Genomic DNA, 137,595 nt, shown 5'->3' with positions numbered 1-137,595 from the left:
TATCATTTCCTTTAATTATTTACAAGCATTGTACTTATTATTCACTAGCCTGCCAATTAGATCCTAGTCATAAAAAAGGTTGAATCCTCATTTCAGATAATTTGCTCCTAGAAGGGACTAGAAGCAAAGCAGTACTGAAACTGTAGAGTAATAATAAAACCTTGAATCAGTCTAACACAATGAAAAGCTGTCATTTCATAACGTCAGCCTTTTCATCATTTTTAAATCCACTCCTGCAATTGAGTAATGCTACCACCAGGGCACGCTAGAACATGGTCCAACAAAATCTACTGAATCACTACTTGTTTGTTGTTTAATAGTTTTCAGTCATATCAGACTCTGCATGATCCCATTGGAATTTTCTTGGCAAAGAGAATAGAGTTGTTTTCAAATTTGACCTCAGATGATTACTAGTTATGTGATTCTAGATGGGTCATGTAGTTTCACCATCTGTAATGACCTCTAAGATCTGATGCTCCATTGTACAAAATTCATCTCTCAGAACTATATAACCATCAATGAAGTGAAACATTGGGTGATGTAGGAGTTGGTCTAGTATAGAGATCCTCAGACTGGTCTTGTGACATGAAAAGACCTAATGAATTTTAGAATTTGTGGATGGGAGGACTAAAAGGACTTGTATAACATCTGTTTAAGATTCTTTTCATGGAAGAAGTTAAATAGGAATATGCTACTGTAAAGTGAATAGTAATGAGAACACCAATAATAAGTAGCATTTATATAGCTCTATGTGCTAAGTCATTTACACATATTTCCCTATTTGATTTTCACAACAATACTATGCTATTATTATCACCCCCATTTTACAGATGAGGAAATTGAGACAGACAGAGGTTAGGTGACTTGCACAAAGTCCCAGCTAGTAAATGTCTGAGGTTGGATTTGAACTTAAGTCTTTATTCCAGACCTAATACTCTAGCTAATGCACCACCTAGAGGTAGAATGAGGAACTTGTTATTATTATAATTTATTATAAATTAGAAAGTTCTTTCTATAAGGATGAAGATGGTCATATTCTATGTTTATTTCTAATCAAAAGTATACTATATAGTGTTGATAATATGACTATGGGTTTTAAAAAGATCATAGCAACACAGTATCCAAGCCTATTTAGCTTTAGTACATTTTAAACCACTTTATTGAATTTGAGACCAATGTGGTGTATAAGCTAAAAATCTAACTTGATGCCCCAGTCCACTTCTTGTATTTTCACTCTTAAAAAAAGGATTCCTTTAAAATGTATCATTTGCTTTGGGTGAATTTTAAAACTATTTTACCCTAATCAGATCATTCTTTAGAAGATCTGATTTAGCTATTTCCTGATCAATAACAGTGGAGATACTTGGAATAACAGAATCAGGTCTTAGAAACTCCACGTTCTCCACCTTACTCAGTTTAACAAGATTTTGAAAGGTCTGCATCAAACTCAAGATTTAATTATCTGAGGAGATGGCCTTCAACAGACATGTACAAAAAAAGGACAGATGTCTGGGCTATCCTAAGTCAAGTTAAGTCCTCATTGGTACAGATGAGATGCAGAAAAGTGATGTAAAAATGTCCATATAAGGCATGGCAGTTTCTGCCTCTTTCTCTTTTCCCTGGAGAGACGACTGGCTGGCAGTGTGTTAAGCATTCCCACATCTTGGAGTGTTGGGTGGTGAATATTGCCCTGGAGCTGATTTCAGGTTCAGGCATCTTAGCTAAGCCTTTTTGGAGGTCAGTCTGATTCTTTCCTCCTTCATACTTAAAACCTTATTTTCTAGATCTCCTATCTTCCTGCCCCGGTACTAGCCCCTTCCTTCTTCCTTCTTAAAATCTTCTCTAGTATTTAATCTCTATTAATTAAATTGAAATGTAATGAATGCTATTTGTGCCTAAGAAATGTAAAGGGTGCATTTATGGTTGAGACTAAAAAAAATCTAACTTTAAGTGATTACCAATGGAAATCCCAAATAATAAAATTTGGCAGCTGACTTGGGTATTTTATTATTTGGGATTTCCATTGGTAATCACTTAAAGTTAGATTTTCTTAGTCTCAACCATAAATGCACCCTTTACATTTCTTAGGCACAAATAGCATTCATTTCATTTCAATTTAATTAAGTAAATAATTTTACTTTAAATACTTAAATAATTAAGTAAAATGTATATATGTGCATATGTTAATATATTTTTAAAGATTTAAATATACCACTTTTATTAGATAGTTTTTAAATTAATTCATATCAGAACTAGGTTGTACAGTGAAAGGATTATTAGGAAGACTTGAGCTGAAATCTTGCATCATATACTTACTAACTAGATGACCCTGGCAAATTGAAAAAATGTCAAGCTGAAGAGTATGCGAAATTGATCACCTCAATGGGGGAGGGGCCCCAGGAGTTTGGAATCCTGAGGGGTGAAGACTCTGGCTGAAGAAGAATGAGGGTCTCTCAGTCTTGAGGAGCCAAAGAGAGAAGTTGGGAAAAGACTTTCTCTTGAGGGTTACCCATTTTTCCTTCTGGTGACTGGAAATCTCTCCCCCCCCCCCCCCAATTGAAGGGAGTTCTGAAGAGAAACCTGAGCAGACTTTACCTCAGCCCCTGTTACCCAGGGGTGAGTCAAGCTGACTTTCTCTCAGGGGGCTCAGACTGCCAAGGCCCGAGTTCTCCCCAAACTCAAGGAGAGAGGAAAAGGGTTTAGATAGAGACAGGGACCCCCTTTTCCCATTTTCCTTCTCCCATTCTTCCCTGCCCATTATTCCTTTTGTATTACCTGATTGAACTAACATTAAAAGTTATCTGTTCCCCAAGCTGCGTGTGAGTGAATGGATCAAAGGGAGACATTTTGCTCTCGAGTAGTGGGGTGGGGGACAAGAGGGACAAGAGCGAATAGGGGAGAGCAGCTTTAGCTAAGGAGGGAAGGCAGAAGGGGGGGAATCTTCAAATCCCCTCTCCTCTCTCTGAGCCAACCTATTACATATGCTATCTCTCCTGAACCCCACTTTGAGAAGGGGGTTCTCCTCTCCTTCTCCCACTCCATACCAAAAGTCCAAGCTTCCCACAAGGCACAAAACTTCTTTCTTTTATTTTTTAAAAAATTATTTTATTTGGACATTTTCAAAAGTTATTCATTAGAAACAAAGATCACCTTTTCCCCCCCTCCCCTTCCCCCTCCCTCTCCCATTGGTGATGCATGATTCCTCTGGGTGCCACATGCGTCCTCAACCCAAGCCCATTTCCTTGCTATTGGTTTCTGTAGTAGGGTGTTCATTCAGAGTCTCTCCTCGATCATATCCCTTCCATCCCTGTAGTCAAGCTGTTGTCCTTCCTTGGTGTTTTTACTCCCACTGTTTGTCCTCTGCTTGTGGGTAGTGTTTTTTTCTCCTTGGTCCCTGCAGGTTGTTCAGGGACATTGCACTGACACTAATGGAGAATTCCATTATGTTCGATTATACCATAGTGTATCAGTCTCTGTGTACAATATTTTCTTGGTTCTGCTCCTCTCACTCTGCATCACTTCCTGGAGGTTGTTCCAGTCTCCATGGAATTCCTCCACTTTATTATTCCTTTGAGCACAATAGTATTCTATCACCAACATATACCACAATTTGTTCAGCCATTCCCCAATTGAAGGGCATCCCCTCATTTTCCAATTTTTTGCCACCACAAAGAGCGCAGCTATGAATATTCTTGTAGAAGGTCTTTTTCCTTATCATCTCTTTGGGGTACAAACCCAGCAGTGCTATGGCTAGATCAACGGGTAGTCTTTTATCACCCTTTGGGCATAGTTCCAAATTGCCCTCTAGAATGGTTGGATCAATTCACAACTCCACCAGCAATTAGTTAATGTCCCCACTTTACCACATCCCCTCCAACATTTATTACTTTCCTTTACTGTCATGTTAATCAATCTGCTAGGGGTGAGGTGATACCTCAGAGTTGTTTTGATTTGCATCTCTCTGATTATCAGAGATTTAGAACACTTTCTCATGTGCTTATTAATAGTATTGATTTCTTTAGCTGAAAACTGCTAATTCATGTCCCTTGCCCATTTATCAATTGGAGAATGGCTTGATTTTTTGTACAATTGCTTTAACTCTTTATAGATTTGAGTAATTAGACCTTTGTCAGAGGTTTTTGTTATGAAGATTGTTTCCCAATTTGTTGCTTCCCTTCTAATTTTGGTTACATTGGTTTTGTTTGTACAAACCCTTTTTAATTTGATGTAGTCAAAGTTATTTATTTTATATTTTGTGACTCTTTCTATGTCTTGCTTGGTTTTAAAATCCTTCCCATCCCAAAGGTCTGATATGTATGCTATTCTTTGTTCACCTAATTTACTTATAGTTTCCTTCTTTATGTTCAAGTCATTCACCTATTCTGAGTTTATTTTGGTGTAGGGTGTGAGGTGTTGATCCAAACCTAATCTCTCCCACGCTGTCTTCCAGTTTTCCCAGCAGTTTTTGTCAAATAGTGATATTTTGTCCCAAAAGCTGGGGTCATTGGGTTTGTCATAGACATTGCTGAGGTCACTTATCCCAAGTCTATTCCACTGATTGCCCTTTATGTCTCTTAGCCAGTACCAAATTATTTTGATGACCACTGCTTTATAATATAGTTTGAGATCTGGGACTGCAAGGCCCCCTTCCTTTGTATTTTTTCATTATTTCCCTGGATATCCTTGATCCTTTGTCCTTCCAAATGAACTTTGTTATGGTTTTTTCTAATTCAGTAAAAATTTTTTTGGAAGTTCAATGGGTATGGCACTAAATAGATAGATCATTTTGGGTAGGATGTTCATTTTTATTATATTGGCTCGTCCTACCCATGAGCAGTTAATGTTCTTCCAATTGTTCAAGCCTAGTTTTAGTTGTGTGGAAAGTGTTTTGGAGTTGTGTTCATATAGATCCTGTGTTTGTCTCAGGAGATAGATTCCTAAGTATTTATTTTGTCTAAGGTGATTTTGAATGGGATTAATCATTCTAATTCTTTCTGCTGGGATTTGTTGGAAATATATAGAAATGCTGATGTGGGTTTATTTTATATCCTGCAACTTTGCTAAAGTTGTTCATTATTTTGACCAGCTTTTTGGTTGATTCTCTAGGATTCTTTAAGTAGACCATCATATCATCAGCAAAGAGTGATAGCTTGGTCTCTTCATTGCCTGTTTTAATGCCTTCAATTTCTTTTTCTTCTCTAATTGCTATTGCTAGTGTTTCTAGTACAATGTTAAATAATAGAAGTGATAATGGGCATCCTTGTTTCACTCCTGATCTTATTGGGAATGCATCTAGTTTATCCCCACTGCAGATGATGTTTGCTGATGGTTTTAGATATACTGTTTATTATTTTTAGGACAGACCCATCTATTCCTATGCTTTCTAGTGTTTTTAATAGAAATGGGTGTTGTATTTTATCTAAGGCTTTTTCTGTGTCTATTGAGATAATCATGTGATTTTTTTGTTGGTTTGCTTGTTAATATGGTTAATTATGTGGATGGTTTTCCTAATATTGAACCAGCCCTGCATTCCTGGTATAAATTGTACTTGATCATAGTGAATGACCCTCCTGATCACTTGCTGGAGTCTTTTTGCTAGTATCCTATTTAAGATTTTTGCATCTAAATTCATTAGGGAGATTGGTCTATAGTTTTCTTTCTCCATTTTTGCCCTGCCTGGTTTTGGAATCAGTACCATGTTTGTGTCATAATAGGAATTTGGTAGAACTCCCTCGTTGCTTATTATGTCAAATAGTTTGTATAGTATTGGGATTACCTGTTCTTTGAATGTTTGATAGAATTCACTTGTGAATCCATCAGGCCCTGGGGATTTTTTCTTAGGGAGTTCTTTGATGGCCTGTTGGATTTCTTTTTCTGATATGGGATTATTTAAGAATTCTATTTCTTCTTCTGTTAGTCTAGGTAATTTATATTTTTGTAAATATTCGTCCAAATCACCTAGATTGGCATATTTATTGCCATATAATTGGGCAAAGAAGTTTTTAATGATTGCCTTAATTTCCTCTTCATTGGAGGTAAGGTCCCCCTTTTCATCTATGATACTGTTAATTTGCTTTTCTTCTCTCCTTTTTTTTAAATGAGATTGACCAGTACTTTTTCTATTTTGTTTGTTTTTTCAAAGTACCAGCTTCTTGTCTTATTTATTAGTTCAATAGTTCTCTTTCAATTTTATTAATTTCTCCGTTTTAGGATTTCTAATTGGTTTTCTTCTGGGGGTCTTTAACTTGTTCACTTTCAAGTTAAATGTCCAATTCATTGATCTCTGCCCTCCCTAATTTGTTAATATATGCACTCAGGGATATGAGTTTTCCTCTAAGTACTGCATTGGATGCATCCCATAAGGTCTGAAAGGATGTCTCACCATTGTCATTTTCTTCAATGAAATTATTAATTGTTTCTATGATTTGTCCTCTAACCAATTTTGGAGCATCACATTATTTAATTTCCAATTGATTTTTGATTTTGCTCTCCATGTATCTTTAATGATCATTATTTTTATTGCCTTATGATCTGAGAAGGTTGCATTAATTTTTTCTGCTTTTCTGCATTTGTATGCCATGGTTTTATGACCTAGTGTATGGTCAATCTTTGTGAATGTGCCATGTGGTGCTGAGAAGAAGGTGTATTCCTTTTTGTCCCTATTTATTTTTCTCCATATATCTATTAACTCTAATTTTTCTAAGATTTCATTCACCTCTTTTACCTCTTTTTATTTAGTTTTTGATTTGATTCATCTAAATTTGATAGTGGTTGCTTCAGATCTCCCACTAGTATAGTTTTATTATCTATTTCCTCCTTCAATTCTCCTAGTTTCTCCATTAGAAATTTGGGTGCTATACCATTTGGTGCATACATGTTGATTAGTGATATTTCCTCATTGTCTATACTGTCTTTTATCAGGATGTATTTACCTTCCCTATCCCTTTTAATCAGGTCTATTTTTGCTTTGGCTTTGTCAGATATCATGATTGCTTCTCCTGCCTTCTTTCTGTAAGTTGAGGCCCAATAGGTCTTACGCCAACTTTTAATTCTGACCTGTGAGCATATACCTGCCTCATGTGTGTTTCTTGAAGACAACATATGGTAGGGTTTTGGATTCTAATCCATTCTGCTATTTGTCTATGTTTTATGGGTGATTTCATCCCATTCACGTTCAAAGTTATGATTGTCATTTGTGAATTCCCCAGCATTTTGATATCCTCCCCTAATTCTGACCTTACTTCTTTTGCTATAACCTTTTACACCATTGGTTTACTTTAAATAAGTCCCCCTAGTCCCCTCCCTTGTTAAACTTCCCTTTCTGGTCCCTCCCTTTTTGTTCCCTTTCTCTCCCCCCTCTCCTTCCCTCCCTTTTTGAACTCCCACCCCCCAACCCCCTTAGTTTTCCCTTCTCCCTTACCCTGTTGGATAAGATAGAATTCAAGATCCCAATGGATCTAGATGCTCTTCCCTTTCAGAGTTGATTTCACTGAGAGTAAGGTTTAAGTAATACCATTTAGCACTCTTTTCCTCTCCTTCTTATAAGAGAATTCTTCCCCTTCCCTTCCCGTGTTTATCTTTGTGTGACAAAGATTATTCTATTTAATTTATTTCTATTTCTTCAAGTATATCTTAGTACTATCATTGATTCCCTTCTCCCTTTTTCTTCCTTTTTGTTTTTTTTCTCCAAATCATGTTAATGCTCCAATCTTTCCCTGTGAGTGATTCTTCTGATTACTCTATTAATGCATACAATTTTGAGAGTTACACATATTTCTCCCATATGTTAATATATATATATATATATATATATATATATATATATATAATTTGAGCTAATTGTAGCCCTTATAGAAGAGAGTTGGAATAAAAGAAAAAAACACTTTTATCCTTTTCCCTTTTTTCATATTTACTTTTTAATGTTTCTCTTGCTCTTTGTGTTTGGATGCCAAACTTTCCACTGAGTTCTGGTCTTTTCTTTACAAATACTTGGAAAACTTCTATTTTGTTGAATGCCCATACTTTCCCCTAGAAGTATGTTTTGATGGGTAGCTGATTCTTGGTTGAAGACCCAGTTCTCTTGTCTTTCTGAACATTGTGTTCCAGGCTTTGTGCTCTTTTAGCATGGCAGCTGCTAGGTCTTGTGTAATCCTTATTGGTGCTCCTCTGTATCTGAAGTTTCTTTTTTTAGTTTCTTGTAAGATTTTCTCCTTAGCTTGGGAGATCTTGAATTTAGAAATTACATTCCTTGGGGTTGTCTTTTGGGGATTTAGTATAGAGGATGTTCTATGAACCTTTTCAATTTCTATTTTGCCCTCTTGTTTGAGAACATCAGGGCAATTTTTGTTGGTGATTTCTTGTAGTATGGCATCGAGATTTTTGTTTATGTCTGGTTTTTCAGGTAGACCAATGATTCTCAAATTGTCTCTCCTTCCTCTGTTTTCCTGGTCTGTCACCTTATCAGTGAGATATTTTATGTTTTCTTCTAATTCATTAATTTTTTGACTTTGTTTTATTAATTCTTGCTGTTTTGCAAGATCATTGTCTTCCAGTTGCTTAATTCTGGTCTTTAAGGACTGGTTTTGCTTTTCAGTTTCGTCTGCCCTGCTATTTGAGGCTTCCAGCTGTTTCTCCAATTGGGTGTTTTTCTCTATCAGACTGTTGACCTCTTTCTGATTCCCCCCAGACCCCATTTTTCTTGCAAGAAGGTTTCCATCTTTTGGGTAAGCTCCATTTTGAGTTCTTCTAGAGGTTGTGGATAATTTCCATTTTTTGGGGAAGGTTTTGATTTTGTTTGAATTTCATCCTCTTTTTCCTCTGTAGCCTGGTTTTTTCCTCTGTAAAAGTTTTCAATAGTCTCTTTTTTTCCCTTTCTTCTTGGAGAGTTGATCTTGGACACTATGAGCCATCCCTTTGGTGGTTTTCCCTTTCCTTTTTAGTCAGAGGTCTGAGTGAGATGGGCAGGTTTTCTGTGGATTTAAGTGGCGGTTCTTTTGCCTCAGGCTGGTTCTTCAGTAGCAGACACTGAAGTTTGTTAGGGAGCCCGCCCATGTGGTCTGTGGTCTCTGCCATGTGCAGGAGTCTCCTGTGAAATCTCTGTGAGGGGTAGTTCTCTGGTAGACCTTGTCAGTTCCCAGGGACCCTGGCATGCCCCCCCCCACTACAGTGAGGAGCGGAGCTTTTACCTCAGGCAGTCTCTAGAGTCTCCCTGGTGTTCACAGTTTGCAAGAGTCCCTGGGATCTTTGTGCTCTCCAGTGCACAGGGATCTCCAATGAAACTGCTCTGAGGGGTAGTTCCCTGGCAGGCCTAGTTAGATCCCAAGGACCCTGGTGTGGTCCCCCAAGGCACTACAAAGACGTTCCTCACTCACTCACTGTCTCATGTGAGCGTGGTGGTCCCTACTCTGGTTCCTTAGGTGAGGTGGGGGAGGGTAGTTCAGATCACTTTTGTGTGCGAACTTTTTCTCCTTCTTATAGTGTGGAAATGCTCAAACCCCATGTACCTTCATTGCTGTGTCCTACTTTAGAGTCCCTTCATTCTTCCAAAGATGATTTTTATGCTCTTTTGAGGTAGTCTGTTTCATTGGGTGCTGAGGAGAGGAAGCAATTCCTGTCTAGTTTGCAGCCATGTTTACCCAGAAGTCTCAAAAGCATGCTATTTTCATATTAGTTTGTTTATGTTTTTAATTTTGGTTTTGGTTTTATATGAGTATTCTCTTAAAACAATGAGCAATACGGAAGTCTGTTTTGTATGATAACACATGTATAATGCAGAAAAGAACACAAAGTTTAGAGTAAGTATCTGAGTTTCAGCATTGGAAGCTTTAATGACTATCACTGGGTATGTGACCTAGAATAGGAAGGCTATTTTCTCTTATTGCCATTTCCATGTTTTAATCTGTTATATTAATTATTTTGAGACCAGATCTTGGTCACCCATATGCTCACAGTTTAGCTCAGTTCCTATGTAGCATTTGTCCTTCCAAGTTAAAATTAAAAATTAGCAGAACCAACTTCTACTGAGCTGACATTCTTAGATCTATATTCCTCAGGTTGTTGTTGATGGGCTGACTGACACATTTGGTGAGTATTCCTTGACTTTCAGATCCTGATGGCTTGTACTCCTGGGGCAGATTGGATATTCCACATCTAACACCAATTCTTTTATAAAGAATGACGAAAAAGGCAAAAGACTCAGGCTCATTTCTCACATCAGATGGTTAACAACAGAGTAAGAGATAATAGTAAGGAGAGAAGGAGGCAGCCCTTAGGCTTTCCCTTTTCTTGTTAGTGAAAGAGTCCTTCATATTAAAAATTAATGTGGTAAAAGTGTTGAAGGTACTGAAATAGCCGATTTCACATGACAGTTTCAGCTATATAGCTAATGAAAAAAAGCTGCTCTAAACCACATTATAGGTCTATGCAGAATGGTCATACATGTTCCAGTCCTCCATCACCTAAAAGTAGATCCCCAAGGTCTTCCACTTGGAAGAAGTCATCCTGATTTCTGGTTTCAGAGCCAAGATGGTGGAATAGAAGCAGGAAGGAACAAAACCACCATGAGAATCCTTTCCAACCAATCTTAAAATAATGCCACAAAATGAATGCAAGAGTGAAAGAACCAATAAGGATATAGAGTGAAACAACTTTCAAGAAGAGAAAGACCTAAACACTAGGCAAAGAACATCATGGGCACTGGGGTGAGAGGGGAGCACAGTCAGCAGGAGGCTAAAGCAAGGAGAGGAGCAAGTCAAGAGCAAGCCCCATACACTCCCTCCCTATATCTACTGTGCCAGGTTCTGAACCTGAACATAAGACAACATCCAGACCCTGAGACTCTGCCTGGGCAAATAGCGATCCAAGCCAATGTACATTCCTTGAAATTCCAATCAAACCTCCAGTCCAGACCAGGGCAATCTGTGGTGAAGTAGCCTGATCTATGTGAGCCCAGAGTGAAACCAGAAGTCCCAGTCCGGGCATGTGGTAAAGACATAGGTCCCAGTTTGGGGTAGTTGGTAGACCCAAAGTTGAACCCCTTGAACCTCTTGCCAAAAACTCAAGGTGGAGCCACAGGGTAGATAATTCAGCTATATGATTGACCAAATCAAGCCCAGAATGAGACCAAAAGTCTACACCTAAACCTGAGACTAGAACTTGAGCAGTTCCTGACCTGGTCAAGCACAGAGTGAGTCCTACACTCAAGTCTGAGGCAAGAATTTCAGCTATTGGTAGTCTTAAGGGTTAATTGAATTAGCAGTCAGAGGTGACTCTTAGAGCTCCCAGTATTCAGCCCATCCTACTATCTTGGAAGAATTCAAACTGGCAGAAACCAGAAATAAAGATAATCATAACATCAAGGAAGAACTGAAGTTTAAGAGGGTACCCTAACCTCCCAGAGAACAGTCTACCTATAAAAAAGTTGGAAAAATAGAAGTCATCTTATCAAACTTACAATGTCTGCTCATATATCAGACCTCCATGAAAATATACTACAATTTGTTTCATGAGGAATATGTGTAAAGAATGTAATTCCCAAATATATTTTTACCATAATAGCTTTTAGGTATGGCAGAAGGAGAACCATCAAATTCTAGGCTGGGTCAAGGTACCTCTGTTTCAGACATTTCTACATCCCACTTCAATACGAACCATAGAATAGAGGAGTTCTCAAAGAACCTGCAATCCAACAAATGTTGGTGGACATGTCAATCTCCATCTGAGAGCTATAAGAGTAAAGCTTGGTTACCAACTCTACTGTTTCTTGAGGATGTCTCTGTTCTTTGCCAAGATGCTCCTTGAGACCCTTTGTGATATATACAGTGTCATGATAGCATAAAAATGTCATCATTTATCCTAGACATGTAGGCAGGTAATGAAATACATGCTCCAGTGGCTCATGTAATTCTTAGAGCACAAAGAATGCAGTTGCTTGACTAATGCCTACTGGTCTTGACTTGAGTGTTCCTGAGGAGAGTCAATCCCAAAGGAAGTTTTTGTGCTTGAGGGGAAGGAGGGCATTGATTTTGGTTTTCATATTCTCTGGATCTGCCAAGGAGTCTATTTCAAAGTAACAAGACCTGTATATGTACAGTAATCTAAGAACATTAACTAATTATGCTGTATGATCTCCCTCAGATGTCAGGAAGTATTAATATCCCTTCATCAGAGGCAAAGAAACATATACCGTGAACTAATTTGCCTAAGGGAGCAGCACTTTGAATCACTGTTGGGTTAGGAGAAAAAAAATTCAGGAACTTCCAACTCAAAAACATGGAAATCTATTTCTTGGCAAAACAGACCTGTTACATTTCTGTTTTATCTTCTGAATGGAACCTATCAATAAATCAAAATTGCTACTATTATAACAATAATAACAATAATCTACTTTAGAGATTTAGAGAGAGTAGAAAGAGATCAATAAGAAACATAGGTTTAATTGCTTTAAATTTGCTTTATATTTAAAATTTAATTGCCTTAATTATTTAATGAATACTAATAGTGAGAGGGAATAGGATTTCATTGTAACAGTGAACTTGTTGGATAAGGAAACTGCCTCTACCAATACCACTTATAGTCCTAGAAGGTTTCCTCAAACACTGAGAGGTTAGATGACTTTCCTAGGGTCCCTCAACTAGTAGGGGTTAAAGGTAGTTGAACATAGTCTTTTATTTTTTATTTTATTTTATTTCTTACCAATTACATATAATAAATGTCTACTTAAGTTTTCCCAAGTTATATGATCAAACTTGTCTCTCCCTCCATTCCTTTTCCCTTCCCAAAGCTGGCAGGTGATTCAATCTGGGTTATACATGTATTATCATGCAAAATGTATTTCTGAGTAATCTTATAAAACCAAAACCCCAAAGCATGAACCCAAATATACAATTGAAAAATTGTAAACTTTCATTTGCATTCTGATTCCAACAGTTCTTTCTCTGTAAGTGGTTAGCGTTCTTTGTTATAAGTCCCTCAGAATTGTTCTGTATCATCGTGTTGCTGTTAGTAGCAAAATCTATCACATTGGATCATTCCACAGTATTGCTGTCACTGTGTACAATGTTCTTCTGGTTCTGCTTATTTCACTCTGCATCAGTCCATGAAGGTCTTTTCCACTTTCTGAAATCATCCTGTTCATCATTCCTTACAGCACAATAGTATTCCATCACCACCATATGCCACAGTTTGTTCAGCCATTCCCCAACTGATGGATATCCCTTTAATTTCCAATACGTTGCCACCAAAAAAGAACAGCTAAAATACTTTTGTACAAGTAGGTCTTTTTTCCAGTCTCTTCTGAACTAAGGCATTTTCCATGACACTGAAAGAGTAATCTTCCTGTTAAACATTCCATCTCATACATCCTGATTCAAACTTTTCAGTTTGTGGTTCAAAAAACTCCTTAAGCTAATATTAAAAAACCAACCTTAGTCTCTCCCTAACCTATCTACAAATTTTATTTTTCATATCCCCCACTATCAGTTCTGTCAAATTGATCTCCCTCCAGCATCAATCAATCAGCAAGCATTTATTCAACATCTACTATGAGTCAGACACTGGTTTAAATGATGGAGATAGGATACAAAAGAAATAGCTCCAGCTCTCAAGGTGTAGGTAACTTATGTATGAATAAGTATATAGGACACATAAAGTAAGTAGTGGATAAATTTGGGGCAGGTTTTGCTCATATCTGCATCACCTGCTTTTATTCTGCTTTAGAGAGCAGATATTTATTGACATGACAGCCTAAAAGGCTAAAGCATTTTAGAATTTATTAAGAATTATTATTATTTAGAATTTATTAAGAGACATGTCTCTTACAAGCCAAAGAAATGATAGTACCCTGATAGAGTGAAGCCATAGACTCAATATGCAGGAGACACCCATTTTTGAACATGGTCAATATGGAAATTTGTTTTGTTTGGCTGTCTATGTTTGCTACAAAGGATTTATTTATTCTTTTATTCTTTTCTCCCAGTGGGGGTGGGTAGGAAGGAGAGAAAAGAAATACTAGTCAATGGACAAAACCATTTAAAAATAGAGGTGGTAGCCCTATTGTGTTCTGCCTTAGATCACATTGAGGGTATTTTAAGTTCTTTTTTGTTAAGTGCCAGCTTTTGGGTAACTTATAGAAAAGTTGCAGCACAATCAAGGGAGGGCATCCAAGATGGAGGATACTTGAGAGTATTCCCTTTGGGATCAGTTGAAATAACTGAAGTAATTTGGCACAGAGAAGAGAAACCATAAGGGAAATTTGATTGTTGCTTTCCAGTATTTGTAGGATTTTCATGTTAAAGGATTAAACTTGTTTTGTTCTTCTCTAGATGGCAGAACTAGTTGCAGTAGGTAGAGATTGCAGAAGGATCCATGTAATATTGAGGTAAGGGAAAACTCCTAACAGTAAGAGATAATTAAAAGGAGAATTGATTGAGTCAGCATTAAGTAGATTTCACTAGTATAGGTCTTCCAGGAAAGACCGGATAGCCTCTTGTCTCTTTGAACTCTAGGATTCTGTTATGATAGTAGAGTATAGGAGACAGAAGCTAAATTTCAGAGTTGAGGAGTGAATGAATGTTGAGGAAATGGAAACAATGAGAGTAGTCTACTTTTTCTTTAACTTTGAATAGATTTACCAAATATATAATGACTCAATAAAAGTGTTTTTACTCCAGTTCTTTTTTGGGGGAAAGGATATATGAGGCCATATTTGTGATTCAAACATTTTAAGCTTTATAGATTTATGTAATAATACTCCCCAGCTATTAATGGAGTATCTGCCTTCCACAACTTTTATGCAATTAGTTTTATTAGTTTTTCTTAGTTTCTCTGTAACTCAACTGAAAATAAGGGGGTTGCACTGAACAAACTCAACTAGATGTTTCTCTTAGCCCTAGTTCTCTCCATAGCTAAATCTGAGAATGAGCCTATGATTTTAAAAAGGAAGCAGTGATCACAGAGAATAAATACAGCTTGAATAAGAAAAGATTATGCCAGACTAACCTCATCATATCTTTTTCATAAGCTTCTTAGATAGATAGACCTTGGAAATAATGTACTTTGATTTTACTGATGCCTTTTACTGATTTTATGACATATCCTTATAGTACCCTCCATTATAAAAACAAAAAAAAATGAGTGAAACCATCCATCACAGTGATTATTGTCTGTCAGCATATATGGAATTCAGTGTTAGTAGTCCTTTTTTGACTCTCTCTCATCTAAGAGGAAGGAGGTATATTATATCATCTATCCTTGGGAACCAAGTTGATCATTGCATCTAATCTGAGTTCATATATAGAATGGGAATATTGTCAACTATATTAATGTAGTCATATGTATTGTTTTACTGCTTTTTTCACCCATCATCTTTTCTTATAATTTCCCATTTCTCCATTCCCAATATTTGCCATTTCTTATAGTGTAATAGAAAAATGGATTCCCTCCAAAAAATTAAATGTGATTTTAGGTTTCATTAAGAAATGGTCAATATTCAGAGCAAGGGGATTTAGAGTTTCATCATACTTTGAGTTGGTTAGATTACAAATGAAGTATTACCATAAATTCTTGGTGGCATATTTCAGAAAGAGCAGAACCAGATGGTGATATGCCTTATGATTAATTTTCTACCACAGGAGAGTTGACTAAAGGAACTGGGAATGCTTTGCCAGGAAAAACAAAAGATTTATGGAGAGCATTATTGGTCTATATCAGGAGCTTGTATCCTCAGATCCATAAATTAAAAAAAATTGAAACTAAAATCTCAATATAATCCTTTCCCTTTGTAAGCCTAGTTATTGTATCTTAGGTATTTAATAACACTAACTTGAGAAATGGTCCATAGATTGTCAGAGGGAACAATGATCAAAAATTATTTAGATTCCCTGCTCTAGGTGATGAAGTAATTATATCTTAATTATAAAAATAAGGAAAAAGAGAATACTAACACAGATCCCTATAAACCAAAAAGACAGATAGAATGAAGGTTTGTCATTGCTGAGCACTCGAGTTCTTAAGGGTTTGATGATGCGTTCTCTTTGAGTCAGGATGGCTTTCCTTGCCCCATTCCATTTCCCTGGTCCCTGTAGTCGGTACTGGTATGGAGTGCAGGGACCAAAGAAAACTTCAAAGGCCAGCTTGGGATCCCAGAGAAAAAGTGAGAGGAGGTTAGGCTTCACGTTTATTTCTGAGGCAATTTCATCCATATAATCAACAAAAGGTACTCGCCGTGCATCACGTGGACTTTTCAGAAACCTAAAGTCAAAAGGGAAAGAAGAGAGAATCTAAGTCAGAATCTGTTTTTTATCTTTACCCCATGGTTCTTTCCAAAGACAATTTCTCAGTGCATTGTTCAATTTAGCTATTTGGGAGGTCTAAAAAAAGAAGTAATATAAACAAGGGCTATCATAGAGTTATCAAGGGTTATCATATCTAAGCTGCATGGTGTTAAGATAACTTCCTTACATTTAGAATAAATAGTCCTTTGTGTTTGTCACAATGACCATTTCCTCCTTAGTAGGTGTAGGCAGATTATTTTTAACACCTAATTTTTGTATTTTTTTACTTTTATTCTATAGAAAGTTTTATTGTGTCTTGCATTTGGTGGTCATGACATAAAGTTGCTCTGACATTTAGGTGCTAAGCTTAATGAATGAAATATTACAAACAGAAACTAATTTCATAGATGGCATAAATGGATTTCCTTATTGTATTCAACTCTGTATATGCATGTGAGTTGATATTGTGTTTGTTCCATGTAATGTCAAAAGATTTAGAGGAAGGCCTGTCCCCAGTTCATTGCCCTGATGGGTGCTACCCTTACCACCATGGCAACCACATCATGTCATCCATGGTGGATTTGCAGGAGGATATTGACAAGTGTTATACAGTAGTCACACAGATGACTTGTGATCTCCATTACTGGAGGAGATGATCAGTTTGATGAGCTCATGCTTCTATCAATGCATTGAAATAATGAAGATTGAAGTAGTAAAAAATTGGCAGTTAGTGGGTGGAGTGGAAGTCCTGGTTTAAAACCTGGCCTCAGACTAGTTAATAATTATGTGACCATAGGCAAGTCACTTAATAACTGCCTCATTTTTTAAATCTGTAAAATGGGAATAAATAAAGCACTTATCTCTTGGGATTATTGTCAACATTAGCATGAGATATTTGTAAAGTGTAAAGCTTTAAAGGAGTGCTAGTTTTTATTATTATCATTATCATCATTAATATCACAATTATTATTATCATCATTATTACTTGTATCCTTTAGGCCAACTTGTAACTTTAGGTCAAAGTTCTTGGTTGGCCAACTTCTTTGAGAGTAGAAAACATACTCTAAATATGACCCATCTCATTTAGTAGAATTCTGAATCTGTTCCTTATTCTGATGTTTGAGAATTGTTTCCCATTGAGATCGAACCCAAAGTTCTTTTGATCTCTCTCCAAACCTTTTGACAGATGCTAAAATATCTTAACTCATTTCTCTGGTTATTTTGTTCTTCATAGGATGAATGAATAGTGTAGACCTATGATATCATTTTATTGCTTCCCTGATAGACTTTATTTATAAGAAGACAGCCTGCCCTGGGGATGGACAGTTGTCTTGTCTTTTAGAAGGGCAACTAATATCACCCCAAATTTACAATAGAATACTCTAAAATCAGAAACCTCCAGTATGGTCAGTAGAAAATGACTGCTGATGATGCTGAAGGTAGGTCAAAATCAATTCAATTCAATTAGCTAAACATATATTAGGGACCAATGAAGAGCAAGGCATTGTTATCTAGACCAAGATTCCATGCTGAGAAAAAATATAAATGATACCTAATGGGCTAATAGTTCAATCTAAACAAGTTAAGTTAACCTTCACCAACAGTCACATTTCTTACTTTTTTCCTATTTTGTCTTTCATCTGTTTGACTGTAGCCATCATATCACTCACTGGAGGTAATTTGTTCAGTCCTAGGAAAGATAATCCAGAATTTGAGCAGGACTGTCTGAAGAAAACTGAATGGAAAGAATGATTCTTAGAAAGAGATTATTGGGTCCATGACTGGTCTCCCTAAAATTCAAAGCCAAACCCTAATATGAGAAATCTTGATGAAGGGTAGGTTTGATGTTTCCTAGTTGTCAGGGCAGGAAGAGAAGCTACTTTCTTCATAACATCTGTCAAATCAATGGGATTGTTTCTTGGAACAATGAATCTTTGAACTGGAAGTGACTTTGGATGCTAGCTAGTTTAATCTTTTTATTCTACAGAAAATGAAAGTGAGGCTTGCCTTGCCAAGAGGATGCAATTTAGTTCTCTGAGTTGGGACAAGTGATTTGGTCTCTGGCTCACAAAGATCTTTCCAAATATTTTGATAATACATCTGTAGAATGTAAAAATATTCATTCTAGCATCTTTTATTTCTGAGAGTCCTTTTTTTCTGTAACTTTAAGAGCATTGGTCTACATTATAAAGTGTAGTCTACTTCTAAGGGATCCTGTGATATTATCAGTCCCACCATTGGCTTCATTTTGAAAAGAACAGCCTTCTTTCCCCCCACCCCAAACAATGACCTATCAGCCTATTTCAAACCCCAAACACAAACAACTTTTCATAGTCTTTGGGACAATTTGAGGAATACTTCAATGTTCACTTTGTCTCCAAGAGATATACAGTGACACTATTGAGTAACCTGATAAAGTTATCTTTTCAAGGAATATTCCTTTTTAATTAAGAGATCTTAGAGAGTGAAAATCCTCAGAATAATTTCTCTAATGGTATATTTTGGTGCAATTTGATATACTGATATCAAAGACATTTGGGGCATGGTTATCTTCCCCTCATATGACATCACATATTTGGCTCTACATGTAAAAACCAACCCTTTTACATACCCTTGAATATTCGTGTAGCCCATCGACTCTGGAGTTCTGATACAGGAATAGTAGCTCCCATGGGTTGGAGGATGCCAATGAAAGCTATTGTTGGTTTCTCAAGTTGAGGAGGAAATACAAATTTAAACATGGAACACTGGCTATCAAGAACTTCTGAATTGCCTTCTAAGAAAGGGAAATTGAAAGTATATCCAGTGGCAAAGATAACAACATCAACCTGTGCTTGAGTACCATCCTCAAAGATGGCAGCAGTTTCAGTGAATTCCTTCACATTTGGTTTTACTCGTAACCTTCCAGAAATGATGTGGTGGGGAAGATCATCACTTAAGGTAGCTTGGTGACTCAGAAACCTATGTAGGAAAGAAGGAAATAAAATTTCATGGAAAAATATGCGATTTATGAAATACTATTTAGTAATTTTGAGTCCTTACTTGAGAGAATGGAGACAGATTTGCATTCTTAGAACAACAACATGCATGTAATGCTCTATACTGATTAGTCAATTCATTTCCTGAGCTTATACCACACATAAAGAATAGATTTCCTAGGTTTCAACTATACAATACAAAATTATACCTAGTGGCACATGGTTATTTGCTACCTCTATAAAAATATCTGTACATACATGAAAAAATTGATAGTGTATCCAGTGGGAATGAAGAAGAATATATTCTGTGCTCAACAAGGTAGCTCAGTGGATTGAGAGCCAGAACCAGAGATGGGGAGGTCCTGAGTTCAAATATGTCTTCAGACATTTCCAAAGTATGGAACCCTGGGCAAGTCACTTAACTCCCATTGCCTCTCCTTTATCATTCTTCTGCCTGGGAACCAATACACAGTATTGATTCTTAGAAGCAGGTAAGTTTATTTTAAAAAAGAATATATACTTATTCTTGTTCTATTTTAACATTTCAGTAAGAATTTTGAAACTGGGTCAAACCTTCAGCTTGTCTGACTGCTCCTTCTCAGTTTTTGCTGCATCTTCATCAAGGTTATATTCATCTACTGTGGATGTCCTCCAAGACTTTATTTGGCCCCCTCTCTACTATTTTGCTTGGTGATGTCATCAGCTTTTATATATAATCTATGCTGATGATTCCCAAATCTGCTCGGATGGAGGAAGGCAGCAATGGATAGAGCTGGATTTGGAGTTTGGAAGAACTGAATTAAAGAAATTTTCTAGCTGTGCTGCCCTGGGCACTTATCCTCCCTTATCTTGAATTTGTAAAATGAAGAAAATAAGACCACCCGACATTATTGGAGATTAAATGAGATAATATTTGTAAAGTGCTTTGCAGACCATAAAATACTACATAAGTGTTAGTAAGAAAAAAAATCCAGCCTTAACCTCTTTCCTGAACTCCAGTATCACATCTCTACTTGCCTTTTGGCTATCTGAAATCAGATGTTTCATAGATACCTTTAAACCTAATATGTCCAAAATGAAATTTATATTGCCCTCCTCACCCCAAAACCCTTCTTTCTTTCTAATTTTCTCATTGCTATAAAGGAAACAATCATCTCAGTCATCAAGGTTGGCAACCTCAGCATCATAACCAATATCTCCCTTTCACAACCCTTGTATCTGATCTGTTACAAAGTTCTGTTGATTCTACTCTTGTAAGATTTCTCATCTAAACTTCATCCTCCTTTCTGACACTGCTAACACATTGATTCAGGTCCTCATTACTTCATGCTTGGACTATTTTTAATAGCATGCTGATTGGTCTTCCAGCCTCAAATTTTTTTCTTTCTCCAGTATACCCTTTCTAAGCTGTCAAATATTTTCTTGAAGTACAAGTCTGATCACATCATCTGGATACCTCTTGCTTGCCCAGTCTTATACTTTATTCCCCATCCTTCCCAGAGTACACTTCCCTAACCTCTGAGATCCAAGAAGAATGACTTCCTTGCTGTTCATTGGATAAGACACTTTTTCCAGTTCCAGACATTTTCACTGCTTGTCCATTATGCCTGGAATTCTCTCCCTCCTCATTGCCATCTCTTATTCTCTCTGGTTTCCTTCAAATCTCAAATCTCAAGGTAAAATCAGAAACCTCTCCAGATCCAAATATTAGTCCCTTTCCTCTTTTGATTATCTCCAATTTATCTTGTTTTTATGCTATTTGTATATACTTACTTGTATTTTGTTTCCCCCTTGAGACTGTGAAGTCCTTGAGAATAGGAACTTTTATATTGCCTTTGTATTATTGAAAAAGGAATTTTTTACATTTTATTTTGCATAGAATCAAGCTCTATCATTAAGTTTTCAATTTTCCAGACTGACTTTCTTGTTACTTTCTGGAATGAATGATGGTTTAATAACAATAACAGTACTAATGGCTGGTGTTTACATAGCATCTGCTTTAACCGATGAAAGTTCTGAAACACAAGGGTTTGGGTATGAAAAATCAACTTATTAATTAGTCAGCAGGTAATCAATAAATTGCTGGTTTTAGGTTTCTCTCAGTTACAAGGGATAGAGAATTCATTCATAGTCTTGAACCATTGAAATAAAGTTAGAAAATTCATTATTCAGCCTTCCCTAAGAGAACTCAATACATATCTAATTGGTGGATATCTAATGAGGAGATGGGCTAATATTTTCCAACCCCTCCTGGATCTCCTCATGGTAGTAGAGATAGTTGCATGCTTGATCACAACATTCTAATATTCCTCATGATCTAAATGGAAAAATAGTTAGATCTGGTTAAGTTTTGACCTTCATAGTTCATCCTAATGGAAGAGTCCAATGACATGCACATGCCACCCCTGGACATATTTGGTTGAAATCAGTTGTATTTATAGGAAAGAGTAGAACTCACATTCTCAATCTTAAAAAATCCAATTTGAGGAGACATTTTGAGGCAAGAGTGCAAAGACATTCCTAGGACTGTCAGGATGAAGGATGGGGGAAAGGGTTGGACATAAAAATTAATAATAGAAATCAAATGATTGTTTTTAAAAAAATTAAGAATAATTTTTCTCACTAATATATGCCAGACACTGTGCTAAGTGCTTTATAAGTATTATTTCATTTTATCCTCCAAACAACCTTAAGAATAAGTGCTATTATCATACCATTTTACAGTTAAGGGAACTGAGGCAAATAAAGGTAAGTAATTTGTCTAAAGTCATAGAGCTGGTAACAATCCAAGGCCAAATCTGAGCTCATATCTTCCTGACTCTAGGCACTGAGCCACAAGCTCTCACTTCCTTAGCACATCCTCGGCACTTATTTAATCCTCATTGTCCCACTGACTTTATCTTGATCATTATTCTGCAAGTGAATGAAATACTAATGTCAGTTTCGTGGAAGCTTATGGTTTTTCATCAAAATGAAAGACTAAGGCCATACATAGCCATCATGGTGTAGTAGAAAGGGCACTGGTTCTTGAGTTAGAAAGGCAAGATCCATTTCCTGGCTCTGTCATTTACTAGCCATATACTCATGGGTTAAGACCTTTAACTTTAATGGAACTCAGTTTCCTCACTTGTAAAATGGGAATCCTGATGCCTTAACTGCTGACACCAGAAGGTGGTTATTAGCCAATTGCTTTGTAAACTATCAAATAATTTATTAAATGTTTCCTGTTATTTTATAACTAGGTCTCAGTTAGTGCCAATATTGTCCCCTGACCCTCAAATGATCATAAGTATTCAAATTCATACTATTTACTATTATAATTATATAAAATATGGTCATTGGTTCCAGGCTGATAGAAATATGTAATGGGAATTCAAATAATGTGACCATTTCAGGGGAACTTTTCATTTTTACTAATTAAGACCTACCTGAATTATAGTTTCTATTATGAATGTAACATTTATGGATTTCACAAATCTTTCATTTTTTAAATTAAAAAGTCCAAAAATTTAGCCCCCAGAGAGAAAAATTGGAAACAATGGTTGGAAGTTATAGAGGCAGATTTAGGCTAGGTAAAAAGGAAAACTTCTTAATAATTATAGCAATACAAAAATGAAATGGTTTGATTTGGGAATTACCAATTTCTCCCTCACTGGTGTTCTTTAGAAACTATTTACTTGGCTGTGTTTTTGAGGGCATTTTGGTTCAAGTACAAATTACTAGATACTTGTGTATTTATTTTATCTATCAGTAGATTTTAGTCTCACTTGATAACATGTATTTATTATATCTTCCTTCTAATTTTGAGGTGAGGTACTTCTTCAATTAATTATTTTTAGCTTGTCTTTTTTTTTTTTCTGAGAAGCAACTTTCCTAAATATAAAGTAGTAGTTTTTTATTTCTCCTAAACACACGTCTAATTTATTTAATAACATGAAGAGAACATATGTGACATAGCAATAGGAGTCATATTTAAAAAACAAACAAACAACTTTACCTTCTATCTTAGTATCAGTTCTAAGCTAAAGAATGGCAAGGGATAGGCAATTGGAGGTAAGTGACTTATTCATGGTCACATAGTCAGAAATGTCTGAGGCCAGATTTGAACCCAGGTCCTCTCAACTCTAGGTCTGGCACTCTACCCTAGCTGCCTCTAGGAGTCATCTTCTAAGAAATTAATTTCTTCTTCTTTGGTAGCTATTATGTATGATGTCCTGGGGATGCATGAGGGAAGACCATATGATGTGAACCCCCAGACAATGTCATTAAAATCTGCTTGTAAAATTAGCAAAATGTCCTTATTCTTTGAAAGTTGGTAGATTATTTAGCTTTAGTCCACTTCTCAGTTTGTTAATGGACTTTCTAACTCTAGTAACTAAAAGGAAACTTTAACAAAACAAAACAAAACAACTTTTCAACCTCACCTATGGTTAGGCTGTAGACCATAAACATCATGGTTAAACCTTGAGTTCAATTTATTCTCTGCCCACTTGTTGATCATGGAGGTTGTTAGTATTCGATTGATGACACTATTAAAACGAGTGAAGAGTACAGTGTCCATTGGATTTCCATTATCCCAAACACGGTTCCATACCCAGGCACCTCTCCTTGTACTAAGGAAAACCTGGAAGAGAGAGAGATATTATTATAATATATTTCTGTTTCAATGTTTAATTGCCTTTGCAGGCATTGAATTCAGTTGAATGAGAACAATGGTCCTTCTTTCACTTGTTTATTCTCAAGTCTTCTACCAGTTCTTTTCAGAAAAAAAAAATTATTTAACCTCTGCATTTCTTAGTTTACTCCCATCACCCCATTTAAATAATAATAGCAATAATAATAATAGTGATGATAGCTAGCATTTTCAAATATTATTTCATTTTATATCTGTGACAATCCTGGGAGGTAGGTGCTATTATTACCCTGATTTTATAGATGAAGTAACTGAGGAAGACAGAGGTTATAACTTAATCCTGTCACTTAACATGGCTAGTAAATGTATGAGGCTGGATTTGAACTTAGGTCTTTCTGATTTCAGGTTCAGCCCTCTATACATTGGGCTACCCAGTTGCAACCAGGAGTAGCCTCCAAGAAATTCCCACAGTCTAAGAAAAATCATAACATGAGTGAATATCTCTGTTGTGTTAAAAGCTTCTTAAGAAGTGGGATTTTTATTTATTTTTATATTTCTGGCCCCTCTTGCAAAAAGGCTTGCATGTATTTCAGTGGATCTTTGATCTAATCATTGAGGGGACTTTCCTTCTATGGTAGGCAGATTCCAACTCAGCTACATTTTCTCATTTTATGCAGTCCTTGACCTTATCCTCCCATGGATCCACCTAATGTACTGAGTACCTTCCTTCAGGTCTTTAGCATTCCATGTAAGCCAGTCTCTTGTCATTTCCATCTTTTAGCATTTGCCCTCTTTAGAGAAGGAGTCTAATTCCTTTTTAAAAAAATATTTAATGAATCATATCTTTTTATATTACTTTGCAGGTAATTAATTATTTCTCAATAATGTATTATAATATATAATTATATAATATATTATATATCTTTATATTTATATACACACATTCAAATATTATGTGATTGTAAGCTATTACATTATATGCACACTACATATTTGTGCTGATGGAATAACCCAAATGGATGCCTAACCAAAGATATATAGCCAGGACAATAGATGATTTCTACCTATTTGTTTTTTCCTCAATGTATTATGAAGTCTCTCTATGATGGGCATTTATGAATTTTACTCAGAAAGAAAATATAAGACATGAAAGGGTGTACTTGAAATATCTTGAAAATGCATCTAAGAAAACAGAAGGAGTTAGAAAGAAGCATAGACAAGCAGGACTGCACTAAAGACTACAGGTCATTTAAAATATTAAAAAAAAAAGAAAATCAAACTGTACATAAAGTAGATCTCTAGTTTCCAATGCAATCCTTTTTTTCTTTTCTGCTGATCATTTGGAAATATCCATTTTATTCAATATTTATTGAATTAAGAACAAAAATAAGTAAAAAAAGAGAAAGTCTTGTAGCATTCTGGCATTTGAGAAAATCAGCACAATGTTATTCACAAAAAAGAAGCATATGGAGAACCTTATCATCTGCATAAAAGTCAGTTTCTATCTGAGCATCATATTCACATGCTCTAGGATAGTGCAAGCATCTTTAATGAGTATGTGTCTCCTTGTTTTAGGATTTAAATAATGTTGATAGAAATACTTATAGTTGCACTCTTTGTGGTGGCAAAACATTGGAAAATGAGGGGCGTCCATCAATTGGGGAATGGCTCAATAAATTGTGGAATATGTTGGTGATGGAATATTATTGTGTTGAAAAGAATAAAGAACTGGAGGGATTCCATGTGAACTGGAATGACCTCCAGGAATTGATGCAGAGCAAAAGGGGCAGAACCAGGAGATGTTCAATTTCACTCTATTTTTTTTCCTACCACAAGTGTGGCCATGAATGTATCATGTTTATTGACTGAGATAATCTGAAATCTTTTGTTTTACTCATTGTGGCTATTGCTTTATGTTGTTGAATTTCTATGGGAACTGTTGACTATCTGAATCAATGTCTTTTCCTTTGTGTGTTTTTAAAATTTTTTAACATTAATAATATGAGACTATGAAGCAAAGTGTCTAGCAAATAGTAGATACTTAATAAATGCTTATAGGTTGTGTTAGAACTATTATAATTACACATCTAGTTGACCAAATCTTACCTGAGGAAACAGGTGAAATACTTGAGAATGTTCATTTATCTTCTCATCTTTTATTCTTCTAATTCAATGTTTTAAAAATAGTTTCCACCCTCTAGTTAACCAGTAGGGAGACTGTACATATTTGTACAGTCATTTCCTGACTGTCAAGATATAGAGTTACTTGTTACCCAAAAAGCCAAGTTCTAAAGTCAGGAAGGAGGGCAAAAGTGATCATAGTAAATATGATATATTCTCAATTCCTTTAAGTCATCTACAAATTATAGTATATTATGGAAATTGTCATATTATATCTGTGACTTTAGGAGAAGGATTAATTCTAAGAATTGAGTGGTTTGATTGGGGTGATAGGGATGAGCATGAGGTCCTTTGCTCTTCCCTTTCCCAACCTCCTTTCATCTCCTCCTTCATCTGCCCTGCAGCATTACTGGGACTGGATTCAGGGATAAACAGTGAGATCTAAGGGGGAGAGAAGTGGAGAGGCAGTTTTAAATCTTTTATCTATCTCAGGATTACTCTAGTACATTATTTAAAATTTTATATTCTCTCTATTTTTTCTCTCTGTCTCCTTGTATATGTCTATACCTGTCTGTCTCTGGCTCCCTTTCTCCTCCTCCAACTACATATAGTTGAATTTACATAGGTTAAATCTAAAAAAAAACCTTACTCATCATATCATTGTTACTCCAAATAAAATAGGGAAGAAAAATTCTAGAAATTGTTAATATTCTTTGGGTTATTGGGAATCTAGTTGACCAAATCTTACCTGAGGAAACAGGTGAAATACTTGAGAATGTTCATTTATCAGTCAAAAAACTTAGGTAATATTAATTGCTTAGTAATGGATAGAAATTTACTAAGATTCCATACCTTTTGCATATCAGGGATGGAGATGGAGTTGTTCTGAAGCATAAAATAATTTTATAAAGACAAACCTGTTTAGCCACATGACTGAGCTCGCTTGCCACATCTGCTCCAGAATTTCCAATGCCAACCACAAGGATTTTCTTTCCTAAAAATGTCTCCGGACTTCTATACTCCCAACTATGAAAATAAACGCCTTTGAAACTTGTGATACCTGTGAGGAAAGGGCACAAAGTTGCTTAGCACTTTGCCTCAAAAGTGGAATTGGAAGGGTTTTATCATTGGTAATTCCTTGGTGTTTTTTCTTCTTTTCTCTTAATAACTGGCATTTAGATAATGTGATAAGGCTTGCAAATTGCTTTTATCAATAATACTTCATTTTCTCTTCACACAACCCTGGAAATGTATGATTATGGCATCATTTTGCAGATGAAGAAATAGATTCACAAAGAAATTAAGTTACTAGCCCAGGATCACACAGCTTCAAAGAGTCTGATGGAAGATTCAATTCAGCATTGCCTGACTCCAAGCACAATACTATTTCACTGGATCACCTAGTTGTTTCTATGTGTTTTCCAGAATATATTTCTTAACTAAAAGTTTAAAAAGAATTTCTTTTTTAGTCTTAAATTATCCATGCAATTTTACATCCATTGAGCTTATATTCTAACAGATGTCCACTCAAACCATTCTTCCATCTGTCTGATAATTATTATCTCACTTGGAACAATAACCCTCTTTGGGTCATATTTCCAGAAACCAGGTTGATCCCTTTGATGTTGGGAGTCCTGCCCTGGGACTGAACTGTCTTGATTGGTGACTGAGTACAAATTTACCTATTCTGACATTCCTAGCTGGCCCTAGGCTAGACCCTACTTTATATCACATCTAGCTACCTACCCAGGCTACTTTGATATCTGACCTAAGACTGTAACAGTCCCTCCCTTCATAACCCTCAATATACATATATCTAGCTTTACTCTTACTCTGGGCTTGGTAATCCAATCAATTATTCCATTGTTCCTGGAAAGGACAGGTCAACTAACTGCTTTGTGGATTAACCATCTCAGTAACTTTCCAGACCCAAAGTCCTTCTCCTAGTTAGCACTGGCCTATATGTCCTATCTCTCCCTATTAGGACATAATTTCTTTAGGGCAATGGATAGCTCACTATTTTTTGCTTATGTCTCCCCTGTGGCTATCATAGTGCATTATATACTGAAGAAGTAGCTTCACGGTTAGAGCTCAATGATAAAGCTCAATGATGAATAAAATTTATATATAAATAAATGTATGTAAAAATGATAAAAAAGAAATGATAAAAATAAAATCTAAACAAAAGAAATATGAATATTCCTTTTAAAAACCCTTTATAAAAATCTCCTTTTCAACCCACGTATTATTTAACAGACAAATCTTAACATGAAGTTTCTAGGATCGGTGGTTGCCATTAGAATGGCAATGAAGACATTTGATGAATGGATTGCCATACTGTGCTTCAGTTGCCTTTGGAGTGCATTTTCTTAGTATAAAGTGATGTTGGAGGGAGGAAGACCATTCTAATGTACTAATGAACTTGATGATGACTTTTCCTGGAACTTTGGATAATGATGAACTTGAAGCTTTGCTACCACAGGAGAATATTAGAAGATGAAACACCACCTTGATGGCAAGAGTAGTGATAATTCAACAACACATTGAAAGTCCAATTCTCATTTTTTAAAATAATAAAGAGATGAGAATTGCATCTCTAGGTATGGAATTACTAAGTAATAATGTCATAGGGGAATATTGCCTCCCAGAATCCTATGGAGGAAGTTTAGAAGTATTGTTGTTCCATAGGTAGTAAGTCTAGTAGGCATATTGGGAGCTTATTCACATCTTCCTTTTCAATGATCTCTGTCCCTAAAAACTAAGAGGGGGTGAGAGAGAAGTTGGGGACCAATGCTCTTCAGAAACTTGTTTAAATGGATCTATATCTTCATCAGTGTGAATATTCTATCTTATGATCACAACTCATCCAATTCTTCCCATCCAGACCTTCTTTTGACCATGTCTTTCCAAAAGATCACCAAAGAGGACCCACCCAATATGCAGTTAGGTGTCATAGTTGACAGAATGCAATGTTTGGAATCAGTTATTGTTTCTAAAAAAACAGTGCTTTTCTAAATAATCACTAGCTTCAGAGATAAGCAAGGAGACCTCAAATACTTGTCAATCACTTCTGGATTATATGATGACTTTAGAGTAGTTGAGGAATAATGTCTTCATGAACAATAGCATTACAAGAGAGTATGAGATATAAGGTAACAGCATTATAAGAAAAGATTTACATTATCATAAATCAACATACAATTCTAGATTTTTTAACTAGGGAAAATTCTTGAAACAAGTATTCTTATAAGGCAATTTATCTTATTTTGTTATTTTAAAGGATTAACAAGAAAAACCCCACTAATTTCATTGTTATTTTTTTTATAACATAATATACTTCTCTTGAAATATGACAACTCTTCCTGTCCTTCTATGTTTCTTACCTGGAAAGTTCTCTAATGGAAAACAGGGATCAGTGTAATATCCACTGCAAACCATGACTGCATCAAAGACATAGAATTCTTGCGTTCCATCAGCCTCTACCACAACATCCCACTGTCCAGTGGAAGAGAAATCAGAGGACTTCTTCACACTACACACCTTTGACTGGGAACAAATGGACAAACAAAGGTCACTTGGCCCACCTTTTTTGGTTTCCATATTTTTTGCAGACTTTTGCCTCAATTTAGTAGATCACAGTTCTTGTATATAAAAAAGTTTCATTGCCTACAAGAGGTTCCCATAATCATACTCTCTACTGGAAACAAGTTTTCCTGAGCATAACGAAAAAGAGCTTGGTTTGTTGTTAACTCATGATTTCAATGATCCCACATTAAGAGAACAATGAGTTTGAACTCGAAGTCTTTCCATCTAAAATTCTATCTATGTGACTTTATTTAAAAATTTTATTTATTTATTATTATATTATTATTTATTATTAAAGTTACTTGCAGGCTTTATACAATGCTAATGAGAGAGTCTTAGATATAATTCTTTGTAGAAACTCAGATGCTTTTCAAGGATGAACTGAATCTTGGCAGCTCTTTTCTCTCCATTGCATGAACTTCCTCCATAAGCAATCTTCATAAAATAGGCATATTCTTTCCTTACTTACCAAGAAATGGATATACTTCAGAAGATCAAAGTGCTTGACATACATCCGGAGATACTTCATCAGTTTAGAATTATGCAAGTAATTGGGGTAATGATCAGGAAAAGGATAATCACTAAAAGCTGTCATCTCCTTAGAAGTGTTGCAGGTTGCTGACTTGTAGACACTGTAGGACTTTCCAGGTGCACAGTTTTCCTACCGATAACAAAGGATTTCATAGTATAATTCAAGAAAATGTGAAATATGCCTAATGAAGAATGTTACAGATATGACAAAATGTAAGACTTCCAGATTTATTACTAGATGAGTAGAAGCCTTAGGGAAAACAATTGAATAATATGTTATTAATCCACTTAACTTATTTGAGGTTTTGGCTCATTTTCCTATAATTAGAAATGTGTCCTAGGGAATAATGCCAAGGGGAAAATCTGGGTGACCTAGTGGGTAGAAACCTAGCATTGGAATCAGTATAACCACTGGCTGTCTGATTCTCATTATTCATACCACTTAACTTCACAATAGTCTGAACCTCTCTCTAAGACCATAAATTGAAGCTCCTAAATAAGACACAATCAGAATAGCTATGGACCTGCTAGAGTATGGCTGTTAAATGCAAAGAGACTGTTTCAAAGAGCATTGCTGATTTCTCTGGTACAGTTCCATATTGAATCTATCTATCTAGACAATGTGGGATTCCACTTTTCTTTTGGGTCAGGGCAGTGAATCTGTTTCACATGATAGGGATGCAACAGTTAATGAATTCAGGGATTGTATTAGTTAATTTTTTGCAATAGTTCTAGAGAAAGAGCAAAGTATCTATTCTTTAAAAATTTATTGATGGTTGTCATTCTATAACCTACTTCTATATTACTCTCCAACAAGGACCCTGTAATCTAGAACAGATGGGGTAAAAATAATTCATATAATTTGAACTATTCAATAAAATAGGGTCCCTCAAGGTACAGTAAATTCTCTTTACTAGATGTTCTCAAAACAGTCTGGAAGATCACTTTTAAACAAATGTCAAAGAGACTCTCCACCAAGGTTTGTATTGGACAAGAGAGCTTCTGAGGTCCTTTTCAACTCTGAACTTCTCTGATGTTGATCAGTTTGTTGTTTCTTCCACATAACCCCAACCCTAACCCTAACCCACAGAGGATTTCTGAATCTGAATCTTTGTTCTTACTTGCCCCATCTGGAATGTCTCCCTAACCATTTCTATTTCATCAACCCCCATTCTTCTGGTCTCAACCCAAATCTTTATTCTCAATGAAGTCTTTCTTTGCTGCCATAGCCTGTGGTGAGTTGAACATCTCCTACTTCCCAATTATCTTAGTGCACATTGTGTATACTAGTTATTATGACTTATAAGCATATTTTTTCTTTTTCATTCAGACTTATGATTTTACTAATGTTTAGAAATTTTGATATGGAAACTCCTTTATCCAAGGGAGATCAACAACTTATATGTTATTATTAATTTTTAATAACTTGCCTGGAGGTACTGAGAAATTGTCACTTGCTCTTGGTCATACACCTAGAAAGTCAGTGGAAGAACTTGAATCCAAGACTGCCCTTTTTACCACTGTCACACTGACTTCATAATGTATTTACATTTACATTGCATATGTATATGAATTGTTTCATTAGCTTGATTATAATTCCTTTAAATGGATGTTTGTATTCTCAAGACTTACTAGAATATAGACTTAGGGAGAAGGTTAGTGTTAGAAGAATTTTAAAATAGAAAAAATGTGTAAAGAATTCCTTTCTTTAATTTTATAGTCCAGAACTAAAGGTTTAGTAGCATTCCAGAAAGGATTCTGGATTTAGCAACATTACATCTGGGCTCAATTCCCAATTCTGCTACTTTAGTAAGCAAGTCTTAAATTCCTTATCTGTAAAATGAGGGGTACTAGATGATGTCCAAGTTCCCTTTTAATTGTTTATGGTCCTAGTATTGTCTGGCTGCTCTCCTAGTGGATGAAGAATTTGGGCTAATTTTATCCATCACCTCAATACTTTTAAGGATTCTCAATGTATTTGCTGTGGATATTTTCTGCCCCAATTCATATTATAATTCACACTAGACACCAAGATCAACAGAAAATTCAGGCTTACTTCATATCTCCAGAGTCCTCCAATATCATGACTTCCTTCAAAGCAAGTGGGTTCCAGGCCTTCCTCCAGACAGATCTTAATGGCAGCTAGTCCACTGACCCCGGCTCCAATCACTGCAATTCTTTTTGCTGGCATGTTTTCTTGGTGCAGGAAGTCTATCAAAGAGATCTTTTAGCTATGCCTTTAAGGATAAAAAAATGGATTTTAGTCATGTGCACTTCATTTTTTCTTTTAGAATCAATTGCATTTAGAAATGGCTTTGTTGACCATAAGTTCCTTAATTCCAATGTCAAAGTTTCCAATACTTTCTTTTTTAGACTCTCTTGAATTTGTCATCAAGTTGTAAGAACTTTTAACTTCTACCTCAAACAAATGGTGTGAGAGTTTCTGAGTAATAATTGTACTCTCAGACCTAATCTGATGGGTTTATAATCATTGATAGGGTTAAAATGGTTGATTTGATTGATACAGACATATTTTATCTTTTGGTCCAAAAATGGTCTGTCTAACTAAAATGACCACTATTTTTTTCCTTTGTTTTTTTCTTTTTTCTTTTGACTCACTAAGAAGGACCAATCTAATTTTAATCCTTATTTTCTAAAGCAATCTATATTATATTCTATCAAATCTGCTAAATCTTGTTTGAATGACAAATTACCAGCCTCATGTTTCTGCATTCCAGTTGGCCCATAGTTTTATACTTTGTTCATTTTTTTGGTTTTATTTGTGGGTTTGACATTAATCTACACTTCTCCCTTAAACTTAGGGACTTATTTCTAAAATTATGTCCAATATAACACATACACACCTCTTATTTGTACAGTTATTTGCATGTTTTTCTCTTGAATTAGACTGTGAGCAACTTGAAAGAAGGAATTGTTATTTATTCATTTGCTTCACAAATATTATATCATTTGAAATGCTCACAACCACGCTGTGAAGTGAATACTATTATTACTATTATTATCCCCATTTTATAGTTTGAGGAAACTGAGACAGAGATTAAGTGGCTTGCCCAAAGTCACAGCTATCAAGTATGAAGTTGGATTTGAACTTAAGTCTTCATGACTTTAGGCACACTAAACCATCCACTATGCCACCTAGATGCTCTTCAGTCAGGGACCAAAAAATACATGTGTGATACTTAACTCATTCCTTAGGAAGGGGATACATGCATACCTGATAAGCATGATTGCAAAAGTGTATGGTTTTCAAGAAGCCTATTTAGGGTTTTAGAGGTCAAGGAATTGGATAAGGAAAAGGAGAAGTAAGAAGGAATCCTTGCTGTTGGATAATGACTGTATCATTGAGTTGCCAGAAGAGAAAGTCTCCCTCATAGTTCCAAACATCTACATACAGTTCTTTAATTCTACCAAGTTCAGAGAGATTTTTTATTAAGAAAGAAGCAAATTCTGTTAAACATCTTTGTTATTCTCCATTAGTTTAATACCAGATTTTGATTAAGCATTCCTTGATTTCTACTTAATGCTTTTCTCTCTGCTGTCTTAAATCTTAAAAAGCAAATCGGCTATCAATTTCTTACAATAGTCCTTTCAATATTTGAGCATAACTATGACTCTTCTCTTGGTCTTTTTCTGTCCAGACTTAATATTTCTTGCTTCACCCCCTCAACATTTCTTAAGTTGTTATGGTTTCTAGGTTCCTCATCATATGTTCTTTAGATACAAGTAATTTTTTTCATTTTCCTTCTAAAAATGGCATAGATAATTAACACAGTAGTACAGACAGAGCCCTACTAATAAAAACTAAAGATATCCCTTCCACATCTTGACTTTCCTCATTGTAGTTTTGGTATATCATGGGTTGGTATAAGAAATTAAATGGGAATTTTTTGGGAGTTTTGCAGAAGCTGTAGATGGCATGTGAAGGCCAGTAGATGACACAGAAAAAGTTAAGAAACTCAGAAATACATAAATAGTTTATGACCAAATACTTAACCCAAATTTTATAATAAGGGTCTGTAAGTACCCCATAAAAGAAAAAGAAAAAAATCAGAATTCTTCTCTGGTATAGAGGGCCAAAACATTTTACATGGATTTTCTAGATCATGGGGGTGCTATATCCCAAATCCACACAATGTGGAAGGGATACTTATACTGTGAGATGATCTATCTGGCTCAACTTCTGCATCTATAAAATGGAAAAGACAATTTACCATAAGGCTATAGTCAGAATAAGGTATACTAATTCATGTGAAAGCTCTTGGAAAAATTTAAAGGGTAACATAACTCTAATCTTCAGGGAATGAAGATGGCAATACCAAGAGAAATTCAATACCCAGGTGATTGGTGTCCAGAACTTGAAGGTATTTCTGTCTTTAAAAATGTAAATTTATTCTAAGCAACTGGATCTTTTGATCTTTGAGTTCAAAGTTTGGATTATTCCATATTAGTCAAGTCCATAAAGGGGATCCCTAAATATTCAGCATGCATGACAAAAGAACTTTTAAGTTTTTAATTGAGACATTGTGTGGGAAAAACCCCCAACTCATTCAAACCAAAAAGAAAATTTCTATTGACAAATAATGAGAGTGAGAGATTTTATTTTTTCCTGGAAGGCTGAGCCCTACTTTTCTTAATTGCAATAAAGTAAACAAACTAAAAATATTTCCTTGAGTTCTAGTACTCAGTTTGAGGGTTAAGAGTTTCCTCCTGTGATTTACCTGCATCAGAAAATTCAGAACATATTTACTGAAAGTTTTTTCTCATCTATTCATTTTCTCTCTTTATTTCATTTATTATACTCATCTATTAATTTTCTCCCTACCATCTCATCTGTATTAGAGAGGTAAGATAAAGACATTCCATACTGAAGTTTAGATTTTAAGGAAGTATTAGCCTTGTACTTTTTGTCAGGTGTTGTAGCATGAGACCTCATCTAGCATCTTTTAACTTGGAAAAAAAAGACAATATCTTATTGTGTTTCTTTAGACAAACATGAGAATAAAAGCATTGGGAAAATTACTCATGGAATACAGAAGGAGGAGACTGTGTGTGTGTGTGAAAGAGAGAGACAGACCGAAAGACAGAGACTGACAGTGACAGAGACAGAGAGATGGAGAAAGACAGAGACAGTCAGAGAGAGACAAAGAGAAGACAACATATGTACAACAATATGATACAATTATAAAAGAATATCTAATATGAAGACAATATAATAAAGGAATACATGTTGGACTAAGTTAGACCTGGTTCTTCCACTAACTAGTGGTGTAAGCATAAGCAATTCAGGTGAAATTTTTCAACTTGCTCTTCTATAAGATGAAAAGGTCAGACAAAATAATAGCCCATCCCTGCAAAAGAAAAAATCCATCCTATCAAACTATTTCTTGGTTTAAAAAAGCTATGGAGGAAGCACTGACTACTATCACTACATTATCAATGATATATTGATTTTTGTGGCTCAGAAATATATCTTGATGCTAATAAGTCATTGGTATTAAAAGTGATAAGAGAAAGTACTAAACAATCCTCCCTCCCTCCATAATTACCATTTAATTCACAGTTTCTTCAGATATGTAGTAATGGGAAACATTCTTGAGATGCAACCATAACTGCTTCCAACAACCAGCAAAATGAAATTATCATCATAGGAAAACATACATTGTAGATAATAGAAATATAGAGTTAAGGCTAATTTTTAGAGATATAAAACATATTCTTTCATTTTACAAATGAGGAAACTAAGGTTAAGCAAGTTGCTGAAGGTCTGTTAGCTTAGAAGCAAATAATTCTAACTGTTCAATATAAATAGAAACAAACGTAGAGCCTAGTGAACAAAAACTTGTCTTTGAGCTTTATAAAATAATTTAAAAATCATCATTTTAAAGGGGATAAGTCTATTTTATTGCTAGTCTTCAGTGTATACAATACTCTCTGGGCTTTTAATGTGAAGATCCTAAATCCAACATGTTGCTCCTTACCATAGCGATCTGCTGTTTTCCGATCCGTTGCTTCTATAAAACTCCTTATGTTTTCTGATCTGTCGTTTTTATTTCTACTTAAAAAAGACAAAATCCCATCCCATCCCCTGTGGCTATCAATGGCACATTTCTCAGGTTGTCATTCAACCTAGCTGAATATGAAATAGGATTAGAAATATTGTGAATTCCTGCCCTTTGAGGTATTAAATTTTTTTTTCATTTTCAATTTTCATACCATATGAATAAACCACTTCTCTGATTGTTATGGATGTTAGAGACAAGAAAAGTATGTGTTTTTTCTTTAAATGTTCAATTATATAAATATAAAATGCTCCTTTTATATACATACAACTATATCTATTCACCTATTTCTAATATTTAACCCTTGTGTCACAAATGTTTTTGGAAATGAAAGCTTATAAAACTGACCTGTGACAAAAAGAAAATTCAGATTCACCTGTGTCGTACGCAGAAGATGAAGCCAAGATTGGATTTCTGAATTCCTGCTGTGAGAAGTGTTGTCTCCTTGTCTGCTTTTTCAGGTCTGTTTCAGTTCTGACTCAGCTGACTCAGCTGATCAAGTTTACCTTTATGTGATAGCTAGTCTGCAAAAACTCCTCCCTGTGCCTCTTTCCTCTTCCCTTTGCTTCAATAAATGGGGTACATGTGAGTAGATATTGGCATGTCAGCTTTTTTACTAAACAGGGTCAAGCAGAATTTAATTGGAGGGTATGCTGACATTAGGGAAATGAAGGTGGTTTTCAAGTATTATCTCATTTAGTCATCATCATGATCCTTTGAAGTAGTTAGTGATATGATGAATACGATTTTGGAAATGAGGAAATAGGTTCAGAGGTGTAAATCCTTCTAGTTCCCATACCAATCCAAATAAACAATACCACCAAGAAAGGCTAGGAGTCTAAATAAGTAATGACTACTAAGAGAAAGTAAAGGAAAAAGCATGAGTAAACGTGAGAAGCTGAGCTCTATTTTTAGCCTTTACACAAAATGATAAGAGAGGTGTGAATACAAAACAACAAAACTGGTTACTACATAAAAATTAATGTGAAATTTCCAAGTTGAAGCTGAACAATCAGCCACTTTATGATATTTTCTGACAAGTGGTCGCTTAGTAGTCATTTATAAAATTCTAGGGAAAGGAAATCTACCCTCTCCTAAGATGACCTACTATACTTTAGGACCACTCTAATTATTAAGAAACTTCTCCTGAAATCAAGCCTAAATATGTCTCTTGGCAACTCCTACTTATTTTTCCAAATTTTGCCTTTTGGGACCAAGCTAATCAGGTATAATCACTCTTCCAAAGGATAACCTTTCAAATACTGTAAGGTGGCTACCACCAGGCCCAACTCCCTCATCCTCCACAAAGTATTCTTTTCTCCAGGCTAAACATTCTCAGTTCTTGTATACTTTATTCTCAAAGCTCTTCACCTTTCTGGTTATTGACTGCTGGATAGTCACATGCTGGACATTCACAGTTGACTGATAGGACACAGTGTCTTAAGTCAATCAGCAACTACTCACAAAGTATTTATTATATTCCAGGGACTGTTCCAAGGTTTGGGGATACAAAGTAAGGTTAAAAAAAATCCCTTGCCCTCAGGGAACTCATTTACTAATAGGGAAAACAAGATATAAATATCCAAAAACAAGATCTACTTTCTATCCATCCATCCATCCATCTATCTATCTATCTATCTATCTATCTATCTATCTATCTATCTATCTATCATTTTGCATGATATATGAGGGAGGAAAAAGGAAGGAAGAGTAGATAGTGAAAGAAAGAGAAAAAAGAGAGAGGTGGTAGGAGGAGGAAGAGGAGAGAGAGAGAGAGGAGAGAAAGGGAGGGATAGAGGAGAGAGAGAAGGAGAAAGAGGAGAAAAAGAAAGAGAAAGGGAGAGAGAGGAGAAAAAGAGAGAGAAAGAGAGAGGAGAAAAAGAGAGAGAGAAAGAGAAAAAAGAGAGAGATAGAGATAGAGAGATGGAAGGCACTAGCTATGGGGTGGGGGAGGGCAGAGGCAAAGTCTCCTGAAGATGGTAATATTTGAGCTGAATCTTGAAAAAATCCAGGGAAACTAGGAAGAGGAGGTATGCCAGAGAAAAGTCAAAGAAAGAGACATTAGATAGAGGATCATGTTCAAGCCATGGCAAGTAGGACATTATTGGTGGATTGTACAGTGTGTGGAAGGAATTTAAATGCAAGAGGACTGGAAAAGCAGGAAAGGTTCAGGTTATGAAGAAATTTTAATGTCTTTTCTAATATTGCATCACTCAGGACATTTGACAAGATGATGGAATAATTAGCTCTTACCATCATTCCACAAGATCTGTGTTAAAGTGAATATTGCAAGGAAAAGAAGAGAATGAAGGAAACATTTCACCACAATGTAATTCCTACTGTAATTACAACAACCCATAGCAACAACCCATAAATGGCTATGATAGTGACTCAGCTCCTCTAGCCATCTCTAACCATTTAGTCATCTCCATCTTCAACCATTTTACCAGGTCTGCATTTTGAACATTCCTTGGTATCTACTGTGTTCCATCAAGCATGTCCACTGGACATGTCTTGGTTTGTCTCTTCTCTCTACCTCTTAAAAAGTGGGGGTAGCTTTGCATTTATTTAGATATGCTTTCAGAGAAAGTGATCAGTTAGAAGAATGGGTCTCAGCTGTGTAGAGCTCTAGCTGAGGGAGAAAAGACTTATATGGTACAAACCCAAGAGCTTAAAAAGAAATGTGCTTACTTATAATAATATAAAGCATCCCAATTAAGACAACAACAACAGAATATTCTTTTTTGTTTTTGTGAATTTAAAACAAATTGTGCAAATCATAAACTTTCCAAGAAATAATCCAAGCTGAAATAAATTTAAAAGTAAATTCTCTGAAACACTTCAACACTTCTATGACTAAACTACAAAATATTTTTTACAGAAATAAATAGGGATAGGGACTGATATCATTGGTATAGGGGAACTCTTGGACCTGGAAACATCTCCTATCAACAAAAGCTTGTGCTTTTGTAACTTAAGAGTCTCAGCAAGTTGCTTGGAGCATTGGGAAATTAAATTAATTTCTCAGGGTCACCCAGCCAATGTATATCAGAGATGGAACATATATGAAGAGTATAATGACTGAGTGAATAGAGAACATGAGCTTGGACAGATTTCAAGAGATAGGAGGATAGAAGGTCTTGTTGTGCTATGGTCCATGGAGTCACAAAGAGTTGGACCTGACTGAACAACAGTAATAAAAAAAATAATAAAGTATACTACCTGTATTCAAGTCACCAGTCTAGGATATTGAAAGAAATGGCAGATACATTTGTTGAACCACTTTCAGGCGATTTGAAAAACAATGGAGAACAGGAGCAATGCTGGAGGATTGGAGAATGATGAATATCCTGTTTTTCAGAAAACTGAAGAAAATTGAATTTGAAACTATGGCCAATGGGCTTACCTTTAATTACTGGAAACATTCTAGAATGTTTTATTAAAGGGAAATTTATGAACATCTAGAAAGTGAATCAGTGATCAGAAAGAACCAAAACTTTATTAATAATAGCTAAAAATACCTAATTCAATCTTGGTCTGCATTGAAAAAGAGAATACAGAATGAGGCTGTCTGTGTTATGAAGGATTCCTATAGCTGGACTCTGACACATTAGCCTGTAAGAAGCACTATTATCACTATGGTGGGCACATAGTTGGTTGAAGTTGGGAAGCTGTATGGGAGGTATTAAAGTTCTCTAATATTAATTCATGCGATTTTTATCATGTTTGTAGATTTTGTGTTTTTTAATCCATATCTGGAGCATAATCCCTTTCTTCTGAAGTTTGAGGGTTGGAGAAAATTCCAGAAATTAACTACTTTAACCTATTCTGGTCACATGACTCAAAGATACACCTTTATCTGAAGGGTGTTGGGCAGTACTTATAAGAGCAATTAATAAACTAGAGATTGACTGCATATGACAAAGTTTGAGGCACCAAGCAGGTGATTAACTAGCATACCTCCTTGTAATTTTAGTGGTAATGAGTAACACAATATAGTAACCAAAGGGAGTATTCCTGAATGGTCTATTCACTAGATGGGATGATATTGGTACAGTGGGATGGTGATTTATCCATTTTGAAAACTACTTACTGTATACTCACCAGTATTAAGTGTCAGGTAAGGACTATTCAATTCTGAGGTTATTCCCTATAAGCTCCTTACCCTGACAATACACTTTGTAGGACTGAATACATTAATGGAGGTCAGGCCATGCCATTTTTGAATTTTGAAAATTCAATTTTGAAATTTGAAATTTTGAAAATTCAGAAATCCAATAAAATGCCTAAAATAGCATGATAAAACTTCTGTGTCACCAAATATATTTTTCTTACCTGTATATTAAAACAACAGCAAAGTTCTACCTCTCACCCATTAGATTGGCAAAGATGGCCAAAGAGGGAGAAAATTATTGAAGCTATTTCAGTAATATGGGTCCATTACTGTAGTATTTGTAGAACTGTAAGTTATCCAGCCATTTTGGAAAGCAGTTTTGAAACTATGCTACAAAAGGTGCTAAATTGTGTATTCTTTCAGACTCAGCAATAACACTACTAGATCTGTATCCCAAAGAGATCAGAGAAAGTGATAGAGGAATTCATCATGGTAGGTGGCAGTTGGTTTGCAACTGGTTGGGACAGAAGACCTTTTCTCCAAAGGAGTTGCTTCCCCAGGTGATGCTGGAGGGACTGGGCTAGGAGCAAGACTGGTGATATGAGTGTTCTGACATTCCTGAACTCTTGAGCTTACTCACCAAGCAGTGGTAGTCAATCAGCCCCTGGTGTTAGTAGTGTCCAAGCATATGGGTCCTTCTCCACAATGATTGCTTCCATTTATGATGCCACCTCCTGTTTCTCCTTCATGATGGCTTGCTGCTTCAGCTAGATTGGCTTGCTTAAGAACAATTATTAATGAAATGATTGACTTTGATTCCAGAGGACTGATGGTAAAGCATGCTTCCTGCTATTGACAGAGAAGTGATGAACTCTAGATGCAGAATAAACATATTTTTAGATGAACCAGTGTAGAGATGTTTTGCTTGACTCTGCATGTATTGAAGGAATACTTTTTTATCAACTGGGGAGTAGAAGGAGGTATAGTTAAGATAGTAGAATTTTTAAAAAGTTAAGAAAATAAGGAAAATAGGGTCATTGAAGCAATTAAAAAATTAAGTATATTTAATTAATTAATTAATTTAGAATATTTTTCCATGGTTACATGATTCATATTCTTTCCCTCCCCTCCTCCCGCCACCCTCCCAGAGCCAACAAGCAATTCCACTGGATTTTATATGTGTCATTGATCAAGACCCATTTCCATATTATTGATATTTGCACTAGAGTGATCATTTAGAGTCTATATCCCCAATCATATCCCCATCAAACCATGTGATCAAGCAGTTGCTTTTCTTCTGTGTTTCTACTCCCACTGTTCTTTCTCTGGATGTGGACAGCGTTCTTTCTCATAAGTCCCTCAGAATTGGACTGGATCATTGCATTGCTGTGAAACACTTTTTTAATGCATAAAAGAGAATAAAAAGAAAACAAGAAAGAATCACAGATAGGAAAAGCAATCAATGTTACATATTAAAATGATCATTAGATTTAAAAAATAAAAGAAAGTTGTATCTAATAGAAACTATGTTTCAGATTTTTTTTCTTTTCCCTAGCATGCCATTTTCATTGTGGTTGAAGTGGGTGTACTGAACATATGATGTCTCTAGTTAATTATGGCAAATATATGTATATATACATATATTTGCCATAATTAATATATATGGCATGTTAAAAAGAAAACATATATATATATATATATATATATGGGGAGAGTTAAAGGAAGGATTCAAAGTATATATATATATATACATATATATATATATAAATTAACAGTTTATTTATCTAAAGGGAGAAAGGGAAAAGGGATCAGGGATTAGGTAACATAACCCACTAAGAGATTAAATCTCTTATACTTATATAACTATTTTAAACCAATTTTCTGAAGTAATACTTGAGGTAAAGGGGTTTTGTTAGGAACAGGGCCAGGGACAATGGGGCTAAAGATTCTCACAACACTGAAGTCTTCCTTTGGGTCAAACAGCAATCCCAGTAACAGCTCAGATGAAATCTCCACAGCAGTAGCACCTGCTCCAGTAGCAAAGACAGGCAGGAAACAAGGGAGCCCAAAGGAAAAGGGACCACTGGCTCTCTGGATCCACCCCAGAAATAACCAGATAGCACCCCTGGGCTCTCTTGACTGCTAAAGGAAAGCAGCCTCACTTTTCCAGAGTTCACCAACCACTTTCTGCAACTGCTGTGCTCTAGTCCCAGTTTCTGGGAGTTCTGAGTGGAATGTTGGTCTGCAGGATCTCATGCTGTCAGCTTGTCCTGTTATGCCCTGCTAGAAATCCCTTATTACTATATATATATATATATATATATATATATATATATATATGAATATAAAGTCCTTGATTTGCTATTAGGGACTGAAAAGAATTAGAATCAATATGTGTGTACCTTTTAAGTAGGGAGTTGGATGAGCCAGGTATTTGGGTCCTATAGCCCATTTGGATGTGGTTTTAAAAATTTGAATATAGACAAAAATCCTTGAATTTTATATAGCCAATCTTGTGGCTGGCCAATAAAAGGACACTTTGCCAGAACCCTAATAAATAAGAAACTGTTGTTCCACTGATGAATTTGAATTGTCATGCCCTTTACTAAATATTACTTTAAATATGAACTTTATGTTTTTCTTTGTGATTATTGAAATGTTGACAGCAGTGTAAATGCTTCCTGGCCCAAGACAATTGCTAAATTGATTTGAGACCAGGTACTCTTAACTGGACCATGAAAACTGGTTCTTCCTCCCCCCTCAAAGTCCTTATTATCTGTCTTAGTAACAGTTCTAACATAGAGGAGCATGGGATAGGTTAATGGGATTAAATGACTTCCCTAGGATCATACAGTAAGAAAGTATCTGAGGCCAGAACTGAACCCAGGTCCTCCTGGCTCCAGGCCTTGGAACCCTATCCATTGTGCTGTCTAGCTAGCTCCATAAAAACTATTTATAGTTCTTAGTATACGGAGTCCTGCACCACACATTTCCAGTTGGAAAAAGTGAACTATTTGCTTCTGTCTAGTGGTGGGATAAAATATAGTGCTGAGGGGGAAAAAAGTTAATTTAACGAATTAAGTCATTCTGGAACTGATAAATGAACTGGTTATTTGGTATTTTGTAAACAAAGTGATTGAATCATTATTTTTCCATCTTTCAATAGGCGGTGTTAGAATCTTATTCTATAGATTTTATGTAGAAGAACTCACAAATTAAGAACTTTTTTACTCTAATTTGATAGAAATCATTGAAATTATTGAAAGAAGAAAATGTCTGGATCATTATACAATTTTATTTTTTCAGATTGTCTAGCCACTATAATTTTATTTACAAAGAACAAAAACATAAATGATACTGATTTTTAGAACCTATATGAAATCTCAAATACTAAGTAACTTAGTAGTAGTAGAAAATGTAAATATCAATAACAGGAAAATAAGTTGAACAGTTTGTTGTCAGGTTACTTTCTATTACAAAGAAAACTTTTATTTTTCACTGAAATAGAATGTTATTCTCTTGAACTTTCTTAAATCATCTTCCTAACATTTTGACTGTAGGGTGGGGGAGAGAAAAGGAAGATGAACATTTATATAGTTCCTACTCTATGCCAGTACACTTTATGAATATTGTCTCATTTGATCCTCATAGCAACTTTGCAGGATATTATATTATTATTACTACCACCACAATTTTAAGTTGAGGAAACTGAGGCAAGCAGAAGAAAAGAGTCTTGTGCAGAGTCACACAGAAGTATTTGAGACCAGATTTGAAATCAGGGTCTTCCTGATTCTAGACTTAGCATTCTATCTATTATGTCATCAGCTATCTATATGGACACTGTTTGCATTTTATTTAGTGGTCAGATGCAACATTTACTAAATCATTGGTGTGCCAATAATTGTTTATGGTATGTGATATAACCAATACATTTATGATATAATTAATGGAATAATCCAAAAAAGAGAAAAGCACATATGTTTGTATGGGAAAGGGGTAGAAGGAAGGAGAAAGGAGGCAAGAAAAAAAGAAAAGGGAATTGTAAACAGTGAAAAGATAATTCAGTGCAAGAGCTTGTATAGAAGGGATAGACCTGGCAACAGATTCTGAATACCATAACCACTGACTCCACTTGGGTGAAATGAGATTTGTGTGAGAAGTTTACTCCAAAGTAACCTCATGCTTAATGCCTGAATCTCTCAGAATCCTATCTTATGGCTTGGCTTGGTCAAAAAAGGTTGATTTCATCCCAAAGAAAAAATCCATTGCTAGTTACTGTTTTTTAAGGCACAAAGAAGGGCAACAGTGCAAGGAATAGTTGAAAAACATGAAAGTTTAAAATCTGGAGTATTCTGAGCCCCATTAAAATGGAAGAAAACAAACTAGAGAATATTGTGGTGCACTTCAATATGTATGCATTGTTCTGTTAGCTTTGTCACACAGAGCAAGGCATTTAACTGTGTGCCTCACTTTGCTCTTCTGTCAAATAGGAATAATAATAGCACCTATCTCTCAAAGTTATTGTGAAGATCAAATGAGATAATATGTGTAAAGTGCTTAGCAAAACTTAGAGTACTCTATAAAAAACGATTATTATTATTGTGATTTTAGAGTAACCTTCGGTGCTATTCAGTCATGATTGAAAGCTTCTAGATTATTTGGAATGTCTGTCTTCATTGAACTCTGATTTGCTTTTTTAATGAAAAGATAAGTTTAGGTAGATCCCAATGTTCTAAGAACCTCTATTCACATAAAAAAATACTTTTGTAACTTGGACATAAAAAACTCAAAATCAAATAGAAAACCTTTCTTCCTAGAAATGTGGGGAAAATTCCTGATCAAGTAGCTATGGGCATAATTGAAGACTTTGGTGATCTTTGGAAACTGCAGAAGAAAGGTTTGTATTGCCTGATACTCAGCTGCTATAGTTTGGCTAAAATTGAACAGAAACCAGCTTTCACCTAATGGCTTCTTAACTATCTAGGTTTCTGTTTGCAAAGGTGATGACAGTTACCCATTAATAGCTAAAATAAAGACAAAGAGAGATAGGCTAAGGCCGGCTCCTAACAGCCAACATAACACAGAACATGGAGGCTGGTGACATTTGAGGGTCCGAGTCCTCATAGGTTTGATAATTCGTTCCCTTTGAGTGAGGATGGCTGTCCTGGCCCCAGCCCATTTCCCAGGTCCCTGTAGGCGGTACTGATATGGTGTGCAGGGACCAAATAAAACTTCTAAGGCCAACTTGGGATCTTGGAGAAAGAGACAGAAGGGATTAGGTTTGACATCAATTTCAGAGGCTATTTCATCCATGTATTGAACATATGGTACTCGACTCGTATCACGTGGGCTTTTCAAGAACCTGAAACAAAAGAGATAGAAGAGAAGCCCCAGGTAAGAACTTGATTCTGAGGCTTGCTCCATATTGCTTTCTTGTAATAGTTTCCATCAACAATTTCTGAATATTGATTAGTGGAGATCTTCAGGGTGAAGGAACTATTGAAAGTTACCCAATGTCAGGGTATCTAAGAAGTCTAAAATAATCCTTAAGCAAAATGCATTTTTAATATTTTTAGTCAACTAAAATCAACAATCATTTATTCAAGCACCTACTATGTGCTAGCTACTGGGCTAAGTGTTGGAGAAACAAAGAAAGGCCAAAAATAGTCTCTGTCCTCAAGGAGCTCATGGTCTAATGGGGATGGTGATGGTGATAAAATGCAAACAACTATTTTACTAGGAATGGCTTCTTGCTGAAAGTATGACTTTAGTTGAGACTTGAAAGAAGCCAGAGTAGTAAATAAGTGGAGATGAAGAGGTAGAAGATTCCAGGAATATGCAATAGCCAATGAAAATGCATGGAATTTGGAGATATGATTATTTTGTTCAGGGAACAGCAGAGATAATGGTTGCTAGATTGTAGATTCTGTAGGTTGTCTTTCATACTCAAAGAGGACCAACAGGACATCAACATAATGAGATCCATTTGAGTGTGTCAGACTATAGATAATTAGATCAATATGACTTTGGAAGACCCTACATGGAGAATGACTGATAGTCATGTCCAATCAAGTCATGTCAGTATCATTCTGAATTAGTCCCTTATTCTGAAGTTTAATAAATATATGCCATTCTCCTTTCTGGTATATTTGATAGATTTCAAGGAATCATTTATTCATTTCCTCCACCATTTTGCTTTTCTTAGATGTTAATATATCAAATACTACGGCAATCTTTTTATTTTCCTTCCCATATATTTTCATAGGTTTCTCAGGAGAGTGAAACACACTGGATACTGCATGCCTTTCATTCTAATAAAAGAATATAATAGGAAGTGTTCCACAATAGCAGATTCTGTAGCTTTTTATATATTTTATTGGATTCCATACTGAGAAGCACTGCATTGAAGTTAGCCCTGACCACGACTCTCACAATCCACAGTGGACATCTGGTGGGTAGGAAGACCAGTCACCATTAATATGTCTTTTCCTCTTGTCTTTTTTCGTAGGAACCCATCAGGGAATGCTAGGAGTTGGTTTGTCTAACATAATGCCAGTACCTTAGGCTATTATCTCAGGCTTTCAAGAATCCATTAAGGTTAGCCTGAAGGCAGAAGACCCATGGTTAAATTCTTCCCCTGTCACTTGTTTCTCACATATTGGGTTGCCCAGATGGGTTTCTTGATTGAGATATGTACTTAGCCATACACCCTTAGAATTTCCAGGATTTTTATTTTCCCCAAATAAAGTGTGAATTCCTTGAGATTAGAAACTATGTTGTCTTTTCTAGTTATATCTTTTGTGTTTAGTACACAAGGAAATACTTAAAATTGCTTTTCCATTTATTCATATTCTTAACATATAGAGCTCATTTCAATGGATTTGTACTTTTACAAAAAACTACTGCAGATGTCCATGTTTTCACGAGCCTGAATAAAATACTCACTTTTCTCTCAAGAACTAAATTGTCTGCTCTTTAGAATTTAGTTGACCAAGTGAACCTGACATAAGAAAACCCTTGGACTTTAATGGTTTTGGTGGAACAATGTCCACAGTGTTTTAAGAAGAGAAGCATTTTAATAGAATTGTCCCCAGGGTAAGAATCTTAACATGTTTCTAACCCTTGTTGCCATAATGAGCAAAATGTAAATTAGACCTAATAAGCAAACTAGGCAAACAAAGGCAATTTGATTGTCCTTAATTGACTATAATTTTTCTTACTGTTTGTCCAGTTTGTCTCTGGTCCGCTTAATATCTACCATCATATCTCTCTGTGAAGGTAATTTCTTTGCTCCTAGGAAAGAAAAAAAAAGAGAATCTGAGCAGGACTTACTGTAGGATTATGTGAATGAGAAGAAGTAGTTTTAGGAAGAAAGTGTGATTCCTCTCTCAGGAACTGAAAGCTAAAGTAGGAGCTCCTAAAGAACAAGGGGCAGCATTTCCCTTTGGAAGGAAGGAAAGTTCTCTTCTTTATTAATATTATTATTATCATTATTTTATTTACTTTATTATTTTATCATGTATTATATACTATATTATATATTATTATAAATTACTTTGTTATTATTATTTATTATTATTATTATGAATGTTGCCAAAGTTCATTCATAAAGTAGTTTGGATCATAGAATGACAAAAATATTTAAGTGGAGAGAGCTTAGAGATCATGTCTTCTAAACTCTTTATTTTATGAGGAAGAATACTAATGACCTACCAAGCTAAAAGATAGTATAGGAAGAAGATTATAGGAAAGACACTCATATATTTGCAGGAGACTAAAATCTAGGCAAAGAGGTAGTGATACAACCCATGATCTCAGTCATCTATAAACAAATACAAAAAGTATGGGTTAAAAAAGTACATCAACTAGAAAACTTAATGTAAGGAAGGGTAATCTCCTGGTGGCGATGCACAATTATAATTTTGAGAAATACTACTTCAAAGCATTCTTGTTAATGATGGAAAACTTATTTAAGAGGCCATACTGAACTGGATAGATCCCTGATGATGGCCATATACCTACTCAACATGAATAATACAGAGACCTGACATCTTCTTGGTATATATAATGAAGAGATTCCTGAGATTTGTCAACCAATGGTCACTTTTTACAATTATAGATTAAGGAGGAAACTCATGTTCTTTCTACAGGCAAACTAGAAGGGATTTCTAGGAATTATAAAGTCCTGGGCAAACAATAAAAAAATGCCAATCAAACTGATGATATTTTTTATCATGGCTGTTACTTTAAAGTGCAGCTCTGTTCTAATTAGTGCAAATGATGAATCCCATGAAATGGTCACATTCTTCAAATGCATACCACATATTTCCATTGGGAAAGAATCAATTCCTATATTTTGCACAATTACAGTGTTGACTAGAGCAAATTAAAAATAAAACTAGGGGTTTCAGAGGAGAAAGACATATTAAGGAAAAGACTATTAAGAAGATGATTCTGAGAATGGAAATTGGAATCTCTAAATATAATTATTGGAATCATGGGTTTTTCACAAAAGATGGACTACATATCACAAAATATGTTTGTCATTGTTTGTCATATTGACCATAACATACCAGATCTTTTTGTCTTCCATGTCCCAAAGTCTGTCCAAGCTCATGTTCATTGCTTCCATGATCACTATTTCTCCATCTTATCCTTTGCTATCCCCTTCTTTTGCCTTCAACATTTCTCAGAAACAGGATCTTTTCTAAAGAGTCCTGTCTTCTTATTATGTGACCAAAGCTTCACTTTATTTTTTTAGCTTCAACTTCAACATTTGTCCTTCTAATTAATAGTCTGAATTAATTTTTTTAAGTATTGACAGATTTGATCTGACTGTCCAAAGGACTCTCAAAAGTCTTCTGCAGCACCAAAATTCAAAAGTGTCAATTCTTCAACACTAAGCTTTCCTTTTATTTCAAGTCTCACAGTTATATATTACTACTGGAAAAATTGTAACTTTGACTATATGGAACTTTGTCAACAAGATGATGTCTCTGTTTTTTAGTATACTGTCCAGATTTGCCATAGCTTTCCTTCCAAGGGGCATCTTTTATCTTTCTGGCTACAGATACCATCTGCAGTAATCTTTGAGCTCAAGAATATAAAGTCTGACACTGCGTCCATTCTTCTATTTGCCAGGAAGTGATGGGATCAGTGGGCAGGACATTAGCTTTTTAAAAAATATTAAATTTCAGGCTTCTGTTTATACTCTTCTTTTTTACTCTCATCAAAAGCTTCCTAATTCTTCACTTTCTGTCATCAGAGTGGAATCATTGGCATATCTGAGATAGCTGATATTCCTCCTTGGCAACCTTAATTCTGGATGTTAATTTACCTAGCCTGGCTTTTCACACAATGTAATCTGTATATAATTTAAATAAATGACATGACAATATATAGCCCTATCATATTCCTTTCCCAATCTTAAACTAATCAGTTATTCCATGTTTGGTTCTAACTTGATCCAAATCAGGTTCCTCAAGAGGTGAGTAAAATGATGTTGTACTCCCATCTCTTTGAGAACTTGCTGCATTTTTATATATATGCATGGAACATCTTTGCTTTCTCTACAATCCAGCAAACACTAACAATTTGGTCTCTTATTCTTCTGTCTCTTTGAAAACCATTCTGTATTTCTGTAATTGTCTGTTCACAGAATCTTAAGCATAACCTTGATGGCATATGAAATGACAATAATTTTTAAATAAATTGGTAATTTAAACACTCTTTGGCACTATTTTGCTTTAGGATTGGTACATAAATGGATCTTTTCCAATCCACTGGCCACTGCTGAGTTTTCTAAATTTGCTGGTATGTTGAGCACAGTAGTTTAAGGGTCTCGTTGTTTAGGATTTTAAATAACTCAGCTGGAATTCTATTACCTCTGCTAACTTTATTGTTAGCAATGCTTACTAGGGCCCCTTTGACTTCATTCTACAGGATGAATGGTTCTAGATCAGTTACCAACAGATCACAAACATTATGGTTATCAGTGATGTTAAAACTTTTTTTGTATAGCTCTTTAGACAAACTTCTACTTCTGTTAAGTCCCTACCATTTTTGTTTTATTTTTGCATGAAATATTTCCTAGATATCTCCAATTTTCTTGAAGAGATCTCTTGTCTTTCTTATTTTGTTGTTTTCTTCTACTTCGTTGCATTGTTCATCTAAAAAACTTTGTCAGGTTCCCTTGCAATTCTGTTGGGTATATCTTTCCCTTTCCTTTTCCTTCTTTCCTCAGTTATTTGTAAAGTCCCAATCAGACATTTTATTTCCTTCTTTTTCTTTGAGATAAAATTTTTTACTGCATCCTTTATAATACGGAAACCTTCTGTCTGTGGTTCTTTTGGTACTCTATCAGATCAAATCCCTTAAATTTATTCATCACCTCTACTTCATATTCATGATACCTATGTGGTCTGATGGGTTGTCTTTCTTTCTTCCACTTAAGTCTAAATTTTGCAATAAGAAGCTCATTATCTGAGCTACAGTTAGCTCCATTTCTCATTTTTTAACTGAGTGCATAGAGCTTCTCCACTTTTGGTTGCAAAATATATAATGAATATGATTTTGGTATTGACCATGTGGTGATGTCCACGGGTAGAGTCATCATTTGGATTGTTGAAAAAGAGTGTTTGCTATGACTAGTGAGTTACCTTAACAAAACTCTATTAATTTCTACTCTGCTTTATTTTGTATTCAATGTCAAACTAGCCTCTTTTTCCATTTAGTTTTTGATTCCTTACTTTTAGTATCCCAAACCTCTATGATGAATGTTACATCTTTTTTGGATATTATTTCTAGAAGCATACACTTGTTATAATGAGCTACTGAATGGTGTGCCTTGGATTCAGAAGGTATTCTGACATTTTTAAGATTATTTCCAAGTACTGCTTTTCTCATCTTTTTTTTTTGACTGAGGGCTACTTTATTTCATTTAAGGGATTCTTGCCCACAGTGGTTTATATAAGGATTACTTGAATTAAGTTCATTCATTTCCATCCATTTAAGTTCACTGATACCCATGATGATGATTTTCAATATTTTCGTTTCCTAGTTGATCAAATCCAGCTTATTTTGATTCACAGATCTTACATTCTAGGTACTTTTGCAGTACTGATCTTGCATCATTAGACTTTCCTTTCTGTACCAGACACATCCACAGCTAAGCTTCCTTTCAGTTTTGACACAGACACTTCATTCTTTCTGGAGCTTCTTGTAGTTGTCCTCTGCTTTTCCCCAGTAATGTGTTGGATATCTTATGGTATGATATTCTATCTTTTCCAATGTTTTATAATTTTAATATTGTCCAAAGGACTACCCTGGGAAATATAACAGAGTGGTTTGCCATTCCCTAATCTACTGGATCACCTTTTGTCTGAACTCTCCACTATGACCTGTTTGTCTTGGGTAACACTGTATGGCATAACTCATAATTTTATTGAGCTATGATGCTTTGCTGACACTATCAGACAGTGAGCCATAGGGGGTTCACAAAATATATTTTTCTGAAAATCCAGCCAAGAGGTTTTTAATCAAAATCACAAAATCTTAGTATCTGAAGGAACCTCAATGGTCATCTACTACAAACTCCATCTGGCTAACAATCCCTACTCATATAATGGCTCACCTAGTGTCCAGTGGAAGAGATTCATTGAAGAGATACCATTTCTTGAAGAAGTATGCTCTACCATTGGACAGTACTAATTGTAATGGAGATCTACTCAATATGCTTTTTCCTTGCATGTAACCTAAATTAGCCTTTCTACAATTTCTACTCAATCCCAGTTCTAACCTACATGATCAAATAAGTCTAGTCCATTTAAATAATAATAATAATAGAATTTATATAATGCCTACTATGTAATGGACACTATGCTAAGTACTTTATAAATATTGTCTTATTTGATCCTTTCAATCACCTGGGAGATATGTACTATTATAATTCACATTTTACAATTGAGGATACTGAAACAAACAGATTTGTGGTCCTTGCCCATAGTCATACAGCTAATAAGTGTCTAAGGCTGTGTAAATGACAACTATTATTGCTGTTATTTTTTTAATTAGTAAAAGGAACTAAGATAAGACCATAAGGCTTTTAAGTACCACTTTCCTTTCTAAATATTCACAAACCATCCGTTTAATAATGTTGCAGAGCTTTCCTAGATTTCACCACTAAGTCATCAGCCTAGAGTGTTCTTTTCCTCTATTCTGAAGATCAAGACAATCTAAACTTTTCTTCAGTTCTATATTTCTCTAATTTACTAAGATTTATCAATGATGACTTGTAATCAGCCATTCAGTCAAAAAACATGTTTAAGTGCCTATTATATGACAAGCATTGTGTGCACACTGAGGATAAAAAGAAAAGTAAAAAATACCTGCTTTTGAGGAGCTCACAGTTGGAATGGAAGAGATGACTTGCAAATAATCTTATCTTCCCATCTTTTCCATGCTGTAAAGAGTAGTTTACCTGTACTTGGTGCCTGGAACTCATGAAGTATTTCATTGTCATCTCATTAAACTTAGGTTTCATTTTTTAAACCATTTTAAAATAACCTTCCCAGGTTGAAGATCTCTCCTTAATAGGCAAGACAGCAGTAAAATAGCTATGTCTTTTTTCCAATCATATATCTTAACCATTCCATTTGTGCTGACCAGTGAGTCCTATCTTTCTTTACTTTTTTGATTTGTCCATAACATAGCTTAACTAAGTTCTTTTTTATCTTTTTCATTCTTGACCAGTTTCAGCTTATTCATGGGAAGTAGCTAGGTGATGCAGTGGATAGAATATGGTACTTGAGTTAGAAAGGTTCAAGTTCAGATCCAGATTCAAGTAATTATTATCTGTGTGACTGGCCAAATTATTTGGCCTATTTGCCTCAGTTTCCTCATTTGTAAAATGGGGACAAGTATAGCATCTATTATGCGAGAAGAATAAAATGAGATAGTTGTTGTAAAGCATCTTGCATGCTTCAATAATAAAATGGAGATCATAATAGCATCTACCTCCCAGGGTTACTGTGAAGATCAAATGGGATACTATTTATAAAGCACTTACCACAGTACCTGGCACATAGAGGATGTTTAGTAAATGCTTTGTTCTTTCACAACATCTTATTCAACATTTCTCTTAATTCTTTGAAATTTGTTCTTGCCTACTCTTTGGCACATGAAAGGCTATGACCCGTTTTCTTTTTCTCTATAACAAATTCTAAGATAGAGTGGTCACATTTCTTTCTAATGTTCCCAGTGTTTTGATGTCAGCAACCCGCAACACTTATTGACTTGAATCAGTTCTAGAGTAGCAATCCCCTTCGTTATTTCCTCTGTCTTGCAAAGGACATCATTATCACAAAGGCAAGGTAAAAATTTAACAACTGTTCTGTCTCTGTCACTGAGAGAACATTATTAGGTAATAATCTAATTACTACTAATCACTTTTTAAAATCATGTCTCCAAGGAATTGTGAAAAACCTTGTCAAATACTATGCTAAATTGAAGATAGATAACTAGTTTTCTAAATATTGTATCTATTCCCTCCTTTTGGACAGACACACTCCCACAAACGTATGGTTTCTGGTCTTCATCAGCTGACTCTTATAGGAATGGGAGGTTTTTAAGTGGAAGCAGGATGCCCATTTGACAGAGATGTAATAGAGGGTATTGAGTTCAGCCAATGTGCTTGATAACTTCTGAGGTCCCTTTTTTATTATAGACACAGGACTAAGTTTTGGCAAAATTGTGAAGTTAACTAACTTTGCCCTTCCTCAGATCCCTATTTTATCAGTCTGATCCCTTATGTTGGAATTTCTGTTTCTTAAGATACATTACTTATCTCCTAATCCAATATATCCTTGTTTTTACCATTAGGGGTTAAGTGAACCAATTAATAGTAATAATAGCTACTAGCATTTTATGAATCCTTTTAAGTTTGACCATTGCTTTGCAAGCATTATGCCATATTATCCAAATAGCAATCCCAGGATATAGGCACTATTATAACTCCCAAATGATAGTATTAAAGTGCTACCCCATTTCTTAAAAGGTTATTCACTTAGAGAAAAATAATGGAATTCTTGGGGTCCTTAAATTATTTAAGTTCTAAGGAATTAATTCTCTAATGACTGAATTTCACATATTATGAGAGGTCAATAGCAAACGTATTAGGTATGGGTGTTCTTTCAAATTGCATTATATAAGCTTCTTCTCATTTCACAAATATGAATAGGTAATGCTGCAAAATGACTAGAGAGCTGGTTTTGGGAATCCAAAAACTTTAGGTTTAAGTCCTGCCTCTGTCAAATACTAGTTAGTTGACCCTGCTCAAGTCACTTAGTTCAGGCAACTGTCTATGATTCTACACAGTAGAGAATTTACTCAATGAGAGTTTCCTTCATAAGTGAATCACAAGTCTAAATTTTAAAAAAATGTGAGCCCTACACCTACCCTTAAATACACGTGCGACCCAACGGCTCTGGAGTTCTGATGTCGGAATGGTGGCTCCCACTGGCTGGAGGATACCAATAAAAGCTAGTGTTGGCTTATCAAGAAAAGGTGGAAATACAAACTTATACATGGTGTGCTCGTTGTCAATGTTTTTCAAGTTGTCTTCCAAGAAAGGAAAGTCAAATGTATATCCCGTGGCAAAAATCACAACATCAATCTCCTCTTCAGTCCCATCCTCAAATATGGCCGTGGTTTCAGTGAATTCAATAACATTTGGTTTCACCTGCAGTCTCCCAGAAATTATGTGGTTGGGCATATCATCACTGAAAGTAGGTTGATGACTCAGAAACCTATGGAATAATGAGTATGATCCAAAAAAGTGAGTGTACATCTTTATGAAGGTGAACACTAAGCTTTGAGGATGAACTTCAGCTTGCCAGATCAGTTTACCATTCTTTATCAATTTTATAAGGAAAGATTGATTTTAGCATAGCTGTTTACATCTGGTACTATTAAAAACTGCCAGGCAGTAAAATTTCCTGAGTGCCAATGGTATACAGAGATGAAAGCCTAAAGGTTAGACCTGCAGATTGCAAATAGATGTCTTACAACTCAATCATTTCACATTGGGCAAAAAATCTATGGAAATCAAATATATTTATCCAGTAGTGGTATTGTAAAATCAGAATTGAAAAGAACTGACTATATTCTTACTCCCATTTTATTGTGAGAATTCATGAATTCACAAGTACTGAAGAATACCAACAACGGGCCAGACTTATACCTTATCTTGTTCATGAGTCTATGTGAATAGAAAAAAAAATGTGAATTTTGGGAGAAATCATAACTGACTTCCTAGGCAACAAACTGAAAGATGTTCTTCTACACTATAGGGCATCATAAAAGAATTTATCAAAATATGTTTTGCCTAATTATAATGTCTGTCCATATATTTCACACCTTTCTAGATAATATATCTTATAAATTTAAAGGAGTAAATCTTTTGATTGTAAGCTTGTTTCTTCCAAATCTCAAGGAGTATTTCCTAGTCCCTAGGCTGGGTTTTGACGAGCAAGTTCATGTTTATTTCATTCATACTTTCTTTGATTTTGTGAAGTGATATATTCTTTCTCTGTGTCTTTGCATTTCAAGAATAAAGTTTTGAAGCACATTGTATTCAGGGTCAAAGGATCCAGATCAAATTCTGGCACTGTGATTGGCTACCAGTGTGACCTTGTGCAAGTTATTTCATCTCTTTCAACTTCACCTAGGGTAGTTATGGGGCACATATATGGATAGATGATCAGTTTTGGGGTCAGAAAGATATTTTCCTGAGTTCAAATCTGACCTCAGACACTAGTTGTATGACCTTGGGCAAATCACTTAACTCTGTTTACCCCAGTTTCTTCATCTATATAATGAACTGGAGAAGGAAATGCCAAACTAATCGAGTATCTTTGCCAAGAAAACCCCAAATGGAAAAAAGTATTGAATGTGACTGAAAAAGACTGAACAAAAAGAGACCCTCAATTTTCTTATCTATAAACTGATAGGGTTTGACTAGATAACTTTAAGTCTCTGATTCTATGTTCTAATGATCATATAATTCCTAAATGTTTTCATTGATCTATAACTGGCAGTTCATCAGTTCTCTTGAATAATTTGGGAAACTTATGTTTCTAATGTTTCCTATTTGTATTTTTCAAGTTCAATCACTGGAAATGAATACAGTATCTCTAGGCAGACTGCTTTTCTATTAGGATAGAATTGTGTTTTCTCTTTTGTTTCCTGTAGTTTAGTACAATTTTCCCAGTTATTAGATGCAGCTGATGACAAAATGCATAGAGCTCTGGGACTGAAGAAAGGAAGACGAGTTCTAATTGGTCTCACTGTGTGATTATATAGAAGCATGTAGAGGTGGGGAAGTCACTTAACCTCTGCCTCTCTCATTTTCCTCAACTAGAGAAATGAGGATAATAATAGCCCCTGCCTTTCAGGGTTATGGTGAGGCTCAGATGATATATTTATATAAAAATGGCTTAACCCACTGCCTAGCATTTATTTAGCATTGTATAAATATTTCCTTCCCCAGTAATGTCCTTTGAGATAGTATTTATTGCTGTCCTCTCATACAGCACTATATAAATATGTATTCTCAATATGGTTTTTATAAATAATAATGTATATACATATAAAATATGTTGTATATGTATAAATAAAAATATATACCCACATATGTATATATATATTCCTTTTGGGGAGTACATTGGGTTTTTGATCTCTATAACTTTATAATACAAAGGTCATTTTGTGCCACTTGTGAAAGTTGGTGAATTAAAAAAAATGTTTATTAACCACTTAGAGATAGAAAAGCTCCATCCATTTATAGATTAATTACCTTTAAATAGTAGAGAATTCACTATTTCTTAGTGAATTAGTTTGACATGAGATAAGTGGAAGTAAAGGTAGAGAGAGGTTGATGATACATTGGGCATTCTCAGGTTTCAGAATTGTATTTAAAATAATTCCTTCATTCTAGAAAAAAATGGTTTTTCCTCCTTAGTGGACAAAGAACAAGGTTTGTCGAGAAGGGTATTTTACCCACAATACAGACTAGGTTATAGAACACTGATTCAGGAGTTAGATTTCTTTTGCTATTCTAAACTTTTAGCTGGAGAAGGCCATGAATCCAAGAGCAAAGACCTAATAAAAAACTAAGTGAAATTATATTGGTTGATATATGTAGTGGAGAAAAGAAGGGAAAGGTCAGGATAATTGCCACAGGTTCAGCTTCTGTAGCTATTCTTCATTTATAACTTATCTAGATTTGAACCTTTGTTAAGGATAAACAATTAAAATGGGACTTGGGAATATATGGTTAACTTGCCCATGTGCCATTTACATGATCTCTTTGGATTTGACCATCCCCAAACCAAGACACCATAATTCCATAGGAAAAAAGGCAGCATGACATCTCCATGCTTTCTTTCTCAGTAAAAAACAGAGTAGGAAGGCTTAGAAATTTACAAGGAAAGAGGATATGGTACTTATTCTTATGATGGGCCTAGAAAGGATATCAATGGCCATGTAATCCAAAACACTCTTTCTCCAAATGTCCAATTATAACACTCTACTACCCATCCCAAAAGTGTTCATCCTCTTTTGCTTTCCATTTTTAAGGCTGATATCTTGTCCTCAGAGTGTGATTTCTGGTGTATTTCTTATAGAGATTTTAATCTACTTCCATGTTTTCAACTTGACTTGCCCACTTAAATAAACAAAGGAAAATATTTCCCATCCCCACTTCTGAAACATACCTATGCTCAGGCTGAAGACCAAAATCTGTGTGATTAAACTTGGAATTGAGTTTATTCTCTGCCCAGTTGTTGATCATAGAGGTTGTTAGCCACTTATTGATGTAGTTATAAAAGCGTGTGAAGAGTACAGTGTCTATGGGATACCCATTATCCCAAAGACGACTCCATATCCAAGCACCTCGCCTTGTACTGAGGAACACCTAGAAGAAAGAAGGTGCTATAGAAAAACATACCTCTTTATCATGGTTATCATCCTCACCCTCATCATTGCTTGGTTTTATATAGCACTTTCTCGTTTGTGAAGTGTTTTATCTATGTTATCTCATTTAATCCTCACAACAATCCTGGGTAGTAAGTGCTATTATTTGCTCCTTTTACAGATGAAGAAATCAAGGTTCAAGAAGGTTGAGTGACTTGCCAAGGGCTACACAACTCACAGACTGAGGCTGGATTTGAACTCAAGTCTTCCTGATTCCAAATCTGGCACCCCATGCTTTGCATCACCTAGCTATCAACTAGTATATATCAGAGGGAACTTGAACCTAGGTCTTACTGATTCTGAAACACTCTGACCATCAAGTCATACTGCCTCTTAGAAGCATATTTTTAAAAGTGACATTTCTATAAATGACTTCCTATAGCATCATATTCTTGGAGCACTATATTTTTGGGATCTTAAACAAATGAACAAAAAAAACTGGGATTCATTACTATATTCTGCATTCCCTACAAACTTCATGAAAGTAGGTACTCTTGGTTTCTAGCCATGATTGGAAGTTCATATAGTGCATGGATGATAGTGAATGGATTTCTTCAAAGAACAATGTATTTTAAAAAGCCAGACCTGTTTAGCCCCATGACTGAGCTCGCAAGCGACATCAGCTCCAGAATTCCCAATGCCGATCACAGCAATTCTTTTCCCTAAAAATTTCTCTGGATTCTTATACTCCCAGGTGTGGAAATAGTGACCTTTAAATTTCTTGATTCCTGTGAGGAAAGAAAAGAGAAAAATAGACAGACAGAGGGAGACACAGACAGAGGCAGAGGCAAAGACAGAGAGATAGAGACATGGGCAGAGAGACAAAGGAGAGGAGATGGGATAAGGGGGAGAGACAGAAACAGAGAAACAAGGAGAGTCAGACAGTCAGAGAGAGAAGAAAAGAGAGGAGAGGAGAGCAAAGGGGAGACATAGATAGACAGAAACAAATACAGAGACAGAAAAATAGAGAGAAAAACCAAGGAAGAGACAGACAAACAGAGAGAAGATGAGAGGAGAATGAACAGAGGAAAAGAAGAGAGAGAGGAAAGGAGAGGAGAAAAAAGAGAAATCAAGGAAGGCAAATGAAGCAGGAGTAAGGAATTTAGAATGAATTTGTCATTTCTTTTTACTATGTGTCCTCCCTAGTTACCTCCACTGGGGTTAGTCTAGATTTGTTCTGTATACAATTATATCTACATCTCCCTGGCCTCTTCCCCTCCCTGCTCACCACACTTCTATTATTTGATTCAGTCAAATTTATTTTCTCTCTAGTCCACACCACACATAAACTGCACTTCATTTTTTTTTTTTGCTTTTGCACTGACTGTCCCTTCTGTCTAGACTGCCATTTCTCTTCATCTGCACCTCAGTTTCTGGTGAATAAAAGTACACTGAGTGAAACAATCTCTACCTTCAAGGAGTTTACATTCTAATGCAGGATAAAATAATTATACATAATAAAGCTAATACATACCAAGATGTACAAATTAGTTAAATACAAGGGCACTAGGGAAGGAGGGCACCAGGTGAAAGTGTGCTCTTTTATATGAAGCCTTTCCCGATCCTCCAATTCCTAGCACCTTCTTTCCCAGCCTACTTTGTTTTTAACTATTTTAGATATATTTGATTTTATTCATTTTATATTTATATTGAATCTATTGTAATATTTTGTATTTGTCTCCTTTCTTATTAGAATGCAAGCTTCTTGTGGGTAGGGATGGTTTCATTCTTTGTACTTGTATCCCCAGTGGCCAGCATAATATCTGACACTAGAAAGTACTTAAGGATTGACTGTTGATAAATTAATTGATCATGTGAACTAAAGCAAATCATTTAACCTCTCCTGTAGCCCCAGCCCTCTAAGTCTAAACACCAATTCTTACACTTCTACAACACAGATAAGTGGTAATCTTCACCGGTGGGAAGAATCCTAAAGCTTTTGGAGAATGTCACAGATCCTTGAACACTGGCAATATGTTTTTCAAAAATTATTTCTTTTTTTTCACTACAAACAGAAATTATTTTTCTTTATCAGCAGTGGTTTTTGTTGTTGTTGTTTTAGTTCTGCATAATACGGATACCTAAAGGAAATATCATGGTATGTTTACAAGCAAAAAAAGAGATTAAGGATTTAGGGGGCCTTTTGCAAGTCTTTCCTCTTGGCCTCCCACTATTGATACTTGGAAAAATTAGTTTCCATTTATACTGTATGGGGTATCTTAATAACCTCTGTGCTTTTTTTGCCATTAAAGTTTAAAACTGCATTAAGACTTTCAGGATATCCTATATTTATATGTTGTTAAATTGTTTTAGTTGTGTCTGACTCTTTGTGTCCCCATTTGGGATTTTCTTGGCAAAGACATTGGAGGAGTTTCCCATTTCCTTCTCCAGCTCATTTTATACATGAAGGAACTGAGGTAAACAAGATTAGTTGACTTTCCCATGTGGTCACAGAACTAGTAACTGTCTGGGGCCAGACTTGAACTCAGGAAAATGAGTCTTCCTGATTCCAAGTCTAGTTCTGTCTCTACTGTGTCACCTAGTAGTTATTTACATAGTCTCCTCAATTAGAATGTGAATTCTTTAAGGGCAGCCATCCTTCTTTGTATGTACAGCACCTAGCCCAGCATTTGGCACGTTGTAAGTCCTTAATAACTGCTTGATGCCTGATGAACTAGATTGATCCGTACTCTCATAGATATCAGTGATTTTTTCAAAGCTTCAGATTACAATCAATTCAAGCTTTCTCATGTTGTGGGATTTTTATCTTTGTCTTCTCATAAATACTCCATGGACAGGGGTCATCCAATGTCCCAGAAGCTTTCCTCTGGATTTCCTCCAATTTAATGCTTGGGTCAACTTTTGTCTCTTATTCTCTTTGACCTAGTCTATTCATATGTGATCATATATGTGCTTTAAAGTCACTTTTCATGTTCATAGCTATAGCCCTCCATACAAGCGAGTCCTATCATTTCTAACTTTATATAAATTCCCTTTTCTCCTCTGACACCTCAAACCTGGACTATTGCAATAGTCTACTAGCTGGTTTTCTTTCCTAAGGTTTCTTCTCATTCCACTCCATTTTCTACCTAGTTGACAAAGTGGTCTTTAAATACATCTAATCTTATGGGTGTACCAGGCAACAAACTCTAGTGGCACCTGAGTACCACCAGGATCAAATATAAAATCCTCTGTTTGGCATTCAAAGATCTTTACAACTTGGTCCCTTCCTATTTTTGCATTTTTCCTTTAGCCTCTTCCCTCACCCCCACCACATTCTCTGTGATCCAATGACACTGGCCTCCCTACTATTCTTTAACACTTCATCTCTCTACTCCAGGAATTTTCTCTGACTGTCTCTCATTTCTGGAATGCTCTCCTTGCTCATCTCTGCCTCCTGGCTTCTCTCAAGTCTCAGCTCGTGTCACCTACAAGTATTTCCCAATTGCCTTTACTGCTAATGCTTTTTCTCTATTATTTTTAATTTATCCTAAGTCTTGTTTGTACATAACTATTTTCATGTGGTAATTCTCACTAGACTGTGAGCTCCTTGAGAGCAGGGACTGCCTTTCAGCTTTCTTTGCATCCTCAGGGTTTAGTCCAGTGCCTGAATTATAGATGTTGAAATAACTAACTGCTAGGTTACTGATTTCCAAGTGCCTTTCAACAATATTCTGTTATCTTTTTTAAAAGTCACATCAACACTGTTACTTAGAAACTGAATCTGTGTTTTCATTGATACAAGGTATTCCTGGATGAAGGAACTCCCTTACTTGGGTCAAGGTACCCTCTGCAATTTACAGTGTTAGAGAGTATCCTGGAACAGCAAGCAGTTCATTAATGACTTGACAAGAAGCACCGACCCAGTTTGAGTGAGAGATGGGGCTTGATTTTAGATCTTCCCAGCTCCAGAGACAATAAACTATCTACTACCCCCATTCAATACCTGAAGAATCTAAAATCACCGAGAGCTGGAAGATATTTCAAAAGCTATTTTGTTTGCTGAGTTTGGGGAGCCCATTTTTCCTCATTATGAACTGACCTTGGAGGAGGGTATCTTCTCTAAGGAAACTGAAAATAACTTCCTAGAATTTTAATTAATGATGTCTTAACTGCCTCACAGAGGCAGAAAAATATTAGGAAAGATGAACTTAAGGACAAATGCAGTTATAATTTAGTCATCCCAAGAAAGGCCAACTCTAAATCTTTTATGACAGAGTGGAAGTTGATTCTGTAAATATAGACATGTTATATTACACAGCACAGTTTCCCAAAGACCCTGAAAAGAGATTTGGAAACATTTCTGTTCCACAGGTATCAGGTCTAAGTTATATATTGTGAACTCTGTTTCTTTCCATTTACAATTTCTCTGTCCTTTAGAATCCCACATGTATTTAGTTTAACAAACAGTGAGTATTCACTCTGTAATAGGCGCTATGGAAGAATCTAGGAAGTCATCCCTATTGCCAGTATCTGTCAGTTGCCTCTCTGTCTCTGTCTCTGTCTCTGTCTCTGTCTCTGTCTCTGTCTCTGTCTCTGTCTCTCTCCTCTCTCTCTCTCTCTTTGTCTCTGTCTCTCTGTCTCTCTCTGTCTCTCTGTCTCTCTCTGTCTCTCTGTCTCTCTCTGTCTCTCTGTCTCTCTCTCTTTGCACATTTGTATATTTTATTGAATCATTTAAATAATAGCTAAATTGCAAACAGACCCACTATGTACCAGGTATTGTGATAAGTGCTTTGTAGTTATTACATTGTTTGAAGCTGAACGGGATTTCAGAGGTCACTTAATCCTCCTGCCAAATATATGAAGCATTTTTTAAGAGAATTTAAGTAACTCCTCCAAGGTTAGATTGTTCATTAATGCTAAAAAATCATTATAATATGTCATATGACTCTTGATTGAATAAAAGTCAGTTTTATTATAGTTTACAATATCAATAAATAATGTTGCTATATCTCCTGACTGTGCTGTCAGCTGTTTAATTTTTCTTTTCTGGAGCTTTTATTATATAGAGTCAACTTATTTTTAAGTGTAAAATAAATTTAGCAAAATATGAATAAATTGCTGTTTGTTTTCCCTTCTGAATTTCTGTTAATTTTCCTCTATTTACTCATTTTAAACCCCTTTTATTTTAATGTTTTCTCACCATTTATTTTTATTTTTATATATTACATTATACAATATGTAACATAAAATAATATATTTGTTATAAATAAATAATAAAATTATTATAAATATGCTTATCCAAGAGAAACAAATTCTCATATTAGCGACATCCAAAAATCTAGGTCTCATTCTTTTTTGGTATTGTTTTATTTTTCTCATGTTGTTATTCTCTCTAAACTCTAATCTACTTGAGACCAGGGAATAACATGTCTTAGTTTTCTTTTATATTTGCCTCAGTCCACAGCACAATGTTGAGTCCTTGATAATTCTCAATAAATATGTGTTTAATTGATGCATGTATGAATAAAAGGAATTGAATCATTGATCCTCAACCCATTAGGGTGAGGTCAGTTGCACATATGCACATAGTGGAGGCAGGAGGTGTTTCAGCTGAGATATTAGTAATTATCTTCTCTTGTAAGAAATATAAGTTCTTGTGCCATTTTCTGGTTCCCAAGGAAGCCAACTCAGTAAGCTCAATAACAACTGAAAGATGCTCCTGGGGCATGATTACTATCCCCATTTTCAAGGAAAGGAAGTTTGAAGAGCTATGGATTGGGGAGGGAATCGATCCAGATCCTTTTATAATTCTGAGGACTTCAAAACAGGAACCTTGGAGATGACTAATGAATTCCTAAGTAAATAAATCACTTCTAGACTATATGTTGTCCTCCCCATTAAAAATTTTTTTTTATACTCACAAAGTAGCATTGGTGCTTTTGAAGGTATAGATTGGACAACAATATTATGTTAATATATATATAAATGTTTATATAAATATATGTATATATATGCTTATATATTTTAATGTGAGTAAACCCCTACATACACATATATGTTTGTAGCTTCTAAAATAAATACTGAATTTATTTAGAATACAAAATATTACAAAGATTCTTTACGGGTTTTAATGTACTATTCAATTATTCCAAACCACTACCAAGACAAAGATCTTAATTTCTTGTCCTCACTTATGATAAAATACATGTAGAACTATTTTCTCTTTGGTTTTAATGCCTTTTTCTAATTTTATGAGTGACTTACCTGGAAAGTCTTTTAGTGGCAGGTAAGGGTAATTGTAATGGCCACTGCAAACCATTATCCCATCAAAGATGTAGAATTCCTGCTTCCCATCAACATCTACCACAACATCCCACTGGCCAGTGGAAGAGAAATCAGGGCGCTTCCTTACACTGCATACCTTCGCCTGGGAACAAGGGAATAAACAGATCACTTTTCTTAAGTCTTTAGAACTTTACTTTTTTAACAGAATTCTAGACCTTAGTATGTGACTACCATCTTTTTCTGTACTCTAGGCCTTGATTCATAAAGCAGATAATAATGTCTAGTCTAGGGATTCTTAACCTCTTATGCATCATGGATTCATTCATTGGCCTAGTGAAACCTATAAATCCCTTCTCACAATAATAATTTTTGAATGCATGGAATAGTATATATAGGATCAGAAAGGAAATGAATTATATTCACATACAGTTATTAAGATTATTTTAATTTTTATTAAATTATTTTAAAATTAAAAATTTTAATTTATTTAAAATAAAATGTTTTTTAAACCAAGCAAGTTAAAACTTCTATTCTAATCTATTGCATGTCCCAATATTTCCTTACTGAATTCATTCAAAACAGAACTGTCATCAAACCTGGATACTGGGGCTTCTCTATATTAAAAAGAAATTCCTGTTTTCTACGAGCTGTGATGCTCATGATCTCATTATTAGTAAATTTGTAAAATAGTAAAGTAGTTAAATGTGGACTCACTCTCATTTATTGTTCCAATCGTGTGAGTCCACTCATACTTCTTGTGAGCAATCTGTAAACTATGCATTCACTCTTTCCTTACTTACCAGGAAGCGAATATGCTTCAGAAGTTCAAAATGCTTGATATACATTCTTAAGTACTCCATCATTTTGGAATTGTGCAGGTAGTTGGGATAATTATCAGGGAAAAGGATAATCACTAAAGGCTGTCATCTCCTTAGAAGTGTTGCAAGTCAGAGATCTATAGATACTGGGTCTCCCCCACTTCTGATTTTTCCTATCAAACAAAAAGGATTCTTAGTGTGAAGAAAGCACCAAAGATGGTTTTTTAAAATGAAGCTCAATTCTCTGCCACGTTTCCCTTAAAGGACAAAGTTAGCTTTCTTGATTATCTACATTAGTGAAATACCATAGAACAAATGACTGAAATAAGAAAAGAATACACTCCGCTAATTTTAGCCCATCTTTCCTGTAGCTGAGAAAACCACCTGCTGAAATGGCTCAGGGGCAGAGTGAGGAGTCAAGAAACTATTTCAAAGATTGTCATTACTTTAACAGGGCACTTGCAAGCAATCTTTCAGTTATGGGGAGAGAGGGGAATTATACTCTTTTTTTGACAATTATAACAACACCTAACATTTATAAAGTTCAGTAAGGTTTGTAAAGTCCTTTAAAAATATCATGTCATTTGATCCTCACAGCAACCCTCAGCAGCTAAGTGACTTACCCAGGGTCATGGAGCCAGTAAGTATTTGAAGCAGAATTCAAACTCAGGTCTTCTGATCTATGCCCTATTCATTGTATCACCCAACTAGTAGAGAATATTGCAACTATAGAATTCACAAGTTGTATTAGCAAGCCTTTGGCAGTGATTTTCAATGCAATTTTCAGGAAAAGGGGGAAGAGATAAAGTTGGTCAGCAAGGATTAATGATGACTACTTCAATTATTTCTATAATCCTTTCATCCATTCTCTGTACAAGGACCATATAGTCAAATTATTGTTGATAAATAAACTATGCGCACTTCAAACCCCAACATTCCAATATTAAAATTTTTTTTCTCTACCTGGATATACTTTTCATAAGAGATCTAGAACTTTTCTTCACCTCTCCCCTCCTACCTTTCCTTCCTTCCTTCCTTCCTTCCTTCCTTCCTTCCTTCCTTCCTTCCTTCCTTCTTTCCTTCCTTCCTTCCTTCCTTCCTTCCTTCCTTCCTTCCTTCCTTCCTTCCTTCCTTCCTTCCTTCCTTCCTTCCTTCCTTCTTCCTTCCTTCCTTCCTTCCTCCCTCCTCTCTTTCTTCTCTCTTCTCTTTCTCTTCTTCTTTCTTCTCTTCCTTTCTCTCTTCCTTCCTTCCTTCCTTCCTTCTCCTTCCTTCCTTCCTTCCTTCCTTCCTTCTTCCTTCCTTCCTTCCTTCTTCCCTTCCTTCTTTCCTTCCTTCCTTCCTTCCTTTTTCCTTTCTTCTTCTTCTTTCTTTCTTTCTTCTCTTTCCTTCTTTCTTTTCTTTTCTTTCTTTTCTTTCTTTCTTTCTTTCTTTCTTTCTTTCTTTCTTTCTTTCTTTCTTTCTTTCTTTCTTTCTTTCTTCTCTTTCTTTCTTTCTTTCTTTCTTTCTTTCTTTCTTTTTCTTCTTTCTTCTTTCTTTCTTTCTTTCTTTCTTTCTTTCTTTCTTTCTTTCTTTCTTTCTTTCTTTCTTTCTTTCCTTCTTCTTCTTCTTTCTTTCCCCTTTCCTTCTCCTCCCAAAACACTAATATAAACCTAATTGTTCCTAAAGTTTTCCAGTTTTTCCAGAAATCTTTGTCAAAGAAAGAGTCTTTCTCCAAACAATTTATATTTTGGAATTCAGTGAGCACTAAGTTACAAAGTTCAATTATTTATAGCTTCCTAATCTAATAAGTTTTATTGATTTTCTTTTCTCCCCCTGCCCCTCTCCCCTTTTAACAGTGCATTCTATCACAAAGTTTTCAGGTAAAAGAATTACAAAGTTAGTAGAAGACATCAGGAGCTCATCTTCTGCCAGATAGGTGTAGAGAACTCTGGGTCACTACAATGTCAGAGGCTGTTTAGTTAGGGCAAAGTATGTAAAGTAGTTTTGATATAGATTAAAAATATTTATGGAATTTTTTTGTTTATTATAGCAAAATAATAGTTCATAATTATGTTACTAAAGAAGGTTGATTATAAAGTTCACGAAAAGGAACAAGCAAAATGAATGAAATATGCATCTTACCTAGAGAGTGTTTCTATCAAGAGAATACTTTGGACAGAATAAAATAATAAAAGTTTATGTGATATACAGAAATGGTAAACACAACTAAAACTTTCCTTCTAGATATAAACATTGAAGAAGAAAGATAAATTTAAAGAAAAAACAGTTTGACACTGCAAGATTTTTATTTTTGATTGATACGAAAACTAGACAATTTACAATTTTATGTTTATCAGATGTAGTGTTATGAATCCTATTACAGTTACTGTAACATATATTATAATAAAAATATATGCTGTCTCATATATTTCATTAGAATGTACACTCTTTGGGGGCAGCAATTGTTTTTCTTTTTTCTTTGTAAAACCAGAGCTTAGTATAGTGAGTTGGCACATAGGAAATGATTAATTCATGCTTTCTGATTGATAGACTTTTAGTCAAATTATCTTATCTGACAATGGAAGGTAAAAAAAAATTCATATACAGAAAGATGTCAGAAGACATTATTAGCAACATTTTTAAACTTACCTCATATCTCCAGAGACCTCCAATGTCATTTGTTCCTTCAAAGCAGGTAGGTTCTAGTCCTTCATCTAAACAGCTCTTAATGGCACTTATACCACTGACTCCAGCTCCGATCACTGCAACTCTTTTTACTGGCATGATCTGTATCAGACAACACAATGGAAGAGATCTTTTAGTTTTGTCTTTTGCGAATAAAATGACATTTTTTGTCACCCTTTTCTTGATTCTGTATTTCAGAATTTCCATTAAAATGAAGAGGCTGCTATGATATTGCCAGAGCCTTATAGCATCCTTAGAACTAGCCAGTGAGATCAAAGACCAATGTCACTTCTTTTGGAGTCCCAAGAAACTTGATTCCTGACACAGTTTGATAAAAATATCACTTTTGAGAATTCCCAAATCAAAGGAGTCAGGTACTAAGTATCCAAGGCTGTCAGATTGTTTAACAATCTTTCTCTAGTTCATACGTGGTTATTTCAGAATAAGAATTGAAGGCAGATCAAGATAAATTAGTAGATTATTAGTAGCCCTAACTATGTTTATAACACCAATATACTTGTTTATCAGTGCAACTTTTTCACATTCAGAGATAAGAGGTAGGGAGAACTGGGATACCACTCTTATTCTTGTTAAAGAAAGATTGTTAAGCAATTCAACAACCTCATATAGTATTTTTCCTGCAGTTATCTCTTAATAAGTTGAATGAGCACAGTAGAGTCCCAAAGTATGACCATTTCTCAGGAGCAGTATTTGTAGGGAATGCTCAATTATCATTTTTAGATAGTAGGTTTAAATTCACAACAAAAAGCTGAACCAATCATAAAAATAAATTTTGGATATCTCAACTTTGAATTGCCAACAGATCATCCAATCTATGGCCAATAGGCAGTTGATGATTCTGGAATACAATGAAAGATTTATGCTTGATACACACACACACACACACACACACACACACACACACACACATATATGTAGCTGGTAGTCATCTGGGTAGAGATGTTAAATGAACTCATGCAAGTAACGAGATCATGAAAGAGTACATAGAGAGGAGAGAAAAGAATACTAAACAATCAGTTAATCAATTGATCCATTAACAAACACTAGTTAAGTCTATACTAATCCTAAAGACAAAGGCAATGATCTGGGTTGGGGACAGACTTTGCAAAAACATTTATGCAGGAGAAGATGGGATTAATTTTGGAGAGCTGTCAATATAGCAGTTTAGCTAGACTGCAAAATTGATGAAGAAAAGTAATATGTAGTAATTCTTGAAAGCTAGGTTGGAGTTAGATTATGTAATTCCTAAAATGGTACTCTGAAGAGAGCCTTAAGTGTTATTCAAAAACAGCTATCATGACTCTCCTCAAACTTTCCCATCTCAAGTTTGTTCTTCAGATTAAATATCTCATTTTCTTTAACCAATTCTCTACATACCTCAGCCTCTATGCCTCCCTTATGCCATTAAGCCTCTACCTGAGCCCAGTCATGATCCCCAAGGTGGTAGTGACTTTGTAAGCATTGTTAATATATTTTATATTTCCCCACAATAGAATTCAGACTCCTTGAGGGCAGGAACTTTTTTTTTTGTCTCTGAGTCCCTAGTAGATAGCCCAATGCCTGGCACATGAAATATGCTTAATAATTGTTTGTTGAATGAATGAATGGAGACTGTATCTAGTCCTTTTCTGGTTAAAGCATTTCATTGGAAGTTTTGTTCTACCAAGGTTTCCTATGCATCTATCTCTTAAGATCAAGCAAGATTTCTTGATAGATAAAAACAAATCTCTCTCTCTCTCTCTCTCTCTCTCTCTCTCTCTCTCTCTCTCTCTCTCTCTCTCTCTCTCTCTCTCTCTCTCTCTCTCTCCACACTGATTATTAATACTAAGTGGGATATAGAATGAGAAATATCTGCTTGTTAAATGTGTTTGGGTGTTTTCTACTGTCAAGAGTTCAAAAGACAGAGGGATTCCTTATAGATTGTGGAGACCTGTAGATTGCTTTGTACTGACTTTTTTCCATCCCTGAAATACTACAGAGCCTTTTTAATGACATCTCAAACCATTTAAATAATCTCCATTAGTATTACACATAAGAAAAACAAAATAGTTGAAGAATATGTTCTTTCTAGATTACACTATCTAGTTAACCTGACAGGACATTGAGTTAATACATCAGTCCACATATCTTGGCTAGACATTACAAATGGACAATAAGATGGATTCAAAATTGAATCAGAGAAAGAGATCATTTGGGAAACTGTATGCCACTTTTAATGATTCTTAACTATTACATAAACTAGATCATATGAGTCTCACAACCTCTTAAGGTACGGATATAATGTTTTTTATTATTGCTTCCATTTTCAGATGAGAAAACCGAAGTTAGAAAACTGTATTTGCACATTTGGTAATGTCAGAGGTGGTATTTGAACCCAAGATTATTTGATGTCTCATCTAACATTTTCATCATTATACTATGCTTCCTCTCAGGATGTTATTAAAGATATGAGGGGGAAAGAGATGGGATGATCACATAGGAGAGTGGAATATCAGATGAGCCACATATTGGACTGATACTTACATAATTAAGTGGAAGATCCCCAATATATTCTATGAAGGGTTGATAAGAGGACAGAGATAGGAATTGAAATGGAATGAGAAAGTGTTTCTTGATTATAATCTGTACCACTGGAAAGAGTGGCTATAAGGATGAGGTCACAAATATGCTGAAATTCATGTATTGTTTATAATAAAAAATCATGCTGTGAATAATTTTCTGAAGATGGACTTGTCTATATATAGCTATGCTAACTCTTAAATGGTAAGACCACACTCAAAAGCATTTTCAACTTATTGGTAACAGTAAGTCCTACATACTACTGCTGCAAACTTTGAGACCTAAATGTTACACTGATGCTTTGATAAGTTACAAGAAAAATATTTTTGTGGAAGATATGAAGTCCAGGGTCATACTTGACCTTCCAATAAGAGGGAAATGAGATATAACTCTTTGAAAGCTGGATAAATTTTACTCTAATCATTGTTTAGTAATTTTTAGTTGTGTCTAACTTTTTGTGACCAATTTTGGGGGTTTTCTTGGCAAAGATACTGGAGCAGCTTGCCACTTCCTTCTCCAGCTCATTTTTACTGATGAAAAAAAAACCCAAAGATAAACAAAGTTAAGTAACTTGCCCAGTGTTACACATCCAGTGAGTCTGTGAGGCCATATTTGAACACAGGTCTGCCTGACTCCAGGCTCAGCACTATATCCACTGTGTCATCTAGCTGCCCTGAGTATATTATAGATATCCAAAATATTTGTTGAATGAATGAATTAAATTCATTATTTCTTTTTTGTTTCAGTGGGCTACTAAACTTGTAGATGGGTTAGGATGGGAATAATGCAGAAATTATTCTATATTATTCTTGTGGTTAAATATAGGCCAGAAAATAAAACAATTATATGGATTCAGATTTGGTTGATGTTTAGACTCAAAGAGGAGTTCTTAATGGTACTACAACAGCTTGCAAATTTTTATCTGTGACTTCAAGTATATCATTCATTTTTGTATCTAAATTTTCATTTAAAATGTTCAACATCTCGGGAAAAAGCACAGATTCCTAGAGATTATTCACATATTGTATCCTCCTGTAGAATGTAATCTCTTTTAAGTAAGCATATAATATAGGGGGACACATACAGGGCTGGTTGTCAGGGGGCTTCTATTCTTATTCTGATTCTCCCTCTAGCTAGCTATATGAGGTTGGAAAACATTTTGTTAAAATGGTTGAGCCACGGTTTCTCCATCTATAAAATTAGGACATGGGACTAGAAAATGTATGATATCTCTTCCAATTCTAAGTCTCTTCTTAGGACTTTCCTTTTTCCCTGCCACAATTGTGGATTAAAGACTTCTTGCTTTAGTTGTCCATTCCTGCATTGTCTTTGGGGGGCTAAAAATAGATCTAGAGGCTATAGAAAATTACTAGGACTAGGATACCTGTAGAAGTCATCAAGAGCTTAAATTCTACAACTTTAGGACTTAATATAGGATTTAATAATTTGTCCTAGTCCTGTGATCTCACAGGTTCTGCAGGTAAGTAGTATTATCATGTAATAATAACAGCAGGCATTTATATAGTGCCTGGTAGGTGCCAGGCACTTTAGAAATAGTATCTCATTTGATACTCACAGTTTCCTCACATCATGTGATAATCCCCTCCTTACAGTAGGGGAAAACAAGGCAGATAGCAGTAAAGTGACTTGCTCAGGGTCATATATTTAGTAAGTGTCTTGGGTTACATTTGAACTCGGACGTTCTTGACTCGAGATCCAGTGTTCTGTATATGCTGGTGTCTCCTACTGTATAGAGTTAAAAAAAATCTTTGTGTTGTGGTTAACAACTTGCATCATCCTGCTACAACATGAGGTTATACTAATGGGAAAAGCATATAATGATCATAAAATTTGAGCACCTGAAGGAAGCTTAGAGATAATGAAATAATGAAGTTATAGCTCTCTGAAGAGGTTTTCTCTCCTTCTGCGGACTCTGTGGCCCAAGGTCACATTGCCGTTTAGTTCTCATACTGGGTGAAATTTCTTAGTTTAAATAAAAAAGGATGAGAGTAACCTAAAGAAATACACAGAGTTCTAAAACATACAATTTCATATATTATTTTTAAAAATCTGCATTCAAAATATTTTCATTTGATGCTTTTCTTCTACATATATGAGATTCAGTGCTCTTTATGTGGGAATAGTGATGTTAAATGTATTAGAAGTTTTGAGGCATCTCTCTGGAATCATCTCTGCCTGCCCCTTTCCAGTGACTTCTTGTGCCCTTGTCTCTTCTGGACTTTTAACTTTCCTAACAAAGCAGGAAAAAGAAGACTGAATTTCATCCTGCTCATTACTTTACTCTAATAAGCATTTATTAAGGACATATAACCCCAGGAACTGTGCTAGCTGTTGGGGATATGAAGGGAAGGGAGGGAGAAATAAAACATCATATGTACCTACTATGTGCCGTTTACTCTACTAACTCCTGGGAATACAAATGGAAGGGAGGGGGAAATAAAGCATTATGCACACTTATGTGCCAGGTACTTGTGCTAAGCACAGCAATAATTTACAAATATTATGTCATTTGATATGAAGACAAAAGGAAATAGTCCTTGCCCTCAAGTAGATTTCATTCCACTAAGGGAAAAGAATAGGTTTTCAGTTAAATATATGGAAAATACATATAAAGCAAATACAAAGTAATTTTCATGGAGAGGGCAATAACTTTCGAAACATTTGCCATTCTGTTCTTCAGTTCAACTAAAAAAGAAATAATCAACCTTCACTGAGCTTTCGATCTCTTTAATCTCAAAATTCCTCTTGCTTATGGGTTTTATACACAAAATTAAACAATACTATTTATAGATATAATAAATGACATTTTTTAACAATGCAATGATGTAGGCATAAAATAACATTCAATCCGCATTTTACATACATTTTTTTGAAAATGAAGTTCACCAAACTCACCTGGAGCAAAGGCGTGTCCAAGAGAACTGTATATCAAAGGAGAGAACTTCTGGGTGCTTGCCACTTGAAGAAGAATGATGTGTTGCCTTCACTGTTCTCCCACATTGAGTCAGCCCACCAAGGTCTTATTTATATGATGCTTAATGTTGCAAAAACTCCTCCCTGTCTCTCGTCTCTTCTTTTGGCTTTAATGAGTGGAGTGTACGTGTAGAAATTGGCATGTCATCAGTTTTTTTTTCCTTCCTTTTCTAAACCAAGTCAGCTTAGGCTGAGAACCACCGTGGGTCTGAACCTTGTTCTACTTACCAAGCATTCAAGTGCCTGGTCCTCAGCTCTGGAGGTCCAGAACACTATTTCATCAACTCAATCAGGGGTGATCACATTATCCCACCCTCATCAAACTCAGAAGAGTCTGACAAACCAAAATGACAATTGGTTAAAAAATATTTGCAATGACATAATTGTGAAAGTTATATTCATTTAGTTGCTCAAGACATTTCCTTTAGCCAGGACAAAAGCCAATTTTGTTAACTAAAAGAAGGCTAAAAGACTTCACATACGTGTTAGTCAGAAGGCATGACTTTGAATCTTCTCTCTTATACCAACAGGCTGTATAGACAGGCAAATCGTGTAAGCCTGTCACAATCCAATTTCTTCAACTATAAAATGAGGGAAATAATACTTAAACTATCTACCTCATAGGACTCTTAAGAGCAAGGCACTTGGTGAAACTTAAAAGTGCCCTGAAAAGGGCATTATTTATTCATTTTTATTTAGTTTTTTAAAGATGTCAAGGAAGCATAGAAGCATGATTCCATTATTACGGCTACAGATACAAATTTGCCAATTAGTCAACCATTAGAAGGCTTCCTACTATATACTATTTTCTCATGACAGATTGATTACCGTTAGGACAGGATTCTTTTCTTTTTCCCATGAGCTGACTGAGGAAAACTGTAATCAGTAGGAGGAAATGGTGGGGCACTGCTGGGAGATAAAGCCCCTACCTAAAGAATTAAGATTAATGTTAACTTTAGATGATATAATTAATGTCAGCAATAATTGAAGGAGGATAAATTAGTGGAAACTGAGGTATTTTCTTAGTCGTGGGAGAGAGTAGTCTCTTAAAGAAGGGACGGTCCACTCATAAAATCAACAATAGAATATCAGAATTTGAAGGAGGTTGGTTCCATGAATGGAAATAGGGTTAATGATATTATCTTTTGCTACACTCCAGTCTTGCCTCATGAGAGCAAATAACTAAATGTAATAGGGGGGCTTTGGTGTGGAGCTGCAGCAAGATTAGCTCCATATAGATGCACATTTAGCCTTAAGGGATGCTATCATTGACCTTGACCTTTCTTACTTGAGCTCTTTGAGAGCAGGGATTTTGTTTTGCATTTTTTGTATTGCTAGTGCTTAGCACAGTTCTTGGCACCTAGTAGAGGCTTAATAGATTTATATTGACTGTCTGATGCCAGGGAAGACATTGGAACACAATTCCTTCTTTCTCCCTTGCCACCTAGATCAGAGATATCTTTTTGTGACTAGAATCAAAAGCCATCTGAAATGAGACTGCTAAGAGTTGCCAATGGAAATAGCAGTGATGTCTTTGACAGAAAGCCAAGAGGCAAGTTACTACCAGATGGGACATTAGAGATGCCCATAGAGCAACCAGAATGGTGTTGTTGAGGACTATAGGAAATGCTAGACATCTATAGCTTTTTAGGCAAAAAAATGTCCATAAAGTCCTATTCCATAGTCCAATTCCAAGTCCTAGTCCATAAAGACCTCTTAGAGTCATATGGATGACATGGGGTTCTCCAATATAATGACAGTAGCACATAAGCTCTTGTACTTTCTACCATGATGGAAAAGTTTCAAGTGAAATCTGAGTCTGCTATTCAAGAATCAACCCAACTAGGGAATAACATATCAGTAAATTGGTTTAATTTCTTGGCTATAGTAACTCCAAAAACAACCAAATAAAAATCATCTACCTTTGTTTTCTTGTCCTGAGCACACTATTTCTTCAGAGAGAGGTAAAAAACAAAGAGGAAAGTGCCAAAATACAAACAATTTTTAGACTATATTGATACACCCTGGCTTTTCCCTCTCATTTGCTTTGTGACCTTATGCAAATGACCAAACTCTGGGCCTCAGTACTGACATCTATAAAATAAGGGAAATGGATTCACTGACTTCATTTGAAGCTTTTTCCAACACTTAATGAGATTCTGGGGTCTCAAGGCCCTATGATCTAAAGGCAGCTGCTTTATATAGGAGATAAAGAATGGGAATCATGAATTAGAAAGACCTGCATTCAAATCTGCCCTCAGATCCTTAATATAACCTATAGATATATGATCCTTGGCAAGTCACTTCAACACCCTGTACCTCAGTTTTCTCATCTATAAAATGAAGGTAATAATTGTATTTATCTTCCAGAATCACTGTGAAAATCAAATGATATGATGTTTATAGAATTCTTTGCAAACCTTATAGTGCTATGGCTATCCTATAAATATTACAATGTAATTGGTTATTTCCATTTATGAAATAATGAGTTACTTTTGTGGGAATTGTATCAAATCCAACTGTTGATGTGTGGGCAAGTCAGTATATTGTTTAAGAAAATGTAAAAATTGCTTTCAAATGAGAAGAAAATCTAAATATGATTAGAAAACATTTAAAATAATTGATATGCTGTGACCTTTTCAAGAGAGTTAATGTTGTTGAAAAGTCAAAAATAAAGAGGAATTTATTATGCTTTTGCTATGTGCCAGACATGGTGTCATGGGGAAACAAGTAGAAAACAAAACAAAAGAAAAGAGTCCTTGCCCTCAAGTAGCTTGCATTCAAATGGAAGAGACTGTATATAGAGATTGGTAGCTGAGGGAAGATGTCTTGTTCAGGAAAGTCAAAAGGATGATGAAGGGACCCATGGAGTGGTTGATTAACACATTCTTCCAAGAATAGTAGTGCTGAATTAATTATTGTTCCCAAGCCTTGGAGTGTAGGGAGAAGAGAATGGAGGATTGTATATTCAATGGGATGACAGGAAGATGAGTAGGGAAAAACTTTAGGGATCTTGGTTGGTCTAGAAACAGTGAAGACCACAGGATCCAGGGTAGTTTGGCGAAATGTTGGGCCTGAGTGGGAGTTTGGAGCACATAGCAGCATGGGTGTCTAGATCAGGTTAGAAATGATGAAGTCTTACACCAATGAGAAACCAATAAGCTTGATTATCACCATTTATTTCAAAGTTTAATGTATGTAAAACATGATAAACAGGCTTTTTTCCTCTTGGCAGAAAGGTGGAGGACCATGAGAGTAGAAGGTTGCATATATTGTGAGTCATAATTGATTTATCAGTTTGTTTTGCTTCAAGGTGGGTTAAATGGAGGGTGAAAGGGACTAAATTGGGAAATCACTGTGAGATCAATCAATTGATATATATAGAAATATATATCTACCTACCCAAAAACTATTCAGAAAAAGCATGGCATATGGATAGAGAATTAATCCCTGGGTCATCAAGACCTAAGTTCAAATTCTGCCTTTGACACATAGTCTCTGTGTCATTTTAGATAAGTTATTTACCTTCTTGGGCTCCCCAGGCAATCCTTTGAGACTAAAAATTGCAGAAGAGTTGCTGGTATGTCTTAGTAGAGGATATTTCCTCATTAAGGAATTCCTTATAACATTGAAAGGACAAATCACATCCAAATGCAGTTGCCACAATGAGAAGAATAATAGAGCACAGGAATAACATCACTTAGTCAACCCTTGATCTCCTTGCCAAGTGGAGAGAGAAGGAAGTCCAGTAGAGCATCAGTTGAGAATCTAAAATCATTTGTGAAATACTGAAGATGGTAAGAGAGTAATAGCAGTATTACCCTAAAAAGTAACACAAATTAGTGGAGGAAAATAGAACTCTAGAGAAAGCTCACCTTGAAACCCTATAAGTCCTCAAAATCTTTAGAACAGTCAAAGATAAAATTATGTAATTATAATTATAGTCAGTGATTATATAGAGCTTTAAAGTTTGCAATGTGCTTTATGCGTTATCTCATTTGATCTTCATAATCACTGTTGGGTAAGCGCTATTATAATTATCTCTATTTCACAGTAGAGGAAACTGAGGCTGAGAGAGGTTAGATGATTGTAGAAAAAGCAATCATTTGTTGAAGGATCAGAAACCATTTTTAGTCTTCATTGGCAAAAACTACCAAATGTGGATCTCCATTGTGATATAAGAAGTAGAAATTATACTTACAGAGACAAATTCAGGGAAAAAAAACCAGCCTGACAAAATCATGTACCCACTAAGGAAATACACAATGGAGATGGCATGTTCTTGAAATCACCAGGTAATCATTTTATAAGACATAATAGAGGGGGAATAATATAAGCAGAATAGTAATAACTGCTTATTCAAGGTGAGGATAATATCCAAAAGAAAGTAATCAGGATAACTCAGATCTATGGGCATACTTTTTCTTATCCTCTTAAATTCTTTATGAGTATAATCTACCTAAAAATTGAAGGCTTGAAAAGGGAACATACTGATTTTTCAATTACTTTCTTTAGCCGGTAGCATCTTTGTCATCACATAAATAACTGTAAGGTGAAGAAAATACAAAATCTCACCATACTTGTTGTTTGTTTACATCTTAAAGAGAAAAATATTTAACTCAAATGGAGTTCACAGCCTCAAAAACATTCCTCCAAAAAGTTTCTTTTACCTAATTTAAGCTCATACAAGATCCCCTGATAGATACAATACATATAACCACACAGATAATATTGAATGACATAAACACTCTTTTTTAAAGAACCTATTTTTATTAATGTGAAGTGAAGGGAAGCATTAATGGTCTTTGCTATGCCTTATTTCAGGTCCAAATGTCAAACTGATTCCCTCAAGAGTAGATCTTACCTTTTTGTGTGTGTGTCATGGGCCCTTTTGGCAAGATAGTGAAGCCCAAGGATACTTTCTTAGAATGTCTTTTTTTAAAATAATAATTTAAATACAAAAACTTAATTAGAGACCAGCAAAACCAAAAATGTTATTTGTTCCCCAACTAAAAAGACACAACCCTTGAAATCTACTCAATGACCGTATTTGGGGATTTATCGACCCCAAGTTAAGAAATCTCACAGATGGTGAGTTTTTCTCCAATGCTTCCGTTTGTGGTTTGATGTTAATTCATTTCAGTCTTGTCCAACTCTTTGAGACACCATTTGGGGCTTTCTTGGCAAAGTTACTGGAATGGTTTGCATTTCCTTCTCCACTTGTTTTACAGATGAAGAACTGAGGGTTGGGGTTAATTGACCTTACCCAAGGTTACATAACTACTAAGTATCTGAGGCCAGAATTTGAATTCATGTAGATGAATCTTTCTGACTTTAGTACTAGCACTCTGTCCAGTGTACTACTAGCTGCTTCACTAGGTGGATTATATTATGTTCATTGCATCAAACCCTCAAACATTATAGAATCTCCTCAGTGAACTTCATGAATACTCAGAGAAATCAACAAAAACATAGAGACAATATGAAATTGTATAAAATTTCTTTTGTCTAAGCTATGAATAGTCTATTGAGAGAGTACATCAATACATGCATCTTGCACTTATCTATGAAGGGGTTCAGTAACTCAAAGATCCAAGCTATTGGGGGAAGAACCCACCACTTCACAAAAATGCCTGGGAAAATTGGAAAACAATATTGTAGAAACTAGGCATAGACCAACATCTCACACCATGAATTAAGATAAAGTCAAAATGGATACTTGATCAAGAAATAAAGGTTAATACTATAAACAAATCTGAGGAACATGGAAAAGTACCCTTCTTAGACTTATGGATAAGGGAAGAATTTATGACCAAACAAGACAAAGGAAACAAAAAATGAAATAGATTATTTCAATTATACCAAATTGAAAAGTTTTATTTTCATAAACAAAACCAATGCAACCAAGATTATAAGGAAAACAACAAACTGGGAAAATTTTTTATAGCAAATGTCTGAAAAATGCCTCATTTCTCAAATACATAGAGAATTGAGTCAAATTTATAAGAATACAAAGCATTCAGCAATTGAAAAAATGGTCAAAGGTGCTTCTCAAAGGAAGAAATTAAAACTATCTATAGTCATATAAAAATGCTCCAAATCATTGATTAGAGAAATGCAAGTAATAACAACTCTAAGAACGAGAAGATCTTTGATAGTCCTTTGCTAGTGGCATTATATGAGTAAATGATTCCTAGAGTTTCTGAAGACCAGACTATAGGCACCAGTGATCGGCATATTCTTAAAGAATCTATTGTTATTGCAAACTGGAAAGTCATGTCTTAGAGTTATAATCCATCCCAATTGTCAGAAAAGTAGAACTTGTAAAAAAATTTCCATTATGAACCATGAGTTGGAATTGATTGTCCTGTTGCTTAGGTCAGCATGGTAAATGCTGCTAGTTACAACTTCTGAGTGAGTTTCTTCTGTGTTGTTTAAAGATAGACCCAAAGTGTGGAGGCTTGATTGCTTAAAAAATGAATGAAAATTACAGGCCAAACTCTGCATCAAACAGATAGCCTAGAACTGTGTCGGCAAATTTGTGGCATGTGTACTCCACTACCCTTCACCACATCTGAGGACATTTCTCAAATCACCTGTCCCTCTGCCCAGCAGCCCAAAGGAAGCACCTCCTTCCTTCTCTGTCTGGGGTAAAGGGAAGGATTAAATGCAGCATGAGGGTTGCAGTTTGGTCACTTGGTCTCTAAAAGGTTCGTCATCACTAGCCTAGAATACATGATGAAGAACCAGGACAAGCCTTGGAATACCTACACAATTTTAAAAACTAGTGATGCCTAGTGGTTTTATAAAGAGCTACATTTACTGAGTGTGTTGGCATCTACATGCAGCCTCTTCTGCTGGGAATGTTGAAGCTGGAAGATCATTTGAGTTCTGGAACCTTGAGCTACATTAGAGCTAAAGTCAATCAGAAGACTGAACTAAGTTCAGGACCAATATGGTGATCCCCTGGGAGTTGGGGCAGTGGGTGTGGGGGGGACAAGTCTGGCTAAGGAGCTCAGGGAGGAAATAGAATAGGACATATTTCTGAAGAGATCATCAGTAGGGTCAAGTTTATGAATGGCTGCTTCACTTCCAGCCTGGCTGAGATAGGGAGATCCAGTCTCAATTAAGGGAAAAATGTTACATGAAAAAATTTAAGGATAATTAAGTGGATAAGCGTACTTACTCATCCATTAGTTAACCACACCTAAGAGAAGTCTGGCCATTTGTGAGCATGATCCCATACCCAAGGTACCACTTAATACTTGGAAATAGAACATCCTAATTACATGAAATGTTTCTGAGATAATAAGAGTAATGATAATGATTCCACTACAATATTTCTCCTCCTTTCCCTGGCTATTAAGTACTTACAAGAAAATAAATTGCATTTAGTTTTCCAATCCAAGAAGAATTCAAAGGCATAGCACTTAAGGCGGGGACATGGTATTTGTAGTTATATAAATAGAGTTATATAGATAAGACTTCTCCAACTGAATGGCGTTAGTCGGTCAGTTAATAAACATTTGTTAAGTACGTGCTAGGTGCCAGGCATTGTGCTAAGCCCTGGGGATTCAAAGAAAGTCAAAAGATAGCCTTTGCTCTCAAAGTCATATTCTAAGGTGGAGGGGGATAGGTAGATAGGAAACAACCTCTGTCAAGTGATCAAGAAACGCTTTGTCAATTAGTAAACAGACACTGTGCTGTGGATACAGAGAAAGGCAAAAACACTCTGTGTCCTCAATTACCCTAAGCCTAATAGGAGAGACCCCATGTCTCCTAATTAATAATGTACAGAAAAGCTATGTACACTGAACAGTCACTTTGAGGAATTGGCTTGGGTATGATTATATAAGCACAGCCTAATATGGCAGAAAAATGTGAGAGATAATCCTGTTTACTATTTTTAAGATGGTCAGAATAAAATTATTTGGAGGTTTAGAATAGTTCTTCTTAATTTATTTTAAAAATATTTTCCATGGCTCCATGATTCATATTCTATCCTTCCTCTTTCCCCTCCCCACTCCCAGAGTTGACATGCAATAGCACTGGGTTATACATGTATTATCACTCAAAACTAGAATAGGAGTTCTTAACTTTTGAGAAACTTTTTGGCACTCTGATGAATTCTTCAGAATTATTACTTGTCAGCATGTTTTAAATGAATGAAATAAAACATCTAGGGTTGCAAAGGAAACCAAATGCATCAAAATAGAGTGACAAAAATTATTTAAAATTAAAATTTCATAGACCCTAGTCAAGAACCCCCCATTGGAGGAGAATTATGTAGCATGAGGGGGTGACTAGCTTTCAGTTTCAATGAATCAATCAAAAAGCATTGAATATCTATTGTATTCCAAGTACTCTGATACTCTTGTTCATTCTTCATTTTTGAAGAGAATAATTGACCTTACTCTCTTCCAGAGTCATCCAAGGCCAGTCAACACAAAAGTTAAAATGACTGGCAAAGGCTCGGAATATAGCGCATGATCTTGGCTTCTTGTTTCAGCCGCCTTTATGGTGTTTATGGTGTATAGAACAAATTGTTCTCATCCGCCCATTTCAGTGGGATCAGGGGATGAATTCACAATCCTCTAACTCATTAACAAGTCTGAGACCTGTTGGTTCTCCTCCACCTGGCTGACCCTGTCTACTGAGATGGTTTTAATAGGGTGTGGCCACTGAGCATGCTACAGCTTCTTGAAGCCTTGGGTGAAAGGTAGACATCAACGGTGGATGAAAATCATTGAAAAGGTCTTGGCAAATCCTCTTCTCAGAAATACTAATCCTCCCTGGACATCACCTACATCTCATTGTTTCAGAAGAAGACACACTGTTCTACTAAGAAGCCATAAAGCTGCTGAGCAAAATCTTCCTAAGCATTTATTAAATAACAGGTTCTTACAGGCAGCAAAGGATTGATGGTGAAGCCTGCTATGTGATTCTGGTTGCATGTATGAATATATAATGCCAAAACACCAAGTTGAATGCTTTTGATATTAATGCTATTTTATGAGAAATATGGAAGGTTATACTCCATTGGCTATACTTTCCAGAAGGTTTGATCAACTCTTATCCAAGCTAATTCTACAGATGTTTCCTCAACCATTGAAAAATAAAATAGGCTCCATTATCAACTGGGAATGACTTGGCTATTCTTGATCAACTAGGAATGACTTGGCTAATCTCAGCAATACAAAGATCTAAGACAATCTGAAGATTTTATGATGAGAGATGCTATCTATCTCAACAGAAAGAACTAGTGGAGTCTGAATGCAGATCAAAACATACTCTTTTAAACTTTCTTAATTTTTCTTGTTTCTTTTCTATGTTTTCTTTCATAACCCGACTAATATGGGAATATATTCTGCATGACTTCACATGAATAACATATATTAGATTGCTTGTGGAGAAGAGGAGGGAAGAAGAGAATTTGGAATTTAAAATAAAAAAAAATGAATGACAAAAAGTTATTTTTACCTGTAATTGGGAAAAATAGAATATATTAAAAAAAAAAGAAATACAGGTTGTTTTTGACTTCTTGAATGAGGTGCTTGGCATTCTCAGGAGATTTTACCATAGAAACAGGTCACATCTAGTGGTTACATTTCTAGACCAACCCATTAAAAACTACATACCCCCCCCAGAAGTATTTGAAATATGGGTATAAGAACAAAATAAAAATCCTACAGGAACAGATCATGGTTTGTACCATTTTTTTAATTTCAAGAATCTAATTTTTATTTTTTTAATTTGAACATTATTTTATTTGGTCATTTTCAAACATTATTCCTTGAAAACAAAGATCATTTTCTTTTACTGCCCCCCCTCCCAACACCCCTCCCATAGCCGATGCACAATTCCACTGGGTATCACATCTGTCCTTGATTTGAACCCATTTCCATGTTGTTGGTATTTGTATTAGGGTGTTCATTTAGAGTCTCTCCTCAATCATGTCCCCTCAACCCCTGTAATCAAACAGTTGCTTTTCTTCAGTGTTTTTACTCCCACAATTTGTCCTTTGCTTGTGGATAGTGTTTTTTCTCCTAGATCCCTGCAGAATGTTCAGGGACTTTGTATCGACACTAATGGAGAAGTCCATTACGTTCGATTATACCACAGTGTTTCAGTCTCTGTGTAGAATGTTTTCCTGGTCTTGCTCCTTTCACTCTACATCACTTCCTGGAGGTTGTTCCAGTCTCCATGGAATTCCTCCACTTTATTATTCCTTTTAGCACAATAGTATTCCATCACCAACATATACCACAATTTGTTCAGCCATTCCTCAATTGAGGGGCATTTCCTCATTTTCCAATTTTTGGCCACCACAAAGAGTGCAGCTATAAATATTCTTGTACATGTCTTTTTCCTTATTATCTCTTTGGGGTACAGGTACCAGCAGTGCTATGGCTGGATCAAAGGGCAGACAGTCTTTTATCGCCCTTTGGGCATAGTTCCAAATTGCCCTCCAGAATGGTTGGATCAATTCACAACTCCAACAGCAATGAATTAATGTCCCTACTTTGCCACATCCCCTCCAGCATTCATTACTTTCCTTTGCTGTCATGTTAGCCAATCTTCTAGGTGTGAGGTGGTACCTCAGAGTTGTTTTGATTTGCATCTCTCTGATTATAAGAGATTTAGAGCACTTTTTCATGTGCTTATTAATAGTTTTGATTTATTTAACTGAAAACTGCCTGTTCATGTCCCTTGCCCATTTTTCAATTGGAGAATGGCTTGATTTTTTGTACAACTGATTTAGATCTTTATAAATTTGAGTAATTAGTCCTTTGTCAGAGGTTTTTGTTATGAAGATTGTTTCCCAATTGGTTGTTGCCCTTCTGATTTTGGTTACATTGGTTTTGTTTGTACAGAAACTTTTTAACTTGATGTAATCAAAATTATTTATTTTACATTTTATGACTCTTTCTATGTCTTGCTTGGTTTTAAAGTCTTTTCCTTCCCAAAGGGCTGACATGTATACTATTCTGTGTTCACCTAATTTATTTATAGTTTCCTTCTTTATGTTCAAGTGATTCACCCATTCTGAGTTTATCTTGGTGTAGGGTGTGAGGTGTTGATCCAAATCTAATCTCTCCCACACTGTCTTCCAGTTTTCCCAGCAGTTTTTGTCGAATAGTGAGTTTTTGTCCCAGAAGCTGGGGTCTTTGGGTTTGTCATATACTGTCTTGCTGAGGTCACTTACTCCAAGTCTATTCCACTTATCCTCCTTTCTGTTTCTTAGTCAGTACCAGATTGTTTTGATGACCACTGCTTTAAAATAGAGTTTGAGATCTGGGACTGCAAGGCCACCTTCCTTTGTATTTTTTTTCATTATTTCCCTGGATATCCTTGATCCTTTGTTCTTCCAAATGAATTTTGTTATGGTTTTTTTCTAAATCAGTAAAAATTTTTTTGGAAGTTCAATGGGTATATCATTACATAGATAAATAAGTTTGGTGGGATGGTCATTTTTATTATATTGGCTTGTCCTACCCATGAGCAGTTAATGTTTTTCCAATTGCTCAAGTCTAGTTTCAGTTATGTGGAGAGTGTTTTGTAGTTATGTTCATATAGTTCCTGTGTTTGTCTCGGGAGGTAGATTCCTAGGTATTTTATTTTGTGTAAGGTGATTTTGAATGGGATTTCTCTTTCTAGTTTTTGCTGCTGAGCTGTGTTGGAGATATATAGAAATGCTGCTGACTTATGTGGGTTTATTTTGTATCCTGCAACTTTGCTAAAGTTGTTGATTATTTCAGTTAGCTTTTTGCTTGAATCTCTAGGATTCTTTAAGTAGACCATCATGTCATCTGCAAAGAGTGATAACTTGGTCTCCTCCTTGCCTATTTTGTTGCCTTCAATTTCTTTTTCTTCTCTAATTGCTACTGCTAGTGTTTCTAGTACAATGTCAAATAGTAGAGGTGATAATGGGCATCCTTGTTTCACTCCTGATCTTATTGGGAAGGCTTCTAGTTTATCCCCATTGCAGATGATGTTTGCTGATGGTTTTAGATATATGCTGTTTATTATTTTTAGGAAAGACCTTTCTCTTCCTATACTTTCTAGTGTTTTCAATAGGAATGGGTGTTGTATTTTATCAAAGGCTTTTTCTGCATCTATTGAGATAATCATTTGACTTTTGTCTGTTTGCTTGTTGATATGGTCAATAAGTGGATGGTTTTCCTAATATTGAACCAAGCCTGCATTCCTGGTATAAATTGTACTTGATCATAGTTGAATGACCCTCCTGATCACTTGCTGGAGTCTTTTTGCTAGTATCCTAGGTTTGTACCATTTTTTAACAACAAATGGGAAAATGCCTTCAGGCTGTGAACCTGAGACGGTATCCATAGTGGGAATGGACATTTCCCTAGGCTGCAAGTTACTAGTCGTGATACCTGAAGGAGGGTTCCAGTAAAGTGAGAGCAGGGCAGTGGGTGAGAGTTAAAAATGGAAATTTTTAGATAGTAAAGGACATAGAAAAGAACTTTTAGGGAGAAAATGGTAGGGACATGGAAAGGGGTGAATTTCTTGCCACTATATAAAAAAACCAACATATAAGAAAAGAAGACTATAGTACTTCAAAAAGGAAAGTAAAAATGTATTTTCTTTCTTTTTTTAAACCTTTACTTTCCATATTAGAATCAATACTGTGTATTTGTTCCAGAGCAGAAAGGGGGTAAGGGCTACAAAATGGATGTTATCCAGGGTCACACAGGTAGGAAGTATCTGAGATCAGATTTGAATCCAAGACCTCCTGTCTCTAGGCCTGACTCTCCATCCACTGAACCACTTAGATGCCTACCTAAAAATGTACTTTTTATATACCTAACCAAAAAGGGCTGTTTAACTCAAAGGAAAGTAAAGGGATAAAATGGTCTATATGATAGTCAGAAAGCTAGTAAAGAACATGAAGAAAGAACAGCAATAGAGAAAGAAACTCTAAGTTTTTAAGAAAAAGAAAAGGAAATCTATAAACAAAATCTAGTGTCTAAGATTTCTATAGACAAATACATAAAGTATGAGTAACAGAGTGAGGTAAACTTTAGATATTAACCTATGGAGGTAAATTTGACAGTATAAATATCGAAAGTTATCAGGATGGGCGTCATGAATAAGGAAGAGGATGGGTAATATATATATATTTGAGTAGGGGGATGATGGGGTAAAAATTGTTTGTAAAGAAAACATTTTAATATTTTGAAATCTAGGAACCAGTTGGAGAAACACACGTTGGTGATCATTTGAATGAAGATTAATGGAGTCCGAAATCAAGGAAATATTGACACTAAACCAAACGAAAGGTTACCTGGTTGGAAACAGGAAATGGATGGAAAATTCAGGAAAAAGATCACAGGCACTGACTGCATGGAGATATGAAATAGTAAAGATGGGGAAAGTATGGGGATGTATTGAAATTAAGCCAAACTGGCTCATGAGACCTAGTTGTTTAATTTCCATTGTGAGCAGTTATATTTTAGAACTCACAAATACTAGAAATCAGTACTGGATTGGTTTATTATCTAGATCTAAGAAAATCATGGGAAAATGTCAATAATAAAGATTAAAATAATATTGTGTGTTCTCTCCTCTCCCATAGAGAGTGTTTTTAATCATTTACCAACATTTTGTTGGATATATCAGTTTCTGGAACTCTGCATAATGTTATTTTCATCCCTTAAAAGATGTAAACAAATACTACTCTCATGGACCCAATTCTTGTGGAGAAGTGAACACTTCACTTTACAATTAATGAAGGAGAAGAAGAAAACCAGGAATAGTCTCTTATATGTCAATTAGATTTCGTTTTTTGCAGGAAGATTCTTAAAGATCCAGAGAAAGAATAGATAGGGTAACGTGTTCTAAAATTCTACAGCACAAGGAAGTTCATGGGGTTGAAGTTCTGAAGGGAAATTTTTGGAATGACATTGTAAAGATGCAGATAGAAACAACCCCAAATGAGGAGAAAAAGGGAATATTTTTCTAGAGCCTTGGATTCATCAAGAAATAGCCAAGCAACTTCAAATGGAGGAAGATAATCATTTAACAATGATGTGTATAGCTGCTCATAAAATGGGTCAGTCTGGTCCCCTCATTTAGGTCAGGGATCCTCATGAGAAGGAAAAGATAATTTTTATTAGGAGGTAGGAAAGGTAAGGTTGGGTTAATTGGGAAGCCTGCTGTAGTTGGGGAAATCTGAGTTGACTTCCAGGTGTGGTTGATCACACCCCTTTATGACAAATAAGAATTATTAATTGCTTTATCAGCCTCAACTGTCTCTAGTAAACTTCATTAGAAAATCAGAACCACCCAAAAATCAACATCACTGGGGTTAGTTGGGGTTAGTTGTCCCTTAGAGGGAGATCAAACCTTCCCTGCTTTTACAAGGAGTAACAAAAGCAGAAGTGTCCTTTGGGGAAAGGCTAAGTCCAAACTGGTTTTTGTTTACAGGAAAAAACATGGGTATATGAGGTGTTCAGGGAGGACTAGCACCTCTGGTGTGAAGGCTTTTACAAACCCTTTTAAGGACTGTTCATCCACCTTTGGTGTCTGCCTTTCACTCAACTCTCACCTGGGGCTCAAAGAAGCTATAGCAGATTCAGTGGTCACACCTCAAGAATACAGTCTTGACATTTGGGCTAAACAAATTTGAGAGTAACTGAAAGGTCTCAGACCTATGCCTTAGGGAATGTATACCCCAAGCATCTGAAAGCATCTCCCAGTGGAATGGATGAATAAAAACAAATTTGTCCCAGTGAACATAAAAAGAAATGAGGAAATAGCATTTCTGTAACTCATCAATGGATTTGAGACCTCTCAGTAACTCTCATCCTGGTTCAGCCTGTATGCTAAGGCCATTTTATTGGGGTACAGCTACTGAGCATCCTACAGCTTCTTAGAACCACAAGTGAGAATTAGGTGACAGGTGAATATCAAAGGTGGTTAAGTAGCCCTGAAAAGGGATAGCAAGCCCTCACACCAGAAGTGCTAGTCTTTCCTAAACCCCCATACACACCAAAACACCTCCATATACACTAGCAAAAGAGGAGTCAGAAGATATATATGATGTGTGGTGGAAGAATACAAAAAAGATTAAAACACCAACAATTTCAAGAGAAAACCCCTTAAAAGCTGAAATCATAAGCAAATAAATCAATAGAGGAAATCCAGTAACCAGAAAGAATGATGAACATTATGGGGAATTTGCAAATAGAACTCAAAATATTCTACAAATATTATAAGATAGAGGAAAATGAAACAATGTGTAAGGAAATACAAAATCTGGAGGTATCTCAAAAGAATATGGAACATTAAGAAACTCTAGAATCATTCAAAAGATAAATAAAAATCATAAAATAAAAATTAAGAGTAAATATAGGGGGCAGGGAGGTGGTTCAGTTGATTGAGAGCCAGGCTTAAGACACAGGGGGTCCTGGGTTCAGGTTTGGCCTCAGATATTTCCTGACTATGTGAACTTGGGCAAGTCACTTTCTTAACTCCATTGCCAAGCCCTTACCACTTTTCTTCCTTGAAACAAATACACAATATTGATTCTAAGAAAGAAGATAATGGTTTTTAAAAAGTAGAGTAAACATAGGTAAGAATTTAGAGCTACCAGTGAAGAATTTAAAAAATAAATGACTACATTAGAGAAAAATTTGAATCCATGATAGTGCATTTCTTTAAAGAAATGAAAGAAGATTAAAAGTTTTGGAACACAAAAATATTGAAGTAGAGGAAAATCTGCAAGAAGAAAAGCAAAAGGCAGCAAAATTAAAAGAATGCATGATTTCAGGTCTGTATCCCTAAAAGATAAAAAAAAAGAGTCGGGGAAAAGGACTTACTTATACAAAAAGATTTATAGTAGTTCTTTTTATGGTGGTAAAGAATTAGAAAATGAGGGAATATTCCTCAATTTGGTAAAAGCTGGACAAATTGTGGTTTGTGGTGGTAGAATACTATTATGCTATAGGAAATGAGCAGGATGATTTCAAAAAAGCTGGAAAGATCTACATGCACTGATGCACAGTGAAATAAGCAGAACCAGGAGAACATTGTACACAATAACAGCAATATTGTAGGATGATCAATTGTGAAAAATTTAGTTACTCTCAGTCATGTAATGATCTAAGACAATTCTAAAGGACTTATGACAGAGAATGTTATTCACCTCCAGAGAAAGAACTGTTTAAATTGGAATGCAGATAAAAACATAACATTTTAAAACTTCAGTTTGTGTTTTTATTTTGGGATTTTGTTTTTATATGAGTATTCTCTTACAACAATGACCAATACAGAAGTATGCATTATAATACATGTATCAGATCAATTTGCTTACCATCTCCAGGAATTGGGAGGGAAGGCAGGAAGTGATACAATTTGTATCTTATAATTTTGGAAAATATATTTTTAAATTATTATTACATGTAATTGGGAAAATAAAATATTAAATGAAAAGAATGCATGGACTCTAAACAAGCTAAAACAATTGACCTTGAAAATAGGATGAACAAAGACCACTTGAAAATTATTGGTTTCCTAGATGAAAAAAATTAAAAACTCTGAAAGCCACAATTTAAGAGATAACACATGAAAAATTGTCTAAAACTCTGAATATAGGGAAAAATGCCAATTGAGATAATCCATAACAATACATAGTGATTTAATACCACCTTCTTGAAGCAGAAAGAAAGAAGTGTAATTTGAAAAAGTGTTATTCCACAGCCACAAAGAAATATATTAAGAAATAAAACAGTATATAGTATTTTGAACAACAAAAAAGCTGAAGATGCAATGCAAAAATGCTATACTCTGATCACTAAGGTCTACACAGGCATTTGAGTAATTCCTTGGTAGTGGTTGTGGAGGGGGATAGATATGAGGAGAATAGTGATATGCAAAAAGAAACAAGAGTCCTGGATTCAAATTTGACCTCACATACTTCCTAGCCATGTGACTCTATACCCTTAATCACCATTCCTTAGCCTTTACCTCTCTTCTGTCTTGGAACCAATCAATAGTTTTGATTCTAAGGTGGAAGGTAAGAGTTTTAAAAAAGTAAAGAAACAGCAAAAAGGTAAACAAGTATGATTTTCAAAGAAATAACAAGTAACAAAATAAAATTACCCTGTGTTTTGAAGTTAGTGTGTGTATGTGTATGTATGGGGAGAGATGGGATGACAGAGAAAAGAGAGATTGACTGGAGGCAGAGTCAAGATGGTGGCCTAGAAGGAGCAGAAGTTCAGACCTCTGAATATCCTTCCTAACTGATCATAAACTGAATGCTCCCAGAGGACTGAAAAACAAACTTAACAACAAGACAGAGCCAAGGAACCCTCATGCTGGACTTAATTCAAAAGGTACCCCCTCCAAAAGCCAGAATCTGAGAACACTCAGGTTTAAGGGGAAGATAGAAGGAAGGCCCCAGGACCCATTCCCCCTCTCACCCAGAGCGCTGAGACTCCCAGACTCTAGTAGCAGCGAGAACTTCTGGGCAGGTAAAGGTGCTTGTCTGGAGGGTGTACATTGCAACCAGGGCTGTGATAAGTTCAGAGTCTCCAACACAGATGATGAGGAAGGAGCTAGAGAGGGAGCATAGACCTGGCATCCTGGCCAGAGCTATGGAAATCCTCCATATTTGCTCCAGCCTTCCAGGAAGTTTTGGACTCAGAGCACACCCAGTCCAACTAAGCTGAACTTAATCCCATCAAAAGTCTCCAGAACTCAGTGAAGCCCAGGCTCCACACCCATACTCATTGACTGCTGGACTTTAATCCAATCAAAAGCCTCCAGAGGACAGGGAAGCTCAAACCCAAAAAACCTCTACCAGAGACTACACCAAGAGATCTCCTGTTAAAGCTTTAAGAGGGGAGAGTGACAGAAGCCCCCAAATCCCCAAAAATGAGAGGAACAAGAGCACAGACAAATATGGGGAGTAAAGAAGGGGTGAATTTGAGCAAACAACAGAAAAAGAAGAAAGAAACTACAATAGACAGTTCTACTCAGCAAATGGAACAGAGGGAGAGAGATCAGCAAACAGAAATCCCAGCAAATTGGATAAAGGCTGTGGAAGAACTCAAAACACAATTAAGAGAGGCTGAAGACAATTGGGAAAAGAACTTAAAAATTAAGATAAGTCATCTGGAAACAGAGGCACTTGAACTAAAACGAGAAAATAGTGTCTTGAAAGCCAAAATCAACCAGCTGGAAAATGAGGCAAAGGAGATGAAAGATGAGGTGAAGAAGATGAAAGATAAGAAAAAGGAGATGAAAGAGGAGGCAAAGAGGATGAAAGATGACCTCCAAAGAAAATCAGACCAGAAGGAGAGGGATGACCAAAAAGCCAGGGATGAAATCCAGTCTTTAAGAACCAGAATACAACAACTGGAATTAAGTGACCTCACAAGGTAGCAGGACAGTATAAAACAAAATGAAAAGAATGAAAAAATTGAGGAAAATATGAAGCATCTCATTCACAAAACAGAAGATTTAGAAAATCGTTTGAGAAGAAACAATTTAAGAATCATAGGTCTACCAGAAGACCATGACAAAAGAAAAAACCTGGACATAATACTACAGGAAATTATTCAGGAAAATTGTCCTGATATCCTAGAATAAGAGAGGAAAGTGGAGATTGAAAGAATCCACAGATCACCTCCTGTATTTAATCCCCAACTGACAACACCCAGGAATGTTATAGCCAAACTCAAAAACTATCAGACAAAAAAAAAGATATTATAAGCTGCCAAGAAGAAGTCATTTAGATACCATGGAAACACAGTAAGGATAACTCAGGATCTGGCTGCATACACACTGAAGGACAGAAAGGCATGGAATATGATATTCCGGAAAGCAAGGGAACTAGGTCTACAACCAAGAATAAAATACCCATCAAAACTGACTATATTCTTACAGGGGAAATTATGGTCATTCAACACAATAGAAGAATTCCAGGCATTCGTAAAGAAAAGACCAGATCTGAACAGAAAATTTGATGTCCAAGCACAGAACTCAAGAGAACCATCAAAAGGTAATTAAAAAAGAGGGGAAAAAAAGAAAAACAAAACAAAACAACAACAACAAAAAAATTTTAAGAGACTCAATAAGTTAAAATATGTATCCCTATAAGAAAATAGGTCATTGGTAATGCTTAAAAACTGTTGCTATTACCTGGGCAGCTAAAAGAATTTCACTTAGAGGGAACAGCAACAAACTGTATATGATGAAAGGACAAGACATAAATAGGTATATAGATATATGCATGCATAAATACATATATATATACATATATATGTATACACACACACACACACAACCAGAACTAAAAAGAAAAAGAGGCTAATACTAAAAGAAATGGGAAAAGAAACAAATGGGGGTAAATTAATATGTCACAAAGTAGCTCATGGTGGGAGGGGGGAGAACACCAATACACTGGAAGGGTAAAGAGGTTGGAGATAGGAAATACTCAACTCTTATGTGCTTTGAAACTGACCCAAAGAGGGAAGAACAATCCAATCTATTGGGGCAGAGAATAGATTTATGCCCTATAGGGGAGTAGAAGGGTAAAGAATGGACTGGTGGGGAGGGAAGCAGTACAAGGGAGGGAGAGGGTGGGGGGGAATTTTAAAAAGACTACAGGGGAAAATAAGGGGGGGGAATAAAAAGGGCAGGGGATTAGAAATGGAAGTAAAATAAGGGTGGGAACTAGGTGGACTGATTATAAACAAACACTGGTGTAGAAGGAAATAGTGAAAGAAGAAAAGGCAGGACCAGGAGTTGAAATCAAAATGCTGGGAAATACACAGCTAGTAATCATAACTCTGAATGTGAATGCAATGAACTCACCCATAAAACACAAGCGAATAGCAGAGTGGATTAGAATCTAAAATCCAACCATATACTGTTTGCAGGAAACACACATGAGGAAGGTAGATATGCATAGGATGAAAATAAGATTATGGAGCCAAATCTATTGGGCATCAACTGATAAAAAGAAGGCAGGAGACACAATCATGATATCTGACAAAGCCAAAGTAAAAATAAATCTAGTTAAAAGAGACAGGGAAGGTAATTACATCCTGATAAAAGGCAGTATAGACAATGAGGAAATATCTGTACTCAATATATATGCACCAAATGGCATAGTATTCAGATTTCTAAAGGAGAAGCTAGAGGAGCTCAAGAATGAAATAGACAGAAAAACTATACTAGTGGGAGATCTGAACCTTCATCTATCCGATCTAGTTAAATCAAACCAAAGAATAAATAAGAAAGAGGTGAGAGAAGCAAATGAAATCATAGAAAAATTAGAGTTAGTAGACATGTGGAGAAAAATAAATAGGGACAAAAAGGAATCCACCTTCTTTTCAGCAGCATATGGTACATTCACAAAAATTGACCATGTACCAGCTGTGTGACCCTGGGCAAGTCACTTGACCCCCATTGCCTAGCCCTTACCACTCTTCTGCCTTGGAGCCAATACACAGTATTGACTCCAAGATGGAAGGTAAGGGTTTTAAAAAAAAATTGACCATGTACTAGGGCACAAAAACATTGCAAACAAGTGCAAAAGGGCAGAAATATTAAATGCAACCTTCTCAGACCACAATGCAATGAAAATAATAATTAGTAAGGGTACATGGAGAGATAAATAAAAATTAATTGGAAATTAAACAATATGATTCTCCAAAACTGGCTAGTTAAAGAACAAATCATATAAATAATCAATAACTTCATTGAAGAAAACTACAATGGTGAGACATTCTTTCAAAACCTATGGGATGCAGCCAAAGCAGTACTCAGGGGGAAATTTATATTCTTGAGTTCATATATAAACAAATTAAAAAGGGCAGAGGTCAATAAATTGGGCATGAAAATTAAAAAACTAGAAAGTTGACAAATTAAGAATCCTCAGATGCAGACTAAATTAGAGATCCTAAAAATCAAAGGAGAAATCAATAAAATTGAAAGTCAAAGAGCTATTGATTTAATAAATAAGACTAGAAGCTGGTACTTTGAAAAAACAAATAAAATAGACAAAGTACTAGTCAGTCTAATTAAAAAAAAGGAAAGAAAAAACTGAAAGTGACAGTATCCAAGATGAAAAGGGAGACCCCACCTCTAATGAAGAGGAAATTAAGGCAATCATTAAAAACTACTATGCCCAATTATATGGCAAAAAATATGGCAATCTAGGTGATAGGAATGAATACTTACAAAAATATAAATTGCCTAGACTAAAAGAGGAAGAAATAAATTACCTAAACAATCCCATATTAGAAAAAGAAATTGAACAAGCCATCAAAGAACACCCTAAGAAAAAATCCCCAGGTCCAGATGGATTCACAAATGAATTCTATCAAACATTCAAAGAACAACTAATCCCAATATTATGCAAACTATTTGACAGAATAAGCCAAGAAGGGGTTCTAACAAATTTTTTTTACAACACAAACATGGTACTGATCCCCATGCCAGGCAGATTAAAAACAGTGAAAGAAAACTATAGGAAAATCTCCCTAATGAATATAGACGCAAAAATCTTAAATAGGATACTAGCAAAAAGACTCCAGCAAGTCATCACAAAGGTTATCCACTATGAACTGGTAGGGTTCATACCAGGAATGCAAGGATGGTTCAATATTAGGAAAACCATCCACATAATTAACCATATTAACAAGCAAACCAACAAAAATCACATGATTATCTCAATAGATGCAGAAAAAGCCTTTGATAAAATACAACACCCATTCCTATTGAAAACACTAGAAAGTATAGGAATAGAAGGGCCTTTCCTAAACATAATAAACAGTATATATCTAAAACCATCAGCAAACATCATCTGCAATGGGGATAAACTAGAAGCTTTCCCAATAAGATCAGGAGTGAAACAAGTATGCCCATTATCACCTCTATTATTTAACATTATACTAGAAACACTAGTAGTAGCAATTAGAGAAGAAAAAGAAATTGTAGGTATTATAATTGGCAATGAGGAGACCAAGCTATCACTCTTTGCGGATGATATGATGATTTACTTAAAGAATCCTAGAGAATCAACCAAAAAGGTAGTCGAAATAATCAACAACTTTAGCAAAATTGCAGGATCCAAAATAAACCCACATAAGTCATCAGCATTTCTACATATCTCCAACCCATTTCAGCAGCAAGAATTAGAAAGAGAAATTCCATTTAAAGTCACCTGAGACAATATAAAATACTTAGGAATTTATCTGCTGAGACAAACACAGGAACTATATGAACACAACTACAAAACACTCTCCACACAATTAAAACTAGATTGAAATAATTGGAAAAACATTGATTGCTCATGGGTGGGATGAGCTAACATAATAAAAATGGCCATCCTACCCGAACTTATCTATCTATTTAGTGCCATACCCATTGAACTTCCAAAAAACTTTTTTACTGAATTAGAGAAAACCATAACAAAGTTCATTTGGAAGAACAAAGGATCAAGGATATCCAGGGAAATAATGAAAAAAAAATACAAAGGAAGGTGGCCTTGCAGTCCCAGATCTCAAACTATATTACAAAGCAGTGGTCATCATAACAATATGGTACTGGCTAAGAGACAGAAAGGAGGATAAGTGGAATAGACTTGGGGTAAATGATCTCAGCAAGACAGTCTATGACAAACCCAAAGACTCCAGGTTTTGGGACAAAAATCCAGTATTTGATAAAAACTGCTGGGAAAATTGGAAGACAGTGTGGGAGAGATTAGGTTTGGATCAACACCTCACACCCTACACCAAGATAAACTCAGAATGGGTGAATGAACTGAACATAAAGAAGGAAACTATAAGTAAATTAGGTAAACACAGAATTGGATACATGTCAGACCTTTGGGAAGGGAAAGACTTTAAAACCATGCAAAACATAGAAAGAGTCATAAAATATAAAATAAATAATTTTGACTACATCAAATTAAAAAGTTTCTGTACAAACAAAACCAATGTAACTAAAATTAGAAGGGAGGCAACAAATTGGGAAATAATCTTCATAACAAAAACCTCTGACAAAGGTCTAATTACTCAAATTTATAAAGAGTTAAACCAGTTGTACAAAAAAATCAAGCCATTCTCCAATTGAAAAATGGGCAAGGGACATGAATAGGCAGTTTTCAGTTAAAGAAATCAAAACTATTAATAAGTATATGAAAAAATGTTCGAAATATCTTATAATCAGAGAGATGCAAATCAAAACAACTCTGAGATATCACCTCACACCTAGCAGATTGGCCAACATGACAGCAAAGGAAAGTAATGAATGCTGGAGGGGATGTGGCAAAGTGGGAACACTAATTCATTGCTGGTGGAGTTGTGAATTGATCCAACCATTCTGGAGGGCAATTTGGAACTATGCCCAAAGGGTAATAAAAGACTGTCTGCCCTTTTATCTAGCCATAGCACTGCTGGGTTTGTACCCCAAAGAGATAATAAGGAAAAAGACTTGTACAAGAATATTCATAGCTGAGCTCTTTGTGGTGGCAAAAAATTGGAAAATGAAGGGATGCCCCTCAATTGGGAAATGGCTGAACAAATTGTGGTATATGTTGGTGATGGAATACTATTGTGCTCAAAGGAATAATAAAGTGGAGGAATTCCATGGAGACTGGAACAACCTCCAGGAAGTGATGCAGAATGAAAGGAGAAGAACCAGGAGAACATCGTACACAGAGACTGAAACACTGTGGTTCAATCGAACGTAATGGATTTCTACATTAATGGCTTTACAATGTCCCTGAACAATCTGCAGGGATCTATGAGAAAAAAACAAAACAAAACACTATCCTCAAGTAGAGGACAAACTGTGGGAGTAAAAGCAGAGGGAAACAAATGTTTGACTACAGGGGTGGAGGGGATATGATTGAGGAGAGACCCTAAATGAGCACCCTAATGCAAATACCAACAACAAGGAAATGGGTTCGAGTCAAGAACACATGTGATAACCAGTGGAATCGTGTGTCGGCTATGGGAGAGGGAAAGGTGGTGGGAGGGGGGGAGGAAAAGAAAATGATCTATGTTTCCAATGAATAATGTATGAAAATTACCAAATAAAATAATGTTTAAAAAATAAAAAACGAGAGATTGACAGACAGAGGCAAAGACAGAGTGGACTGGGAAAAAAATGGATTTTCATGAGAATATGAAGTACATTAGGCAGCTAGGTGGTACAATGGATAAAGTGAGTTCAAATCCATCCTTAGACCTTCCTAGTTGTATGACCCTTGGGATATCACTTAACCTCTATTTGCCTTAGTTTTCTCAACTGTAAAATAGAGAAAGAAATAGCAAACCACTCCAGTATCTTTGCCGTGAAAACCCCATAAAAATGGGGTCATAAGGAATTGGACATAACAAAATGCCTTAAGAGCTACCAAAAGCACACTTGGAGACAACAACTATAAGGGGTACCCAAATAAAGCAAGTGAAGGTAGGTGATCAGGGTTGCAAGACCATGGATTAAATTCCTTTGGAGGCAATTTGCTGTATTTTTCAGAACAGAATTAAAGGATCGGAATATGTATAAATGGGGAGAGAATAAGTATGGGGGCAGAATATGCCTGATATTGCACCCCTACCAAGTTCATGAGTGAATAGTGATAAAATGAATCCTCCAATCTCTTGGCAAGAAGGCAAGCTGCAGGAACATGGGAGAAGGAACAGAACGTGTCATTTGAGTTTAGGGGATTGAAAAGGGTGAATCTCCTCTAAATTGGTGAAAGGTTCTATTGTAGAATGCTGCCAAGAGAGAATAGAGTTGTTTTTTATGACAGAAGATGGAGTCTAATTGGGAGAGAGTTTATGTATTAGGAAAACACCCTTTTCTGAGAGAATATTATGCCTCCATGTTCAACATTTTGACCCAGGAAAAGGGATGGGTAAACTCCTGAAGGCAGCTGGCATCCAGAAGGGAACAGAAGGGGACAAAGTGAACACAGGGGTTAGCATTGAATAACAACTTGGGATACATAGTACTTTTTACAAAATGGCACTGTTTCAATCCAACACCATCTCTCTCTCTCTTTTTAAAACTCTTACCTTCTGCCTTAGGATGAATATTAAGTATCAGTGTAAGGGCTAGGTAATTGAGGTCAAGGGACTTTCCCAGAGTCATGTAGCTAGGAAGTATCTGAGGTCAGATTTGAACCCAGGATCTGCCATCTCCAGGCCTGACTCTCATCCACTGTCCAAATACTACTTCTCTTACAAAATGATATGTCTAAGAGTGAGACATAGGAGAAAAAGAAAAGTCCTGAGGGTGTAAGATCTATAAAGACAATATATAGAAATTGGTTAGAAAATGGAGCCCTACTTGTTACTTTAAAAGCTTTCGTCTGAAAAAAAGAATAATGAAAGGCATAGCCCTTCTCTCAGAGAATACATTTCCCAATAGCCTAGAAGTGAAGAAAATTAATGAAAAGATCAAAGAAAGAGAAATTGAGAGAAAAAACACGATGAGGAAAACATTGACAAACATAAGAAGTTGGAGGGGAATAATATATAGGGGACATTTTGAACTAGTCAATTGAGAGGGCGGAGAGGAAGAAATATATAATTAAGCATAGAAAATAAAGAGAAACAATTAATATTTTTAGATAAAACACCTAATTAGGCAAAGAGTAGGCAAACAAGAGTGAATATTGTGGGAAGAAAGCCTGTGGGAATAGAGTTGCATCAAGGCAGTTTAAGCCAAGCTAAAAACAAAGACAAATTGACTTAAAAGAGGAAAGGGATTAACAAATATATTTTTAAAATACAAAATACAAATGTTTCCTAAAGAAACAAAGAATAGCTTAAAAATTGAAGAAGTATTCAGTGCTCATGGGAAAGCTAAGAGGCTCAGTGAACAGAGTTCTGTGTCTGGAGTCAGGAAGACTCATCTTCCCAAGGTCAAAGAAAACCTCAAATGGGATCACAAAGAGTTGGACATGAATGAAAAATGACTGAAAATTCAGTGCACATGACTGGCTAATATAATAAACATGACAGTACTTCCAAAATTAATTTAAAGATTTAATACTATATTGATTTGATTTTAACTCTGCTTCTGAGAAGGAATGTGTCTTTATGAGTCCCTCCATGGTTCACCTACTTTGACTCAGACAAATAGATATCAGAGTGTAAGAATCAGAACTCAGCCAGTGGGCAAAGGGCTAGGCCAAGAAAATGAGAGGACTGAAAAAAAGGACTCCCTCACTTCTCAGAATTTCTTGTGTAGAGAGAAAGGGTTGATGTTAGAGATACTCAGGAGCTAGGTATAATAATACTGCAACTAACTGGATATGTGAGGTGGGAGAGAGTAAGGAACTGAGGAATACACCTGAGTGACTGGAAGAATAATTTAGAATAGAGAAGGTTTGTTGTTGTTCAGTCACTTCAGTTGTCTCAATTTTTTCATGACCCCATTTGGGGTTTTCCTGGCAGAGATCCTGGATTGGTTTACCATTTCCTTCTCCAACTCATTTCACAGATGAGGAAATTGAGGCAACTAAGATTAAATGTCTTGTCCAGGAGCATACAACTAGTAAGTATCTGAGGTCAGGTTAGAACCAAATAATAGGAATTTCATTGATTTCTGGCTTGGAATTTTATTCACTACATTTGTAGGGAAAGGTAATGAATTCAAGTTTGTAAATGTTGAACCCTACACCAAGATAAACTTAGAATGGGTGAATGATTTGAACATAAAGAAGGAAACTGTCAGTAAATTAGGTGAACATAGAATAATATACTTGTTAGATCTTTGGGAAAGGAAAGATTTTAAGACCGAGCAAGAGTTAGAAAAAATTATAAAATGTAAAATAAATAATTTTGATTACATTAAATTAAAAAGGGTTTGTACAAACAAAACCATTGCAAATAAAACTAGAAGGGAAGAAACAAATTGGGAAAAAATCCTCATAACAAAAAACTCTGACAACAGTCTAATTATTCAAATTTATAAATAGCTAAAACAATTGTACAAAAAATTCAAGCCATTCCCCAACTGATAAATGGGCAAGGGACATGTATAGGCAATTTTCAGATAAAGAAATCAAAACTATCAATAAAACTATCAATGAAAAAGTGTTCTAAATCTCGTATAATCAGAGAAATGCAAATCAAAGCAACTCTGAGGTATCACCTCACACCTAGCAGATTGGCTAACATGACAACAAAGGAAAGTAATAAATGTTGGAGGGGATGTGACAAAGTCGGGACATTAATACATTGCTGGTGGAGTTGTGAATTGATCCAATCATTCTGGAGGGCAATAAAAGTCTGTCTTCCCTTTCATCCAATTATAGCTGGATATACACCTAACAGAGATAATAAGGGAAAAGACTTGTACCAAAATATTCATAGCTATGCTCTTTGTGGTGGCAAAAAATTGGAAAATGAGGGGATGCCCTTCAATTGGGGAATGGCTGAACAAATTATGGTATCTATTGGTGATGAATGGGTGGAATACTTTTGTGCTCAAAGGAATAATGAACAGGAGGAATTCCATGAGAACTGGAATGACCTCCAGGAATTGATGCAGAGTGAAAGGAGCAGAACCAGGAGAACCTTGTACACAAAGACATACATGGTGGCACAATCGAATGTAACAGACTTCTCTACTAGCAGCAATGCAATGATCCAGGAAAATTCTGAGGGAGTTATGAGAAAGAATGCTATCCACATACAGAGAAAGAATTGTGGGAGCAAAAACACAGAAGGAAAAACAACTGCTTGATCATAAGGGTTGATAGGAATATGATTGGAGATATAGACTAAATTATCACTCTGGTTCAAATATTAATTGTATGGATGACACATGTAAAACCCAGAGTAATTGTGCATAGGCTATGGGAGGGGTATGGGGGAAGACAGGGAAAGAACATGAATCTTGTAACCATGGAAAAATATTCCAAATTAATTTATTAAATAAAAATAGAAAAAAGTTTGTAAATATTGAGTTTGATATATCATCCAGTTCTTGCCCTTAAGAATCTTGGAGATACAATATGTAGACAGATAAATCTGGACTATATAGGGATGACAAAGCTAAGGATGCTTTTTGATGTTCCTTTCAATTCTTATATTTTGTGAAGTTTATAAGAATTTGTGTAGACCAGTTGATTTGTTAGTTAGCTACAGGAGGAGGGAGGGAAAAGGGGAGGGAATTGTAACCATGGAAAAATATTCTAAATTAAATAAATTTAAAAATTAAATTAATCTAATTAATTAAAAATTAAAATAAAAAAAAGAATTTGGGTAGAGAGAAAACCTAAGAGCTAGAGAGATTAGGCAAAGCTTCTCCCACAAGATGGCAGCAAATTTGAGGCTTGAAGGAAGGTAATGATTTTAAGAGGTGAAGGTGAGGACAATACATTGAAACAAAATAGAGATCCTATCCTAAGGCACACAGGGGCAAGATGGAAAGGCAATTTCTGAAAACAGTTTGGCAGAGATAGAGTATTGGAAGGTCAATAGTGTGAAATCAGTCTAGAAACATGTGCTGTGAACAGATTGTGTATATCTGTACTCAGAAGTGAGCATGTTTTCCCATAAGGTGTAATTAAACAAAACTTCAAAGATGACACATTCAAAAGAATAGAGGATATTAAGTAAATAGCTACCCCATCTTTTTCAAAGATGATGATACCAGTCACATCAGAGGACACAATCTTCCCCTCCCTTCTTTCCAAGTTCAGGCTAGTTTTTATTTCTTTCTTTTCTTTCCTAATAATCATTTGTACACTCACCTAAGGCTACAACATAAACAAGAAGAAACTGTACCCTTTAGAAGATGGAAGGCTTTCATTTATGACTGTAAATCTTTTATAGAAGAATATGACTGTGTCAAGATATGATGGAAAAAGTTAAAGGAGACTTGAATTGTATTACTATACTTAGTTGTGACAAAGAAGGGCTGTTATTCTGATTATGATTATTATGATCATTATTATATTTAAGGGAGTCAGAGAAAGAGTGGAGAACAGTGATAACTACTAAAAAGAAAAGAGTTTGAATTAAAAAGTATTCACAGAAAAGAGAAGAAGAAACCTCAGAAGAGGTAAAAAACAAGTAGGGAAATATTGAAATTGCCATATTCTATAAAGGATACAAAAACCCAATCAAAACTTAAGCTGTATATAGTGGAAATTTATAGTTTTATATGTAATTTTTTCTTTTTTTGTACTACAGGGAAATGTTTGTATTTTCTGGTTTGTCAAGTTTCTTTTTAATTAAAGGAAGACCAAGGATCATAAAACCTTGCTCTCATAACCAGAATTCATACTGAAATTCAAAATCAAATGTACTTTTACCCTTTCACTCCAGAGCAAATGTTCAAATATGAAGTTTAAGCTTGAAATCTGAGAGAAAGGTCCCATCAATCATACAAATCAGAACTTCAAGAGTAGAAATATTTTTGAGGGCATATTGAATGATGGATTTAATTTGACAAAATGCATGTAAATTTCTAGCAGGAAATCCAGAGAAACATAAGCCAATGGATTTAGTGAGGTTTGGGTAGTAATATAGCTTAATATCCTTTCTGATACATAAACCCTTTTATAAAACACCTCTGAGAAATAGAGAAATAGAGAGATTGAGAAATATCAAATGTATGTTTGAACTACACTAGTTTGAACTACATATCACACTAGTGATATGTAAAATGGAGATTTTGAACCCTAGACTTCAATACCCAGAAGTCCTTGGAATTTCCCAGAATTTCCTATAATCTCACCTGACTCTCCACCTGGGCGAGATCACAATGAATATTTAACTGGCAGGAACACCTACCTTTCTCTTTCTCTTCTCCTCTTGCCTTTACAAATGATGCAGTAAGTAAGCTAATTGCAGGGATTCTAAATTGGCTAATCAGCCATGGGTGCGTGGTTTTCTTATTTTGTATCTTCTTTATTCCTTGATTTTCTAATAATCTTTAATAAACCTCATAAAATAATATAATATTTTTATCACTAGAGACATAATTTAATTTTTACAGTTTTGGCAACCACAATACTTGGATAAGAACTTCTCAATTTTTTTTAAAAGATAGCCTACATAATTTTTTTAAAGCCACATTTCTCCTACCAAGACTTTTCGGCAAAGAAAGCAAAGCTCTCTTGATTCAGCTCACTCTTGCTGCCTGTTCCTGCCTCCATTTATTTACTCTGGACCTGCTTGCTGCAGATTGCTCTCCTGGTCCCGACCTGCCCCGGCCTGACCCCAGCCCCAGCTGATCTCCAGTCTCAGCTGATCTCCAGCCTCAGCTGATCTCCAGCCTCAGCTAATCTCCAGTCTCTGAGCCAGATCACCCCAGGCTAGTCCCAGGACCCAGGCTACTAGTAACTGCCCCAGTGTCTTCAGAATCACAAACCAACTAGTAAAAACTGGGGTATTGTTTCCTTAGGCAACAATTAGCCTTCACATGGCAGGGGACCTCAGGGGGGTAGAACGAGGAGAAGGAAGAGACTTTTCCAAACAGGAAGTTACAAGTATGGCGTATTCTATGAAAGAGCAGTGCATTTCCTATTTCAAAGGATATTTTTTCGGGGTGTACTGATACTTTTATTTATCTCACCTGAGATTCAGGAGAGCAGTTCATCTCCCTGCAACTCTTTATCATTTGGGCCTGCCCAATTTGAGATTCCAAAAGTCTATGTTCTTCTTCTCTATGGGAGATCCAAGAGCACTGATAAAAGGGATCTCAATGGATAGAGAAAGAAACTTTAAAGAGACCAGAGATTATATTTTCAGACTCCAATGTTTTATAAAAATCTCTGTATTTTATTGCATTTTTTGATTGTTTTGTTTAAGATTTAATTTTGTTGGTTTTAAGTTCATATATTAATGTATTCAATACTATTCTGTTACACTGAATCATTTCAATGTACTGGGTTTTAACTACTGTTATATTCTGTTGCTTTTCCCCTATAACTATACTAAACAAGTATTGAATAAGCCCATATAAAAAACCAGCCTTTCCTATTTTGAATTTGTAAATTGTCACATAGAGGATGGATGGACTTCCTCAAAAAACTGGTCACAATTATATAACAACCTTTGAAAAATTTAATGAGCTAAATATCTCAAAATGAATTTTAAGGGGTCTTTAGACATGATTTTTAGATTTTTTCAACACCTCTGATAATTTTGCCTGCCTCTAACAGGAGGTAAGGCCCATTTTAGTAGCTGAAGTGAAATACAATTTTAATCCCCATCTCCCACATTTGTAAAAATGTGAACAGATGGGACATCACAGTCTCATACCATAGGAGCTGGGAAGTTAATCCCAGGGCATGGTACCTCTGGATAGCTCCCAAAAAGAGGAACATCTCTTATTTATAACTCTTCATCTCACTTTACCCAATATCAACAGTACAGGGGTTTAGGTTTTTCCTAGACTCTTCTGCCACATTTTTGTAATGGTATCTAGATTTCTTGATGATGTCCTAAACCCAAATAAGTTTTACTTTGTTTAAAAATATGTTTGCCAAGGGTGAAACATTGCTACACCTGAAAAACTTGTGACGAGTATCCATTTTCTTTAAATGTCATACAACAACTTATGCTAAATATGACAGTGGGTTTGTTTGCTATTGTAATTAAGTGGGATGTTGTGAATTTGGGGGATTTTGGTACTTTTTGAATTTACATTTCATGTCATACTACTGTTCTTTATAAAAAATACTGTTCTTTATAAAAAATCATTACTTTGTGAAATTCATTTGCTTGTACTCACAGTGGATCATGGCAAGGTATGAAGAGAAAATGGACCTCATTTTTGATGAGAAACCTGTATTCTACATTTCCTTAGCTGACACAGTGTGTAAATGATTATGTTATATTTTTTATTTTTTAAAACACTTTTATTATATTTTCTTGCATGTGTAATATACTATTTCAATTTTTTATTATATCTCTCCTTTTATATTTGAAGCACATGTCACCAGTATTAAGATTTTCTTTAACTTTTTTGATTTAGCAGTAATATAAGTTTAAAATATATTTGCTATAATGTTAATACATGCCCCCAAAGCTTGAGACTATAAAATGATGTCACTGATTGTTTAAAAAATTTTATGGGAGGGGGCAGCTGGGTGGCTCAGTGGATTGAGAGCCAGGTCTAGATATGGGAGGTCCTAGTTTCAAATCTGGCCTCAGACACTTCCCAGCTGTGTGACCCTGGGCAAGTCACTTAACCCCCATTGCCTAGCCCTTACCACTCTTCTGCCTTGGAGCCAATACACAGTATTGACGCCAAGACAGAAGGTAAGGGTTTAAAAAAATTTATGTGACTTTGCTTAGTGATTCTGTCTGATTCCAGGACAAGAGGAAAAAAATAAAGCTAAACTGCACAGTGCCAAAGGAGACCAGACTGAAACTGAATAGTGCCAAAAGAGAATAAAAGAGGACACAGGTCAAAAGAAGAAGAAACCAATCCATGTAGGATTGATGCACTTCTAAGCCAATACTAAGAACTTGAACCAAGTGTGAGACTCAAGGTTGCAACTCTTGACATACATTAAGACACAGGCCTTCCTTGTATCCACACTCTTTGTGAAAATACTTACAGACAAGTACCAAAGTTTGGCTATCATCCTTGCTCCCTCTATCCCTGAGAATGAAGGTAAAATAAGACTGGGGAATGACACTTCCCAATCAAAATAAAAATCAAGTCCCTTTCTGTCTTTCATAATGTGGCAACTTTCTGTAGTCCTGGCTACTGATTGGGTAAATGAGCATATACTTATATCATTTTAATTGGGCCCTGATTCAAGAACCTGTTATAGATTTATTTTTTCTTTACTTAGAATTTTTACACATAAGACTTTGATAGTCTATATTTCATCCAGAAATTATGTTTTTTATTTTGGATTTTTTTGATGTTTTTAATTTCTTATACCAATTGATTCATATACCTCATAACTCAGCCATGCATCCCTAAATGATCCCTGTGTTTTTCAATTACCCGCTTCAGGGGGGGAATGTATAATTATTATTATTTTAAATTACAAAGCTTAAATTCCTTTTGAGAGTAATTTTACTTTAAGAAACATGCTACCTCTACAAATCCAGAAAGTGAACTGTTTGGACAAGACACCATGAAGATGCCTTCACAGCCAACATGCTTCACAGAAGATCTAGAGTGAACTTTGGGATGTGGTGAATTGAACTGTGTGGGGTTTAAATGCATTTTTTTTATCTTGTATCTTTTTTATTTTATTTATTTATTTATTTATTTTTAAATATATTTTATTTGATCATTTCCAAGCATTATTCGTTAAAGACATAGATCATTTTCTTTTCCTCCCCCCCACCCCCCATAGCCGACGCGTAAGTCCACTGGGCATTAGATGTTTTCTTGATTTGAACCCATTGCTTTGTTGATAGTATTTGCATTAGAGTGTTCATTTAGAGTCTATCCTCTGTCATGTCCCCTCAACCTCTGTATTCAGGCAGTTGCTTTTCCTCCGTGTTTCCACTCCCATAGTTTATCCTTTGCTTATGAATGGTGTTTTTTTCTCCTGGATCCCTGCAAGTTGTTCAGGGACATTACACCACTACTAATGGAGAAGTCCATTACGTTCGATTATACCACAGTGTATTAGTCTCTGTGTACAATGTTCTCCTGGTTCTGCTCCTCTCGCTCTGCATCACTTCCTGGAGGTTGTTCCAGTCTCCATGGAACTTCTCCACTTTATTATTCCTTTTAGCACAATAGTACTCCATCACCAACATATACCACAATTTGTTCAGCCATTCCCCAATTGATGGGCATCCCCTCGTTTTCCAGTTTTGGGCCACCACAAAGAGCGCAGCTATGAATATTTTTGTACAAGTCTTTGTGTCCATTATCTCTTTGGGGTACAGACCCAGCAGTGCTATGGCTGGGTCAAAGGGTAGATATTCTTTTGTCGCCCTTTGGGCATAGTTCCAAATTGCCCTCCAGAATGGTTGGATCAGTTCACAACTCCACCAGCAATGAATTAATGTCCCTGCTTTGCCACATCCCCTCCAGCATTCATTACTTTCCTTTGCTGTCATGTTAGCCAATCTGCTAGGTGTGAGGTGGTACCTCAGAGTTGTTTTGATTTGCATCTCTCTGATTATAAGAGATGTAGAACACTTCTTCATGTGCTTGTTAATAGTTTTGATTTCTTTATCTGAGAACTGCCTATCCATTTCCCTTGCCCATTTATCAATTGGAGAATGGCTTGATTTTTTGTACAATTGATTTAGCTCATTATAAATATGAGTAATTAAACCTTTGTCAGAGGTTTCTATGAAGATTTTTTCCCAATTTGTTGTTTCCCTTCTGATTTTAGTTATATTGGTTTTGTTTGTACAAAAGCTTTTTAGTTTGATGTAGTCAAAATTATTTATTTTACATTTTGTGATTCTTTCTATATCTTGCTTGGTTTTAAAGCCTTTCCCCTCCCAAAGGTCTGACATGTATACTATTCTGTGTTTACCCAATTTACTTATGGTTTCCTTCTTTATGTTTAAGTCACTCACCCATTTTGAATTTATCTTGGTGTAGGGTGTGAGGTGTTGATCTATTCCTAGTCTCTCCCACACTGTCTTCCAATTTTCCCAGCAGTTTTTATCGAATAGTGGATTTTTGTCCCAAAAGCTGGGATCTTTGGGTTTATCGTATACTGTCTTGCTGAGGTCGCTTTCCCCCAGTCTATTCCACTGATCCTCCTTTCTGTTTCTTAGCCAGTACCAAATTGTTTTGATGACTGCTGCTTTGTAATATAGTTTTAGGTCAGGGACTGCAAGGCCCCCATCATATGTGTTTTTTTTCATTATTTCCCTGGATATCCTTGATCTTTTGTTCTTCCAAATGAACTTTGTTATGGTTTTTTCTAAATCAGTGAAGAAGTATTTTGGTAGTTCAATGGGTATGGCACTGCATTTGTTTTGTATGTATACTCTTCTGCCAAAGGGGACTGCCCCCTAATTAGCTTTTTGTCAATGCGCCTAGCAATCTTTGGTCTTGTTATCTTTGCCTCTTATCCTCAAATTATTGTAATTTCAAAGTTGGTATGTTTATAAGACCCATCAGAGAGACTAGTCCTCCTTGGGCCTCAGGTTTTTTTTGGGGGGTAAAAATGGAGATTTTGAACCCTAGACTTCAATCCCCAAAAGTCCTTGGTATTTTCCAGAATTCCCTATAATCTCACCTGAGTCTCCATCTGGGTGAGATCACAATGAGTATTTAACTGGCAGTAATACCTACCTCTCTCTCTCTTCTCTTCCTGCCTTTGCAAATGATGTAGTAAGTAAGCTAATTGCAAGGATTCTAAATTGGCTAATCAGGCACGGGCACATGGTTTTCTTATTTTATGTCTTCTTTGTTCCTTGATTTTCTAATAATCTTTAATAAACCTACTAAAATAATATAATATTTTTATCACTAGAGACACAATTTAATTTTTACAGATAAACAACTTAGTTTCTCATAAGGCAAAAAGTTACATTTGTTAGTGTAATAAGGTGTTGTGTGGGGCTCTTTTTGCCCATATAGATTATGTATGTATGAGTCTATGTAGATGTGGCTCTCAAGGAACTAAAAACAGACATAATTAGACTCTCTTCCTGCCTCTCTTTAAAGATATTGGTGATCTAGGTAAATTTTTGACCCCAACATGTGAAGACTTCTTCCAGTGGAATGGGCCATCCTCTTCAATATGCACTTCTGCAGAAATCCTTTCTATGATGTTCCCAGAATATGACCTGAAGGAAATATGACTGAAGTAAAGGAACTGCTCTCATTGGCTTTCCATCTTATTTCTTGTTAACTTTAATTGTCAAGAAGTTGTTCCTCAAATGATCATAGCTATTACTGGCACTGCAATGATCCAGGATAATTCTGAGAGACTTGTGAGGAAGAATGCTATCCACATCCAGAAAAAGAACTGTGGAAGTCAAAATAGAGATGAAAATATATGATTTTTACTTGTTTATTTGGGTTCATATTTGGGGATTTTGGTTTTATAAGAATACTCACAAAATTGAACAATAAAAATTTTCTTTCTCACATGAAGTAGAATTGGCTTCTATGAATCTTCCACCTATCTTTTACTTCAGTCATTTGAGGACAAATAGGAAAAATTTGAATACTCTTCTAAGTGATAACCCTTTCAAAACATGAAGATAGTTACAAAGCCTTCATAGGCCTTCTACTTTCTAGGCTTAACAATTCTAGTTCTTCAGATTCTAGCCTTCATATGATATGCTCTCCAAGTCCTCTAACCTTGTTGAGTACCTATCTTTGGATACCATATATCTAACCAATGTACTTCCTCAAATACAATATCAAGAGCTAAACACAATACTTCAAATGCCATAGAGAGTAGCTAGAAGTTTAGACACCCAGAAATTTAGAGGCTCAGAATCCAAGAAAGAAGTCAGGAATGAAACTCATGATCTCAGTTGCCAATAGTAGTTAGACAACTACATAAGGTATGGGTGATAAGCCAGTTGAAGTTTAGACTATAGACAATATTTCAAGAATACAATTTTGAAGCCACAAATATAATAGAAAATAATTCAGGTTTTTCTTTATTTAATAAAGGGGGAAAAAGCCCTTCTCCACTCCCTACCACAAAGTGAGTAAATGCATTAAGAAATTTTCCTAGGTAAATATATGGTCGAGTGGATCTTTAGGAAAGGTTAGTGAAAAGTGGAGATTATTCCAGTTGACAAAAAGCCCCAAACAGTATAAAGTAAAAAAAATGTTCAGTGTGATGGTCATCATTCCCTTCCATATAAGTTCCATTAGAATAATAAAATTCATCTGGAGATAAATATAAAAATTAATCAAAAAGCTTTTAAAAAAAAAAACAATTCAAGTGATCAAAAGAGAAATGGGCTACTTGACAGGGTCTTTGATTACCCTGACTGAAGATTTTCAAACAGAGGCTGGAAATTACTTTTCCTCTATATGCTCGTGTTTCCTTATCATGCTCATACTAGCTAACTTGTAGTGTTGCCATGGAAAGACTTAAAGTGAATTATTTGTATTCTATATAGTACCTAGCTAGCACTATGAACTCAATCAACAAGCATTTACTAAATGCCTACTAGGCACCATCACTGTGCTAGGTACTGGGCAAACAAATGCAGAAGAGATCTTTCCTGCCATTAAAAACCATATTAGGCTTTAATAAACAATTATTGGCTAATGAACTCTATAGATGAATGCCAAAACTAGAACAGGACTTAAAACTCCACCCCAATTATCCTCCTTTTCATGCACAGCAATAGTCTCTTCTCTAAGACTATTTTGAACCAGATTTGAACACTAAGGGAAGTAATGGTATAAAATGGATTGAGAATTTGGACAGAACATTGGGGCAAAAAAATTCCCTCTGCCATTTCTATTACTTTGCCAAATTCAGTGTGAAGGTAATGGGATTTGAGGAGTGGGGGATAGGGTAAGAATCAACTCTTGGGTAACAGTAAAAAAAAAAACAAAAGCATTTCTGCAAAGTATTGTTAAGAATGCAAATCAATTTAATCTTTGACCTAGAAATAATATCTTGCATAATAAAAATGCAAACATATTACCAGCAAATGGGGCAAGAACCAAGAATACAGTAATAGATATATCTAGGTAACACAAAGCATTAAGACTTTTAAAAAATGCATATTGCAAGGAACAATTTGACTCTTGATAACAGGAATGAAGTAGGTTTCTTAATCCATTTCCTACCACAAAGTTATAGGTGTGGTTCAATAGATGTTCTTCAGTCATGTCTGACTTTTCATGACCCCATGAGCCATAGTATGCTAGATCCTTCTATCCTCCACTATCTCTCAAAGTCGGTCCATGTTTATTTTCATTGTTTCCATGATACTATCCAATCATCGGCCGTCCTCTTTTCCTTTTGTCTTCAATTTTTTCCCAACATTAAGGTCTTTCCATTAAGGCTTATCTCCTCATCATGTGGCCAAAGTATTCCCTTTGAATGTAGTCAGAATGTTGGTGATTTTCCTTAACAATAATAATCCCACCACCAACAATAATAATAACTTTCATTTATGCAACACTTAAGGGTTGCTAGTTACTTAATATATATATTATTTCAATGGGGCATCTTATTTGACCTTTATTGGCAAGATCAGAAAATATGTTTTGCCCATTGTATAAATATGAAAACTAAGGCAAAACATGAGTATAAGTGCTTTATCTGAGATCATGTAATTAGTTCATGGCAGGGCCCCAACTGATCTGATAGTCGCCTCCCCCTCCAAATAACATAGAAATAAGAGGATAGACTCTGTTTCTAGAGAAGTAATCAGTAAGAATCAGACTTGTTGTATTAGTTTTGAGTAGAATGGAGTGAATAGCACAGTATGAACCAACATGGATGGACTGAAATTCAACTTGTTACATTAACACCTCTTTTCACCCCACTCACATGATTTCTTTTAGCATGCAAGTCACCTCTATCCTACCTTCTAATCAGTCAGATTTTCATCTTCACCAAGACCTTTAGTGAAATTTTGGAGTCACCTTCAACTGCTCATCTTTTCTCATCCCACATATACAATTAGTTGTATACAACTGGTTGTCAAAAGTTTCCATTTATTTCTCCACAATATTGATTACATCAACACTATTTTTTATTCACACAGCCACCACCCAAATTCTGGCCCTTACCATGTCCTTTCTGGATTATTGTGATAGCCTGCTAATTGTTCTCCCTTCCTCAAGTTTCTTCCTTCTCCTGTCCATTCCCCACATAGCTGGCAAAGAAATTTTTTTAAAACTGAAGTGTGATCATGTACCTTCCTTATTCAATTTACTCTACTGAAACCAGAATAAAATATTATCGTATCTTTATTTCATTCTTTTTAAATTTCTATCTAGCATAAGTTCTATGACATACATAATTATTCTACAGTAGTACATATACTTTATAAATAACTAAAAATGGGGTATATGATCAAATGCTTTTATGAATAGAGTACATGATAAAAAAAATTGGAGATTGGGCTAAGATATAAAAAGTCCAGCTCAAGAGGGGCTGGGGATCCTTAGACTTGAGGACTCAGTGTTCTTATGGAGACAATAGAATTTGTGAACACAATTACCCAATGTTTTTTCTTGCTGAATATCCTCTCCATGCTATTGTTAAGACAATTATATTTTTCAAATGTCATGTGGTAGCATTATTTCAGTGCTTTTGTTTAAGAAAGCCCTTATCCATTATGAGGCTTTTATTTACTATAATAATGGCCCCAAAGGATGAGTAGTGGGGCAGGTATTTTAGTTGTTCTCCATTATTTACTGATTCAGTAATCCACTGATTTAGTTACTCCAAGTTAACAGAAGGTCTTCACTTATATCTGTGAATTCAGTCTTTCATGGTAAGTCTTTGAATTTATCTTCCATGGATATAGGGATCCTACTGTTCTTCAAAGAACCAAGCAAGGCTTGGCTTCTTCATCACACTCATTTAAAAAATTAGAGTAATAAATTCATACTCTGGAAGAATGTTAGAAATAGGAAAACTCTAGTGGCCACCATTTTACATATGAGAGAAATAGTGGTTCCCCCATAGGGTGAACTGATTTATGGCAAACTAGGTGAAAACAGAGGTAGAGCTATATTTTAAAATTGCCTTTTTAATATGAATTTGACAAACACTGGCAGCAAAAAAATGCATTTCCCCAAACATAGTAGAATGGAAGAAGATTATTGTATATGAATATAAGGGTCTATATTGGGGATAGCTCAATTTTTCTTTTTAAGCATATAATAAATTTAACCTGTAGCTTTCAAAGCTGGGTTGTTGATCTGTGTTTCTTTCTGGATTTCCTTCTGTTCTCTGTCCTTAATAAAAGATACATCTGTGATCCTCTTTTCTTTTTTTTAAATTTCTTTTCCTTTTTCTATCTCATTTGCCTAAACCTCCATTGGGAAGAAGAAAATAAAAACAAAATCCTTAAAACAAATATGTATTTGGCTACATTATTTCTACTACATATGGAAAAGAAAATAAACAAAAATGAATTTTTAAGTGGACTTTTGTTGTAGTTGGGAGTCAGCTAGATGGCTGAATGGATTGAAAGCCAAGTTCAGAGATTAGAGTCCTAGGTTCAAATCTCTCCTCAGACATTTCCTAGCTATAAGACCTTGGGCAAGTCACTTGACCATCCCCCCACTCTCCATTGCCTAGCCCTGACCACTTTCTGCCTTGGAACCAATACACAGTATACATTTTAATATTCTAACAGAGTTTTAAAAAAAATAGACTTCTAGTAAAAATTCTAGATCTTATACTAATTATGTTTTTTTCATACAAAAAATAGTAATCCAAGCAATAATCTAAAAAGTTAGATTGCTAGTAAAAAAATTCTAGATCTTATACTGATTAAAATTTTTTTACTTGATATTTTTTATCAGTGTAGATATGGAATGCCTCTTTTGGAGATTCCCTCCTAATACATACAGATAATTTCCTTATAACTTGTAGTTTTAGAGAGTGTTCTTGAGGTTACTTAGAGGTTAAACAATTTGTTCATGGTCACAAAGTCAATAAATGTCAGAAGCAAAACTTGAAGTTGGTTCATTACAACTTCACAGTCAGCCTTGAAGCCACTACACCATTCTGTGTTTTGTTCTTCTGTAAGAAATATGTAAGCAACTTTACCTGTGTTGCATCACATTCACTGGTAATAATGTAATCTCTCCGCCATTTATTAAGTGCCTTGCTTTTCCATGAAATTGGTTAGAGAAGCTCTCAAATTAGTTCTTCTATGCATGCTTCCAGTCTCAATATGGAAAGCCTACACTGTAAGTTTCCTCTGTATTTGCCAGCATCTTTGATATTGTCTATTCGATAAATAATGACAATGTTGGCCCTACTTTGAGATCTAAGGAAGATTGATGAGTGAAAGTGATTTAAATTGTCTGTGATTATTTCTTAATTCAGTTAACTCTGTGTTTTCTTGACAGCCCTGCCTTCTGGGTGGTGACAAAATAGTATAAATGGTATAGCTAATGAAGGCTGAAGGGCAATTTAGATGACCCAGAATATAGTCGCAAAAGTTTCATAACCCTGGACCTTAAGAGGGCAAATGATGAATTAGTTGGCAAGACACATTGTATATAGTATATTACTGTGAGGTCAGCAGTCAGCAATAATTTGCTAGAATAAACTTTGATGTTTCATAAAGGACCTCATGTAAGATTGCTTAATCTTATTGGCAAGCTGAGGTCCATGCCAACGTTCCACTTTGAGTGGATTATGTGTATTGTGTGTGTGTGTGTGTGTGTGTGTGTTTGTGTGTGCAAGGTGTTTGTCTCTGGCTGCTGAAAAGCCAAGAGTTGATGATGAGGGTAAATGGGATGTTTTAACTCAGAATATTTATAGCTATCTTTCTTCTTTTCTCTCTGTCTCTCTGTCTCTCTGTCTCTCTCAGAAACTCAATGAGGGAATAAGCAGATTTTTGAAAGGGATAAAAGATGTAAACAATGTTGGAAGGGCTATCAAAGGAGAGATTCTAAAATACTACTGATGAAACTATTTTTTGTTCTAACCATTCTGGAAAAGAAAATAATGGAATTTAAGATCCAAAAGCATCCTGAAAGCCATCTGATCCAACCCATCTACAAAAATGCCCTTCCATAATTAATTGGTGGTCTAGCTTCTGTTTGTAGATTTCTGAGAAATAAACAATTTGGAATCATGTAGGAAAAGTCACCAAACCAAGAAAAAATATATGATTATGATCATGATAACGTAAATGAAAAGAACACTAAAAGAAAGGGGAATTTTATTTGTAATGATCTATGTTGGCCAAAAAGAAGAGATGAGAAGATGCATTGCCCTTCTTCCCATGGATTAGAGATATGGAATGCTATAAAGCATGGTCATTGTGTATGCTGATTTGGTGTATTCATTTTTCTTTGTTACAAGGAAAGGCTCATTTAAGAGATAAATAGTAGGGAAAGTGGACAGGAAAAAAAGCACTACTAAAACTTTTAAAAAAGTATTATAGATCAATAAATGAACCCCAAAGAATATGAAATGCCTTAGAAACTGAAGAAATTTGGGAAGTTGGTTAGAAATGAGATAATTTATTTGTGATCAGTCCAATGGCAAAATATTTTCCACATATCTCTTCAATTCTAAAACCTCAAAAGAAAAGGATATCAAGTAATTATAACTTATTTAGCAAGACATGAAGACAAATCCCCTCATTATCATTCAATATGTACACACAATGAATTAATGAATTCTGATTTAATTCTAGGGAACTTTTACATTTGGCGTTCTTAGCTTACCTCTCCCATGTGATTATATAGATCTACTAAAGAAATAATTTATCAGACCTGACAGAATAGGGATTAAAAATCCAGTTGGGGCCAGCCTCTTCTTCCTGGAACTTCCTTAGGGAAGGGATCCAACACAAGGAGGCTGAGGCAACCTAGGATATCTGTGTACCAATGGAGGGAGAGAAACCAAAGAGTAAAAGGCAAACAGATAAACAGATAAACCAAAAGAGAGGATCATAATATGGAAGGAAGCCTGGGTAAATTGATTAATTAATCAATAAACGTTTATTAAATGCCTCCTATGTTCCAGGCACTATGCTAAGTTCTAGGGATACAAAAAGAGGCAAAAGTCTTTGATTGCAAGGAGATTACAACAATCTACTAAAAAAAACCCCTGTTAAATAAATGTTATAAAGGAAATTGAACCAGAGTGTGAATCTGATGAAAGAATGTTGTAGACCAGTTTAGTCAAACTCAAATATAAAAGGGACCCTTAAATTCTACATACATAACTTGTGGGCCACACGGTTGCCTTAATTGCAACATGTAACATTATTATTAAGTTTTTATTTATTTTGTTAATCATTTATCAGTTACATTGTAATATGGTGAAGCTACACTGAAGTTTGATACTTCTGCTATAGGCAACCAAGAATCATAATATAACATCAAGAAATTCTAGAATGGCTCAAGAGGTGAAGAAATTCATGTAAAAAGTTAGGAATAAATTTAAGTCTTAAATTAGAAATCACAAAACAGTAGAATTACAGATCTAAGCAAAAGATAATAGTTCTGTAATTAGCAGAGTCTAAAAAAATACATGTGGAGAATTTCTCCAAAGAAGTAGACACTTTGTAGGAGAGAATATGATATTTGAATAATGAAAAGACATAAGTGGAGGAAAAATGACAGAAACAAAGCAAAAGACAAGTGTGTTGGGGGCAGCTGGGTAGCTCAGTGGATTGAGAGCCAGGCCTAGAGATGGGAGGTCCTAGGTTCAAATCTGACCTCAGCCACTTCCTAGCTGTGTGACCCTGGGCAAGTCACTTGACCCCCATTGCCTAGCCCTTATCACTCTTCTGCCTTGGAGCCAATACACAGTATTGACTCCAAGACGGAAGGTAAGGGTTTTTATTAAAAAAAAAAAAAAAGACGTGTGTTAAAAAAAAACCTTTGCATTATAAGTATGTGTATATGAATCTGTATACAGTGTCATGCAAAAGCAACTGACTGAAGGTAATGTTAGCAGATACATTTCAATGATCATGGGTTTTCCAGAAAAAAAAATCACATATATAAATCAACATGCTGTTTTTAGACTGTATTGACTTGAATTCAAATTTTGTTATTCTGAAAGTGAGTTCCTTGTCCCATAACCAAAGAGAAGCTACATTGACATGGGAGGCAAATTGTATCAATCATGGCATGTTCTTTCTACAAACAAAATGAAAGCAAAGGATGAAGTTGCATCTAAAATGAAGAATGGCTCTGGTACGTCTTGGAGATGCAAGGAAAAGCATTGGCAGAATATTTTCCCCCATAGAGTCAAAAGCTATAAGAAACATTTCATGTGACCTTTGATTATCATATATTATAGTCGATTGGTTTTCCTTCATACTTGAAGAGGACCCAAATGACATGTCTGGGTGATGTTTTTTGACTCACATAAATTTAAAAGAAGCATAGTTGTATTAGACAGTTGTCAGACTCACTCTCTTTTCCAGAGTCATCCAAGTCCAGTGGTAAGACAAAAATCAAGGTGACTTGTGCTCTGTTGGCATGCAATAATAAATGACCTTGCCTTCCTCAATGTCTAACCTAGCTCTAAGCATTCCACAGTGCTTGCTTCTGCAGCTTTCATGGCCATTCAAACAAATTGTTTGCATCCCCTTACATAGTATAGTACTAATGATCAGTATTTACAAAAAGAACACTATGAAAATAATTATAGTTTATACACCAAAATTGATTGTTGCTGACTAAATGGCAGAGAAATTCTTTGAAGAACCTGATAATATTCTAAATCAAATCAACCTAGACTCAATATTTTATTTCATTGCAAAGAAGGGAAAATGTGAGAATGGGGAAAAATAAATGGGGAAATACGATTCAGGAGAAAGAAACAAGAGGCCAAAAACTTGAATATTGTACAGAAGCCTCATGTCTCTATAACATGAAAATTTAACAACAAAAGGGATCTGTAATCACTCAAATGAATTTGGTCTAACCATTCACACAGGAAAGCCCAAGTGGATAAAAAAATGTCTATGGTCCAGATTTCAACATGCCTTTATTTTTTTTCCCTTTTAAACATTATTTTATTTGGTCATTTTCAAACATTATTCATTGGAAAAAAAAAAGATCATTTTCTTTTCCTTCCCCCCACCCCCTCCATAGCTGACGAGCGTTTCCACTGGATATCATATGTGTCCTTGATTTGAACCCATTTCCATTTTGTTGGTATTTGCATTAGGGTGTTCATTTAGAGTCTCTCCTCAATCATATCCCCTCCACCCCTGTAGTCAAGCAGTTGCTTTTCCTCAGTGTTTTTACTCCCATAGTTTATCCTCTGCTTGTGGATAGTGTTTTTTCTCTAAGATCCCTGCAGATTGTTCAGGGACATTGCATTGACATTAATGGAGAAGTCCATTACGTTGGATTGTACCACAGTTTATCAGTCTCTGTGTACAATGTTCTCCTGGTTCTGCTCCTTTTGCTCTGCATCAATTCCTGGAGATCATTCCAGTTCACATAGAATTCCTCCACTTTATTATTCCTTTGAGCACAATAGTATTCCATCACCAACATATACCACAATTTGTTCAGCCATTTCCCAATTGATGGGCATCCCCTCATTTTCCAATTTTTTTTTTTGCCACCAAAAAAAGCGCAGCTATGAATGTTCTTGTACAAGTCTTTTTCCTTATTATCTCTTTGGAGGTACAAACGCAGCAGTGCTATGGCTGGATCAAAGGGCAGACAGTCTTTTAGCGCCCTTTGGGAATAGTTCCAAATTGCCCTCCAGAATGACTGGATCAATTCACAACTCCACCAGCAATGAATTAATGTCCCAACTTTGCCACATCCCCTCCAATTCAACATGCCTTTAAATGGACACCTAATCGAACTTTTCTAAAAGTATACATTTTTGATACAGATAATATAGACAGATAATGAACTGTGTTCAGAGTTGGAAAGGAGGCAGAGAATAAACTATATTTTTTTCCTTCAGGAAACTGAATAGTTCCTTTACTATCCCCATGCTTCCCATGAAAGCAAAGGTCCATTCCTCCCTCCCCCCAAAAGCTGACAAATACTATATGGAAGTGAAATCAAAGGGGATCCACCCACCATGTTGTGATTCTTCCTTACTGTTCTTGACACTGGGAAGGTACTAGTGGAGTACTAGGGCTAACCACTGATTTTTGCTTATTCTTGTCATGTGATCAGCCTATCTTATTTTTCCATTTCTTTCATGACAACCACAGACAAAAAAAGTGAAAGCTGAATGTTGCAAAATTATAAACAAGGATGGCTCAGGAGAAGAGAGAAGACAATTGTTTTGCAGAAACCCACAATTACTGTCTATTGCACATTCAAACGTTTTCTAGTATTGATGAGTTAAGCTAATTTTTTCTTTTTCCTTTCCTTTTCATAAATATACTATTTGACAATGTTTATACACACATATTATAATATGTACATATTATATTAAAACACTATTTTGTTAGATGGTAGGGGTAGAGGGAGAGATTTTAGAGAAAATTTTGGTGTTAAAGAACCCCAAAATATATAAGGAAAAAATTAATAAAAAGTAAAAAAGATTTTCATTGATGGGAACTCAATATTTAGCACTCTGTGCATTGATTACTAATTGAAAAGGAATATATAACATGGGAGATTGAAGATTAGAGTATGTTAATCACATTTGATTTGAGGGGTAGATGCTGAGGGTGACCTATAGCATATGGCATGACTGATTATGAGTCCTGACATATGACCAGGTAGAAAGAGGACCTCACATACGTGTAATGTACAACGAGAGATTCCATGCTTTGGTTTCTACAGGATCTTTCTTGCCTGCCTACAAATATCCTTTATTTCAGGTGTTCAGTCAGTAAGCTATGCTTGACTCTACATAACCCAATGGACTTTTGTCCATGGGCTTTTCTTGGCAAAGATACTGGAGTGATTTGCCATTTCCTTTTCCAGTGTGTCTCCGCACTTGACAGATGAGGAACTGAGGCAAATAGGGGTTAAGTGACTTGCTCAGGGTCACCAGCTAGTAAATAAATGTGTGAGGTTGGATTTCAACTTATATCTCGCCTCTTTTTTAGTGTTTCTCTTCTGGCCAAAGCTACCCTCTTTTGTAGTCTCTTATTGATTTAACTTTCTCAAGTCTGACTTCAAATCTCACCTCTTATCTCTTGAGTCATGGATGGCCTCTTCACTTCTATTTTTAATGCCCCTTTTCTAAAACTTATCCTTTCTGACCTATCTGCAGCCTTCAACCATACTGACTATCTGCTCTCCTCTTGAACAACCCTCTTCTTTTTGAGATTTTCAAGACATGATTCTCCTTTAGCTCTTTTCTTACCTGTCTGAATGCCCCTTCTCAGTCTCCTTTCCTGCATCATCATCCATTGCTACCCTCTAACTGCTGGCATAACCCCAGGATCTGTACAGAACTTTTTTCTCTCCTCTTCTTTATTTCTTTTTCAATGTTCCTATCAGCCCCTATATATTCAATTATCACCATCATCAGCTCCTGCTTTCACTTTGTTGTTTTTTCATTCAAGTTGAACTCTTCTTGTCCCCTTTGGGGTTTTCTTTGCCACCTGACTTCCTTTATTTTACAGCTAAAATACATCCTTCTACAAGAAGTCTTTCCCAATCCCTCTTAATTCTAGTGCCTTCCCTCAGTCGATTATTTTCTATTTATATGGTATATAGCTTGATATATTTATATATGTATATATTTATACAAAGTTGCTTACTTATTATCTTGATATTTCTAACACTTGACATTCTTGTTGTCATCTCTGTACCTTTGCACAGGTTGTTTCCCTGGGTTGGAATGCAAGTACCTTTATTTCCCTTCCTTCTGAGACTTTGTCAGAGAGCTCTGATATTAGCTCTGGATCAGGTCATTCACCTCCCAACCTCTTACATTGGGGAACTTCCCAGGAGGCCCTCCAATTACTTCAGATCTAGCTTCTAACAACTTTATTTTTTTACAATGCTCCAGAATACAACTCCAGACAAGACGCTCTGCTTTCTGCTACCTCCTAATTCCTTATCAGAATCCTCCTCTAGAATTCCCTTTGGGCCTGGCCTCTCATTCAATTGGTTAGCCTCCAAGGCTCTATTATGAGCATTTTTCTCTTTTTCCTCTACAGGATCTCTCATAATGATCCTATTCCTTCCATAGGTTCACTTATCCCTATAAAAATGACATCCAGATCTTTAAATATAGCTTTACTCTCTTTCCTGAACCCCATTCTCATAGCATTGTCTCTTGGACACCTCAAATTGGATATCTCATAAACATCTCTAACTCAGCATGTCCAAAATGGAAATTTTTTTTTCACATCCCAGTATCCACACCCCTCTCCCCGCCATTTACACAGAGAATGTCATTTTTAGCTCCTCTCTAAGACAGGAAACCATGTCTATCCCCATTGGTCTGCAGAGTTCATTGTCACATTGGTGAAAGGCTTGTGAAGATCTCAACAGAATCTTGGGGAAAAGATATTATAGACACCAGGATATTACTGTTGAGAACACCACCAGTCTTCCAGTTACCCAAGCTGGCAACATTGATATCATCTATAATTTCTCACTTGTCCTCACCCTGTATATCCAATCTGTTGCCAAGCAACATTCCTCATATCTACCATACCACCACTATGGCACAGACTCTCATTACCTCATGTCTGGGTTAGTACAATAATCTTTTAGTTGACCTTTCTGCCTCAGGTCTATCTCTGCTCCATTCTATCCTCTGTGCAGATACCAGTGAATTTTTTAAAGTGCAGGTCTATGTTACACCCTCACTCAGTAAGCTCTAGTAACTCCCTGTTATCTCCAGAATAAAATTTAAAATGTTCTGCTTTAATTAATTAGCTAATTAATTAATTTTTATTTTTTTAAACTCTTACCTTACATCTTGGAGTCAATACTATGTATTGGCTCCAAGGCAGAAGAGTGATAAGGGCTAGGCAATGGGGGTTAAGTGACTTGCCCAGGATCACACAGCTAGGAAGTGTCTGGGGTCATATTTGAACCTAGGATCTCCCATCTCTAGGCCTGACTCTCAATCCATTGAGCTACCCAGCTGTCCCCTCTGTTTTAATTTAAATACTTTGCAAAGGGAATCTCTCTACTTTTGGACTATTCTTATCCTTTACTCCCTTTCTCATATTCTACGACCTAGCTATTATTTGCTGTTTTTTGCACTTAAGACTCCATCTCCCAGCTCTACTGACTTTTTACTTGTAGACCTTTATACATATAATTCTCTCCCTCCTCACTTCTGCCTTCTGGTTTTTCTATCTTCTTTCTAGGCTCAGCTCGAATTTTGCCCTCTGGAAATCTTTCCTGTCCTCATCTCCCAAACCCTCTGTTTTAATGCCTGGTCTCCATGATTGTTTTCCTTTTGTAATGAATATATTTTATACCTATATTTATTTGCCTATTATATTCCACCCCTTAGAATGTGGACTCCTTAAGAGACAAAGGTGAATAATGATCTGTAGGAGAATAGTGGGAGGAAGAATGTCACAAAGGAAGGAAGAATGATCATGAGCATTGAGGCTCTTTCTAAAGAGGAGGGAGATGAATGCTTTGATTAGGACCCAGCTCCAAGAAATTAAGACAACAATTCATGGATGTTGCTAGGTGAGAGATTGCCCAATAAATTTTAAAGGAAGGAGAGAATAGTGGTGGTTAGAGTCTCTATACAGGTCATGAACACAATTCTTCCCCCACTGCCCCCAATCAGATAACAAGAAAAATCTGCTGACTTGTCAAGGCATGTATTCCAGATGTAACTGAAAATCTCCCAAGACTTGTCAAAACAAAAGACAATTGTACATTTCTGCTGATTCACATGGGCACAAATGATACTGCCAGAAGTAACCTAGAAATCTTTGCCAAAGATTATGAAATCTTGGGTGAGAAATTGAAAACCTTATGTATACAAATGTGTTTTTTGCCATTAATGTAAAGGTAAGGGATTTAGAAATAAAAACAGATTTGTGTAGTCTGTGACTATTAAAGTACACAGTATTGTAAAATAGGATTAAGATTCCTGGACTATGACTTAAAATAGGAGAATAGCTGGTTTTTGGCCAGCTATTATTATATTAGTACCTAATAAAGTCTACTAAGAATGTAATTGCCTGCCATATATGTAATTAAAAGGACTTTAAACTGAAAAGGAAAGGATGATCACCTTTTCCCTTATGAAATGCTCATAATGCTTATGAATCAACTCATAATGGAATTTTCCCAGGAATTTAAGCCAAAGTCATTAGCCTAGAGTTCTCAGAACTCTCTTTGTTTCTCCTTGCCCACGTTCCTATCCCCACTGCCTCTACCATGTCTTTTTAAAAAATTTGACATTTGCCCTTTTTGTTCCTTGCAGTCCAAGAGAGAAAATCCAATTCACCAAGCTACATAGCTCATAGAAAAAATTTAATTGAGGAAAAATACCAGCTGAGATACTCAGAAAGTCACGGGAGATGGAATCCAAGAAATAAGTTAGTAGTAGAACACATTATTTCAATTGGCTACACATAAATGTCCCTAATTCCTTAAGTAGCTGAAATTGGATGAATATAAACTTTCTGGAATAAGTAGATTATAATTCCATTGCACTCCATCCTGATATGACCACTTTGTATCATTGTGTACTTTTGTGTGACATTTTATGAAGAATCTTGCTATATCAAAAAATGTCTAGAAGAGGGCAATTTGATTGGCAAAGGGCCTTGATTTCATGTCTCATATGGATTGTTTGAATGAAGAAAGGGATTTATTTCTGGAGAAAAGGAGAGTTAGTGAGAGTGGAGGCTTGTCTTTAATGATTTTTAAGAGCTGTCATATGAAAGAGTTATCTTGCTTGACATTCAATGATTAACGAGGAAAAGTGGTTGGAAATTGAAAGGAGAGAAATTTAGTCTTGACATTAGGAAAAACTTCTTTATACTTACTGGAATCCAAAAGCAGAATGTAATACCTTGAGGGGATAGTAGCTTCTCCCTCTTTAAATCTTTTAAACAGAAGTTTGCGGCATACTTGTCAGCTAATCTGTATAAGGAATTCATTTTTAGAGGTGGATTGCATTAGATGGCTTCTGAGGTGATTACTAAATCACTCCACACATGCATTTATTAAATATAATTTTATGTCAGACATTGTGCTGGGGAAATAAAGATAAAAAGAAGACAATCACTTTTGGAAAGAAAGTTACATTTCATTGAGGAAAACAACATACAATGCATATTTTTTAAAAAGTTACCTATAGGGGATGTGAGATGGCTCAGTAGATTGAGAGACATGTTTAGAGAGAGGAGGTCCTGGGTTCAAATTTGACCTCAGACACGTCCTAGCTATTTGATTCTAGGCAAGTTACTTAAACCCCCCTCCCCAATCACGTAACCCTTACTATTCATCTGCCTTGTAATCAATGAAAAGTACTGATTCTAAGATGGAAGGAATGAGTTCAAAACAAAAAGTTACCTAGAAACTCAAATGGATCTGATCTCATCATTTTTAGTTCCATAAAATGATGTAAATTGCAAGTCACTTAACCTCTGTCTCAGTTTCTTCAACTGTTTTTTTTTCTTTTAAACTTGATGACATATTTATTAGGACATGATATTAGATTTCTTAAATGTTGGAAAATAAATGGTTGAAAGGCTCTCCATACAAGCTTTAGATAGGAGACACACTGATTTGCCCATCAACCTTTTTCCCTCCTGTGTGACTTATTGTTGTCCTTCCATAAATTTACCACAAGGATCCTACCCTGTGTTACTAGTTACCATTGTCACTTATCTCTGACTTTGGGAGGATGCCATTGGAGCATTCAGGATGTCTGCCTGTCATTCTTCACACTTAGCATATGATCAGTCCATTGTGCTTTATTATCATACTTTTTTTAGTCAGACATTTTACCCCTCTTCTTTCTTCACAATGTCCCATTGTTTGCATTCTGCAGCCTGCTTATACCCACATTGTGCCTGTCTACTATCCTGTCTGTGATATTCACCTTCAGTTCTTTGTAGATTGTTTCATTCTGTGCCTTGTAGTCACATAAAAGAACTAATAGAATATTAGTATTAAAATATGGATATTGTTCTGGAGCAGTGTGAATTCATAAAAAGAACTTTCAGTTTCAGCCCACTTTCTTTCCTCCATTGAAATATAAGTGCAATTTGTTGACTAAATCTGTCCTAGAAACACATACAGATAGATAAGTTCTATATATTGGCTATTCACTCAAATTTTATTTTCTGGGCAGTAGACATTCGTCATTCATTTGTTTTCCATCTGTCTTTTCAGGTAAAAATCTTTTGAATGACTATGGATCTCTTCCTGGAAGCTCTGGATTATTTCTGGGCTTGATGAAGTCAGAACAATATCCTACACAATTATTCCTACCCAGAGTGCTTCATTATATATAGAGAGAATTCTTCTTTTATCATAATGGCAAATATTGGTGAGCATTAGTCTCTCTGTTTTAAACCTTGCCAAATGTTTATTATCAGAAGTTCAACACCCAAAGTTATTTCTGTTGTTTTGTCTTTCAAGGAATCTTTTTTTAAAACACTTACCTTCCTTCTTGGAACCAATACTGCATATTGGTTCCAAGAGGGAAAGCAGAAGAGTGATAAGGGCTAGGCAATAGGGGTTAAGTGACTTGCCCAGGGTCACCCAGCTAGGAAGTGTCTGAGGTCAAATTTGAACCCAGGACATCTCTGGGCCTGACTCTCAATTCACTGAGCTATCTAGCTGCCCCCTCAAAGAATCTTGAGTGATTTTGTTTCCTTGGATAAGAGACATCTTGTTTGAAAGAAGACATTTAAAGCAGTGTTTAGTTCTATTGAATCAAAAGCCTTTTCAGAATCAACAAACAGGAAGCAGGATGAGTTCTTGAATTCTCTACATTTTTCAGTTAATTGCAGGATGGTAAAGGTGTAGTCTATTATGCTATCAGTCATGAAAGCCTCACTGTTCTAATATCTTTATCAAGGAAACTCTTGATGAATGGATAAGTAATTCTCATTCATAAAGGTTTTGTACTGATGGAAAAGTAGTAAAGTGTCTAGGTCATATTTTCTTGATTGCTTTTTTATTATTGCTATGGCTTTATGTTTTTCCCCTAACATTTTTGTATCTTTCCTTCCTTTAGATGCTTTGTAAATTGGTCTTTTAATGCCTTCACAAATGTGTTGTCTACAGAATGGGGCTGCTCTATGTACATGATTCATTCTGGCTGCTTATACCATGTTGGTTCTTTTTAGTGCTATTTCTACTTGCTCTGTTAAAATTCCTGGGGATGTTATTTTTGAGTCCAAAGGTGGTGACTCTAACTTTCTTAAAAAGTGAAAAGAGTTTGTTTTAAAAATCTTTGCAGATCTTTTCTATATTTTTATGCTTGCTTTCCTCTTTCCATTTTCTTCAGAATGACTTTACTTAGTTGGATATTTTATCAAGCATTCTTTAAATTGTTTTTGTCCTTCATTTATAACTTTATGAGGCACATCTGCTGATAATCATTAATCAACTTTATTCATCTTACAAATGAGTTTATATTTCTAAAGTGATGTTGCCTATAGCTATTATCCCTTTCTGTTAGGCAACTAAATCAAATGTTGGCTAAGGTGCTCTCTAGACTCTTTGTCTTCTTATAGTAATTGCCATTATTATAATCAGTGTCAACTTCACTTATACTATCAATTGCCAAATTTTCTATATCAATTGCTTATTTTAATAGTTCAGGATTGAGTTCTGATTTTTGTCTCCCCCACTCCCCATTATGATTTGTTCTTCTAGTGGTTTACTGAATTTAATATTTACTCCAATGAATCAGTACTTGGTTATCCTTAAGCAGCTGATTTAGGGATCACAATAAATTAAGGATGAATTTACTAAAAATATAATCAACGAAATTATTCTGATCATATTAGGATATCACCATGTCCAAAATTTAATAATGCTTTTCTCAAAAAAATATTAATGATATAAAGATATGAGTCTTCTGTGTAGTATTACAGGTTTTTAGTTTCCTTCATTTCTTCTTTCTGACAAATGCTTTCTGATGTATTTCTCAGGATCCCCATTAATTCCTTTAACTATATTGGACCAATATCATAGCATATGTTGATTTAATTTAAGAAACTTCTGAGACCTTTGGAGAGTTTGTCTATCTCTTCATGCTTTGCAAACAATATTGGTATGTAGGATTCATTATTTTCAAGAATGTCTTTTTTAAAAAATGCTTTTTCATGAGTATGCTTATATGAGCTTGCCATATATGCCATGAAAAAATGTTTCTTGTTTTGGGACATATGATAAAATCAATTGTATAAATCCTTTCTTTTATTATTCAAGTAGTACCCATGAGACATTTTTTTTTAAAAATTTAACTCCAATTTTCTCCTTTCTAGTTTTATTTATATCAAGATGGTATGATTCAATTCACACAGCTACTCATTGTTTACTGGAAAAAGATTGAATATTTAGGAAACCAACAATCAGGTAAAAATGGCCTAAAATGTGTGAGTCCTGGAATCTTTTGACCCCTTTTCAACTAGTCTGCCCCACTTAATGCTCAACTAATGTCTATTTTATATTTATGCATGTTTAATGGATGTCTATAGCTGAAAATTTCATCACCAAGTGACCAGATTACTGATGAAAAGTCTCTGTACTTAACAAGTCTGATCATAGGAAATAAGAGTTTGAGTCTCTTCCCCAAATTATATTCAAAGCTTTTTGAGCATGATACAGTCTACCAAAATTTATGTGCCACTGACATAGTCCTCCAGAATCTAGGTCACCCGTATGCCACAATGAACCATTATAATGGGATTTTGTGAAAGAAACACAAAATATGTTCATGGAAAATATAAATTATTTTGCCCAGTGAGCATTAGAGGAATCAGTAAAGGTCTCAAATAGGAAGTCAGCTGAGCTTTGAAGGCATCTAGGAATAATAAGTGGATGTAAAGCAGGAGTAAATTCAACATATGGGAGTCAGTTTATGCAAAGACACAGATATTGGATATGGAATGTTGGAGAAGAAGAATAAGTATGGTAGAATGTGAATTATATAAGCCAAGGTAAAATAATTAAATACATGCACTTGTACAATGAAATGTATAACTTTTTACATCTTAAACTTCTTAAAGTTCAACAAGTCTCCTTTTTTGAGACAGTCACTTGTTTTCACATGATTTGGCACTGAGTTCACAAGATTTTGACATGGACTTTAAGATCCATTATGAAGCCATATATTACACTGGATATTAAGTACATCTGAAAAATAGACCATTTCCCCAAGTCTAGCCTTTTTCTGAAGGCTTTTTTAAAAAATTAGGTTTAAATCAGGTTATTTTAGAAGTAATTGAAATTTGTTATCTCTATCTTTTGGTTAAATTTCTTAAGCTTTACTGGTGTGAGGCATTGAACAAAATTTTACTGCAATATTCCCTTCATACTTGGGAATTTGTATAATTCCAGAACAATTCTTCTTCAATACATAAATATACCCATTCCAATGCCTTCAATAGGGATGAGACTTCTAGGCTTTTTATAAGTAAGAATTCTTCAATATGTTTTTTTCATTGAAATTTTTAGTTTGAGAAAGCTGATCTGGCCATATACATTCAGGAAGGGTTCTTCTGACAACCATTTCTACATAGCCTTGAATGAAAAAAATGAATTTCATTGGTAAAAATTACCTTTTATTACTCTTTAGTACTCTAGGCCTTATAATATTTTGCTCCTGATGAATGTTTTCTTCTCTTCATAGCATTGAATAATAACTACTTTTGGCTTTTGTTTGCTTGTTTTTGGCCTTCTTGCTATTCTTCTAAATTCAATAAGTATATGCTAAAAAACAGAGGTATTAATAACTCCTCCAACTGTCAGGTCTCTCTGATAGGTTATGCTTTTTTCCCCTGTAGGTTAACTAGGCTATTTTCATCAACAGTTAACCAGTACTTGGTATTTACATTTCTTTGAACATACTTTGTGCTTTTGTGTAATTGATCCTGTTTCATCATGTACTTGAAATATTTGACATTTCTACACCAACAACCACTGTAATAGCTCCAACAGTTAGTGAAGTGTGCTCTTTAAAAATTACAACTTTTGCCCATTTCCTAGGACTAATATGCTTCCTAAAAACCATAGAATTAAAAACACAAAAAAGAGAACTATTAAATGTGTATATGGCACAGAATCCATTACTCAACTTAAAGAAACTAACTAAATGTAGGGAAAATAAATTTCTTTTCTTTGGTGAAAGTCTGGTCTTTTGAATCAATCTAATGCCAATAGAAAAAAACTCACATATAACCATTTCTGTCACAGAATGATTGATTTTTGAGGCAGCTAGGTGATAGGTGCCCTTAGATCTAAATTAATTGTGCTATCATTAGATTTGGTGTGGAGAAAGGGAATCAAAACATCCAGGTTCTCATGTCAGGGAAAACAAAATTGGAAGCTACCAAATCGGTGTTGCTGGTAGCTGTGAAGAACTAGTGTAAGAGGAGATTTTCAACACAGAGTGGAAATGGAACACTGCAAGAAGCAATGAGTGACAGACAGGGCAGTAGGAATGTTGGAGAAAGGGGGTTTCTGGGAGTTTTTCTAATGGATAGGAGGTTCAGTTCTGAGCCTTGGACTGGAAGCAGGTCCTTTCCTGATCTCAGGATTTGAATTCCACCATTCTCCATAAGGATTTCCCAATTGAACTCATCACTCATTTTGTCTGTGAACTGATCCTGGTCTCTGCCATGTCAAGATCTGAGTGGACTGACTGGACATTTCAGCTTTGCCCAAGAGGGATTCTCCCTGGAAGGTGGGCTGAGTCAGTCCTGAAGACAGAAACATTTTCCTCTGTGTCAATTATATCTTAAAGACTTATATTATTACTTTAACATTAGTTCAAGATAGCCATCATAGGAAGAAAAGTAAAACAGATAAAGTTTTCAGACTGGTCTCGGCTGTTGGCCAAAGCTGATGGACTCACTTTCAGTCTGGGGATTTTAGCTTAGGAACTTCTGTTTGACCTCTTACCTAAACTCATCCTAAGTATCCTATCCCAAATAAATGGAGATTGTTTATTCGATAGCAGTCAGATCTTTAAACAAGGGAAACAAGGTTGGTGGAAGGAAGTTGGTTTGGGAGGAAGATCGCTAAGAGAATCAGGCAAAAGTAAAGTCCTGATTCAACTGACATTGGTCTTCCTGCAGTGAGGGTTTTTAACAGAGTGGTACTCCCAGGAAGATTAGGTTTTGCAAAATTTCCTAATCACCTGATATTCTCCATTCCTGTGGTGTGACCAAATCTGGTAAAGCCCTCTGCTTACCTGTATCATCATTCTATTTGAAAGGGGACAGAGGGCAGCCATCAGCCAACTCTGCCCTGACAGGGAGGAAAAACCCTTGGGGGGGGGAAGTTAGTTTACCAGCACAATCAAACTAACCTTAAACCATCATTCCCAGGTTTTCCTTATTTCCCTTTTAACAGTTTGGTGAGTCGGCTAAGAGTAGAACCTAGAATAATGATGGTGATAGCAAGGGACAGGTTGTGATCATCATTCCCATCATTATGTCAGGAACCGCAATCTAAAAGCACAATTAGACTTGACAAATAATAAGAAAAGATCATGGAGAAACAACACAACATACAACAAACAAACATCTACGTAACATTGTAATCATAACTGGTCATAGAACTTCACAAAAAGAGTCACAAAGTGTCAAAAACAAAATTGTAATGGTGCATGCCGAAGGTTGAATATTTAGGTTTCATTTTGGAGTAGGGGACAAGACAAATATCTAATAAAAGGGTGGCTGATATCCAAAAGCTAAGTGTGCCAAAATCTAAGAAGGAACTTCAAGAAATTCTAGGAGTTACAGGTTTTTGTAGACAGTGGATACCTGGTTACAGCCAAATAACCAAATGTCTCACTGTTCTTACTTGAAAAGAAGTCACAGAACCTTTGAGACTCACAGCCAAGCATCACCAGGCATTAGCCAAGTTAAAAGAATCCATAATAACATTGCCAGCCTTAGGAATCCCTGATTATGACAAAGAATTCTATCTTTTTCATCATGAGGCACAAGGAGTAGCATCTGCAGTGCTAGTGCAAAATCTAGGACCTAGTTTCAGACCTGTAGCTTATTATAGCTCCCAATTATATACAACTGCTAAAGACATGATCCCATGTCTTAGAGCTGTGGCAGCAACTGCATTCATGATCCAAAAATCTACTGAGATGCAATGTTTTAAACCCAGCAATTCTATCCTGGATTTTCCATTTAAAGGAGAACCAATTCATGAATGTGAAGAAACTATATCCTTAGTGGGAAAGACTAGAATGGCTTTAAAAGATATTCCATTAATAAACCCAGAACTGGAGATTTACACAGATGGATCTAGTTTCATGTTTGAAGGGGAAAAGTTTATAGGGGTTGTAAAATTGAGATTTGAACTTTGGACTCCATTCCCCAGGAGTCCTTGCTAGCTCTCAGAATGCCCTCTAATCTCACTGAATTCTCACCTGGGACGAGAACAAAATTTTATTTAAAGGGTCTTCCCCATAGGCGGGGTGTCTCTTGGACTTCCATTTTGGGGCAGATGTGGCTCTTTCCATAATGTAGGTGAGGTCTTGTCTAGTCCTCTCTGGCCTAGGCACGTTTTTATTGTCCTGTATTTTCTTTAATCCTTAACTTTTAATAAACCTCATAAAAATATAATACTCCTTACAGAGAGAAACTAAATTCTACCTGCCCCAGTTTCCCTAAATTTTAATCTTTACAGGGTGGCAGTAGTAACACAATCAGAAACATTATGGTTTGGATCATTGCCAAAAGAAATAAGTGCCCAAGGGACAGAGATCATGGCCTTAATAAAAGCTTGTAGCATTAGCAAAGGCAAAAGGGTAAACATTTTCACTGATTCAAGATATGCCTTTTTAATAGTACATGCCACAGGGGAAATATGGAAGCACAGGATTTCTCACAAGCTCAGGCAAAGAAATTGCATATGCAAACCTCATAAGTGAACTCCTTGAGTCTATACAATTGCCTAAAGAAGTAGCAGTAGTCCACTGTAGATTGTACATGTTTGGGAAAGACCCCAATGTCCATAGGAAACAACAGAGCCGACACCACAGTGAAATATGCCACAAAATGAGGCCAATGACTGTATTGAATTCTCAGTTGTAGAAAACTAAAATCTACATCATGCCTACGATGACAGTGAAATTCAAACATGGATAAAGAGCTTTAAGACCAAAGAGATAGAAGGTATATGGTTTTCACAGTCAGGCAAACCCATCTTGCCTAGAAAACTATACTATTGAGTATTAATAATGTGGCACCTACTGGTAGAAGATGTGGGGATCATGTGGGATTATCAATGGATGCCCCAAATGGAAAGAAACAAGGATGATGATCCTTGACATCCATAGCTGCACCCCTCATGGACTAATAGAGGGCAAGTTTTCCACTGATGGAATCTGATGACATTTTTATGATTGGTTGTTTCATTTACTACCAGGATGGCTCAAAGGAGAAGTCATGAGTTTTTTAAAAATCTTAAAAATATTTCAGAGAGTTGGTTTTAATGATGAACCAGGATTTTCATTGAGGAGAGCATTAAAGAAATATCTGCAGAGCACTTTGAGTACCTGGAAAAATGGTGCTAGACAAATATGCGATACCAGAAAAATTAAAGCATAGGTTAAAGGGAGTCCTGTGTCCTTTTCATCAGAAGAGGTAAAATTGCTTTATTCTTCAAGGTGAACAAAGTCAAACAGGGAAAACTCAGCTGTGTGACTCTTGGCCTGGTAATGCTGTTTTCCAAGGGATTAATGGAATATAAACTTATAACAAATAGTATAATCCTTGAAAAACAAACTGAAATGGTGGATTGAGGCACTTGGAATCAGGAATGATGGAGTTCATTTGTCTTCTCACACCTACTGCCAGTGTAACTGTGGACTAGTCATTTAACCACTCAATACCCTGGGCGATTTTGAGACAAAAAATTACAGAATAATCTCCATCATTTTTATAGGCCAATAAAATTATAGATACAAACCAAAGCCCATATCCTCAAATGTTTACCTTGCTAAGAGTAAATGTAAAACATCTACTTTGTCTTCACCATGGTCATTTCTGCTGCCATAAGGACACAATAATAATAAAGGCTAGTTAGAATTTATGCAACTTTAAGTTTTGCTTATATCTGTATACATATATATACACAATACAAATATGTACATACTTATATGTATATATAATTATAGAAATTTTGAGGATCAAATGAAATTTTGTGTACATGTATATGTATGTACACATACATATACACAAATCCTGACAAATAGCTTAACATCTCAGCCTTAATTTCCTTATCTGTAAAAACTGGAATGAAAATAGCTCTACCTCAAAGAGATTTTGTGAGAACTAAATGAAGTTTATATATATATACATATATATGTGCACATCTGTATGTGTGTAAGCACAGAATCTTGGACCACATAATTAATTAGTAAATGACTGTTAGGATTTGAATAAAATGTTACTGATGCCTAGTCCAGCATCCTATCATTTACAAATACATAGCTATAAAAGACACCTTACAAAAAATAAATGATGACAATACCAATCAATAAATCAATAAATATTTATTAAATACCTACTATGTGCCAGGCACTGTGTTAAATCCTGGAGACACAAAAAGAGGCAAAAGACAGTCCTCGCCCTTAAGTAGCTTACATTCTAATGTGGAAGACAACATAGATAGATAGACAGACAGACAGATAATAGATAGAAAGATAGCTAGAGAGATGGATGGATGAACAGATAAATATACTTACACATAGATACATATACATGCACTCAAAGCAAGCTCTCTTTCTCGGTGACTTGGTGTGTGTGTGTGTGTGTGTGTGTGTGTGTGTGTGTGTGTGTGTGTGTGTAGTAATTAAAAGAGGGAAAACACTAGAGTTAAGAAGGGTTAGAGGAGGGTTCCTCTAGAAGGTAGGGTTTTAGTTGAGTCTTTAAGAAAGCCAAAGAGGTCAATAATTGAAGCTGAAGAGGGAGAGTATTCCAGGTTTGGGAGATAGAGAAGATGCCTGAAGCTGAGTGATGGAGTATCTTTTTTTGTGGAGGAGTCATGAGGCCAGTCTCACTGCTGTAATTAAGGAGTCAGACAACTGGAAAGGTAGGAGAGGACTAGATTTTAAAGGGCCTTTGCTTGCCAAACAAGAACATTTTTATTTGCTCCTTAAGGCAATAGGAAGCCACTAGTGTTTATTGAGTAGGGGAATGACATGATTGGACCTGAATTTTAGGAAAACATCCATTATCCAGACTTGTACCTTCTGTGTTATTGTTGTCATATTTTTAGTCGTGTTCAACTCTTTATGATCCCATTTGGGGTTTTTGTCAAAGATACTGGGGTGGTTTGCCATTTCCTACTCCAAATCATTTTACAGATGAAGAAACCAAGGCAAACAGGGTTAAGTGAATTGTCCAGGCCATACAGTTAGTGTCTGAGGTCAAATTTGAATTCATGAAGATGAGTCTTCTTGACTCCAATCTATCCATTGAGCCACCTAGATGCTCCTGTAGCTTCCATATGGAATTCTATTCTTTCCATGGAATGTAACCAATTCTGTCTTTACCAAGAATGCTAGAGAATTCAAGGCATTATGATTCTTTAGGATCATTTCATTTTCTTATTAATGTAGGATTCATCCATTTGAGTTTAACTAGACTTAGAAGCAAAAAGTCTTGTCTTTATGGGTCTGAAAATTGGAAAATCATATTTCAAATTCTGATATCACATATTTGAATACACTGTCATGTTATTTAGGATATATATCATTTAAAAACATTATAAGAATGAATGATTGTCATTTACCAGGAACAGTTGGACTCAGGGCTCATGGTCTATATGGATGACATTCTGTTGCTAGGTCCATAACAAGCACAGTGATTTATTCTGAACTGGGCTAGTTCACCTCTATGAGTATTGGCTCTATTCAAAAGCTTAAAAATGGCTACATATTGCAGATCTTTGTTTATCAATCAAGAAGTAATCAGAAAATAAACATCTATTAAAGGCCTACTATGTTCCAGGCACCAAGCTAAGTGATGAGTACACAAAAAGAGGCAAAAGACAACCCCTTTGCCTTTATTATGATCTAGGATTGAAATTCTCCAATTGTTAACCACTGTCATAGAAGGAACTGTTGGAGTTTGAATGCAGACTGAAGCATACCATTCTTGACTTTATTTCCTTCATGCATTTTTTCCAGTGTATTGATATGTGAGCTCACAGTCTAATGGGAGATATAACAAAGACTTACCTATGTATAAGTAAGATATTATATATATATATATATATATATATATATATATATATACACACACACACACACACACATATATATATATATGCAAGATAAACAGGAATAATTAAAAGAGGGAAAACACTAGAATTAAGAAGGATTAAGAAAGGCTTTCTGTAGAAGATGGGATAAACGACTGGGTACTTATGGTTTCTGATAACCAGCTTCTTCTTCCCAGGATGCAAAATATAGTTTGTCTCTAATTATTGAAGTTCTCAATCATTAATCCTTCATCTGCCACCATCTAGTGGTCAGTCACAATAGTTTGCACAATAGCAAATCAATTCTTTTAAGAAGAGCTTGGGTTATTTCCATTGAACGAACCAAATGAAGTTTGTGTCCAAGCCCAGGTTCTCTTCATCCCTAGAAAGAAGAGATGTACCATATAAAGGAAAAGAACAACAATAAAAGTAAGGGAAAGGAAAAGGTTCATCATAAAGAAAAGTCACAGAAAAAAAAAAAACAACCAGCTTAGAGAAAACACATACCCAGGAGATACCCCAATGCAATGAATACATTTCTGGAGGAAAGAAAGGTAAGACTCACTTCCTCCCCATACCCCCACCCAGAATGAATTTGCATCAAGTAGATTTTCTCAAAATAAGATGTAACAACCTTAATAACTTGAAGAATAATTTAGATTCATTAGATTGTGAGCTTTTATGAGGGCAGGGACTGTCTATTGACTCTTTTTGTTTCCCCGAGATCCTAACACAGTGCTTGGTGCATAGTAGGCACTTAATAAATGTTCACTGATTGATTGATAGAAGCTCACTGAAAGATAAAAAAGAAATCAGAACTTCTTTTTGATAAAAAGAAAACTTTTTTAAACTAAAAAAGTAGTGTCATAAAGAAAGTATTCATAAAGATGAATAAGAGAATCAACGGTCTAGGAGAAAGGTTCTTAGCCTGGAGTCTATGAACATATTTGTTCATTTTTAAACCGATAGATGTATTTCAATATGATTCATTTTCCTTATGAATCAATAAGTTCATTTTATGTATGTAAAAATAATTCTGAGGGGTCCATGAATTTCACCAAATTTCCAAAGATCTACGACAAAAATAATTTATGAATTCATGGTCTAAGACAATAGTAAAAGAAATCACTAAGAGGATGAACACTAAAAAAGAAATTGGCAGATTCAGTACTCAAAATGCAGAGATGAGAAGAAGGATATTAGAACAAAATCAAGATAGCAGAAATAAGGAAGAAAAGAACAAAATAAGCCAAAGCGACTAATAGTTAAGGCAGATGCCTGTGTTTACGTCATCGAGTTTGAGTGAAGAGGAAAAACATATGTGGATTGGGAGGGGCAACAGATATACTTTATTAAATGTGTGACTCTGGGCAAGTCACTTAATCCTGCTTGCCTCATCTGTAAAATGAGTTGGAAGAGGAAATGACAAACCTCTCCAGTATTTTTGCTGTGAAAATCCTAAATGGATCATTATAGATTGGTTGAGAGACCTCAAAATATTTGGTCTAGAGAAGGCAATCTTCAAGGGTCTTTTAAAATAACAATTTAAGGGGTAGATAGGTGGTTCAGTGGATAGAGAGCAGGTATAGAAACTGGGTTCAAATCTGGCCTCAGATACTTCCTAGCTGCGTGACTCTAGGCAAGGCACTTAACCCAATTGCATAGCCCTTATCACTCCTGCTTGGAACCAATACTTGGTATAGATTCTAAGAGAGAAGGTAAATATTTTAAAAGAATAATAATAATAAATTAAATATTTGTCTTAAGTAATCCATAAAATGCAATATCTGTCTGATAGATATAATATATATTTATTATATATTTATATATATTTAAATCATTGTGCCTGGTGGTAGGAGAAAAATTAAATCAGCTGAAATTGAGGGAAAAAATAGGCTAGGAATCAAAACAGACTGATATGACACATATCCTCTAGATCAGTCATGTCACTTGACCTTTGGGTCACAGTTTTCTCATTAAATAGTTACAATAAAATCTATTGTAAGGGAGGTCTGGCA

At 35.6% G+C, this 137,595-nt stretch overlaps 2 protein-coding genes across 2 annotated transcripts; both read right to left on the bottom strand.

The window, feature by feature from the left end:
* Positions 1-17,690: 17,690 nt before the first annotated feature.
* Positions 17,691-32,310, bottom strand: LOC100617961 (flavin-containing monooxygenase 5-like). The gene is made up of 7 exons (XM_007480687.2): positions 32,176-32,310; positions 30,058-30,249; positions 29,387-29,549; positions 26,921-27,063; positions 23,674-23,873; positions 18,883-19,232; positions 17,691-17,961 (listed from the first exon to the last, which is right to left on the bottom strand). The coding sequence occupies exons 1-7, from the start codon at positions 32,308-32,310 to the stop codon at positions 17,885-17,887; spliced, it is 1,260 nt and encodes a 419-aa protein (XP_007480749.2). The 3' UTR covers positions 17,691-17,884.
* A 13,013-nt stretch (positions 32,311-45,323) lies between these two features.
* Positions 45,324-68,152, bottom strand: LOC100017088 (flavin-containing monooxygenase 5-like). The gene is given in 9 exon segments (XM_056814608.1): positions 45,324-45,675; positions 47,534-47,606; positions 54,768-55,117; positions 58,085-58,284; positions 58,929-59,071; positions 64,551-64,713; positions 65,372-65,473; positions 65,475-65,562; positions 68,004-68,152. Coding segments are annotated over 9 exon segments (1,620 nt in total).
* Positions 68,153-137,595: the final 69,443 nt, after the last annotated feature.

Source organism: Monodelphis domestica, chromosome 2 (assembly GCF_027887165.1).
Source record: "Monodelphis domestica isolate mMonDom1 chromosome 2, mMonDom1.pri, whole genome shotgun sequence".
NCBI lineage: Eukaryota > Metazoa > Chordata > Mammalia > Didelphimorphia > Didelphidae > Monodelphis > Monodelphis domestica.
The sequence above is the reverse complement of the archived record's forward strand: the minus strand, read 5'-3'. Positions and strand labels throughout refer to the sequence as shown.

Bases quoted from the DNA above. Each gene is read 5' to 3' on its own strand.
- LOC100617961 (XM_007480687.2), bottom strand. From the start codon at position 32,310: ATGCCAGCAAAAAGAATTGCAGTGATTGGAGCCGGGGTCAGTGGACTA. The intron at 29,550-30,057 runs GTAAGTAAGGAA...ATTTGTTCCCAG, and splicing joins TGAAGTATATCCATTTCTTG to TCAAAGGTGTGTAGTGTGAA. The intron at 17,962-18,882 runs GTATGTAAAAGG...TATCTTTCCTAG, and splicing joins GGCTACACGAATATTCAAGG to GACTGAACAAATTACCTCCA.